The sequence below is a fragment of the Battus philenor genome, unplaced genomic scaffold (genome assembly GCF_028537555.1).
Source record: "Battus philenor isolate CCGP_79_NKW_IND1 unplaced genomic scaffold, ilBatPhil1.0.hap1 SCAF_24, whole genome shotgun sequence".
NCBI classification, from domain to species: Eukaryota; Metazoa; Arthropoda; class Insecta; order Lepidoptera; family Papilionidae; genus Battus; species Battus philenor.
Genome location: NW_027181687.1, coordinates 7,216,061 through 7,337,956, shown reverse-complemented (window position 1 = coordinate 7,337,956; position 121,896 = coordinate 7,216,061). Strand labels below are relative to the sequence as shown.

General features: G+C 32.7%; 5 protein-coding genes, 1 long non-coding RNA gene and 7 other non-coding genes across 13 annotated transcripts; 7 read left to right on the top strand and 6 right to left on the bottom strand.

The window, feature by feature from the left end:
* Window positions 1-5,099: 5,099 nt before the first annotated feature.
* Window positions 5,100-16,883, top strand: Gint3 (GDI interacting protein 3). Its single transcript, XM_068768107.1, has 9 exons — window positions 5,100-5,189; window positions 5,443-5,795; window positions 8,981-9,117; window positions 10,190-10,331; window positions 11,415-11,509; window positions 12,842-12,995; window positions 13,977-14,134; window positions 15,087-15,216; window positions 16,347-16,883. The coding sequence occupies exons 2-9, from the start codon at window positions 5,544-5,546 to the stop codon at window positions 16,620-16,622; spliced, it is 1,344 nt and encodes a 447-aa protein (XP_068624208.1). The 5' UTR covers window positions 5,100-5,189; window positions 5,443-5,543; the 3' UTR covers window positions 16,623-16,883.
* Window positions 16,884-17,824: 941 nt separating this feature from the next.
* glu (structural maintenance of chromosomes 4-like protein gluon) lies at window positions 17,825-54,237 on the bottom strand. Its single transcript, XM_068768105.1, has 24 exons — window positions 53,839-54,237; window positions 53,366-53,557; window positions 39,203-39,379; window positions 38,295-38,399; window positions 37,901-38,088; window positions 36,835-36,975; window positions 35,653-35,821; window positions 35,169-35,281; window positions 34,371-34,583; window positions 32,857-32,979; window positions 31,510-31,627; window positions 29,950-30,152; window positions 29,435-29,619; window positions 28,302-28,431; window positions 27,571-27,712; window positions 26,253-26,381; window positions 25,167-25,324; window positions 23,884-24,022; window positions 23,348-23,527; window positions 22,357-22,539; window positions 21,126-21,255; window positions 19,519-19,636; window positions 18,399-18,582; window positions 17,825-18,052 (listed from the first exon to the last, which is right to left on the bottom strand). The coding sequence occupies exons 1-24, from the start codon at window positions 54,130-54,132 to the stop codon at window positions 17,894-17,896; spliced, it is 3,873 nt and encodes a 1,290-aa protein (XP_068624206.1). The 5' UTR covers window positions 54,133-54,237; the 3' UTR covers window positions 17,825-17,893.
* LOC137924687 (uncharacterized) lies at window positions 45,410-47,282 on the top strand. Its single transcript, XR_011107598.1, has 2 exons — window positions 45,410-45,622; window positions 47,068-47,282. It is a non-coding gene; the product is annotated as an uncharacterized lncRNA (long non-coding RNA).
* A 503-nt stretch (window positions 54,238-54,740) lies between the features above and the next one.
* Window positions 54,741-57,214, top strand: Prp38 (pre-mRNA processing factor 38). Its single transcript, XM_068768052.1, has 2 exons — window positions 54,741-55,456; window positions 56,790-57,214. The coding sequence occupies exons 1-2, from the start codon at window positions 54,795-54,797 to the stop codon at window positions 57,052-57,054; spliced, it is 927 nt and encodes a 308-aa protein (XP_068624153.1). The 5' UTR covers window positions 54,741-54,794; the 3' UTR covers window positions 57,055-57,214.
* A 3,743-nt stretch (window positions 57,215-60,957) lies between these two features.
* Window positions 60,958-66,710, bottom strand: Mon1 (vacuolar fusion protein MON1 homolog). Its single transcript, XM_068767979.1, has 6 exons — window positions 66,370-66,710; window positions 65,893-66,050; window positions 64,298-64,498; window positions 63,411-63,830; window positions 62,267-62,741; window positions 60,958-61,385 (listed from the first exon to the last, which is right to left on the bottom strand). Exons 1-6 carry the CDS (start codon window positions 66,640-66,642, stop codon window positions 61,245-61,247), a joined length of 1,668 nt encoding a protein of 555 aa, XP_068624080.1. The 5' UTR covers window positions 66,643-66,710; the 3' UTR covers window positions 60,958-61,244.
* Window positions 66,711-68,004: 1,294 nt separating this feature from the next.
* Window positions 68,005-68,077, bottom strand: TRNAR-CCU (transfer RNA arginine (anticodon CCU)). The gene has a single exon. It is a non-coding gene; the product is annotated as a tRNA-Arg (tRNA).
* A 7,568-nt stretch (window positions 68,078-75,645) lies between these two features.
* TRNAR-CCU (transfer RNA arginine (anticodon CCU)) lies at window positions 75,646-75,718 on the bottom strand. Its single transcript has one exon. It is a non-coding gene; the product is annotated as a tRNA-Arg (tRNA).
* Window positions 75,719-78,318: 2,600 nt separating this feature from the next.
* Window positions 78,319-78,391, top strand: TRNAR-CCU (transfer RNA arginine (anticodon CCU)). Its single transcript has one exon. It is a non-coding gene; the product is annotated as a tRNA-Arg (tRNA).
* A 2,528-nt stretch (window positions 78,392-80,919) lies between these two features.
* On the top strand, window positions 80,920-81,001 carry TRNAS-GCU (transfer RNA serine (anticodon GCU)). The gene has a single exon. It is a non-coding gene; the product is annotated as a tRNA-Ser (tRNA).
* Window positions 81,002-81,569: 568 nt separating this feature from the next.
* On the top strand, window positions 81,570-81,642 carry TRNAR-CCU (transfer RNA arginine (anticodon CCU)). Its single transcript has one exon. It is a non-coding gene; the product is annotated as a tRNA-Arg (tRNA).
* A 1,699-nt stretch (window positions 81,643-83,341) lies between these two features.
* TRNAS-GCU (transfer RNA serine (anticodon GCU)) lies at window positions 83,342-83,423 on the bottom strand. Its single transcript has one exon. It is a non-coding gene; the product is annotated as a tRNA-Ser (tRNA).
* Window positions 83,424-93,511: 10,088 nt separating this feature from the next.
* Window positions 93,512-94,359, bottom strand: LOC137924520 (uncharacterized). Its single transcript, XM_068767908.1, has 2 exons — window positions 94,326-94,359; window positions 93,512-93,849 (listed from the first exon to the last, which is right to left on the bottom strand). Exons 1-2 carry the CDS (start codon window positions 94,357-94,359, stop codon window positions 93,512-93,514), a joined length of 372 nt encoding a protein of 123 aa, XP_068624009.1.
* A 3,298-nt stretch (window positions 94,360-97,657) lies between these two features.
* Window positions 97,658-97,739, top strand: TRNAS-GCU (transfer RNA serine (anticodon GCU)). Its single transcript has one exon. It is a non-coding gene; the product is annotated as a tRNA-Ser (tRNA).
* The last annotated feature ends 24,157 nt before the right edge of the window (window positions 97,740-121,896 follow it).

The window sequence follows — 121,896 nt, the reverse complement described above, 5'->3', positions numbered from 1 at the left end:
GTTAAGCATTGTGATGACGTAAATTCAAAAGAGCTCTCAATATTTTTTTAAGATCCTTATATATGTAACCACGACAAGCGCAGCGAAGCTCGCCCACCAACAGATGACCTTGTTAAGGTCGTTATAAAACGTTTGATGCCGATCCTACCGGTCTTATTAAAATTTATAGGAGAAGCCCATGTACAGCAGTCGATGTCAACGTCAAACATTTGTTTGTTGCGGAAATACCAACGTAAACCGGAAATCAATGAAGAATTTATGATTTTATTAGAACTCTAAATGTAACGTTAATTTTTAAATTAAAATTAAACATCCTTATTTTACACTCTGCCGGTTTATTTCAAAATTTAAGTATGCTCGACTCCTCTTTAATTATTTCGGGTATATTCGCAAAAGAAACAATTAGTATAGGAAAGGCGGTCCCGGCTAAATGAAAAAACGTAAAAAACACGGCTTTTCCTTTTACGTATTAAACAAGCAAAAGAACTGCTTGCTTTGCTTATTACGTATTTAATTCAAAAGAGAATAATATACGCATAACAAAAGTGTGCTTTGAAAGCGAATTCCCGGGTTTTCTTTCAGTAATATCCCTTGTTATTGGATGAAATATTTCACGACGTATTAAAATACGTGGTAATTCGAATTTTGAAAATCAATTTAACTAATTATTATTTTATATCTTTCCTTACAGACTTTTTATCTCCAAAAGTTATGGGCCTATCGCATTCTAATAAAAAATAATAATTAATGTATTACATTTAAGAGAGATCACATTATACAGGTTGATTAGAAACTTTTTTGGTCATGGACACCGTTTTAAAGCTTTTGTACCTATAACCAATCATCTATATTTAAAATTCGGAAAAATTATATCTGAATATATTTTCACTATTAATTTAACAAATCTAGTGATCGATTAAAATACTCATAACAAGTAAAATGTTTCTTATTTTTGTTTTTTTCATTGACTTAAAATAATGGTTGTGTTATTCTAACCATTATTTATACTTCTGCATTAATTTTCTTCTTTATTGCATAAATGTATCTAAATTATTTTAATTTATTTTGAAAAGGTAAATTTATTTAGTTTAGCAGCCATTCCAAACCAACCGGAGTAAATGGCGGGAGCGGGCTCCCAAATCACATAGGACGTATTAAATAGATATCATATTAAAAAAAGATGCTAGAGTTTCTTCTGTCTCTTCTTCTTCTGTTTCTGGAGTCGTGATGTTATCCAAGCAACAACGTCCGACTAAGCTGTAATTCGGCCCTGTCGGGCTTCTTGGAGCCAGAAAACTAAACGAGTATTGAATGACAAGTCACTCCATGGAGGTTCCAACAGAGCAACTTAGAGCTTGGCGACTACCTAATACGGTAATATAGTAGAATGTAACCGCATGCTCTCGTTTCTCAAAACCGTACAAATTGCAAATGCCCTTTGGGTAGCAATAATAATCCGGTAACAAAAAATTCTTAGAGTTTATTAGCTACACACAGGATGTCAATCCTAGATCATATTGGTTGAAAGCGTTGCTGAAGTTTCTTAACCAGTTTTTCTCCCAGTGGTATCGCTGTCGGAAGCGGAAGTAATGTTAACCAGGTAGTCGCACCCTACAAAGTTCATGTTTCACTTTTTTAGGCGCCCTTTAGTCAGAATGGTAAACAAGTGGCAGCCTAAGGCAAGTAGACCTCCAGTGCCTTTCCCCTCAATCGCTTCATGAAGCATTCGCCAAAATGACCCAAGCTGGCGGCCTCTCAATCCTACGAAATAAATATGTAAACGGCTCACATTTTTAATCTTTGTAATTTAATAAGTGTATTACCTATCAAAATAACATTGTGAATTCTTAATTATTCACTGTTCAATTAAAATAAACATTTCACATTACCGCCAAATATAAACATCAAAAACTTAGGTAAATGTTTTCCTTAATTTCTTTTGAGAATTTATTCTCAATGTAGGCAAGTAAATTTAGAGATCACGATAATCTTCAACGGCGCCATTTTTTCCCAACATTTTCCCAAAAGGAGCGGATATCTCTCTCCAATATTTATTACCGTAGACCCTCTTTCTACAGGTTGATTTAAATCTCTTAAGGATATTATCTTAATTGCATTTAGGTTGGTATATATAGGTTCTACCCAAGACAGGTGATTAACACATCTTTATGTAAATAAACGAATATAATGATTTTCATAGCATTGTCGATTTATTGAAAATAACGAAAAAAGTCTATCAGATTTTGCAATTGTAGGCAAAAAATACAAACGTGATTCATATCAAATTGGTATTGAATCTGTATGATAAGTCGTGGTCAATATGTGGTTTTTCTAATGAATTTTGTCATATTTACTAATGGGTTTTAGGCCTTGACGGTTTTTTTTTTCGATTATGGAAACAGTCATTAACCTATATGTCACGGTAGTGACCTTTTGGCAGTCGCCTAGATGTTCGTGCTTCAAATATGTTTTAGCCGGCGCCAATATTATCCGTATTAATTACAATTTTAATTCCTTAATAAGACTTAATTCTGTGTCAAAAGTCTGATAAGATTTTATCTACACGAATGAAACTTCTGATGGTTAATTTCATCGTAAATCGATAAAATTTTATTGGAATAATATAAAAAAGTCAAATAACGTGACATTTTTAATTGGCATTGCGGTTAAATCAGGAATTACTCCACTTGATACATAAAAAACTGCGCAAAAAGTTCTATAAAGTAACCGGCGGGAAATTGCAAGTTCGCGTGCCGGTGTTCATTAAAAGATTACGCTAAGCCGCGCATTTCAATAAAATATAATAATTTTTAAACACAGGTTTGTAGATTTAAGTATCTCAAACTATCATGTTAATACTTACTAATTGATGTAATATAGATACGTTCTGTACCAAGGTCATATTAATGATACTTAGTATTGTCATTGTAAGATATTATTGTCCGTTTCCCGCGCACCTTATTGTACTTATTAATAAAGTATCTGTTTTTTTTAGATTTTTTATTCTGTTTTAAATATTGAAATCAATATTTGAATCTCTTCAAATTACAATCAGATATATAGCACTGCCGGATAAAACTAACCTAAAGTTTTTTTGATGTAGATGCCTTATTAACACCTATTTAACACAAAAATTTTCAGCAGTCACACTTGATGTTACACACAGTTGTCCAAGTGTTAACTAGCGTGTCTCGCCCGACTTTACATTTTAAGAGAAGAGAGAATAATCATCTTGACTATAGGCGACGACTTCGAGTTACGACTAAAGTTCAACAACGACTTTTCAAAAGTCGCCACGACCCATTCGTACGTTTATATATATATATATTCCCGCATGTAAAGCTATATATAATAGCAATCCAATTTTGCCAATACACGAAATCTGTAACAACATTTCATATGGAAAAGCCATGCGATCTAATTCTCACAACAATGTTTCATTTGTATTGAATAGGGAACTTTTCTTCCTCTAAAATTTCATTACAGAATTTTCAATTACAAAGTACCTCTACTATTGTGACTGTATGTAGAGTAATTCGTTTTTAAAATTAAGAAGCACAGAGTATGGGACAAGAACTGTGAATGTATGAATTATTCGGGCCTTATTTAGTATTATTTTCAGTTTTTAAGGTTAAATTTTTAGAATTTTTCCCTATAGAATGAATATGGGCCGCAACTCTCTAAGATTGTGTTTAGCCTATAAAATCGCATATTATTCCAATAATGCTTTCGATATAATTAATACACAAAAAAAACACAAACAGCGTTTTCATGGGTCTTCAGCTCTACAACAGTTACACATAATTACGTTTACAGTGTCTAACGACAACTACATGTGGAAAAACATATTTTTCTTTTGTCAAATTGTTAACTGATCTTCAGGAATGCCAATGAAAGTATTCGTACACATCAACGCTTTTTAAATCAGCGGGTACTTAAAGCTTGACAAGTTGAATTCAATTAAAATAAAGAACATCAGTATTTAAGTTCAAAAGATAATAATTGCACTGTCATTATAGACCTTTATTATTACTTACGGTGGTTTTAGATCTGATGATATTATACACAACGGCCGAAATCTGAAAGCTATTAGAACCTCAGCGTTCTCAGCCAACATTCTTCAAGAAAGTTGGAGGCTACTAGCATATTCTGCGTTTACAAGTTCTTTACGAACTTTGAACCCCGATAAAATCATGAAAATTCTATCAAAGGACGATCCTAACGCAAATATACCTATCTAGCTGTAAGGAAACTCAGTTCAAGAAGAAAAGTAAAAATCGTCATGTAACACAAATACAGTAAGTAGGAGAAGTCTTCTAATACCTATCTAATGTTTTATTTTGTAAACATTGTTTTAAATTTTATTGGTGAGACAGGTAATATGTGTCTCATGCTAAATTCTTTTTTAAGAATTTTTATACCAGCAATAATTTCATTGCATAATAAACATTAAATAAACGCCTAACAATTTTCACATTCTTTTTGTAAATTATATATACTAAAACTTAATAATTAAGGTGTTTTAAAATTGTGTAGCCCGATGTTTGATTGTAAATTTTAAAATAACCACTGAATCCCCTTATTGTACAAAAAGCTAGAAAAATGGTAATTAACAATTATATTAACTTTTTACTTTTTCAAAATAGATAAAATAGTGTATAATAAAAATTCACAAAATGATAAGTATCACGAAATTATTTGGTATAATATTTTGTTTTGCGTATTCATAATGCACGTTTGTTTGTAATAAATATAATGGCAATGTGGTGAAGTGTCAAAATGACATGTCTCATGTAATGATTCGTGACTAAGTATGAACATTTTATTTTTCGTGTAAAATTTCCTTTCATTAATTTAATTCATACGTGTAATGTCTTTGTTTGAAACAGCTGTTTTTAATTCATCTCTTTATGAGGCTTTGTATCTTCAGATAGAAGATACTTTGACCTTCGCAAAAGACTTTTTCGGGTCGTGTGTATCTTCGTTGCCGGTAGAAAATTTACCAAAAACCCTTGTTAATTTGAGCGAATTATCTTTTTATGAAGATATTGCTGAAGTTTTTTATTTTAACGAGTTCCAATTCCTTTTACTCAAAACGTTTTCTTTGATTCTATTATTTACTTTGTTATTGATTTTTATTTCCTGGCGTGTTTACGGAAAACGTATTTCAGAACGTTTTATGAAACCTGGTAAGTTTCAATTTAATCGTACAGGTAAATAAATAAATAGTTATTAGATTGCATTTTTTTTATTTATTTACAATTACACGAGTAAATATTAGAGACTTAAAATTTTCATTTTCTTACTTATTATTTTGTTATGAAATCTAAAACATTAAACATATTTTTAAAAGAAATTACAAATAAATACACTAACCTAATATACTTTACAATTTTTTTCTTAGTAATGTTTTTAACTCTGCTTATGTCACATGCAATACAGATAACAATCCTTATCTACAGCAACATCAGCTACTATAGAACAACTTAAAGAAAGTGTATCTAAACTTAAATTGCCTAAAGAACACACCCCAAGGATATAAAATGGCTGATAAAATTAAGAAATTCTTTCAAAAAAAGAAAGCAGATGCTAAATTTAAACTAGCTGGGCCTGGTCATAAGCTCACAGAATCTACAATAAGTAGTCAAAGTTCTGACTCTTCAAGAAAGGAGGTTCAAGTTGTGAAAAGATCAGGGTTGTCTGCGGAGAGTAAAGTTGCTGCTGAAGCTGCTTTGGCCCGGTTGCAACAGAAACGAGAAAATCCTAACTTTAACACATCACTTGCTGCTATAAAGGTAATAAATCACCATTAACTAATTTCCTAAAATTAGTTAAATCTTGGATTTTTTCTTTTTACTACTAAGAGAGCTATGCTCAGAGTTTTGCTGCAATATCAGATCTGCAAAAGAAACAAGATCACTGATTTAGCTTGAAAAATTGCTTGTCTTAAAAGGCTATGGGCATGATACTTCATTTATAGAACCAATGGCCAAAGGGTATTTTAGTAACGCTCAAAGGTAGACACTAGTAGCTCACTGTGGACTTGGTAACAATACTTCCGCACTAAGTGTATTAACAAAATAGTCTTGTTGGGTGAAGTTGCTGGATGTGGGCAATACAATATCAATCATGGCAATCTTTGGGGTAGATCAATGGCTTACTGTGGGCGGCTATTGCCTGACATGGTGATAAGGTCACACTACAGTAAGTTGTGTGTAACAACTATTTTAGTCAATTAAATAACAGAAATAGATATTAGATCTAGGTTCAGAAACAAACCGGCTTTGATTTTGCTATAGCATTTTTGCTTTTACCTTGCCAGTTTGATCTGTATGCAAAGTGATTGGATATAGGTCTAAAATATTTAAAGGAGTAAACACAAAGCTTACTTGATGTCAATTAATGAATGATACACTCTAAAACAAAATAAATACTGTCAAATGTTGTAAATAATTTACGAGGGTGAATCAAAAAGTTCTTAGAAGTGCATATATATGAAACCTTTTTGGATCAAGTTCGATATTCAAATTAAAGAGTGCCTATCCCACTATATTTATGCAGACTGTCACTTGTTTTTGTCAGTTCGTTCGCATGTAATAAATTTTTTTGTGCAACGAGTTGCTAAAAAGTTAAAATTATGGATAAAAGTGAGTTACGTGCGGTGCTAAAATATCTCAGTTTGAAAAAAATGTCTACAAAGGAAATTTTTTTGGACATTCAGCAGACATAGGGGGGATGCTGTACCCTATTCTACGGTTGCGTACTGGGTGGCTGAATTTAAAAGAGGTAGATCAAGCTGTAAAGATGACCCGCGTTCTGGGCGGCCTTCAACCTCCGTTACAGAAGAAAATGTCAAAAAGGTTGAGAATCTGGTTTTGGAAGACAGAAGAATGACTATAAAACATATAGCTGAGATCCTAAAGATATCTTTTGGTAGCGTTCAATCCATTTTAATTGATTCACTGGGGTTCAAAAAAGTGTTTGCAAAATGGGTGCCACAAATGTTAACCGACGAAAACAAAAAGTGACGTTTGGAAATTTCCAAGCGTAATCTCGAAATGTTCCAGCGTGATTCGGATAATTTGTGCCGTCGTCTTGTCACCATGGATGAAACGTGGGTCCACCATTTTGATCCTGAAACTAAAAGACAAAGCATGTCTTGGAAACGACCATCCTCTCCATCCATTAAGAAATTTCGTGTTGCTCCTACCGCTGGCAAAGTTATGGCCTCTGTGTTCTGGGATAGTGAAGGAATCCTTTTTATTGATTACATGCCAAAAGGCCAGACGATTACTGGACCCTATTATGCAAATTTAATCCCGAAAGTGCGTGAAGCGATTAAAGAAAAACGTCGTGGAAAACTGTCGTTGGGCTTGTTGTTCCTTCAAGATAACGCTCCTGCTCATCGATCGGAAGTTGCGCTCAACGCAATCCGCTGTGCGGGCTTCAATCTCCTTGACCACCCACCATATTCTCCGGACTTAGCCCCAAGTGATTTTCACTTATTTCCAAAATTAAAAGAGGAAATTCGTGAAACAAAATTTCACGATAATGACGCGGTTATAGCTGCCGTAGAGGACTTTTTCGAAAGTCAAAAAAATAATTTTTTTTCACAAGGAATAAGGAAGTTAGAAACGCGTTATTCTAAATGCATTGCATTGGAGGGAGATTATGTAGAAAAATAAAATATTATAATTTAAATCTTTGCATTTTTTAATATTGATTCCAAGAATTTTTTGATTCACCCTCGTAATGTTAATATAATAAGTAAGACCATCTTTAAAATTAGCATAAAACACATATTAATATTTGTTTAGTATCTGTTTCTGCAAACTTTTTACTTACAGAAGTTATTGGACTTTCACATTCTAATTAAAAAAATATTAATGTAACATTTTCGAATAATTACTTTATTCAGGGTCACATAATTAAAGTTTTTACTATTTACTTCCAGTAACCTAACATAGAGTCGCTAACACTTATTGTGTTTATGAAAAAATATATCGAATCTGTTAAATAAAATGTTGGGTATTGTATTTTGTTCTAAAATCTGTGATGAATGAAGGACACCAGAGTGCCAATTATTTATGACATAAAATGTCATCTCAGAATGAAAGCTTTTGTCTCAATGGTGGAGATTATACAAGACAAAGAAGAGGGAATCTTCTTGAGATTGCCAATTTCATCAAGGGTCTGCTGGGTTTCTTAAAGAGTTATGCCCGCTAGATTAAAGCTAACTCTTATGCAAAGTGAGCATATATATATATATATATATATATATATATATATATATATATATATATATATATATATATATATATATATATATATATGCTACAGAAATTAGACCCATTACATCAATGGTACATGACTAAAAAGGCAATGTTTTGATGCCATAGCATATCTACAATAAGATGCAAGATCTTGCTTTTTTGTGGTTAGGTTATCATTTATTTAGTTGTTTAATAGATTGTCCCATCTTCAGAGGTTGGTTATCTGGATCTACCTTAAGTAAAGTGTTTTTACAAGGCTAGCATTTTGTAGAAAAAGATACCTGGGTTTTGGAATCAATAAATTTTCAGTGACTCCAAAAATAAAAATTTCCCTTATACCCACTTGCGAAAGTCAGATAACAACTACTTACATGCAGTTAGAGACTCCTTCTGTTATCAGACAAGCAATTCTTCGAGCTATGTTGGCAACATTGGGTCTTCTGTCAATCTTCTCCTTTTTGATTTGACTGATGTTACAAAGCAGCTCCATGCATAACCATCCCCATTTATTTCTGGATGTGTTTATTTATCTATTAGTAACTTAACAAAATCACTGCCATAATTTTTAAAATTTTCCTCTACTATTACTTCAGCAAATATGCATAGGAATATTGTTTCTAGGCTCATTACTTGTTTTTCCCTACATAGGTATGACATTGGCACTTTTTGATATATATTGTAACTTATAATACTTTAATTATTTATAGGCGCAAGTTAGAAAAGAGTTAGAAAATGAGAAAGCAGGTGAAAATGAAAATATACCTTCAATATCAGAAAGAAAAAAGTCAGTGGATCTTGATGTTGACATCCCTAAGAACTTTGCTGCATCTGGAGTATTTTTCAAGTATGTAATTTTTGAATATTATTGTTTTTATAAATATATCATATTCTTTTTCGACAGATGAACATTGTTGCCAATTGTTATTTACTGATTCCGAGTGCTAAAGAAAGGCAAAGCAAAAAACTCACATAGGCATGGCTTGATGAATTCCTCATGAGTCTTAGCATCAACTATTACATATTCCTTACATTACCGGATGGAGAAGCCACCAAGATTTTGTTTGCTTGGACGGATGCAGAACAGTGGTCTTGGCAAAATGGGATCTATGTTAGGGTTGTTATTGAGCACACATTTAGTATTCCGACTGAATGCTGCCTAAGAGATAAACATTGACTCTTAGGCAGCATTCAGTCAGAATACTTCTTAGTTAATGTAACTACCACATAGAAAGGTGTTAGCACTGAGATGTGGTGGAAGAAACTCCAGAAACACTTCTATCTATATTAATTGGGGATTTTGGACCGCTGAAGTCTTGCTTTAGTACATAGTTAGTCATGCTTGGTTTGTTTTGGCCGGCAGCAAATTGTTTATGTATAGTTTATCCCATGGTAAACTCGTTGTCCTGAAAGTCAGCAACATGCCTCAGTCTAGAGATGGTGCGACTTTTACAGGTCCCTGAAGAGACTGGCAGAAGATTGAAAACATTTTTAAACATGAAAATTTAAGTGCTACAATTTACACTGTTATAGATTTAAATCACTAAAATCTTCTGTCTCCATATTTTGTTGTATGCAAAAAATTGCCTCGTGTGATGAGACTACCCATAGTACTTATTTCTTTACTATTATGCAACTATGTATTTATTTTCTTTGTAACAATAACACCCATATTAGCTAGCTAACTAAATCAAGACAATTAACTCCAATCTAAATTTTTATATTACTTGTGTTATAAAGAGAGATCTAATATTTACATCTATTGTTTCATTATGAAATTGTCGAGACAACTTCAATCATTTACTAATATATAACTTAATATTAACCCAACACTTCAACTTAGTATCGATAAATATGAATTTAAGTATCCAATTTTATATACAACTTTGTTTGAATGAATTTCCTATAATATATTTCAGGTGTCCACTTATAAGCAATGACATTCTACCCCGGGATGAATGGAAGAAAAATATAAAAACATTTCTGTATGAGCAGCTAGAAGAAGAAAGAGGCTTAACTGCCTGCCTCATTATACAATCTTGCAACAACAACAGGGAAAAGGTAATTGATTAATATTTTTTTTTTTGGGATGTGTTCAAAATTATTATACAGGTGTAAAAGCCTTAAAGCAGTTTGTTGTTTCCTCATCGTTATATCAATCAATAGACGCCCACGGCAAGGCGTAGACCTGCCCCAAAGATATCTATTAAAGGTTATACCATAATTGCCACGTTTAGTAGGCGAGCTGGCCATTGTAATGCAGTATGCCGGTATACAAAAGATGATGCTGCCCATCTTCTTGAAAATTGTTTGTAATGCTATATATATAATGCACAAAGCGTGAATTATATTAAATTGTACCCCAGAAAATCCCGCAACCTAAGGCCGTAAATATCAGACCTTATCGCTCGACTACCAATTTGTAATGTACATCTCATTTACTGTAAATTAATGTATCGTTTCAAAAGTAATAAATAACTAATGATAATACAGTAAGAAAGTGTTTTCAAAAAGATTACTACATATTAAAATTAATTATTGTTTACTATCTATCTTTGTACTGCCAGAAATTATTGGTCTGTCACATTCCACTTGAATAAAATAAATATATCAGAAATAACACTTTATACAGGGCGATTCGAAATTGGTGTAAAAGAGAAAAGATAAAAGAGCTATACATTCATCTATATAGAGCTTAATCAATCACTATACACTTAAGTTCCCCATTTCATCACTTTTGAGACATATGGTGAAAATATAAATAAAAATAAACCTGAAAATGTATGTTCAATAAGACCCAATATATTTAGCAATAGACCATCTCTACTTTTTACAAATTACTTAAAATAATTCCGATAAATATAACAGTCTTTAAAAAAAATATTTTCATCAATTTATTTTTCGTTTACTGATCTCATGTAATGGTCTGAGATAAGTTTCTGGAAAGAGACTTTGGATTAAGTTACATAAACCAAGTGTAGGCTAAGCGCCTTTCACGCTTTGTCACCTCATACACGCGGAATAAGTCAAAAAAAATACAGACGTCTTTATAATAGAGAAATTTACTTTATATTTCTAATTTATTTGAGTATTGAGTACATGTTAAATTCTTCAATGTCATATGTGCACCACATGCAATTTCAGATAGATGCCTGTGTCGAGACTCTTTGCAAATACTTAGAAAATATTGTAACTTATCCAGAGGAAGAGAAATATCGGAAAATCAGAATGTCTAACAGGTAGGTAAGGTTTTATTTATCATAACAGTAAATTTTTTATCGAAAGATGTAGATGATGAAGTATCAACAAGCTAAGATAAATTCTCACAATATTAAGAGTTCTTGTATAAAATAATATGTTTATCTATTTATTCATTTTATTATTCACTACAACGAGGAGTACAGAGTCGAGTAAAACCGAGGTCACCTGCGTACGACGAAGAATTACTTACAACTGGGCAATACTTTTGCAACCATGGGACATTGGTTATGTAAAATTCTGGAGTGGTGACAACTAGCCCGTAGATGCGGTATGAGTATGTCCCCCACTAAGTGGACTGACGACACAGGTCATTAGAAGCCTATGCCTGACAGTAGGCGTCTGTCTGCTGTCATGATGATAATGATGAAGAATATTTACTTAATATAATTCTCAGTGATGACTTGCATATGTCATAAACAATGATAAAAATTTGATAAAAATAATACTTTTATTCTCGGTTGAAATTAATGCTGTTACTCTGGGGACTTTTACAGTTCATCGGAGTCGAGTTCTCAGAGCGTAAGGGTCCGTTAACTTAAAAATAAACAAAGCTGGATTGGCGCGCTCCAGTTGCACGAAGTCATAAGAGTCAATTTGGCTTCTCTTAATGACATTCTTCAAGAGTTAAAAAGAGCTAACAATAAACTAAGACTGACTTTGTTATGTGATCCTTTTTACAAATGTGTATACTATAGTTATGATGTTTCAATTATAACCATGCAATACTAAATTTTTGTGTTAAAAATTCATACATAACAATTAATAAAACCAAAACTTGTTATGAATACATCTTCAATTTACACATTTATATGCAATTACTTGTCTCATTACCCTAATAAATTCCTGTCCTTATACTATAAAAATACATCATTGCACAGAAGCATTCATTTTCCGCTATACCATTTTAATGATTTCACTTCATTTCATTATCAATAACTCGTTATCGATTTCGAATCGAACTTATACTAAATTACTAACTACGTCGACAGTTTCTTTAAATAATAGCATCATAATACGATAATATATATAAATCAATATTTGTGACTTTGACACTCTTGAATTAGAGCGCTAAACTCCTGTAGTGAGAATCTTAGTCAACATCTCAAAAGCTATTACGCCCAGTAACTTCAAGAAGCCCCAATAAAATGAAGTAAATAACATTCCATGCTTGACCTTGAGCTTAGTTACTTTGAACAAGTCTAGCTCTGGGCTATTCTCACTAATATTACTATTTTCTACAGACATAAATGATATGAATAATAATAATATAATAGACAATTTATTTAACATCAAAATAACTTAATTTGCAGAGTTTTTTCTGATCGAGTACAGCCGATAGAAGGATCAATGGAATTACTTTTAGCGGCCGGTTTTATGCAACAAACTCTTCCTAATCCAGACGGTGTCAACGAAGACTATTTAGTCTTTCATGAGGAAAATGTAACTTCCATTGAAAGTCTTACGGTAAGCAGCCTACTTAAAAATCAGTTATTATATATTGTTATATCTGTTACATAAGTGGTATCCCTTATAATAATATTAAAAAAAGGATTTTAATTCCATGATTCAAAGATCTCTTTCAGTGACTTCAATTGTTCCTAATCTATAGCCACTATAAGCAAAAGGTAATTTTAGTTCTTCTTCCAATCTTCTCTCTTTACAGCCCCGACTCGTAAGAACATCCCTATGATACGACATTGTCTATCTTGCTCCATTTTATTCCTTCGTCATTTCAGCCCATAGACGCCCGCAGCAAGGCATCCGCCAAAGATAATTAAGGGGGGTTATATGATAATCACCATGCTTGGCAGACGGGGTAGTATTATAGTTCGCAGAGGATACTACTATCCATCCTCTGGAAACTTCTTTGTGAGCAGTGGCAATCCTATATAATTAATAGAAAAAGTTTAAATTATATATAAGACTCGCGGGAATCGATCCCGCGATAATTTAGCTATTATGCCATCGGTGCAACATGGTCAATAACTGTTTTTTAACTTTATAATTGTTTAGAAATAAATTTTGTTTAAGTTGTTAATTTATATAACAGCTGCGCTTGCTTTGCGCTTTAGAACCTTAAAGCCCGAGTAGCCGTTGCATGCTATGTGGCCTGCTCACCATTAATTCAACTTGCCAATCTGTTGGGCTATTGATTTTTTGCTCGTATACAAATCTCGTCATTGCTGATTAATTGGAGTAGGAATCGAGAAAGGACCCAACCACATAGAATTCGAAAGTGAAACTCCTGGTCGTAAAAGAGTCATTGGAATCTTTGAACGAATAGCCATCCTTAATATTAAAATTCTTTGATGGCTTAAACAGTTCAGTAATATATGGCTTACCAGTGAGCCGGGTGGCCTATATATATTCGATTTTTCATTTAGCGTTTAAGGATTAAACATTGGGTGTACCTGATATTTTATTACCTGTTACGTTTTATTTTAGACTTTAATCGATGCACTACGCACGGCGGAGCCTATACAATTGGAACTGGACAGAAATCTGCAAGTACTTCTGCCGTCCCAGGCGGCCAATAAAATGGCTTTGCCGCCTTCATTTTACGCGCTATCGTCGGAGGAGTTGAAACGAGAACAACAGCTTCGGTAATTTTTTTTTACTTAAGTTTAACTGGCAAGATATTTAAAAGATTAAAATCAGACTTGTCGCAGTCTTTCGGTTCAGTACTGTTTGAGGTTAAGATGATGCTTTAAAGAAAGATGTTATTTATCAGAGAATCTAATATTTTCATTGGCAGCCAGCTTAACAGGGATGATGTACCTTGAGACAAGTATAGAAATTTAAAAACTCTGTTCTAAAACTTAGGGGTCCTGTACCAAATTTTGTATTTAAAAATTCCTAAATATTTATTCATAACCTTTATTCATAAACCACTCGAGATCGGATATATATGATAGATATTTGAATTGTATAAATCAAATTAAACAAAAAATTTAAAATTCGTTTTAAAGGGCAACTGTCGTTTCTGGCAGGCTTTTCAGATCGGCATTCCGAATCGGTGCTAACTTACTGGTTAAAATTATAGACTATTTAAAAGCACATATAAATGCGCAGCACGTAGAACAGATGGCTGCAGGAAGGTTCTGGAGTAGATATCACGGACTAGCAAACGCCGAGTAGGAAAGCTAACCACAAGGTAGATAGACAACCTTTCTTAAGGTGGTCTGAAAGCACTAGATGCAGGCTTCTGCAATTAATGAAATGCAATGGAAATCCCTGGGGAAAACCTTTATCGTACAGCTAATATGATGAAAATTATGAAGAGGGCAAATATAACTTGGGCTTATTCTAGTATAGCAATGAGTAAACATTTTGTTTTAAATTTTTAGTATTATATACTATGAACCAAATTAATTAGCAGTTCCTGGTATTTATAAGGCAGCGAAACATTGCTGAATGCGAGCAGCGCAAGACCGGTCAACGTGGCGATTTTTGGAGGTGTACACCGTGCAGAAGGCGTCCATTGAAAAGAGGAAGAAGAATTAATAAAATCCAGTTCTGCAACTACAGTAATAATAATAATTAATATATTTTCAGCACTGAAGCCATAGAGAAGAGCCAAATGCTACGCACTAAAGCCATGCGAGAGAAGGACGAGTTGCGGGAAATGCGGAAATATAAATTTGCTATCATCAGGATACGTTTCCCCGATGGTATTCTTCTGCAGGTGATGCCCTATTTAATAGCAAATTATAAACTAGTAACTTTATTACTTACCATGCTGGACAACATGTGTCAAGATAATCTTACTTTAATTAATACTATATAATTAAAAATTAATGCAGGACGTCCATAGTGTATTTACAAGGCACCATGAAAAACTGGCTGTACCAAAATTTCGAAACTATATAAACAGATCCAAATTTTTTAATACAATTTTGCAAAACATTATAGGACTACTATTTATAAAATTATAAAACGCATTTTAAAAGTTAATTCATCGAAAGTAAAAGACCTATTTTTCAAAAAACGTATATTTAAATGACAAGAATCCTTGGCAAAGTGTGGTTTAATTATTTTGTATTCAATCAGGCTATATCTGGCAAATAGTATGTGCATAAAATGGTATTGTTTAAATTTTGATTAAAAGATGTTTTCATGGGGTTTCTTTCTGCTTCTCCTCTACAACTATACACTTGGCAAAACAGAGTAAAATCAAACAGTTGAAAATAATTTCTTCAATAAAAGTCCTGTTAAGTTGCAATGTTGAATAAATTAATTTTGGATTTATCTTTAAGATATAGCCATTATAATATAGACGTACTACATTTTTTCTAATTTAATTATAATTGTAATAAAATTTGAAAATATGTATACATATTTTTAAATTTTATTACAATTATTCCCTTAGTTATCTACTATCACTTTTCACGTACTCGCATTTCGTATAGTTATATAAATGTAGTGTGCTATATTTGTTTTTATTGTTCACGTTAAAATTGTGATCGTGTAATTGGTCAGTCGTATATTTACGTTTATTGTCTACCGAGATTAATTTATTGGGCTATACCATAGAATTTACAAATAATGAATACTTGGTCCATCGCATCAATGACATCACTTGTTAGTTGTGTTCAAACTGTCCCGATAGATGGGGCTGGTAGTAGATTGCCGCGCTCTTTTGTTTGACACGGGTAATCGCATGGCACCGCTCGGTTGTTGCTTTTACAGTATATTTACAAGATTTTTATTGTTTCTTTATGAATTAAAATTAATATTATTACATTTTATAATATTTACTAATTTCATGAAACCTAACAATACAATTATTGCAATGTTTATTTTTAATATTTACAGGGAACTTTTTCAGTTTACGAACGCTATAATGAAATCCATGAGTTCGTCCAAGACAATTTGGAACACAGCGGCTTACCTTTCATACTTAACACTCCAACTGGACATAAGCTAATATTGGAGGAAGATGGGAATAAAACCCTTATCGACTTACGATTAGTGCCAGCTACGGTACTCACTTTCGCTTGGCATCCTTCAGTTGCCGAAGAAATATTTCAGAGCCCTAATAAAGATGTTTATTTGAAACCAGAAGTCATGGTCCTAGTGCAAGAGATTTAAATTGGATATTTCCAACAAAATATAAATCAAATTAAACACACAAATGAACGTGTGATTACTAATTTCATTTTACGTTCTAATTTAAAGCTTTCCATGTTGAATATTAAAAAGAAAGAATAACATCACTTTTTATATTTCTCCTCATTGTTGTATTTTAAAAATGCATTTATTATGGTCTGTTTCTATAATAGGTTTGAATGTATACTCTTGTCTAAACATGACGAAGGGCTTCAATTATATACTTATAAATAATGACTATATGAGCATTCTTGAGCAGCTTTCAATGTATACACCTATCGAAAAAAATCTTAATCCTAATATATGTAACGTCAGAACATCCAACATTAATTTTCAATATAAAAAAATCTACTTAACTAACATTATGTTGCAGGCATTACCAAAAGTATGACCTAAAAACATGAATTAATTTCCGTATCAAGTTTTCACTAAATAAAAGGCATATTACTATAGTTTATATACGTGATATATAAAATATATGTATGTATATATACATATATATATGTATATAAATATATATATTGTTTAAATCAATTAGTGTGTAACAAGTGACAACGGAGAGTAAATTCTATCTGCTGTCTCGGTCTTTTTCTCCGAATTTTTTTACACATCATTGCTTTCTTTAATTGGCCAACACTTAATAAATGTATGTCCAAGTATTTGATCTCTGGGTTATGTCCAAAATAGTCATTAAAAAAACAATATATGAACAAGATATTTCAATACAAAGTTTTCCGTTTTAAATAAATGCATATTATTGATATAGATCTTAAGTTATATGCATAGATGCGATATTCGAATGAATTCATGGTATTTGGTTCGTCGGAAATATCTTTTAGACAAACTGAACATGACTAAAATGTGTTTATAAAATATCAATATTTCTGACCGACCAAATCAAATGCCTGGTATTATATGGAATCGATTTCTAATACAAATTATGGGAAAGAACTATTCAGAGTGTACCTGCTTTATCAAATTCGCGCTATCGCATCCTGATATTTTTTCAACAAAATTGCTATCCATAATTAGCAAACACTTGGATGTGTATCCAAATATCAATCTATGGTTATTTTTCTAAACGTAAACATGTACTACGCGACGTCGAGCTAATTTATTTGTTTATTAAAATATATTTTGTATATTGTGCTGTTCCATTAATTTAAAATAAACTTTAATACAATGTTATATAATTGTTTTTATTTGTATAAATTTATTACAATCAATGACAATAACAATCAAAAATTGTGTCATTATATATCACACGGGGCTTGTTGCTCGGGAACTTTGTTTTCAATGGTAACCGACTTTGTACAGTCCTCAGTTTTGTAAATGCCCACCAAACGATTGGACACTTCAAACATGTTGTATCTCAGAGATATTATAATGAATTGAGCATTTTTTGTCCTTTCCTGAAATGCAGAGACTGGTTGTCAATGAATGTATAAACATAGTAGATAAACATTTATTTCTCATCTAATATCACTTATCTAGTTTCTTCTAATTAATTTTCATCCTTTCTTACTCAATCACTCCCACAAAAAGTATCAAGTAACAGATAGGAAAGGTGTTACACATAAAAATCACTTAAAGCATTAAAGGGCTCTTAATGAATCAGTAGTTATTGATGTCTTTTTTTCATCCATTATTTTCAGAAGAGAGGTCTAGCTTTTGAAATGATATATTTGTGTGTTTAGGAAAATGGAATTTCAAATGTCAGGTAAATACTTGCTATTATCACAATATAAAGAGTCTCACCTTAATATAATTGGCAACAATGGATACATTCTTAAAATCCAACGCAGCATCTATTTCGTCCATGACGTAGAGCGGCGTGGGTTTGTAGTAATGCAGAGCGAATACTAGAGCCAACGACGACAGCGTCTTCTCACCGCCGGATAGGTTTGATATGTTCTTCCACGATTTGTTCGGCGGACGGACACTGATAAGTTAGTACAACGACATTAGTATGCTTTTTATTAAATATTCAATCTCAATACAATTAGACATTGTTGCTACGACAAGAAATAATTAGTCATGAAGACTATGTTATATCTACAAATAAACTTTTTTTTAATATCAAATTACTGTTAATCTGGAAAATAATAATAGAAGAATAAAAAAACCTTTATTTTTCGACTACAAAGGTAGACCACATGTTGTATACGCAACTTGCAACTAGATAGACTAATAAGAAAAGATTGTACCAATATAATCTTCCTTTTTAATTACATGGTCTATAAATAACGATATTTCCTGCATTTAAATAAACATAGTTATTACTTAATTTTAATTTTTGACTTTACAAGATACTGGCTGTTTTACTTATGATGTATTACAGAGATATAACTTTCAATATTCCATAAATTCACCGTGCGACTCAGTGCCTTGGGAGGTAGACTGACCGGGCAGTGGTAGTAGCTCTACCGCTGTAGAGTTGAGACATGCGAGAGAAGGCCGCGGGTTCGATTCCCGGGATACAATCTAATTTAATTCATACTTTGTGCATTAATTATATAGGATGCCCACTTCTCACAAAAATAGTTTTCAGAATATGGGCAGCAGCGTCCTCTGAGCCTGCCCACGGCGACGAGACAGGCCAGGTACGGTGTTAGGGTCTGACGACATGCGCAGTAGATTTAAGGAGATCTTCTAGCAATGCAATTGGCATTCATCTTCACAGACCAGATTACTCATCCTATCTAATCTAATTTTAAATAATTCTGCAAATGCTATAAGAAGTTCCAGTAATAAACAAATGTTTGATTTTGACAGGACTAAATCCTATATATATAATGTAAAATACACTGTAGATTTTCATTTATATAATATGTATATATGCTGTTAATATATAAGTCGTAAATGTAGGTTCTTTTACCTAAATATAATTCCTTCAGTGAACGGATCCAAAGAATCGACCAGTTCCAATTCCGCATCGCCACCCAATGTGATCATTTGATACATCTCCTTCAATTTCGTTGTTATTGTGTTAAAACCTGAAATTAATATAATTTTCTTTATATCCAGGCTATAAACATTCAAATAAAAATTATATATCCAATGTTGGAACTTTTACAGAAGAGGACTTTTTTGATCGTGAACTTTTTTCATAACCTATTTTATTTGTACTCTACACTCTCTTTCGTAAGGTGTTATAGTCGTGTAGAAGAAGCAAGAACAAACTCCACAAAAACACATCTTTTAGAAAAAGTTTAACAATACCGATTTATATACATCCACTTATACAGCTATAGCCTGAATGATAACAAAATAATCAAGCAATATCATTGCCAAGGATTCTTATGATATAAATATTTGTTTATTGAATAACATGACTTTTCCGTCAATTTACTTTTAATGAAAATTTGCGTTTTTAATTTCATAAATGGTACTGCAACAATGTTTTGCAGAATTTTATCAAAAATCTGATTTTGCTTAATACAAACGAATTAAAGAGAGCTGTCAATAATTTTTAATTGCCAGTCATAGTCATAGTGCCTAGTAAATACACTTACTATGGACACCTCTATTTAATGAATTTAATGTAATTATTGCAAGCATACAAAATATTACAATAAATTAGTTTTATCTATGAAACTACATTGAAAAGAAATGATACACATCAGTGATAAATTTCATTTAATAAGAGCAATTGACTTTCTTTACGCCTGTTTTCAGCTGATCATAATTCCGAGCCAGTAATCTCTTACTGCTTGTGCAATGTTAAAAATAAATATGTGTCTGTCTGTAGATTCAAAAATAAACATACAAACGCCGTCAAAATTTGAGTAAGTTATTAGGTAATCCCCCAGGAAAGAAATCAAGTTTTTTTATCAATTTATGTTTGAGGTATAAAAACTATCTTTATTTCAGATTTTTAATTAGAAGCATAACACATATCACATAATATATAATTTCACATAACACATAATATCTTAAAAGAATTATATAGCATAACATAGTTAAAAATATATTAATACTCCTTACTATATACTATATTATAGTAGACAAAACATTAAGTTTAGTTCGTTTAGTATATAGACAGTAGGAGATAAATAACATATATGGGTGTCCCATCACACAATGTCAAGCAGAAAGGAATTGATGGGACCGGTAGGGGCTAACAGAATATTAATCAAAAACATTTATGTGACATTGTTAAAATTATTGCATTCAAAAAAGTGTTTAAACATTATTTCCCCGATTACTGTCACAACAAACCTGTTTTATATTTTTTCTCATTCATATAACAGTAACACTGGCACAGTAAATGAGTGACAAATATTCATAACACACAGTAGCCGGATTATGTAAGAAAAAAAAACAATATTTGTTAAACCAAATTATACGTCACTTCGTCCATTTTTAACAGACTAAAAATATGTGGAGTAAATTTTTAGTTTGGCAGAGGCCTCTGTCCAGTTTTGTACCAATAGAACCTGAAGCACTTGTGTAGACAGTAAATTTTTAATTTAAATATCATACCACATAAGAAGTCCGTAGTACGTTTCTTTCTCAACTGATCATACAGCGCTCGCATCTCGTTTCTCCTGTTTGTTATTTCGTCCAATTCGGCGGCTCTTCTTAAATACAACTCCTCTTTTGTTCGGTAGTCCTGGAGCATAAAGAGCGTTACACAACATTGTATCATTATTTCATGGTTTTTTACAAATATACAATTACATTTTTAAATTTTCACATCTTTTCGTCCAAAATACCGCAATGCCTGGAGAAGGTGTTTGACCTGTGTGTTGCCGCCGATGAGTTACAGAATCGAGACGTGATCACTTACGATGTGTCTTTTAAGAAAGCTTAAGGTAACCGAGAGAGTCGGAAATGAGAACCATAGGAGAACCGAAATCCCCTATGTAGTTTAAAGAGTTGTTCTTCTGTAGTGGCAGTGGGCGAGGAACATTGTTCATGCAACAGATGGCCATTGGAGCCGGAAAGTGGGGAATATATGAGACGGTAGCCCAGGAGCCTGGAGCCTCTCTAAGCCGACCGACGACATAGTTAAGATCGTGCGAAGTGATCGGATGCTTGCAGCACAAGATCGATCTTCGTGTTGACCTTTTGGGGAGGCCTATATGCCTTACAATGGGCGTCTATCAGCTAAAAAGAAGATACAAAATAAATACTTTTTACATACATAGACAATGTCGTATTTAACCGGTTACCCTGTATCATAAATTTTAAAAGTTTGAGTGTATTGTTGTGGTCGATTTGCTGCTTGTCTCAGCTAAATTTTTCGAGTGGCGAAGAGAAAGCAAATGGAAGCAACGCTTCTTTTTGTCAACTTCCCGTGAATTGACAAAAAAAGAAAAAAATAGATTTCTATTTACCTGAGATGTCATGTGCCAAAATTGTCATGTTTCTACTACTTGCTAGAGTACAACCTAATTAACGTAATAACCACACCATTGTATCGCGCGTTAGGTATACAAGCTTTCCTAACGTGCGGTACACCGGTTCCAATCGGACTATTGAAATAAATTCACAGTAATTTTGTTTGAGGTAGAGGTAGGAGTTTGAGGAATAGCAGCGAAATCTCTTTATAATTTGCTGAAGGCGTTAGGCCTGTCAAGAGAGAACATCGACAACATATTTCTTTTTACTTCCACGCTGCATTAGTAGGATAATTTTAAGGCCACATTATACCACCTACGTAAGTCGTCAGTGATGTCTACTCATTGACTAATTTTAAATTATCACCAACCTGTATCGCTTGTACGTTAGGTTTCGCATCGCCAAGTTTTGCTTTCTGAGCAGTCAGCCTATTTCTCAACTCCTCGACTGAACACTCCTCCAACTGTTCCGCCGTGTGACGATCTAGTGGAGCAGGTCTTTCAATACCCGGAACGCCGTCCAATCCAGGATCTTCTAATTTTAGTGTCGATAACTGAAACCATATGATATTGTGACGTTAGTTAAAATCATTCATGATCTAATAAAAATTGCCTTCTAAGGTTTTTTGGAACCCATATAACATGTTAATAAATATTATCATATTTCATCTTTTAATAACACTAATAATTTTACTTTTAAAATAAGCCCAATATATGTTGGCAATATATAAGGTCGTGTTTCAAACCCACGTAGCTTTAAGTTGGAAGGTGACAATATAAGAAGCTCGATTTGATTCTGGTTTTAATCAAATTGGACACTCCTGTTAAGCATACAAGGCCATACGCCAAGCTGAGGAAGGTTGGAAACAAGTAGTATAAATTTTAAAGGAGTGGATGTTGAGTTCATTTGTCTTCAATAAATGCATGTTACACCATTGTGAAAATAACACAATATAAATAGATTAATACATTATAGTTCATTTAAAAAAAAAGCCATTAAATAGAGAAAAAAATACAAAATATTTACTTTTTTAGTTTAATCGTCTTTGTATTATTCAAAAATATCAATAGCTTATTTAAAACCACTTAAAAGTAAAGAAACTGAGATTACTTGGTTTTAATGGCACAGAATAACAAAAGAAGGGTTTTATTCAATTGTTTAGCATTACTTGGTTTAAAAAGCATGTTATGTATTGAAATTGTTTATATCTTTGATTTCTTTGACACTATTGATTTTCGGATAAGGTGTACCATATAATAAATGACAGCAAATGAGCATTCACTCCTTTAAAGTTTTTATTAGTTATTTTCAATCAACCTGTATAATAATATTTTAGTCGGATATATCATATCTATATTAACCTCTTTCTCCCACATAGGAGTTTTACTTGTACAATCTTGAATTGACTTCTCCATATTGGCAACAACATTGCTTGCTTCCAAGCGTTCACTCTTCACTTTATTCTCTTTAGTCTGCAGTCTTGCTATCTCTTGTTTAAGCCCATCGTATTCTCCTGAACCCTCGTTAATTTGTTCTTCCATCTAAATAAAATACATGTATTTTTATAATAACACATTATGCAAGGATAAATAAGTTATCTAAGTTCACATAGAAATAACTGATCATGTTTTAATATAACCCACCCAATGACGGCCCAAAAATTCTCGAGGAGCGGCCACGAGCCGGGAGATGACATAAGTCACGGTCCACATAGTGGGTATGCCCTCCACTAGATGGACCGTGACTTATGTCAAGATCATGTGAAGACTTGGAATCGTATAATATAAAATACGATGTATAAATAGCGCCTTATAAGGGGGCATTATACACTCATTTTAACTTTATATCTTTCAAAGCAAGACTTTATTCTATCATAATAGAGATGTTTCTACCTTACCTCGTTAAAATCTTTCTGTAATTGTATATTTTCCAAAGCCAATTCTTTCTTGACATTGTTAAAGTTCTCCAAGTTCTTATTTGTATCTATTAGTTCTGCATCCATTTGCTTAATTTTGTCTGTAGATTTCTTAGCATTCCTGTTACAAAAACAAATATATATTTATTTATTGTAGTCTCTCACTGTTGAATTGAAAAACAAAACACTAGGACGATAACATAAAGTAATTGTTTATATTCGGTTGTTTTACAAATAAACTATACTGTGGTTACATGTAATAACTGTCTGTCCTCTGTACAGTAGAAAAATAAATTATTTAGTAACAGTATGTGTAATAACAGTGACTACCTACATCAGGGGAGCAAGTATATAAAAAAATCTATACTGTGATGTGTTGCAACTTGAAGCTGTACCTTATTGAAGTATGCTTTGTTTGGGATTACCACGTTTATGTTTCCCTCATAGGTTCCAATCCAAAGTTTGCATATATAAGATATTGTGTGAAAATATAAGTAGTGTGATGTATGTATAATGTGACTATTGTAGGCGCAACATATTACAACACCTGATTGTATGGAAAGTAATGTAATAAGTATACATATATGACACAAAGAATAGCACTGGTAGCAAAGAAAAAATTTCACAAATCAAAATATACTAAAAAGAGTTCATCAAATTAGTATACACTGCCTAAGTGCAGTGCATATACTGAATTAATATTTTAATCCCTCATTTCTTCACCTAGGTGTATTATAACAAATTTAAGTCTGCTGAAGACGAACATAATGTAAAGGGGTATTTTAAACTGATAGTTGAGATTAATCGGTTTTTCATTCGGATTCTTTTAATTGAGACTTCATCGTGACATTTATGACCAATTTAATCAATGGCAGCAATGGAATACTATTTGATAGAATGCCGCAAAATAAACCAAGGATATTTGATATAGAGAATAAAATTTATTCAATAATCATATATATATATATATATAAATATATGTACAGGACCAAAACCTAAGGGTCGCGGATTCGATTTCCAGGAAACGATCCAATATAATTTCAACTTTGTCCATTAATAACATAGGATTGCCACTGCTCACAAACAAATTTTTAGAGGATGGACAGCAACATCCTTTGCATACACACTGCCATCGCCAACCCGCTGCCAAACGTGGCTATTGTAGTATATCCCCCCATAGATGTTTTGAGGCCTAGGCCGTCGCCGTAGGTGTCTATAGGCTGAAACGACGATAAATATTTAAATATTATAATGGAGTCTCTTACCTTACGCTTGTGCTAATAGCGACATTCAGTTTAGTTATCTCTCCTGAGATTTTATTTATTTTATTTGTTAAGTCATCCACTATAATCTGTAAGTCTTTCACTTTTCCACCCGCCACCGACGATATCTGCGCATCTACACCGTGTACTTCTTTTTCCACCTGAAAACCAAATAAATTAAAAAATAATAATTTCTGTCCTTACGCTGTTTCTCTTTTTGAGTTTACAACTTTGTATGAATAGATCTCAAATCGCCTAAATTACTAATGCAAAAATTACACTAAATTGACAACAGCACTTATATTGCCTTTTTTAAGTGTTTGTCTACACTATTGCTTAATTGGCATTTACAAATTAAGGGAGGCAAGGGCTTAAGGCGCAGTAAGTGCGGTAAGCGCCTAGCCTAAACTTCGTTTACGTGCCATATTTTTTATTATTTAAAAATAGGAGATGTCCATAGTGTATGTACAATGCACCGTAAAAACATATCTATGCCAAAATTTCAGTTCTTCAATCAATCAGATAATAGAATTCCGCAAAACGTTATTAGACTACCATTTATAAAATCAAAACGCGTAATAAAAACAAATTGAGAATGATGTCACTTGTATATTTTGTCTGAATGAAATCAGGCTATATCTGACAAAGTACGTGTATAAATCGATATTATTAATCTTTATTAAAAGATGTATTATTGCGAAGTTTCTTTCCTGCTTCTTCTCACAGCTATAACACTACGTGATGCAGAGTAGAGTCAAAAATAAAATAGATAAACAGTAAAAAATAGAAAAAACTTCCAAATATGAATAATAAATTTTATCTTTTTCTGTGTCTTGAGCTCAGAAGGGCAAGAAGTTAGAATATCTCTAGAGAAAATTTTTTGTTAATGCCGGCAACTATAATTAATGAATGTCGATAGTATTTATATAATTTCATAAAACCAACAGAATCAAGTGCAGGTTTCACTTAAATATGTCATAAATAAATTCTAGTGGAAGCTTGAAATAAAATCTATACAGTATATAACGGCTCACATTTGTTCAGCAAGATGGCAATCTACGAATTATTATTTAAAAAACTATATCTCACTTCTCCAGCATCAAATTTTGCTTTTTCCATTTTTTCCTCTGCAACCGCCAAAGCTGCTTCAAGTCTTTGCTTCTGTTCAGGGTTTACTTTACTAGCTGCTGCAATTCTCTCTTGCTCTTTAATTTGATTCTGTAAGACATAATTACATTATTGCAATATTTTTCTTCTAGTTATTACAAAGATATAAAAATGGAAGCGAGTAATGCTAATCTATCTATCGTCTCATTTATTTCCTGTTCTGCTTCTCCTCATCAACCAATAAACGCCGACTGCAAAACACAGGCCTCGCCCAAAAATCGCTACAATGACTGAATTTCCTCACTTAATTCAAATTAATAAATGAAATATTAAGTAAATAAAAATAATATTTCATAGTTTTGATGTGTACATTATAATATCAACCAAGTAAATGAACCAACAAACTAAACTACTACTACTTCGATCTACTAAAAACCTCTTGAATGCATGCTATATATAATAAGAATTATTTATTAATATACTTTTAATTTTAAAATTAAAACTTAAAATTTAAGATATCTTGTGAAATTTTATTATATATGCATACATTCAGACCCACGAAGGACTTATCTTTTTGTAATAGACATTAAAATAACGCGTAACGCCTAATGAGTTTATTTCAATTTCTTATATTTATGTGTCTGTCACTATTTTTATATACGATGTTAAATTATAGCGCATAAATAATGTTATTAAAAATTTATTGCGAATTATCAACAAGAACACCAAATTCTCTTAAAAAAATCTCTCAGGGAATCTCAAACAACAAAACAAAATTATTAGTTATAAATACCGTAAAAGAGAACACTATAAATATGACTAATATAATTTTATAGTGCAATAAAGGATCGATTTGGTTTTTTTTTCTATTTTTGGTTTATTCGATTAGGTTCCGGAATAGAGTAGACAGTAGTAGTAGAGTAGATGGTACGTCGTACAACATCGGCTCACAAGATGACAAGAAGGCCTTATTGATGTTGCAAGATACTTGATGCAGGCCACTTCGTAAATTAATAGTGGAGGTCTGTCTAGCAGTGGATGACTTATGGTTGAAAAAATTACTTTTGCATTTGCATAGTTAGATCTATAGTAATTAAAAAGCATCGCGAGTCCTTCATTAATGGTTTTTAAATATATAAAAATAATGATACTCCATTTAATTTATATTTTGAAAACTACCCGTGCACAAGGTTTATTTTGCCGTAAAGCAACGCATCTAACTTTATTTATTCGCTTCCAAATATTTTCGATTCTAAAGTGCTTTCCTTAACAAAGCAACCCTTCAACTTTAAGTACCTACTTTTAATATAGACACTTGATCCTTTAAACTGTTTATTTCACGTTTAACTTGATTTAGCATAGTTTTATCCTCCCTCGTACACCTTTGTAGTGATTCAAGCGTGTCTTCTAGATTCACTTCTTCGTTACGGATTTCTGACAATCTGTGGACAGAAAAGGAGAGTTTTTTTCATTTTCCTTTCAGTAGCACTATATCATCGCTGCACCAAGGTTAAGTATAACATTAAATATTTTAAATTAAAAATTAAAAAAAAACCGTGAAAAAAGAGGAATAGGTACAGTTTACCACAAAATAATTTAAATAAACTAAACTTTTGTTTAGTTATTAAAATATTAATGCACTCGTTTTTTGACATAATTAAATATAAAAGGAGCGACGCATTTAGCAATAATATACTCTCATACACTGTGAACAGTGTATGTATTTCGAAAGCCTATATATCACCCCATTGTCACACATTTACATAGAAATTAGAAAGGGCATTCACATAGAAAGTCCAATAGGTCTTGTAACGATAAAAAATATATTCACCATGGTCACATGAAAGGGTAACCAAGGGTTTAAACTGGAGCGGTACTGCCCCCATTTTAAGAGAGGAGATCAGCTTAAGAGATTTTCATGGTGGCAGCAGGTTTAAAAGTAAATGAGAGCGTTAAAAAATATTCTATTTTCATGAAAAAAAATTGTTATTTGTACTTTGTGGTCGTTGACAATAAAAAAAAACTGTTTACCTGGCTTCTAATGACGCGAGTTGATTTTCATTCTCTTGTATAGCTCTAGGGTCCTGTTCGCTTGTGTCCTGCTGAACAGAGCTCATCATACGCCCTCGCATCATCGTTTTACCGCCGCCGGACATTGTGCCTGAAATAATAGTTTTAATTATTGTTTTTTTTTTGCAAAGTATTTATAATTGAATATGCCTTGTATGAAAACGTTCTTAAGATTAAAGGTATTATTTAATGTTTCCATACTATGGTTGTTTGGAAGAAATTACCTCATATGATATACACACTATATATATATATATATATATATATATACATACATATATATATATATAGTGTATTTTATTTATTTATGTGTATGTATATATATATATATACATGTGTGTGTGTACTACTAACGAACTATAGCGGGTAAAGAAGGCAACAAAGCTCTTAGACTTAGGCTTTGACACGGTGCTAAATATTGGGTTGTCTCCCGACACGCGTTTAGTATTCCAGATCGTAAAAGCCTTTGAAGACGAACATCGATTTATTTGTTATTATCTAAGTATACTATCAAAATTACTTTATCACTAAATAATTCACATTATAATGCTACCGAATCTGCCGTACTGCGCCTTAAGTATAAGCGCGGCAAGAAGAGGGAGCCGTGGATGAGAGAAGAGTATTAGCCGCTCTATTTCTTTAGACCGCTGTCAACCACAACGGCAATGCTCAAAGTCTTATTTCCTTGATCCCACCTTTTCCTAAGGCGCAGTACAGGTTTCGGTAGCATTATAGTGAGGCGTAAAAGGCAGTTGCATATTTTTTAAAAAATCAACTTTAGGCAAATATGTTTACGATTATTGGCTATCTAGTAATGATGTAATAAATTGTAACAAAAAAATGTTTTTTTTTTATTGTTTGAATAAACTATCTATAATAAATATTTGTTTGGTAACAAAATTGAAAAACAGGTCTATCTTTCATAAAAAATTTAGATTGAAAAATAGCATTAACATTTTTTAAATATATACTACAAATAGTACAAATCATTTAAATTTTCATTTATAGGCTAGCTGTTTACTGGCCTGTTACATGTCATTCAATTTCTCATATACTTTATTCATAGCAGCGTTATAATGAAGAAAAAAACTTACCGGCTATTTCGATGACGTCGCCTTTCAGTGTCACCACCCGGTATCTTATGTGGCCGTACGCTATACGCGAGGCCTGCACCAGGTCGTTCGCGACCAGCGTATCGCGGAGTGCAAAGTAAAACGCTGGCAACACTCTCTCGTCCTTAACCTCTATCAAGTCAAACAAGCGAGGCGCATTTTCAGGACTGGAAATATAAAAATAAATTATTTCACATTGTAGTTTTAATATTAATAAATATTGTAGAATGTTTGAAATCTTCCACACTCATCTTTTTAACATTATGATAACCTGGTAATATTCCCACTGTTGGAGCACAGTACATTTTACAAAGTATGCAAAAGGTAAATATGATTATATTTATGCAGTTTTTTTATGGAATACCTGTGGTCTTGCCTTATACTTAAGATACATATTGTACTGTACTATATTTTCAATGATACTCGTAATAATTTCTGGTGTAATTTTTTAGTGCAAAACCCAAAAATTAAATAAGTAAAATAATTAAATTCCTTACTACGTAATCTTTCTCTGGTACTGCGAAATGAGATTCTGTTGTTTGTCTAACGCTATGAACGTAGCTCGTCCCACGTCGTTTCTCTTCAGATATTCAACACAGCTTTGGCCCGTCTCCACTGTGACCACTACTATGTTGTCCAACGCGCCACAACACGTCGATATGGCCACGTCGTATTTCATATCTATACCTCCCAAATCTCCCTGCGAATTATAACAATTATCATATAAAACGTAAAATGATATTTTTTAAATATAATCGATGTTAGAATAACGTTTGCTTCGGACGCTGCAGAAGTCAATACACATGATAAATCCAAAAAATAAAAATTAAGTCGTAATGATGACATTGTTAAGTTCGCGGGAAGGCGCTGGAAGCGAAGGCTGTGCTTTGCCTAACAGTAGGCGTCTACACGCTAAAAAGAAAAAGAATTAGAATTGTAAAAACGCTTTTTCTTACATTATCATTACATTATTTATTATTTCTAATAACGTTAATTTTTGACAATATATACCAACCCTTATACAGCGAATGAGCTATGTACCTCTGCACATTTAAAGCTTTTATCCCGATATGCCCATTTCACAACCAATCACCGTGTTTTCTTATAACGATAAAAGAACTTGTTTACCAAATTTTTTCTTTAAAATTTGTTTGTTGTTAGAATTCATATATTATTAAAAAAAAACTATGCAGTTGATTTCTATAATTAAAAGTATTACTTAATATGACTGCTTCCCTTCCCCAGAGAGCCATTTTGTTACCTTACACCCTAAATTCTTTTCTTATAGGTTTGTGGTACCTGTCAATTGAAGTTTTGTTATACAGTATAGTTAAATATAATATTCATTTACTTCATATAGGCACGCCAATAGCAAAACATAATAACTTAGATTCGCAGCTGGAAACTATGCAATGTACTATATAGGAGTAAAGAGGCTTTGAGAATGCTTATACAGTTTATTTACTTTTTACAGATATTATTAGAATTCCTCCTACTTATCGATAGTTAAACCTCGCCTCCAAAATGTTCTCTTCTTAACGCTTTGTATCGATCTTGAAATACATTTGACAGTCAAACGCTTTTGTATTGAACAAATTAAATTCCAGAAAGTTTGTTTGCTTTTATGAATTGACCAATCAGCAAATGGCATACATCAAAACTTCTCAAAAGTTTTTACTGGATGCCTAAGAGTCTTACATAAAGTCAAACTTAGTTTGCCATGTTTAATACTAGTATATGTGAACCTATTCACACAAAGTAGTCAATGAGAAGTTTCAAGATGCCATCACTGTTCGTAACAATAATGTAAATTTAGATATTGTTAATTTTACAAAGTAGAAAATTAAATAATATCTGTTGTGGGCGGAGCCCTGGCCATAATTACTAGCTTATATATAAATACCTGAAAAAAATCATAACAAAAGACACAAATAATTTTTGTTTGATACAATAATTAAAGCTATTGGTTATGGTTTTATTATAGGTAAAATAAAGAGTTACTTAATGATTTACGAAATGTATGTCGTTCGGACGACGTCTGTATGTGTAACACTTACAAGTCTGCCGAATATTCCGGGCAATCTACCGCTGTTCTTCTCCCTCATTAAGGAATCGAGAACTCTGCCGCGAGATCGGTTCGCATTCATCGCTTGCCTTGACTCCACCAATTGTGCCCTGAAATCGATCATTATCTTATTAGAGTTAAGCAAAACAATGAGTAATTTAACTTAATTATAGACAATCACACTAGACATACATTAAGTCTTCCCTATATTATTTTTCAGTCTGCACACTCCTTATTTCAAATCTAGTGCTAGCAACTGAGCCACAATGAAGTTCCTCCTCCATTCACAATAGTGAATGATACTTATTATAATAATATATAATATGCTACATATTTATTATAATATATTTTTTTATTTATTTATTTATTTATTCATTTCAACGACCATCGAACTCGTGTATTTTTATTTATTTATTATAATATATAACATACATATGATAATTTATGTCTAATTAATCAAGGTAATTATTATCATAATTATATTATTTTAATTACTCATTCACATAACTTCGTCACAATTTTTTTTTAGTAATAACTTTATAAAGAGTAATAATTTTTAAACATGGTAATTAAAATAAAATTGTTGCTGTATTATTTTTATATATCTCATATCTTTGATGTATTAGCATTTAGCAAAATTATCAAAAGTTTATAAATGATGTTTTGGCTCTTCTATGTGTGAACTCCGAATTGGGTACATAAACTACAATAAGCGAAAAATATGCTTGAAAATAGAGTATATTCAATAATAAAAAACCTTTACAATTGTGCGCCAACATCCGGACCTTTCACATACATTCCTTTTATTGTTATGCCTTAATGTTTGTATAATTTAGATTTAGAACTGAAAAAACAGCATCTTTTTCAATGCAAAGGTAAATAGGCAGATAGTAATTTACGGTGAGCATCAACAGAAGTTAGGTTAGTCAAGTTTTACTATTCAGGCTTCTTTTTTAAAAAAATTATGACTATTAACACTTTACGATATATTTATTAAGAGTTCATTTTGGGACTCATTTTCTAATGGAGAGTGATCCCCTTAAGTCTAACTTAGAACTCTGGTTAGAACCCATACCCTCGGACCCTAATTTAAAACTAAATCTACCATCAACCGATGTCCCTCGAGTTGTTATTTTCCGACAAGGCATCGAAATTTTACACATTCTTCCATCTTATTTGCTAAAGTCCAAGAAATACAGGTTATCTTTTGCTAAACTTTAACATTAATCTTCAGTAAGCCCTCTGCTGTGTTGGTAACTAGGTTAGGTTTTAAGATTTCTAAACAAAATAATTTAAATTTACAAAAAATTATTAATATTCATAGTAACATCTTTCTTACCGTAATGATCTCACTTGGTTTGCTATAGTGGCTTCTTCCCTCTTTAGTGCCTGTACTTTAGCTTGTAATTCATTGATCTTCGTCTCGCTCATTGGTACAGACTTGGATAAATTGTTGAAAATTCTGAAATATAACAAACATTTTGTTATATAACAAAATGTTTGTTATATTTTACGCGATCGCATATAATAAATGATCGCATATGCGATCATTTATTATATGCGATCGCGTTAACCTTATAACCACCACCAAGGAATATAAAATTGTTATAAAATTTTTGAGATTTTGTTGTCGTCAATACTGACATGGAATTAGTTCCCAAAGTCAATTAGATGTCCCTTGGCGTTCACGGGGCACTCGATTGAAGTCTGAGGTGGAATTAAGGAGTATATGAAAATTTATTGTATATTCATATTTCATATTCAATAAATGTGTTGAGATACGTTCCACAACGCTTGTTTAGCTGTGCAGAGGACGAAATACGATTTATGTTTGCATTTTTTTTCGCTACCTGTAATTGAATGCTACAAATTGGCAGAGACTTTTATATTGGTTTCATTTATTACATATTCTTATTTTGTTCGTTGTCTATATAACCAATACCAAATTATTAATTCCTTATTTATTTTAAATTTGTTATCACATTTAAACCTATTTTTGAGACTTTTTATACTAAAATGCCGTTTACATTCACTTTTACTTTTTCACACATATTTCAAGTTTTTTTATCATCTAATGCAATCACTGATTTGACTAATAACAGAATTAGTAATAAATGTTTTGTTTTTAAAGCTGTTTCATTAGATGAAACTGTAAAAACATTTACAACATTAACACTGAAAAAAATCGGTGATCTTTAGAATCGGTCAATTTAATTAATTAAATATTTTCCTAGATTGCTTATTGTGTGCTTATGTGGTAAGAGGATGGTAAGTAAAGCAATTTTCTATAGTAAGACCATCTTCAATTTTTTTGTTAAGGTGCAGGAATGTGGCAGATATATGGCTGCAGAAGTTCAACCATGATCCCAAAAGTCTGGGAACCTTTTTGACAACAACACTACAAAAATATTGTGAATTGATTAAGAACAATGTGATACCATTTTCTTATCGTAAATAAACTATAGTTTGTTGTTGATTAAACTATTATTATCATTAAGTTCATGTTAACATTTATTTCTGATTCTCGCAGTGAACATAGCCCTGTCTAATGCTCTCTGGGTGACCTTGCGCCTCCTGAGGCATAGCATAAACGACCACACTTCAGACGCTGGTCAAAGACGTTCTTATTCAGATACTGTAGCATTTTGATTGAGTTTTCCGATCGGTTTTTATCCGAGTTTGATTCAGTGAATGAACTCTTTACGAAAATTTTAATTTTGAACAATTTCGAGCGTAGCACATTCGATAACTAATCGAGGAAAATCTGAATCGCCTTGCGCTGGACTTCATTCAGCTGACATGATGATAATAATAAAAATATTATTATGAATTATTTTTACAGTGAAAACTTACTCTTTTTTCTCGTGTAAATCTTGAAGAGCTTTTTCATAAGTCTCCTTCATCTTTTGCAATTTTTCATTTTCTTTTGTTTCGGTGCTCAGGTATACCTTCAACTCAGTTAAAGCCAGCTTGTGATTCTGTGTTTTCTCCTCCACGATACTCTTGAGCTTGAAGAGCTTAGCCTGCAGTTTGTCTTTCGTTTCTTGAAGACCCTGTGTTTGCGTCCTGTATAAAAAAATTATATTTAGCAAAAAATTACAACAGTACCGGTTGTAAGCGGCTTGCATCCAGCGCCTTCAGACAACTTAAAAAAAGTTGTCTACCTTGTGTTGGACGTCTACTAGAGGCAACTGCGCTTGGCGATACGCGGTCACCACTTCAGAACTTTAAGGCCCCAGCGGCTATCAGTTCTGCCTATCTACTGGGCTGTCTCGGTTACTTTTGGTATTATTTACTAATGACTTGTTTTCCGGATTTCGATATCATATAAATTTAATATATTCTCTTTCGGAACTTTACTGTAAAGATTTAAAATGAACTATGAGTATTTTTTTAATATTTTCTTTATTCTTTATAACCAAAACATGACCTTTTTTTCGCCTGATCTTAAGCAATAACAAGGTCTAAAATGGTACATGCTTCCCCAGAAATTTTATTTTACTGTATGTTGTGGTTATATCCATGTTTAGACATGTCAGCCCCATTGTGATCATCACAAATGTTTACTATTACAACATTTAAAAACTATTATGGATTCAAGACATCGAATATAATTGTTGATGTGTTTCATGTTCACATTCTAATACACACCTCACTCCAGCCATTATGGTCTCCAATTCTTCTTTAGCCAGTTTCTTATTTTCTTCATGTTTGACAAGTAGATTTTCACAATCTTTAATTTCTCTGTTATTTTTTTCTGGAATCTAAATTAGTAAATTTTGTTTATTGTATAAGTTCTGTTGTGTTTAGTTTATTTTATTGGTATATAGATACTTCGGGAAAATATATAGTATTATAACATTTTGGAAATTCATCACGATCGTAATTTATTTAAGGTAGAGCTAGTAGGAGATTGCTCTTTTAACGCGCTTCAGAGAATGTCGTAACGATAACATTTGTGACCAGGGTTAAGACGTTAAAGCTGGGAGAGACGAAGTAGCGAAATAAATTAGCTTCTAGTTATTATATATATTTTATATATTATTATAATTTTTTAAAATGAGATAGTGTTACTATCCAATAAGAAATATATAAAATCGAATTTAATTATAATAAATGAAGAAAATATTCTTACCGCTTCATATTCAATAAGTTTTCCTTTTTCCGTTTCAAGCAACTGTTCTAGATTCTTCTTTTTCTTCGTAGCTTGAGTGATGTTTGCTTGGACAGTCACAACTTTCTTTTTACACGCTTGCAATTTATCTTTGATTTCGTCTCTTTTTTTTCTCTTTTCGGCAAATTGTCTGTAAATTATTTATTATTTCCTCTTTATGCAACAAAACACTTAATATTTAATAACAACATTAAAATAACACTTAATTGTAGTAAAAATGTTATCTTTAAACGTCTCTCCGAGAGGATAATTATATACCAGCTATGTCCAAGATTTTTGCGACTCTGTGAGCCATTTTGGGAATTTGAAATTTTTTTGCGAGCCGCAATTGAATACGCATTAAAAACAAGCAAAAGAATGTTTTTATTTCACAAAAATAATTTTTATTGAAATCACTAAACAAAGGTACAAAATACGTGTATTGAATTTAGATATAATGGCACACGTATATGAAAGCACTCCTTATATTACTTAAGACGCCGGTTAATTAATTATGATAGATATTTAAATTTTGCTAATTTTATGGTGGAATAATAATAATAATTATTCACACCAGTAATTTGTTTCGATTTCCCAGGAGCTGACGTAGGTAATATAAATTTAAATAGTTAAATAATTCGACAATCAATAGGAGCCAAAAATAATAGATCAAAGAGACCCATGTTTCAAACAATTGATAACAATTTTCCATGACATTTCAAGGTAACTAAGAAATAACTCCACTTCGATTTCTTATGATTTTTTAACAGAAATGTTTTGTATTAGCCTATTCTACGAGCTACGTCGGTGACCTTGGTTTTTTTTTTTTGCGGGTCTTTTCATTTCTGATTCGATCTCGCTTCAAACTTCGAGCGTTTCCTGTATATATGTATGTAAATATATAGGGTATAACTGGGTTCAAACATGGTCCAGTAGTTGGGGATTGTACCATGGGGAGGTTGTACCGTGTATCCGCAGTCAATATTAGACGTAGCAATATTACAATATTAAAATAAAGAATTGGGTAAACGAGCAGTAAAATTTAAGAAATTTAACTAACCTAAGTGCTTACTTCGAGTGATTACCTCGTCTAATTATCTGATTATTGTCCTAAGTAAATAATAGTAGTCTTGGTACATATATACAATAAAAAATTATACTTACTGCATTCCTTCTGAGAGTACATTATTTTTCTCTTGCAATTCTGTTTGCAGCTCCTCCAGCTTTGTATCAATTGCTGCCAAGTTTGCTTTAAGCTCTTCCATCTCTTTATTTTTCGTTTCGATTATTTTATTCGTTTCGTGTCTGAAATCAAAATTAATTTAATAGCCAAAAGTAGTGTAAACAATTTAGTTTCAAAATATTATTTATTTTTAGTACACATTCAGTATTTAACTTATATACAGAACTAAAAAAAATCTGTAGTAACGACACATTCATAAAAACATTTTTTAATTGTTCTGAACGGAATGGTATACGTGTATTTGAATGTATAAGTTGTGTGTGTGTATGCGTGTTACGTTATGTTTTGTCTATGTGTGCAACGAACCTATTTAGCATGCGGACGAGCCGCGGCGCGCAGGTCTTCTATAGTCCAGTGAAGTTTATTGCCACTGAGAGCTATTTGAGAGTCATCAGAGAAATTTAAGGCTTAGTGCCGCGGATCTCCGAGAAAACAGTTTAATGAAATCGATATTCTTACTGTAGCTTCACTATATATTTATGATAATATTTTGAATATTCACAGCAATTACGACAAATTAAAAACAAAATAAAGGACAGTTGATTACATTATTCTAAAATGTGTTACGTTATTCTTTTTACTACTGGGATGTGTCAGGCCAATCACTACTTGCAATACAGTTTGCAGTGTCAGATAGTAAACAATAATTAATAGTGTTATATTTCAATTCGAATTTTGAAAACATTTTTTTCATATTATAATTTCATTAAGTTATTTGTTATTTCTGAAACCAATGACTTTTGAATGGCGTGTTCTATATATTAATCTAATATAATATAATTAAAGTTTGATAGTAAATGATATATAACATACATTTGCCCTTTTAGAGCTTTGACACCTATAACCAATCAACCTTTATGTAAAGAGATTTGTTTAGCTTTTCTATTGAATTGCGACAGGCCAATATCTTGTGGCTGTCCTAAAGAATGTGTATTTTAGATTCACTGATTTCCTTACGCCTGGTTTGAGGTTAACATATACACTTACATATATTTCTGCAATAACATATTCCTAGTGCGTAGTGCTATATTAGTTAGATTCATTTGCTCCACCGCTTCCCTCATTGGCTGCTCCAGTTTCAATTTTTCCTGTTCCACCAAACGCACTCTGTTCAGTTTCTCTTTACGCATCTCGCTGTATTCTTCCACTTTTATTGAAAGCTTTTCTATTGGTTCCTAAAATTTTTCGGAAAGAAAATTAACTATATAATGATCTATTCTTTTAGAAAAGCGCATTCATTAAAATCGTAATTAAACATTATTACAATCATATCCACAATATAATTTACAATGTCTTAGTTGCTAATATGCTAACCGCCTACTGAGAATCATTCATGAAGTTTAACTTTTAAAACGGCTTTGTTATTATTATTACAACTTACCTTATATCTGGACGTGCCAATGATGTCTTCCAAATACTCCAGCATACCGGACTCGTGTTCCGTCTGGCCTTTGGGTTTCATCATGGCTATCTGTTCCACTTCACCCTGTAAGATTTGTATGTTAGTGATAAATGAATGTAGCCATTCAAATTCAAAAGCTGTTTAATCAAAATACGATGGTAACCTATCTCTTACAGACTTCCATGAGTCTTGAAGTCAGTAAGAGTATTGTTGTCATCATTTGAAATACCACCGATTGGACCAGTGCCCAACGTCTTTTGACGATCTAACAGGATTGTTTGTCCTTTTATTGGATGGACTACGCTGCGCATCCTGGTTCGAGAAACTCCAGAACTTCATGGCCCCATCGACCATATTTTCATCGCCAGCCCAGTGTCACTTGAACTTGCTAATACGCTGAACTATGACGGTTACTTCTCTTTATCTACTATTCCGTTAATTTGTTAATTTATTTTTAAAAAAGAGCCAGGACTATCTTACTATCTTAGTCGTATGTCGTCGTTCGCGACACGACCGTTCTAAAAGCCGCAAGTTCTTTTTTCGATTGATTCCATGAATACTTATACTTGATTCGTCTATTCTAAATTATTCGTCCTTTGGAAATAGAGCCATTCATTCTACCGCAGATAAAAAGCCCTTATAGATATACTGTAAATAAATTCTCTATTGCATCGATATGTGCTGTAGTGCTATTGAAATCATTGTCTGGTGCCTTAGACAGGCAAAACGAGTCTGCTCCGTTCCATCAGTCTTATGTCGATGGTCGCGGCTCTTATGCCTTTTTCTCTTTGAGCCCCACCTCGACGCTTTCGTAAAGCACGGTACAACGGCTTTGGTAGCATAAAGCGAAAACTTCATAGAATAAGCAGTTGTTTCATAGAGCTTACCTGTAATATGAGAAATCGATTATGATCCAAATCGATGCCGTGCGACCTTAACATTTTTGCGACTTCTTTGAACTGAACTTTCCGACCGTTCAAGTTGTAATACGAAGAGTTGTCCTTGAACGCCGTTCTCGATACCACTATTTCACTGTTCGGTACTACTGTAAAATCTTCACCTTCCTGTAACATAAAAAAACATAGTAATATTAAAACTATAATAATCCCATTATAGCAATTGATTGAAATCGACATGCTAAACGTGTATAGCGGAAATAAAAGCCAGGCCTCTCTAAGAAACTCTTGGGTTCTGACACTCGATCGTAATTATTGTAGAGATATTTGCTCTGCTCCTGCAACGCTACGCCAACGCATATTTAGTGAAGTCGTCAAACGCTATATTTTATTTATTTAACACTATTTTACATGTCAGATCAATGACAACCTAGCGGACCGAAACTTGTGATCGTAAGTCGTGGGTTCGAATTCTGGGTTACAATGTTATATAATTCACACTGCGTGCATTAATAATATAGGAACGCCACTGCTCACAAACAAGTTTCCAGAGGATGGACAGCAGCGACCCTCGCATACCATAATACCACATACCACACTGTGATCACCAATCCGCCTACCAAACGTGACGATTATGGTATATCCCCTCTATATGTTTGGGGGGAGCGTCTAAGGGCCGAGGACGACTGTACACGTCATATTAAAAAGAAAGATGGAATTATATAACAAAAATTCTTTTAGATAATTATTGACAAACAGACAGGCTAATTAGTTATAGGTGTGAAAGGCAGATAACTATTAAAAAATGAATAATCGTTCTCTACGAGTCACTGAAAACTGTACTGAAATAATTACTGTCTGTCGCGTTCCAATGGAATAAACAAAATTGAAACTTATTTAAGAATGAGCACTTATACAGTCTGATTAAAAACTAATGTAAAATCTTTCTGCTAACAAATGAGCTACATTTTCAACCCTTTAAGGCTTTACACCTATAATCAATGATCCTATTACAGACAAAAACATACATATATGCACATGTGTACCATACGTTTATTTTTATGTACTAATTAAAATACATAATTGTAAACATAACAATAATAAAAAAGAAACATTAAATAATCTTCGATAAAGTTTGCGCTTGCCTGAGAGAAAATAAAGTGACAATAAACATTGTTGTATGAACATCTCTATACGTCGAAATTAATTCATTACTATTTTAATCAATAAAATCAAAAAAAATTTCAAAGAAAATTAAAAACTATACATGCATAGTACATGTATAGTTTTATACAAAAAAAAAATTCTAACAATTTGATAATAGAACACAGTAACATAAACCGATTTATTAATATGCTGTAAGCTGCATAGCGGATAATGAACTCGATACAAAGTATATTATTGTTGTAATATGCACGGTAATAAAGTGATTCAAAAGTATAAGACTCTCGACTGCTGGCGATAGGTCGGCATAGTTTATTGCCTTAAGATGAAGCCACTTTTATTACTTTGTAAGTAGAATTTACTTTGGTTGTATATTTAGAACTCGGGGAGTTACGCTTAGAATATTCCGAACTAGCGTAAAAACAGTGTTCTTTTGTTGTTCTCTACCACTACCCCTGCTCTTTTGGGCTCTCATTGCTGTGTTCCCTGTGATCAGCGAACGTGAAACTCTGGAAATTTAGCTGGAAAGGCCAAACGCTCTGAAGGAACTCCTAACATATACCGAAGCAAGACCTACACTGGAGTCCAAAAGAAAGCGAAAATGTGATCGTCCTAAGCAGTCTTGGGGTCGTAAGATAATTACAGAGGCGGAGCAAATAGTGAAGAGGAGATCCGGGTGTAAACGCGAGGCTCAAGACCGACTCTTTGTAAACGCCCGGGGTAAAGTTTTATCTAGTCTTATATAGTAGACTAAGTCCAGGCCGATGACTTATTTATATATCTGCGTTCATCGTTAACAGCGACGATTTACGTTAGGCGCATATATATGCCCAAAAGTTTTATGTATTGTAAATAATTAAATATGTAATTATTTTTTTATTAATTTCCAGTAAATCTTATCGCGCTGATTGTAGCAGATAAACTAGATTTCGACTGAAATCTGTTTCTCTGTCGCTGTGAACCTACCGCTCCGGTGTGTGCCAACAATTGGATCACTTACGACGGCGAATGTGGCATGCGCTGTCATCAACACCAGTTCGAACGGAAACTATACGTCATATCCAACGGAAGATGCGAAGATATTTTAAGGGGCACACCTAGTGTGACAGCCAGAAAAAAAGGCGATTTTTGGGAATTAATAAAAAAAAAACTAGTGGATCAATCGTTTTAAAATTTTGAGGGTATATTTATACATGTTTTGAGAATACACAGTATAATTTTTGGAATAATATATTAAATATTTTTGAAATAACACGCGATCTCCGGCGGCGTCAAAATAAAAAGGTCCTCCACTGCTGGAGTGATTGCAGCCTTCTCCGTTGATAAAACCTAAAAAAAAAAATTCTCGTTAAACAAAAACATATTGTCTGTACGATGACCCTCGGACGAATCAAAAAATCAAAAATTGACAAAATGGCGGCATGTTGAAAAAAAAAGTTAAATTTTACCCAAAATTTTGGTAGTTTTTGGCCTACCAAAATCCGATTTTTGATCAGATCAAAAAACTGGAGGGTCATCGTATGGAGAACTATATAGAGAAGATGTGAAAAAAATTTGATAGCGATCGGATCATTTGTCTCCGAGTAATCACTCCAGCAAATTCGAAAAATGCTGTTTCGAGAAAAACGCGTTTTAAGATAAAATGATCGTTTTCACTGTTATAAATGGATTAAAGTCATACTTACAGCTAATCTGCTATTTCAGTCCCATATGTTTCACCTTCCTCTTCCTCAAAAAGGGCTTGTTGAGCTGAAGAAGCTGTCCACAAATTTTTAAAACATCCATCAAAAGTTTGATGGTAAAATTTGCTTGCCATTAGTCCGCAAAAAAGTTTGATCCCATTTATTCTGACGTCCAAAAGACGCATCACAGCAACAAGACGTCTTCATTTCAAATGCATTATCGACCTTTGGTCCAGAATTAATGTACGAATTACCACATTCACAAATGATAGCTATTTTAAACCCCAGGCCTCTTGGACTTGCTTAATTAAAAGTAATTTCCTTGTGACAAGTTTTGCACATCACTAAATTGCTGATACCTGGAGGCTCACAATAGAAACCTGAATCCTATTTGCAAAGGTTGGAAAAGACGGTAAACTCCGAACAGTAGCTCAGGTATGTCCCGTAGCCAATGCAACTACCTAACTGCCGAGCGGCTACTCTTTTAAATGGCTGTAACTCAAAAACTATTTAAGATATCGATTCAAAATTTTAGTATGTTATTTTCAAAGGTATAACCTATCGAAATATGAAAATAAAAAAAAAATCAATTTTTTGAAAATTTCACACTAGGTGTGCCCCTTAAAGAATGCAGTAGATGTGCCTAAATAACAATAAATTTCAATTAATATTTATTTTAGTTGTTTTCTTATTGATAATACTACTATAAACATCCGTACAGTCGTGTCTGTAACAGCAAAACATTAAATCACTAAGGGGCCGAACATATTTAGGTTTAAATTTTCCTATATACAGAATTCTTCATTTACCTAACTCAATTGGTAAAGATGTTGATTTTTTTTTTCATAGTTCTGTAACCTCAATTCTGTAACGGCAAACCTCGAAAAACATTTCAGTTAAATGAAGATTTTTCTAGTCTCACGGTCGAATTAACAAGAACTCGTTGCTAAATGTCAAATGCCTAAGGGGTACTACACAGGATTGTATGACATAAGACTATTAGACAGATAATCCTAATAGTGCGTCCATCGTTCGATCATTCGACCATCCAAATACTGATTTATAAACTTTTTGGTTACTTTGCTAAATGGAAACAAAAATCAATCGATCTAAACATAGTTGGATGACGAACTGAGACAATTTTCTCGATACAGTGTCACCAAGAATTTTAAAACAAAATCTCCAAGATTTGTACTCGTCTACTTGAGACATAAAAGAAATAACTAATTTCACGAGCTTAAAAACACTGAATAATACACCATAAAGACCATCACTCACAAGGTTAAAGGTAAAGACAAAATAATTTTATTGTATAATATCATTACAATCTACGAGTATACCAATCAACTTAAAATAAAGTTTAAATTAATTCGTACTTTATTATATTTAAATAAATTAAAGAAATGCTTAATAATAATACTGCAATAATAAAATTTTAAATAACCAACTCTAAATATTAATTTTACTATTTATAAAGTTATAACTAAATAATATTGTGAAAGGTAATAAATGAGTAATTAAAATAATAATATTGTGTTGATTAATAAATAGCTTCATTACATAGACTTATATAAATCGATATTGTGAATGACGAGCCCGACTGCAAACAACTTATTGTAAAGGCCCGAACCGAGACTATGAAAGCTCTAGCTTGATAATTGGGATTTAGGCTAAGTCCCCAGTGCTTGAGGCACCTGTGACTGAATGCGAACGTTAAGTACTCGCATTTAAACACAAACATTTATATTCTCTGTTATTCTTTCCACTAACAGAACAAAAGGTTATTTACCCACACTATAACACCCATTCTTGGGGGCGGCCGCCCGCTCCCTAACCGCGAAAAGCGTGGACGAACCCAGGTTCGAACCGGATCCTTCCTTGAATTGCCTGTAGTTCACGCTGTTCACGTGTAAGTGCTGCCGTCCCAAGGCGTACTTGGGACGGCAGCACATACACATTGTCAACACTACACAGCTCTACTCGCGAAGAGCGCTCTCCTACGCGCGAACGACATCGTGCAACTGGAATGCAAATTCACGGACCCTTCCGCTCCGTGAACTCAGTTCCGAAGAAGTTGTAAAAGCCCCCGGGCCTACATCATCAACTTCAACCGAAACCAACACATTCTTTCCCAATGCTCGAAGAATTTTGTTGTAAAAATTTAAATCAACTCAAAATCGGAATCACCTCTGTGAAATGCATTGAAAAACCTCAGAACATAAACAAGAATCTGGTGTTCCACAATTTTAAGTAAAGAAACTGAACGTACATTTCCTTAACTCATTTTTTCATATTATTTTTCACTTAGGATTGATATAACCAATTCCCCTAAGGACCAATGTGCACATATTGAGGAGAATGCTAGAAGATATCGATTTGATAGAAACTACAATCAAATTCAGCTACTTTATAATGACATCCTTCAAATGCTACGTGGATTCTGAACGCGCTCTGATCTACGAAGAACTTTATATATAGACGGAAATATTTAGGATCGTGTTACAATCTTTCCATGTCTTCAAATTATAATAAAAATTGTCTATTAAACCGTAGTCCATAAGTAGTAGAAACAGAATTACTCACTGCAACGTATTCATCACTATTTCAGACATAGGCTGTCCAATGCTGGCATCACCAAGTCAAAATCAGGCAGTGGACACTCACTGGTGGACAAACCGCTTTTTGATTTCATTTAGGCTATATCTGGTAAAGTGTATATGTATAAATCTGTGTTAAACTATTAAAAGATGTGTTGTTATGGAGTTTGTTCCCGCCCCTTCTCCACAACTATAACACCAAGCGTAGCGTAGAAGAGTCAAAAATAAAAAAGTTAAAAAAAATATATAATACGTTAACAATCACTGATAGTACTTTTAAATGTTCGTATGTCGATTAAACGTATTTTATCTTTACTTTGACCCATATATTCCGAATTAACATATCCTTCATCGTTCTGGGTGACAAGATATCTCAAACTTTCCTTTTTTAGTTTTCGATCTAACATTGAAACTAGTATTTGATTGATCGAAACGTTTAGATCTTGGTTTGTTGTCTCATTAAAAGAGCAACTGTTGAGTTTCTGGCCGGTTTCTTCTCAATAAGTCAGCGTCCCAAGCCTCTGGTAGCGTATTACTTATAATTTTCCAAAAATTGGCGATTCAAAAGCACACGTAAATCCTTACTTGAATAATGATATAACGAATTTAGAATTATTTACGGGTTGGAAGAACCTGCATACAAGATGTGTAATACGCCTCTAAGGAACGACTGTGGAAATGAAAAATGAAAAGCGGCAAGCCAGCAATCTTCCGCTTGATTTAGTTCATTACATTCTACGCTGTGACTTATTACTTATCACCATTTAAAATATGCTAATGATGTATTAAGAGCATGGTTTTGACCATCTAATTTAACGCTACTCGTCACAGGTAATCGAACGAATAATATGGGCTATAAAAATTAGTTTCGGAATTATAAAAAGGCAATACTTCGAGTTATTTCATACTGAATCTCTAACAGCTCTCAAGTTCAATAGATCTCAAGATGAAACTGGTTTTTATATTACGTAAGTAAAATTTTACACTCTTATATTTCGGTACTTGAGTTATGTTTTTTCTTAAATTATAGAAAATACTTCAGTGAGTTACTAATACTGAGCTCAAACAGATTTATAGTGCTACCGAAGCCACTGTACCGCGCCATAGGCATGAGTGCGATGGGAAGGGGTGACACCAGCCGCTCCGTTCCGTCAGTCCGCCGTCCCAACCTAAGACGCGGTTCTGCAATTTCAGCATCGCTATAGTCATGTGTCTCACTCGTTTATTTGCATCCCCAGTTTTTTTATTTATTTATTTTTAATGCTAAAGTGTTTATCTTTCATAGTAAGCCAACACTTCTACAATAGGTTGCACGTGTCTGAATATTAATATCAATAAATTTGTATTTCTTCGCGACGGCTTTCAATTTAGCCAATAATATTCAAAAATTCAACATTTTGAGTTAAGATTTTAAAGACTTTTCATCTCATGTTGGTCCGCGGCGTTATTTGTGCATATGTGTTTCTAATTTGCTTATTAATGTTTTAATAATACAACGGCTGTAATGAGTAAATTGCGCATTCATTTATTTTGTATTGCAATTGGAATCGGCGAGCTTGTAAATACGCTGGATACTGCCCGCTTCCAACAGGTGCTGTTAGAAATCTGAGGAAAGGCTTGTGCCCATCATTAGATGGTTACGACCGAAATGATGATGATGAATATGTATGGCCAAAATTTAGTATCATGACCTAAATAGTATATATTCAAAATTTCTTATACCCTCATTCCTTTATAGTTTTTGAAATTTCTAGAAAATACACGAAAGTTAAACTATCACATGTATTATATCGGTTACACAATATTTAATGAAATAAATAATAAAAACAATAAGGAAAAAACATTAATCGATATAAATATCCGTCGATGACGGGCTGAGAAGGCTTGCTCGATACGATGTCACTAATAGTTATAAAACAGAAACTCCTGTTTGTACTAGTCTACCTGAGGTATAAGAAAAATGACTAATAATGCCACCAGCATTGCGAAGTGCTCTAATTAATCACCACTACTGTATCCATAGACCGCCTGAAACTGGCATAAACATTTCAAGAGACTAAAAATCCCACCTAGGAATACGAAAGAGAAAATAAGGAACTCAGGCAGACCAGATCAGGACGCAGAATAAAATCACAAATTATTATCGCCCATAAAACGGTCTTCTGTTAAGGACGTCAAAATACGATAAATGCTGGTCATATCCAACCGGTCTTACTACTACTTATAAAATTTGACGTACTGCGGCCGAAACGATGACGATGAAGAAAGTGTAATAATTAAAATTAGGAAATAAATCAGAGAAGTAAAAAGTATATCATATTGTCTGCTGCTAAATGGTAGATTTCAAGTGTTAAAAGAGATAAAAAAAGAATCTCTTTGCAAAATTCTCATAATTAACCTATTTCATTTCCAGTGTCATTAGTGTCTCTCGTTTTCGCACGACCGTGGTCAACATCATCACCGTTTGTATGCATGTGCCCACCAGAGCCGCCCATCTGCGCAAACAACCTCCATACTTACTACGGCGCTTGCAACATGCGCTGCGCCAACCCCAACCTCTACGTACTACATGAGGGACCATGTAGGAATCCGCAGTAACATTCTAATAAATAAATCTATGACGTGAAACTGTTCTGTTTTACTTTAATTTTTTATTGTAATGTTTATCATTAAGGTATGGCTCGCGAAAAAAAAATTATATTGGTTCGTTTATTAATAAGTTTGCTCACCTCTGGGTCAGTGTAATGGCTCGAGCTCTTTACTCAATTTTTTAACTTAATGTAGAGATCTAGATTAAACATCATCTAGATCTAGATTTAACTCTCAGATACCTCAAATCCAATAAAGCTGTGAATGCCAACGGAGAAACAAAATAGGAGGTATTGAAAGAGTAATAGTAAAGAGATATGCAAATAACAATCCATGGCACTAGGAGAGTGATTTATTTGGTAATATTTGTATGTGCAAACAGTTAAGAGATTCTATTTGCGTGACGTTTTTCAAATAATGTATATAAATTTTAATGCAAAATAAAAACAAAAAACTATTTTATATGACGTTTGGAAGTGTTTTCTCGATACAAACAGATAAATATCAGTCGAAATCGATGAAGAAGCAGTATATAGTTTTCTAATCGGAGACCACCGTCTAAATCGGTGGTCATTTTTGATTAATTGTTTCGGTTTAGTATGTTTCATCTTTTTTATAATTAATTTTATAACAATACATTGATGATAAAAACTATAAAATGAATTCAACTTTAAAAATGATTGTCTGTTCACATAATCATGTAACTGAAATATAGATTTAATATAATATAAACTTTAAAAGGTACATGGCTCTAAATTATCGAAATTTAAAATTATTCGATTTAATAAACAATACTGAAATATTATATTTCAGCATTATTTGTAAGTAATTTGGTGCAATACAGTAATATTCAAAATGTGGGAAGCATATTCCTCACATTTGCTTTTAAGATACTTATAAAATATTTTATTAATAAAGCGAAACAACAAAACATCATTTCATCCAAAAAATGTAACAGGTTACATTCGTTCGTCTATGGATCTTCGTATTAATTAGGCCTTCGCCCACGGCGACTTTTTAAGCGTTCAAAAAACGCGCTACAGCATCGTATTTGCAACGCGCTACTGCATCATGACGGGGACAGAAAGGTGGCGCGTGAATGGAGAATCGAGCGTCGTTGCAAGTATTTTAGTATTTTAACACATTCCATGCCGTGTGGGGTATCACCCTTGCGCTCCGTGAACTCAATACCGATGAAGCTGTAAAAACCTTAAGGCTAACAGCATTAACATCTTCAGAAACAATAGAATACAATGTGGGGTGTATACGACCCCCGCCGCACTTTCATTCAGGCCCTTTGCAGTTCACATTCGAAAACAAAGGAATCTTAAACAAATGAATTGTTGAATCGAATATAGACAACTTCAAATCACGTATGCGCATACGTAATGCATATTAAGATTTATAACTTTTTCCCGCTAATTATAGTTTTGCAGTATTGAAAGTGTAAAGCATACGTCTCCAACGACTTTTTCACTTTTTACAGTGTAGGTTACATACGCTCCACGCGGCCTGAATGGAAAATCATCAAAAGTTGCCGTGGCACGGAACGTGTTACACGTTGTTACTCAATGTCCACAATCTTTCATTATTAAATGGTTGCATCCAATATTGACGCCGCTTCCTTTGCTCAAGTAAAAGCAGCACCAAAGAAAACGTAACAAATAATCATTTCTCATCGGATTCCATCTAGTATTTGTAGCGATTGCAGGTTTTTTGACGTTAGTGTATCACTATAAAAATTCACTGAGGGCTAGGGGCCTCAGATATCGTAGCGAAATGCCGAGCATAGGCCTCTCCGTGGCTTGTAGAGCGAATGTCAGCATGCCAGGCTCTAAGTGAAAGACCAATTTAACTGTCGTAAGTCATTGCCTCGCAGGTGGAAGTTCTATGCGATAAAGGAACGACAACATATTGCAATTTTAAAATTAAATATATAATGCGGTCAACCAACACTCTTTCGCTATATTTCCAACATTACATATTTTACTATGGCTTATAATTTATCACCGTTTAAAACATATTATTAATGTAATTAGCGCACGGTTTCGCCCCTAATGTAGTTTAACGCTATTCGCTATAAGTAATCAATCGAATAATATGGGCTATAAAAATACTTTACAGAGTTATAAAAATGCAACAGTGATTACACACTGAATACGTAATAGCTCTCAAGTCGAATAGATCTCAGATGAAAGTGGCTTGCTTTTATATTATTTTAGTAAATCTTTTTTACACATAACTCGATACTATGATAAACAGATTACGCATACCCATATTCGAACGTATTATAATATAAAAAACTGGGTAATAGTGCTACCAAAATCGCTGTGCCGCGCTTAAGGTATGCGCGCGTGGAGTGGAGGGGCGGGCGGTCGAGGAATATCAGCCGCTGCGTTTCGACAGTCCACCGTCAACTCTCATGGTATTTGTTTCTACTCCCCCCATCTAGACGTTTTTACTTAAGGTGGGGTACAGCGGTTTCGGTAGCATTATCTAGATATCTGTCTCACATTTGTATACTAGAAATTTTTATACAAAAATGCTTTCTAAAATTAGAATCTCTATAGCAAAAATGTATACTTCTTCTTGATGGTTAATATCGTTCATTTTCTTGCTATTAACTGTATTTTACAATCATTTTCATCACTATTGTCATTTCAACCATAACACAAAAATTCAACGAACCATTTTTTACAGAGGGAATTACGCCGCTCTTACAAACGGTCTTATGGGAAATGTATGTACTATGCTCATATATAGAATTGAACATCCTGTGGCTTAAATTATGATACTGACTTAGATAAACTACTGACTTAATAAGTTAGAAATCTACAGAAGTTAAATAAAGGATATATAGTCTGCCGCTAAATAGCAGAACATTTCACGAGAGAGGAAGAAAAAACTCTTTGAAAACTTCACATAACTAATGGCTTTATTTACAGGGTAATTTGTGTATCTCTTGTTTGCACTACCGTAGTCGACATCATCACTGAATATGTGCATGGGTTTGTGCCCTTCAGAGCGTCGCGTCTGCGCAAGCAACGGCCAAACTTATACGTATTGTCAAATGCGCTGCACCAAACCAAACCTCTACGTACTTCACGAGGGAGCATGTAAACTGATACGCAATACTTCAACGAACCTATGATATTGTGGTAAAGTTTTGTTTTAATTATATTTTTTACTGCCATGTACAATTTCGTTTGTTGACTCATTTCACGGTCGATATTATAATTTACCTACAAATCGAACATTGTTAAACTTCATTTAAAAAGAGCAAATGTTAAGTTTCTGGTCGGCTCTTCACAACAGATCAGTATTTTAAGCTAGTGGTACAGTGCGAGTAAATGCTTATTTCGATCCGAATATTTTAAATTTTGAATTTGAATGTTGTTTCTCCCGGCATTTACAAGTGTGAGTTTAATGTGCTTACCAAAGACATCTACAGTCACTAACTCATATAACTTACTGAAGAAACTCGACTCGAGAGTACACATTGTTTTGCGCAATGGATAATATACTAAAAACTATGTTCATCATTATTCCAAACGTAAGCCATCCACTGCTGATACTGCTGGATATATGCCTGTCTCAGATTTCCAACAAGCCAGGTTGAATAGGGGTCTGCGTCCAGTGCCTTCTAAAGACCTCAACAAGGCCGTCCATTCACCTTATGTGTGAACGTCCAACGCTGCGCTTAACAATCTATGGTCTCTACTCCAAAACCATCAGGGCCCAACGGCCATCCTTTCTGCGTTCTACATTTACAATATTACAACGTTTTGGCAAGAAAGTTTTAAAGCTGCAATAAATTCGATTTGATTTAAACGACCAAATAAACTAGACATGTTATGATATCATAGAAAGAAATGAAGAAAGAAAATAAAGTTTATTGTTGGCTTACAGTTATTATAAGTAAATTATTCATCACTTCACCAAAATTTCTTAATTATAACAAGCAGAATATTATAAAAAAAAGTAGAAATACCAACAATGAGAAGCCAAACTCAGCTACATACTGCAATCTAGCTTAGGCCGACCTCAGCACTGACTTTCAGCAAGGAAACCAGTTATTTGATTGCTTAATTTTTTATATTCAGTGGTTACTGCTCGAAATATCAATTAAAGGGTTTTGAGGAGAGAATAAAAATGTAAAAAAGATTATGAAAATAAAATATTGAATTTTCAGCATTGGATGGTAAATTCAAATTAACAATATGAATATTATGGTTTTTGAAGTAGCTATAAATTTAGTTTACAACAGCATTCAAAGCTCAGTTTAGGTTGATAGCGGCGGTTGAGTTATACTTTCGACTTAGACTGTAGTTTACTTCTTGAATATTCTATTTTATAGGCAAAGCTTTGCACTAGAATTCGTTCGGCTAACATTATATAAACAATAAACGCATTATAAAGCAATAAACACTGCAGTTATAATGTTATTAAAGTCTTGTTTTTACTCGAACCGTAAAACCATTTACCTGTATTAATACTGTAAAGTTGGAATAATTTTTGCATGTACTATTCAACTTTATATATATCCTACAGGAATTTACACATAAATATATCATGACCTTTTTGTTTATTTTTTATAAAAATCTTGAGATTGATGAGATCTTAACACATACAAGTAAACTTCTACAAAAGTAACCGATCAATAACTCGCACAAATATTAAGTTGAATTTTTTTTCTTAAATTGAACATGTAAGCTTATAATAGAATCTCTTTGGCTGTGCTACTTTTTAAGTCTGTTTTTGATGTCACTAATAAAGTTATATTTACATGTATAAAATCTAGTTACTAAAATTTTAGATTGTTTTAATTTGCTTTTATTTTCATCAGAATTAATGAATCTAATGAAAAAAAAAATAACACATTTTATAATTTTTCACACAACAGAAAATGTACATGCTCATACAGGATTGCAATGAAAATGTATTCCTGTTAATACAAAAGTCTTGCCAATAATATAAATTCTAAAATACTTGTACCTAAGTTCTATAACACAAAACAAGCACCAAAAATACCTATGCATAACAAAAAAAAAAGATTTTCAGTAAATATTGTTATCAATATAGCTAAAATAATATTAATAATGCATTAAATATGCCAAAATATGAAATCAATTTGTTACAGATTTTTACTAATAAAGCATTGTTTTACCATAATCACAATGCTATAACATATAAAAGTCATGGTCAATACAATACAAAGAATCAAGATATCAGATTTAGTACACAGTAAAACATTATATTAAGCTTAATGGAGATCAATGTGCAAGCTAAGCAAGAAATAACCTGTTTTTCTTATACATTGGTTTAGCAAATAAGCTGGCTGGAAGATTGTGTAAACATCTGATGTCCTATCCAAGAACAACAAATAAAGAACTCAAAGGACATTGGATAATGTAAGCTTTAATTTTCACTTTTGATCCAGGATAATCAATCCTCAACAAGGTTCTAGCCTAGACTCAAGGAAAATCCCTCTCCATTATAAATAGAGTCCCAAAATCAGCTCTTAAAAACTTTAACACATATATTATGTTTTTTTTTTTTTTTTAAATAAGTTTAATAATAAAATTTGACTAACTTACTTCTAAACTTTAAAGTAAATAGTTTTGAAATGCTATGAAATTCTTCACATTAGAGAATTAACTTTTTAGTAAACATACTATTTTGAATTTGTTAACAAATATCTTTATAAAAATGATAGGCATACTGATGCACCGCAAAGGCCATCCCCAACAAGCAAAAGGTTAAGATCAGGCTCTTCAAATTATGCTACCAACAAATGCTAAGTTATTTTGGTCACATTGCTATTGGGTATAAGTAGACAGCAAAAAAAAAATATGGTGATCACCTACTTGCTGCTCTAACCAAATCAAATAACTAAAAGGATTTTCCATTATTCCCTGGAGGAAAACAGAAAATAGAATATTACAGAGAAAGCTTGTCATTGATTCCGTCAAGGTGTTTCAAAGACACAGGTTTCAGAAATGAATTTTAAGTATGAGATTATAAGGTAACTGTTTAAGACTAAAGAAAAAAAATGTTTAACCTTGATATATGCTCCATACTTGATAAAAATAAAAAAAAAAAACAATGAAGAGATCACTTACCCCATCTATAATCTGACTAAAGTGTACAGCAACACTGGCACTGGTAATATTTGGAAACTTGCTGGATGAGTGTATCAAAACTGAAATCTTTTTTGACCGGATTTTTGTAGCCCGATATCCAAACACAAAAAGCATTGAATCTATCACATTGCTTTTACCACTTCCATTAGGTCCAATGATTGCCGAAAAACTCTGTGAAACATAAACATAAATAATTTAATACTCAAACTAATACAAATTGTAAGTGACAAACAGCATACACCAGTCATTAAATAAGACTTATTTGTTAAAAGTATTCATAACACAAGTATTAAATTCAATAGTACCTTGTCCAGTAAGGTCAGTAAACCAATTCTATTTCAGATAATAAGAGACATCACTTCATAATTTTCAAACTTGGAATATGAATTTGATATTCAGAAAACATAAAATAGAGGTAAGAAAATATAATGTAAAAAAAGTTAATGGTTAACCTTATGAAAAGGGCCCAATGTTTGTACTCCAGCATAACTTTTAAAATTATTGTTTACAATATGGGTAATAATTAATCTTGGACCATTAGCATCGAAAGTAAGAGCTGGCTTAGGCGCTGGTGGTATGTAAATATCTCCTACTCGAACACCACCTTCTTCATCGTCAGATATGTGATCAATTTCATCATTCATTGGCTCGCTGTTACTACTTGGTTCTCCATTCCGAGTTTCAGAAGAATTTTCATCTACTTCCATTGGTTCATCTTCACCTCCTTTTTTCTTTGTTTTCTGCATAATTTATTGTGTACTGGATGTAATATTAACTAGTTATCATACTATTTAACGCTACGGTTCGTAAATATTTTGAACAGTGACCGTTCGACTTTATGACAGTTACAAATAAATAGGTAAAAAAGGCGGCAAGGAAAGTATGCAACATTATTAGATGTCATATAAGAAGTTTTAACAAGCACTTTTTTAAATCACTGTGAACAATAAATTTAATAAAATTATTTTTTTATCGTTTTTATAGCATAATATTGAATAAGGCGTGAGGTAAATGATTCTGATTGTACTGAGATTATTTAATTATCATAGTCGGTATTCTCCTGGTATTTATGTTTACTTATTGTTATTTCATTTCCCTAAATTTTAATTAAATGTTGCTCTAATTTTTACGATAGTGATAATAGCATATGAAAGCATGCTTCTGGCATATTTAATAAAGATGCCATTTTATGAGGCTATTTATTTTTGATTTATTTTATACAACTATGCTTGTAAAAAAAGGAGTATTTTAAAGTAGAAAAAAAGAATAATTAATTTAGTTAACTTTTATCACTTAAAAAGAGAAAAAATCTTTTAATATGGTATGTTTTATTATTTAAGTTGTTAATTATACGATATGTCAAAGTCAAATGATTTGTCAAACATAGGCCACTGTGGTCGCCTGAAAAATGGCGAACCGAACGGTTAAAGACGCTAAGTCTATTCGCGGCACAAATCCCCAATACCTAGTAGAAAAGATCATCAGATCGCGTATATACGACTCAAAGTATTGGAAGGAAGAATGTTTCGCTCTAACGGCAGAATTACTTGTCGACAAAGCTATGGCATTACGTTATGTAGGAGGAGTGCATGGCGGTTTCATCTATCCCACTCCGTTTTTATGTTTAGTTTTGAAAATGCTACAGATACAACCTGAAAAAGACATTGTAGTAGAGTTTATTAAAAATGAAGAATTTAAATACGTTCGTGCGTTAGGTGCGTTCTACATGAGACTTACAGGAACCTCTGTTGATTGCTACAAGTATTTGGAGCCTCTGTACAACGATAATAGAAAACTAAGAAGACAAAATCGCGAAGGGCAATTTGAAATAGTGCACATGGATGAGTTTATTGATGAATTACTCAGAGAAGAGCGGCTGTGTGACGTTATCTTGCCGAGAATACAAAAAAGACATATTTTAGAAGAAAATAATGAATTGGATCCTAAAATATCAGCCTTAGATGATGATCTAGACGAAGACATGCCATCCGAAGAAGAGAACGTAGACACCGAAGCCAAAGAAAATAGAAGAGAGAAAGACAGACGGGACAGAGATAGGAGAAGAGATAGGTATGAATTTTGTTCTAAACAAATTAATAAAAGTAGGCTACTAATCAAGAAACTCTCGGGAACAGTGGAAAAACTATGTTTTCATAATTTAAATTTATAAAAATGCTGTACCATATTTGCCAGGAGACCAATCTGTCGTTTGTAAGGTGCAGATATGCACTATTTCTCTTCTCAATCTTATAGCTTCCAATATTGATTTTTCATTTCTTTGTTTATGATTTAATGTCTGACTTATGCCTTATAGGCACTCTCTACCAAACTAGTGCAGCGAGTAACTACACAGATGGATAAATTTATTACTAAAATAATGCTAAATGTAATAAAAACTGTATACAAAATATTCATAGTAAAAACATATTACCTAATTAATAATAAACATTTACTGAAATAAGAGTATATAATATACACAGAAATTATACATGCATGTACTATATGATTTGAAATTGGAGAAGGGTTATGTCAATTCTTCCAACAATAAGTCTTAAAACTTTTATTTAATGGTTTGCTTACTTCTTACTTATTCCTAGGGAATAAGATTTTATGTCATATCTATTATAAAGCATGTCTTTGCGTTGATTCTTATTCAATTTCATTATTTCTAAATCAAACATTTGTTATTCCATTGATAAACAAACTGGAACCGCATTTTTTGTCAAGCAAGTTGCTACCCAACTCATCATCTGTCTGTTACAACTGCTTGCAAAACAGTGGTTAATCACTATATTAACTCTTTAGCCTAATATAGTATAGAAATATTACAAGATAAAAGCCAGTATACAAAATAGAAAAAGTTATTAATGACAAAACCTTAGATATCACAAATCCTGTGCTAATATGAAACAATAAGAATGTTATTTTCATTTTATCATTTTAAAAGAGTATGCTGAATTTAAATTGGCTTCAAAGGGTGCTTTTGTTTAGGCTACCAAATATAAAATAATTTAGCAATTGTTTTTGGAAAATATGTTAGCTGTTTAAAGGTCCTTAAAAAGGGCAGCCCTGTACCTGGCTGCATTCAATTGCTAGTCCGACTTAACCCTACACACAGTGAAGATTTTGTCAAACTGACCCACATCAGATTATAGTCTGTTTTATTTGTACAAATTTTAGTCTATTGCATATTTATCTATGACATATCTATCGTCCTGATGCTTTTTTGTTAAATTCATAGCAGTTGGCCTACAGCATGCTTTTCTTAGATGGTTTTACTAATTTATTATTATTTTTTATATTTGTTTTGAAACAATCATTTATTAATTTTATATTGGTAACAAAGTTAGTTTTAAACCCATTCATTGACTGAAAACTAATTTATTATTTGCTGCATTTACAGATCACGCGATCGAGAACGACGGGACAAAGATCGTAAACGTGAACGTTCCAGAAGTAGAGAACGCGATCGTAGGCGAGAAAGAGAAAAAGAACGTGACAGAGAACGAGAGAAAGAAAGAGAAAGGGAAAAGGAGAAGGAGAGAGAGAAGGAACGTGAAAGGGAGAAGGAGAGGGAAAGAGATCGTTTACGAGAAAGGGAAAAAGATAGAAGAGATAGGGATAGACATGAAACTGACAGAAGACGAGATAGGGGTGGTAGATATTAGTGTTAAGTTTATTTTAATAAATGATTTACAACAATTTATATAGTATTTTAAATATCTCTCTGGTCTCACTTTATGCAAAACATCAGGACATTTTTTTTAAATGTGAGGAATAGAAACTACCGCCGTCACTTTTACTCTAGGCCTGTGATTAACAACTTTGACCTATGATACTTTAATTTTCTTTACGGAATATTGTTGATAAAATTTAACTTTTGGACTCTAGGAGTGAAAGAAATGCACAAGTGGATAAAAGTGCATACATTACTTTCACTCATATGATTATTGGTCTGTGAATCCAAAATTGTAATATCTTTTACATTGTGTTAGATAATTTCCATAGAATCTTTGATGGTCATACCTGCTAGAATGGCATTTATCTTTACAATTCTTTGGGTGAATTGAAAAGCGCATTTTATGCATAGTTTTTTCTGTTACAATTGAATTTGTATCAATCAATGTGTCTCAAAATCCATAAGTAAACAACATATCTATACAAGAATTTTATGATTTTTTTATCAGGTATAAATTATAGCAGTTATTGGTATCATATCGTCTTATTATTTCATTTATTTATTTAAAAAATACACACCAGAAACAGATACATTAAAGTAATACAATTCTGTATAATAACAATTAAAAATTTTAATTAATGCACATGTTTATTTAAATATGGACATAATTCTCAGTATTTATTATATACAACAGGAACTATATAATCAGGTTAAGATTCAATAAATACATATAATATAATAACAAACAATCATGATTCATCTTTATCTAGCAAATGTGGCAAAACTTATTTGGAACTTGCATAGCAATGTACCAAAAATGTTTAGACTAAGCAACTTAGCATTGAAATCATTGTACACTCTAACAATGGGCCTTTAGACCGTTATTTGATATGAAAGGCTTTTTGAATAGAATATCTAAGCAATCTGCATGGAACTGAGAAGTTGATCAGATTAAGAATATCGCTGTATTTAATAATGCCATTTAGTAATTTATACAAAAAAATCTGTTATTTTTAGTTTATCAGTTATTCTCGCTGAGAAAATTCAATGCACTGCTAGACCTTTTATGTCAATTATCTAGAATCTACTAACTCTTAGACTCGTTTGCTAATTCTAAATTCTGAAGATTCTAATCCTGAAATTCTTCAGTGTGGAGATTCTTTCATTTCATCATCATTGGTAAATGCTATTCCTGAATAAAAAAATTGTGAACTACATATAGTTATTATTTCTTAGAAAAGTGTTAGCACTGGAGGCTGGTAGAAGAAACTACATCGTTTTTATCATTAGAAGAGAAAAACTCTTAATGTGTGACAGAACTGTATGTTGTAGATCAGTACATTATGCTTGTGGAGTAAAGGAGGTGCATTAACTGACTGCAAAGCCATTTGATTTTCCTTTGTAACTGGTTCTCGCTGACCTCAAGCAGGAAATGGGGGCAGATTTACACCTTGATTAATATCAAAGAGGTCAAGAAGTAAGTCCTGCTGCAAGAGAATACCCCTCACAAAACTATGTAAAGAGAGATGCTTGCTTAAAATAGATTCAGGTATGGTTACACCACAATTAAAACAACAAGAAGTAATCAGTTATTTTTGTTAAACAAAATAATTATTTACAACATCGTTTTTAATTTCATATATACCTCATACATTACATTAATAATGACGCTAAAAAAATATTGGGGCTATAGTTACAAAAAACAATAAAATAGTTATATATTTTTTTACATAATCTACTAACTATTGAATACATATGCATCATTATTAGAATATTTTTAAGTTTAAAAACATAAATAATATATTAATAATAAATACTATAATGTTACATGGAATATGTACATGATTTTCGTGATATTAGGGATAAAAATGATGAAAAATTCATTAAAATTATATAAGTGCAGCCAATGGTCATTGGGGCCGTAAGATTCTTCACTAGGACATAATCAAAGTGAATGAATGGACAATGAATGAGTGAAGAAATATGAGTACTTATAAAATGAATCGATAACATAATATTTAAAAGTGAAATTTGTATTATAAATACATTGGGAAGGAATGTTATCCATATCAGCTACATATTTTGTCCTGAAAACAAAAACATTAAGGCATATCATCTAAATGTAAGTACACTGCTTGCATAATATATGAGTATTGGCAAAACCCTATCATACTCGAAACTAGCAATATTGATTGAAAACAAAACCGCTTTGTAATACATCAGACAGAGATAAGCTTCATTCACTGTAATTAGTAAACAGTCCATACTGTAATTATTTCAGTCTTAAGTCCAGGTCTTAGTAAAAAAAATATAGTTTTGACTCTGACTAATAATAGAAAATAAAGCGACAATAAAATTTTACAAATATATTAAATCCAATATGGTAATATTTTCAGTGACGCAATGTTAAAATTATTACAGATACCACATTATAGGTTAAGCATAAGTAATTTATTTAATAAGACAAGCAATATTGAAGATACAGAACAAAATATGATATTTATACTAAGTCTGCGTTGATTCTTCTTACTTAATGTCGTAACAACCGATCTGTCCCGTTTGAGGCTACCCCGCTACCATCAAGCGGCAGCGTGATGCTATTTACTACCAGCGCCATCTATCGTCGCGTTCTGATATATATGTGTGTGTGTGTGTGTGTGTATTTTAGTATACATACCTTATTTAATGAGATTGATGAACAAAAAATTAACATACATATCAGGCCAAAAATTCAAAATAAATTTAATATTATAAATAACCACTTTCGTAGCCTTTTTTATAATATTTTCTATAGCGATGTATATTCATCTAAAGTGGAAGGGTTGGATAAATGAACTTTTGTATAAAAATCAAATCCGGCATGCGAATCGGAGGAATGGTCTACCTACAAACTACAAAAGGAGTAACAAATTATCCATAATTTATTACCTGGTTATATTCCAGATTACATTACAATATTGTCTTCTTTGAGCAACAATGAGATATATCTTCACTTTTTTTTTGCTCGTAAATATAATACTTAATATATTAAATTTTTGTGTCGATATTAAGCCTCTTATTTTGCAACGAACTAATATGACGGATTTTTAATTTCACACATAAATTTTACAAAAATATTACTTCATGGGTCTAAAAAGTGCATTATTTAATGAAAAATAGGAGCGTGACATGGAGACGTTAGCGACAACGCCGGATTGACTGAACGGAGCAGCCAATGCTACCTCAGTCTTGCCGTCCAAAAATCTATGCTGCGGTACAACGGCTCAAGTAACACTATAAACCTGCTTGTACTGCTCCATACATACTGTGACATATACAAATATACATATACAAGTACAGTAATGTACATATACAAGCATCTTTTGTTTATAGAGTTAATAACGCATTAAACTAAAAATAATTGAAACCTATGCAACAATCAAATTTGATCTATTTTATCTTAACTATCTTATTAATCCAGAGATCAAATATTAGGGTACATATTTACCTATAGTTTGAGTGTTGGTTTAGTAAAATAGGCACATTTTAAACAAGGATATTCTGAAATATAAATAAGCGAGAGAGATGGATACTTTACCTGCTTGTGAGAGTAAGACATCTTATTACTCTACCTTGTTCGCAGGTAGAGACTTATAAAACAGGTCTTTTTAATAGAAACCACCATCATATATCATGACAGGTTTGCTTTTTGCTAATATGTATCCAATTATCTAATCTCTGTATTTTTAAATTTATTTACAATAATCAATATTATGGTCCAGTAACTAAAAACTTCTATTTTCATTTATTAACTGCAATAATTACAAAACATATACTTTGTATTTTTTTTATTTCAGATATCATATCACAGTTTATCTGACGCAAATCAAACTAAAATTCTGTTATTTGTGAATTTAGACTTTGAGCACTGTAATATATAGAACGACTTAGGTTGCCTGTTGATAAATTAGTTTGCATGATGTTTTCAAAAATTTCATTTAGCATGCCATATGTCACAGATAAATAATGCTTTGAAATATATTTCTACATGATTTCATATATAACCTTTTCAAATGATTTTCTGTAAATAATTCACTTTTATCACTGCTTAGTGTTAATATCACTTTAATTCTCCTCGGCACTAGAGTTCCGAGTTATAGAGTTCTTTATTATGCCACTTAATGTAGTGCTAAACTTTTGCTAGAAAGTTGGTGCATTCATTATGAATATTCGATTCTCTTCACGCTTGATCCACTGAAGTAAGTGATCCACTGCCCTTTTAGTCTGTTCCTTTTCAACTAATGAATCAAATGTTACATAGAGTTCAAAACCATTTGTGATCTGTAAAGTGCAAATTATTATAAAGAACATATCTACATGTAACAAATGTTTTTAAAATTAAGTATATTATTTTGAATGTTGATTCATCATATATAGATGAATATCATATGTATAACAGGAAAAAATTGTAAAATTGGCTTTCAAAGAAAGACTATTGTGGTTTTCAAATGAATCAACATTCTGAACCTGGCTGCAGTATTTACAGAAAAATATTATGTATTAATACATATTTAAATGTAATTTATATCAATGTCTTGGCTTGAATAAACATCTGTTTCATTGTTTCATGCCATAATCGCTACGCTTCACAGGCTGGTTGGCAATGACAGTGGGGTGTTATGGTATGCATATGACTGGAGGAAATAGGGTGAATTAATTCTACATCGTACCCAGACGGCTATAGCTGTGGGAAGTCGTATACGAGAAACGCAAGACAGGTCATAATGTCGATCTTTGGTATAGAAGCATACACTTTACTGTGATCGACTATGGACCAAAATAATGATGCATTTTTAAATGTCTATGTTGGTGGCAATTATTTTTTAAAGTAAATTGGAGGACAAAACAATATTTTTTTTTAATTGAAACTTAGATATATACAATTCCAATAGAAAGGTTTTAGGGGTGATACCATGAGTCTCATTGTAAAATCGTCATCATCATCTCGGCGGTAGGATATGGACAGTTGGACATAAGCCTGCCCCATAAATGTTCAATAAGATTGGTTGTAAGCAACTTACATTCAACATGTTTCAACAACCTTGTTTACATTGAACAATCAAATTCAACAAATTAATAATTATTGGAATTAAGTGTCATTAAAATTAGATGCCCACAGCATGCAAAGATTTTTCATCTTTAAGTATATAATAAAAACTTACCCAAGCTAAAATAGTATCTTCAGAGTTAGACCTAAAAATAAACTTTGCAGGGACGGTTAAGCAATGAATTTGATTACAGAACTTTCTGTAGTTTTTCACATAATCAATATCAGATAGTTTCTCAATCTTTTTCACGCTGATATCACCACCTTCTCTGTGCATAATTCTGTAGTCTTGTAATCTGTCTAAACTGATTGGATCGGATGTAAAAAGCTGTGCTGTTGATTTACATTTGTACATAAAATGCCTAATGATTGGTATTCCTATATGCTTCAATGGATTTGTAGTAGGCAAATCTTTATTACGGTTGAGTGCATCATTTATTGCCCCAATACATTTAAGTTTCTCTAACTTTTCTGCTATTGTGTGTTTAGCCTGTGACAATGGGTAAAAGGCATCTCTTTGAACTGTCAGTAGCAGTAAACAGGCTTGGCAGTCTTCAGAAATGTATGACACGTGACCATGAAGGAAACCTCTAAAAATCATAAATAGTCTGTTAACATCAGTAAGTAAAATATTGCATCATTCATTATAGATGTGAAATGAGTGAATGTAAATCCTTTTTGTCAGCAAAAGTTTCTAAATCTTTTACACCTTTTTCCAATCACACTGTATAAAATTATTATTTTGGATTTTTCTATTGGAATGCGACAGACCAATAACTTATAGCAGTGCAATCTGCAGTGATAGCTAATTAACTATAATTATTTTTAATATGTAGTAATACAAATTTAATGCATTGTGTTACAGTATTATAAGTATGTTATTTATTATTTCTGAAAACAGTGGTTTTTGATATGGTCTACCATAAATTAATACAGTAAATGAGCTATACATTCACCTCTTTAAAGCTTTTACGCCTATAATAGAAAAAGATATGTCAAATAAATATCCAAATGTCGGGGTAAATAGGTTTTCTTGTGGCGGTAGACGCGGGGTAGTACTTCAGTGGGTAATTGGACCAACGACATAATCAAGGTGGCAGGTCGCTGATTGCGGGGACCGCAAGGCCAGTCATTACGGCGGTCTTTGGAAGAGACCAATGCTTTTACTGACATGATGATGATTGGAATGCATCAGAAGAATTATTTCCGGCAATACAAAGCAGTTGGATAGCTAGTAACTTTATATAAAAAAAACTCACGTAGCATCAAATTTGGGCAAACATATAGGTGTCCAACTTTCTGCAGTCTTAAAAGATTCCGAACTCCGTACCAAATTAAATAACAAATGTATATCAGACGGATGCAATGTATATTTCTTCATTCTAACCAAAGTGATTAACTGATTGCCGGCTATGAGTATTGCAAACACTAAATCTCTAATTTTGTTGCAAGTCGATATTATAGCACTTGTTATATTTTCCCGCGCTTTCTCTGGCAATGGCAAACACCTTACAGCTCCTAATAAAAATGCTGGGTCCTTTTCCATGAATATTAGTAAATTATCTATTAATCTCTCTGCGCCTGCTAGAAGTCTTCTCAAGTCGTAATTACGTCGCTGTTCGAAAATTCTGTTCAGTTGGGTAAGTGTGAGGACTGACACAATTTGATTAAAAGCATATCTGGAAAAAAATGTGCTTGTTAATCAATACAGATAGTTAATATAATAACAGACTTTATTTGAAATTTATTTCACAAACAGACATACATATGATGGTGTACTATGGTTTTTAGTTGAACAACATAAACAAATTAGTCTGCAGCATACAGGCAAATTGACAAGACTAATGGTGTATGTACATACAACAATATATATTACGCACAATGTATACATATCTTATAGAGATTTCCAATTTCAAACCAAACCAATGTCAGTAACTGTCTAACCGCTTGTTGAATTATCCGCAGAAATGATTTAACACAATACAATATTGTGGCTGTAGTAGCTAACAATACAGAACATTCTCACCTAAAAGCTTAACATCAAGCTTAGTTACAAGAAACAAGTTTAAGCTGAGTGCCCTTAACACTGCCACTTTACATCTAGTGTAACTATTAATACAAAACAGAATAGAATATAATTACTTACGTCAATTGCATTACTAACTGAGTTTCACTCTCATTTGATTTAGACACAGCTACCAGTATAAGTGGACCCTTCACTAAGAAGACTGCTTTACAATCTTTTGTGTTTATATACCTCAAGATATCCTGGTTTTGATCCTCAACTACACTAACAAGAGCTTGTATTACACCGCACAATCCAGCTAACTTATCTTCATTGCCATACCTGAAATTAAAATGTTGTAAACATTATAATTAATAAATAATAAAAAATATTGTTCTAAATTTACAATTTCTATATACTTTTGGATATTGGAATGTATTGGCCTTTTCTTATTTAGGTTCTCAATCTAGTAGCAGTATTAAACAATACGTAATATTGACCTGTTTGATATGAAAACAACTCTAAGTTATAAATATGTAGATTTTTCATTCTCTTAAGAGAAAAAGATTTTAGAATATATGTACACAATAGCAATAATAAATTTTACAATAGTTAAGGTTTCATAAAAAAAATATTTAGTATATATTAGCAAACTATTTTGAACGTTGGTAAGGAAACAATGAAGATACAGTTTTGGCTTGCAATGTTATAATATTAACAGGATATACTACAGACGTGCAAATGTTGTTATGAGTGATAAAACAGTAGGTAAACTTCTTTATAAATAATCACCTGATTGTAATCTACAATATACCTCTGAACTATTGAAAAAATAACAGGTGAACATTGTTGTTCAATACTTCTATTATTTTTTTTGCTCATTTATTTGAGAATGGAAATGAACTATGTCAAAATGTTTGTGCCTGGTTATTTTTTTAAACTACTTTAATAAAAAAATACCTCAGACCCCCAGAGTTAAATTTTAAATTTGTTTTCGTATATACAAACACGGTACTGTTTTAATACTATTGATATCAAGTTTTATGTGGGAGTCACATAGCTTATAGGATAAAAAGTATTAAAGAGGCAAATGTACATATCATTTTCTATTAGTTATTGTATGGTACACTCTATCTAAAAATTAATGGTTCCAGAAATAATAAATAACTTATTGAGTATTTAATGAAAAAGCTTTTTTCAAAATTTGAAATTAAATGTCTAACTGTATTTGCAGACAATGCCAAAAGTCATTGGCTTATTGCATTCCAACATAAAAAGCAAAATAATGTACCATATTTCATCATGATCATTTTATACATTTTGATTGTAAATCGGTATTAATGTTTTAAATTTTAATGCTGAAAAATGAGCTTTACATTCAAATCTTCCAGACAATAATTTTTTATATGCAATACTATTCAACAGCCTAGGCTAGTAAAAATAAGTGAGCAATAAAAATTTAGTAAGCAAACTGCTGTGAGTAGAGGTTGCACAGTGGTAGAGGATTAAGACTTGTGATCATAGGTTGCGGGTTCCATTCCTGAGATACAATCTTATATACTTCACCCTTTGTACATTAATAATATAGGATTGCCACTGCTCACAAACAAGTTTCAAGAGATTGAGCAGGAACATCCTCTGAGTACCATAATAGCACAGTGAATTTGCCAACCCGCCTGCCATGTGTAGCAATTATATCACATATGCACTATGGACTAAAATAAAGCAACTCACACCTTGAGTATATTGGTTTTCCCGCAGAACTCAATATAAATACATGCTTCTCCTTATTCACTAATTCAGGTGATTGTAGATATTCATCTTTATCAGTGCCCACATCTTCCCCATTCTGTTCTGTTATGTTTGAACTACTTGCTGATGATGACATGCCTTCCTGAAATGAGACAATTTTTCACAATTGTACTACAAAATACTAATACACAAAAATTGTTAAAAAATTGATGAAATCATACATACATAAATAATAATCATGAAGACGTACGATAAATAAAAATTGTTATTATGTAAATTGTAAATCCATTTGCAAGTTATTTATTTTCCATACAACTTTATACTAAACTATGACAAATCTGGTTATGTAAATTTAACAATTTATTAAAGTCACTGTTAAATAATTCATACTTATGTGTAAAATATATTTTTTTGTATATATTGTAAATTAACGTCATTAACAAATTGTAGTCACTACTTACATCTTTACTTTTCAAATCGTCGGAGGATTTGACCGTTTTGATATCCTTTGATGATTCTCCGATTTCGCTCTGTATTTCGCTAATGGTACTGCTTTTAGTAGTAAGGTTTGAATGCCTTTCTTCAGGATCTGCGTTAATTTCTGATTCGAACTCTTCAAAAGAATCTGTTGGATTGAGAATGCTCTCGGGGCAAGTACCTGGACCCATGTCATCATCGATAGCTTCCTGATTAATAGGATTGCTTGAAACAGAATCTTTGGAAGTAGAAGCCATTGTGAAATGTTTAGCGTATTTATTTACAAGGAACTCAAGTGGATATTTCAATACACCTCTGCATTAGAAACGCCACAAATGTCAATATGACATTAATAAAGATGACAGCAAGTCTTTGACATCGATAGTAATTTGATGTAAAATATAAAATATAAGAAAATAAATGAATAACCAGTAGCTTACATAACACTTACTATGAAATCATGGAATCTTAAAAATTAATGTAATATGTTTGCGGCTAATATCCAAATAATCCCATTATTATCTCTGGATATACGCCCAAAAAATGAAAATATTATCTAATAAAGGTACAAAAACACATAAATATTAAGCAGTAAAAGTTCACCGGATAGTTTTTAAGTACGTTATTATTGATGCAACAGCATTAACAAGTGATAATAAAACTTTATTATAAAATAAAGTTTTATTATCATACATAGACATTTTATATCAATTGTTTTAATAATATTTTAATGTTTATGAAGGTTATTTGAGAATAATTAAAAAAATTCTACCGTTTTCTAAACAGTTGCGTCAATAATAGTGCGTCATGCTTTAGCTACTTTTAAATAAAAGTTATGAAAAAGTGAAGGAAACGTAAGAATTTTTTTTACTGACAATTTTTCTATAGGTCTTTTTCATGAATTGTAATCTATTTGATATTTGATTTTGGAATGTGGATTTATGGATAGAAAATGTTATTTTTTGACCGTCATAATTAATTGATGCTACATAATAAATAAAAATTGTAGATGTTTAAGTAAAAAGAAATAAATAATCTGAAATTGGGCCTTTAACTAGCTTAAACACAATTAAATACAAAAAATAATCGATGCAAGATATAAATTTTTGTGCTGATTTGTGTGGAAGTAACATTTTGATGTGACATTAGCGATTTAAGAAAAATGTTGTAATAAAGTATATATATGTCAGTGACCCAACTGACTTTGTTATGTTTGTCTCGGTTATGAATAATCGTAAATTCGAGCCATGTAATAAAAAAAGTTATTAAAAAACGGAGCGTTTATTATAATGCTTTTTTATACAACATTGTTAGTTCTATATTGTGGAGACACGCAAATAAATAAAAATTATGCCTTTGAATAGGCGATATGCAATTGGCCACGGTAAAAACATTAATTTTTAAAATTAATGTTACATGCGCCTTTATTCAACGAAAACTCTTGCGATTTATTTATTGGCATTGCAATTGCATGCTGCACTAACACTACAAGCTTTTGGAAACAAAAGATTTAAATCCATTAAGTTACTATGTTACGGCATGACAAAGGGAATAAGGAATTTACATCAAAATAATAAGTTTTTTTTTATTTAGTTGACATTATATCAGCTTAAATATTTTACCCCTGGTGGGACTCGAACCCACAATCCCCGGCTTAGGAGGCCGATGCCTTATCCATTAGGCCACAGGGGCATATGTGAGGATAGAATAGGTTTAGTTTCTTAAAATCTTTACATGTCTAATTTTTTACCTGATAGATTTCAGGATACCCTTAATTTGCTATAGTTTTGTTATTCATTGCCTACATTTGCCTACTTATGTTCGGAATTTTGCGCTGATAAAATGTGTGTATAGCGCATAAATATAGGGATTTTCCTTTCACCTTAACATTATTCGGAGGATGCGAAATGGTATCCCAAGAATCGTTTTACATGTGCCTATGTTTCTTACCAACAGAGATCACAAAGTACTGAACATAAGAACTGTTAAGGAGGGAAAAAAATATATTAAGCGACTTGAAAATCACCCAAACGACTTACCTATCGCTTAAGTAACTTTTAGCTACATCAAACAACTGAAAGGCCATGATATACAAAAGATGTTGACAGATGATGAAGGATGAGGTATCTCCTTTCGAGGAGCGCCTTAAACGTGATGAAGGACAAGGAAAAAATCATCATCATCAAATCTGCTCATAGTCTGAGAGTGATTGCACATAAGCACATGATAAAAAAACACAGGATGTCCTCTGGGAATTTTATGAAGTTGATTCCTTGCTTTGTACGGGTTTGGAATATTTAGGTACTTTAAATTTTTCACCATATTGTAATAAAATTTAGATATTAATGAAATTCTTCTACTTTGCTCTTGTTGGGAGGAATTTTAACTACAGCATATTTTAATTTAAAATATTTAGAAGTCTTTAAGGAATTCGCTTTGACTTAATTTTAGTTTTTAAACTATATTATTATTATAATGTGCCGGAGAAAAAGTATTTTCGCAAATAATATGCAGAAATTTGTAATAAAAAATATTTGGTTGTACTGTTTACATCTGTCTGGTTTTCATGACATTAAAAACTTAACATTTAAAAAAAGAAATTCATTAGTAAAATTTTGTTTTGAGCTTTATTCATCTGTTTTTTATTTCTGTTAAAATGAGTGAATCTAATGTAGAAGGTGGATAGTTTTTAAAATTTTATTTTAAATAAGTTAAAAAAATGCAACAATATCCAGAAAAAAAAACTGTGACGGACCTAATGCAGTGTTAGATGAGTTCAAAGTTTTCAATCCGATTTTTTTTTAAATCAAAATTATTTACTCTAGTCGCTCAGTGACGGACAAAATGGACGCCAATATTGAAAAAGTGGATTAAGATCACTATATCATTAATTACTATGTTACCGAAGACTTGAAAATTGACAACAAAACCTATAAATGGATTGTTCGATGACATCTGTATCGTATGTTGTTTCATTTTTAAACTTGGAAGTAGGTATAATTAATTCATGTCATATTCAAATATTTTGTGTAAAAAAATTAATTACTTCAGGAAAATTATTATATGTATATATTTTTTTAATTATGAACATTATGAATAAGTATCGAATAGAAATTAGCATTAGATTGCCACTAGGCAGCCATTTTGTCTGGTTTTCAATTACAGTTAGACAAAAACAATTATGTATATAATGTTCATAAAATAGTGTTCAGAATGTTGTGACTTTTTGAACAATATATATAAATACGTTTATTAATCGTAGTAGTTGCTTTCCTCTTTCATTTCCGCTATATAAATGTGTTATACTTGTATTGCCTAAAAGCAGCCATTTTGATTAATTGGAAAATTTATAATCAAATGACTATTAAATAAATGTTAATTAAATAAAGAAAGGTAATTTGTTACCAAAAATAACGTTAATTATCTATGGTACCTACCATGTAATGAAGAATAGTTTATACATTTATTTATTAATTTAAGGATTCTCAATTAGTGATACACAAAATACAATAAGTACAATTTTGATATTTTTACTATTCCCATTGTCATGTTTTCATAAAAAATCGACATAAAAATAAAAAAAACATTTGCAGTTGTTTCAATTAATGTTATGAAAAACAGTAACTTGCAGTAGTTGTTCTCTGTATTTAGAAATGTCCGTGATATCAGGTTGCGTTTTTCGAAAAGGCTGGATGCAGGCTGCTTCATACCGGAAATCGTGAAACTATAGGGGAGGCTTAAGTCCAATGATGGATGTCTAACGGCTGAAATGATGATGACGATGAAGTTGATCTCTATTAGAGAGTTGACGTCCATTTTAAACTAATTTATCGTCTCTCTTTTCGATATTGTTACAAATGGTATTCAATATCGTTAAGTGGACAATAGTGAAGAAAACCGTAACATCGCTGCAAATTCCGGCACAAACAGCGAAATCTTGCAAATGTCGATTTTTTTAGACCATTCGTTTTACACAGTATCCCCGTAAATAGACGATGAGAGACAAATCTGCGTACGTGATGCTTTTACGTTATTGAGGAAAGGGAAAACGAAGGATTGTATGTTTAACGTATTCCATCAGTTTCCAAGAGTAATGCTGGCCATATCAAGAGAAAAATAAACGTAAACGACAGTCAATGACGATTCTTACAAATGGAGTAAAATCATAATTTAAAACGTGGGGTAAGTTAGACCCCTGCGAATACATTCTTGAATCACGTAAGTAATGTATATTAAAAAATTAATATGTAAAAATTAAATTTATTTATATATAACATAAAGAGACGTTGGTCCATAAGAAATGATTACGCGAATCAAAACAAGTGTGGCGCGTAGACTTGTACTACGTGAAGATGGGAAATTTAACAACTTAAAATAGTAAAGATTCGCGTCAAACTGATCAGTCGCTGGAATACAATCGAAAGCAACGGCTCATTAGGAACAATTTGGTTTCGAAGCACGGCTAGTCCGGACATTCAGTTTTAATGCGACCGCGCTGTAGAGGATCGACTCTTTTTGGGTCTTTGCTTCTTTTACAAAAACTCATAAAGACTTTTTGAACTAACGGAAGAAGATAGAACAAGTAGATAGAAAAAAATATGGTAGGATGTTGATATTTTTTCTGACAATCTTTAAAAGAAATAGGCTACTAATAAAATGTAAAAATTTATAACTTATAAAAAAAGAAAAAAAAACACAACATTGCAGAAAGACATGTCGTTTCCGAGAGAGATAAAATAAATCCATTCGTTTTTATATTTCCAAAGTAAGAAGTTAATACTATTGCGCAGCTCTAAAAAAGTTAAACAGTTTTTTTGTTATTCTTGCCGAGGACTGAATTTAAGTATATTGCTCCTTTTACCTTTTTCTTCACTCAGCATTAGTGAGTTCGCTTCGTTATTTTACTTACGTGGGTTATTTTTTATATATTGAGTTTGTGGAAACGACCGTGCGGTTTAAAGGTCGGAATAATTAATCGGGTTAAAAAAACCGAGGCTCGACTACATTACGTTGCTGTATCTTTCAAATTTAAAATGTGTGCGTGGAGGTTTTATACATTTTAACTTTTTTTAGGAAACTTAACATTTAACATTAGTTAATAAATAACGTGTAAGGTAAATGTATACAAAGTTTCAAGACGTGTAGCAATGTTTGTCAAAAATAATTTTCTGTTCTTTCATCATTTTCATTCAAGACCAAAATCTTTTTTCGAAAGGTTATTTAACAATTTTAAATTTTTAATATTTTTATACTTTAATATTTCATATTTTGTGGTATATTAGTTGACTATCTACTTTTTTACGTTATGCGTACCGTGTCTCCTCAGACTACTCAACTGAAACTGTTAGACTAGTAGCAATCTTAGGGGTCCGGTGTTGCTTGTGTTTAAGGCTCTTTTAAACTAACTTATTTAAACTGAACCAACTTATTTAATTGACTCATAGCTTCAATTAATGATGCGTTAATTAATGAGCATGTAACCAATACTTACATTCTTTCATTATTGTCACCGGTCGCCGACTTTGATCAGCTTGGCTCGACTGACTTGCCATGAGACACCAGAACCCCTAGAAATGTATTATTTATTTTGGAAAACTGAAAAATTCGAAAGAAAATAAAATAAATATGTATTAATGCCTTCAGGCAATAGCAACCGCCCAAAATCGTGGTTCGGTATTCCCAGGTGCCCTGAGCCGAAATGTTATTGACCTTGGGCCAGGTCAAACCATGGATTTCCCCAAGCGAGCTAAGCCGGCCCTCGGCCTTCCACTACAGTAATTAAAGTAATGCAAGAGCCTGAGACGAAGGTTCTGAGAGATATCTCCGGGTTTTACTACTAAAACGAGGTTTAGACAGGCACCATCTGCGCCCTGTCCCCTCACACTCGAGGAATGCGTATACGCCCAAAATAACTACCCGGTCACCAAACAATCAGTTTTCTTTGACAAAACTATAATACTGTTATCTAAAAAGTTGATACGGCTTTTCGGTTATATAGGTTAGTCGTTGGATCAATCTCAATGAATTACACTTTTTTAAAAATATGTTTCACAGTTGCTTGGTTCTAGTGGGCAGGCCGCCCCCACTATTTGAACCGACGACATGGTTGCGGAAAGTCGCTGAGGGAAAGTCTTGATGCAGGCAGCGTAAGACTGGTCATCGTGGCGATCTTGGAGCGAGGGCACTACTGGTTTGATGATATGGTCTTTGTGTCTTTAGAGGTTAAGTGGGGAAGTGGTTTTCGTAAATAAAGCACACTATAGTGCTTTGCCACTTATCATATATGATAATCTAGTCACTCTCCTCTTGGACATACCGGGTCATACGTTGAAATAAAAAAGTAGAGTTTGTTTACCGTCGGAAAGAAGCTGTAAAGAAATTATCATGAATTTATTCAATGCAAACTTGAACCGATATTTATTTAAATTCGCGCTCCATAAAAATATTTATGCGAATTTAAATTCATTTATTCAAATAAAGCGATTGGTGCTAGATATTTTATTTATAAAAATAGTTTTGTGGAGGATACTATTGAAGGAATTTGGTTCTTATTGCAAAAATGATGTAGTTGGTAGTTTGAGAGATTGTAGTTGTTGCTCAAAGCATCAGACCATACAAATTCTGTAATTTTAAAGAAGTATCCGTAAAAATTAATTTAATTTTTAAATGAAATATACAAGCATGTACTAACTATCGCAATGTAAAACAGTTAATCATCATGCCAGGTGATAGACGCCCTCTGCCAAGCAAAGATCTTTCCCAAAGATCGCCTCGACCACCGGTTTTGCGCTGCTCGCAACCAGCGATTTTCCGCGATCCTAACTACGTAGTGTCACTTAGTGGACAGATCCTACCCACGTCGCGTCTACCGGCTTGTGGTAGCCATTCAAGAAGCTACGCCGGTTGGTACAAGAACAATGAATAAGTTTTCTCAAATAAAAATATCTTAATTAACTAAAAATCACAGCCATAGAAATAAATACACATAAATTAAACAATTGAAAATTACACAGCCGGAATTTTTTTTTGGAATAAAATAGTTATTCTATTTTAAAAGCGTTTTAATTACATAAACCATTTTTAAAATTAAAAGTTTGTTAGCTACATACTAATAAATAGGCTTATGTAGATACATAAGCCTATTTATTAGTATGTAGCTATTAGTAATTATTTTGGATTCAAACTCCTCTGGAGATCTTCCGTGTCTCTCTGTCTTTGCATTTGGCAAGCCGGCCTTCTTTTGCTATGTCGGTTATGATATCAATCTACCCTCATTTAGGTTACCCTACCTTTCTCTTTCCTAGTGGTCCCATTCATTTTATTGATCTTTAGTCCACCGGTTGTCTTCATAACGTGACTTGTTTCCAACCATCCAAATAAAAAACACCAATTTTTAACTAATATTAGGAAGTATAGTCTCGTAGCCAGTAAACTATGTCTCTTGTTCGTTTTGTTTCATTAATTAATCATGATCATTTCAGTTGATAGACATCCATTACAAGGCATAAGCCTCCACCAAATAAAATATACGAATATATAAAATGAAAATTGGAAACTATAATTAAAAATGAAAATAATTCACAAGACTAACAATTGAAGTGTACGTTAAACACTGTATATTTTCTAGCAGTTTGCATATTAAAGCAACGGTTTTCTTAGCTGGTTATTTTATAAAATGAAAATCAATTCCTTCGGTTTAGTTTCTAAACAATTCGAAAGCAGACTTCTGGCGTGTTTTAAGACGGAAGCTAAGTTTTTCATACTGCTTTTTTTAATAATAATCTAGCATTATTTGCATATATTTTCCGAAAAGCATCAGTGAATACGTTATTCTAGTAAAATTTTTTCCACACCACTCTAAATAAATTTAATTTATATACATAGATTGATTTGATGTCATTAAAAAATTACATTTAAAAAAAAAGTTGATAAAAATTTACTTGGAGCAATTTTTTATTTGTTTTGGTAACAGAGTTTGAATGAAATTTTGTCATTTCATTTAAAATGCAAAAGAACTTTTCCTTTTGATCTAGTATATACATACATATATATTGTCGCATATTCTCGACAATAGTATTCCTTTTGCAACATTTTGTTCATACGATGATATTGTTACGCTTTCACTCAGGTTACACATGGGTCAAAATTAAATTGGAAAGCCTGTGCTTTGCTAGCTTGCAACCGCTTGTCGGATTATATTCCAATAAGCTCAATCGGACGAGTACGTCCGATGTCGTGTAGTGCCAAGATCCTAATGGTCATTCGACTATTGTCGGACCGGCCCTGTTGTACAGGATTAAACTTGGCTGGAATGCCGAACATCAGTTTAAATAGTACGACAAAAATTTTTTAGTCTTCAATATTAATCATTGCTACCCATGTCAAGTAAATAACTACGCAATGAGCTCTGAAATATGACCTAAGGGACCTACTCTGTAATAATTTAAAATGTAATTAGGTAAAACCTTCATCAATCAAAATAATTATAATTTATTATGAAGCACGGTACACGATGATTTATAAAGCACCTATCGGTCAACCACCATTACGTAACGGTATGTTAGTAAAGCTATGGAGGGGGGGGGAGGGACAATGTCCAGCAGTAGACTTTCTACGATTGAAATGGTGATGATGATATATAAATTTAGGCATAGAACACAGGGTTGAAAGGAACTTTTCCAATTATTGTGGATAGGATCTATAGCTGAATACAATATTTTATTTTAAAAAACGAGTAACATTGCGTTCAAAGGGGTTCATAAAAACTCCCTTGCCTCACAATTGAACAAGTCCAAAATATAAAAAAAAAACCGTAATTTTAAGTCTTAAATTCGGTTCGTCCTCGTAAATCGTTAATAGATGGGAACAGAGTATAATGTTTCATTTAAAGAAAATTATTTCCTTACAACTCTGCCGTGTTGTATATTTTTCATTGAAAGTTTAGTAATAAGTTTTTTAAATTCAATTTTCCAGAAGATCGGAATTCAGCAGAGTTTGTGAATATTCGTTTTTATACTTCGATTGGTAAAAGAACTAATTAGATTGACTGAAAAGACTATTCGAGACTTATTCGAGATTACTTTTTATGACGAAAGGGTATTTTTGTGGCTTACACGAATGTTCGAGAGTGAGTGATCCTCAAAAATCTTACTAGGATGTTGATCAGTAAAAAAATATTTTATTGATTATTTTGCTAATAAATAATATTTGTTTGGTCTTAAAGATAATCAATCGCGTAGGAAATTGACAAAACATATCTTTACCCCTGGTGGGACTCGAACCCACAGTCCCCGGCTTAGGAGGCCGATGCCTTATCCATTAGGCCACAGGGGCAGACATGCGAAGATTAAAATTTTATTGTTTGTTACATAATGCAATTTCGAAGTCGTGAAACCAAAAGTTTATATTATAACATCACCAAACTTAAGTGTAAAATGGCTAATGTTACATTCATATTACTGGCATTAAATATTTAGTGAAACGTTTCGCGATTAATATCTTTTGGTATTTAAAATATTTCATAAATTACAATAGATACTCTTAATAGTAAAACATATTCCGCATTTCATCATTTACTAGACACAAAACCATATTTTCAAGTCGACATAGCTACAGCGCTGCCTCATAATCTATGAAAACTTGTATAATGGCGAACAATTTGTTTCTAAACAAAAAATATTTTACTATTATCTTCGTATCAATAGTATGATTATCATGCATCATAATTGTTTATTTGTGTATTGTTATATATGTAAAATGTGACGGGTTCTGCGTTCAAAGCGATAATATTTACAATTTTCAAATAAATTTTTATTTACTTACAGCACTAAGTTCCCTTTAAGTTCTAATACTTTTTTTAGAACTTCAAGGCTAGAGATTCACTGAGGAATGTTTTTAAATCAATTGCTATTCTGACGGCTGCATACATGTTTATATAAACATTATTTATACGAGAAAAATTAAATACTAATTGTATAAATAGAGACAGATGCAGGCTTTTTTTAGCTGCTTTAAGTTAAAGCTTTCATAAACAATAATTACTTTTGCATGCGTTATTTAGTAAATAATTAAGTAAAGTTTAAAAAAAATATTTATTTTAAGATTATAATATAGAGACTAACTTATCACTTCTATCTCAGTTTTTTAAATACTACGACGTAGCTCGAAGAATTGTTCGTCTGAAATGGCAGAAGGGGCACTTCGGTCGTGCAAGCGATGGCCGTTGGGGCCGAAAGTTTTTTTTAATGGCGACCATGAGCCTGTGGACGCGGCGTGGGTTAGCCCCCACTAGGTGGACCGACGACACTGTTAAGGTTGCGAAATGTCACTGGATGGATCGTATTACAATAACAAACTATTTGACGTTTGAATACACAACTTTAAGATAATTGACTATGTAATAATTGCTAGAAATATGTTATATGGCTAAATCTTTTTTCTATGCTTTATAACATATGCAACAATTTGCGTGATTTCGTGGTCAATTGAAGTCACTTTTTTCATATTCAAGAATTAAAAATATTATCTGATGTGAAGAGATGGGTAGCTTTCAAAAAAATAAAATATACTTTCACGATTCCATTAATAGTCAATTTTATAACCACTGGTTATATATTGTACAGAAATTCTTTAAGGCTGTAAGGAACTTCCATAACCAATTTACGCAGGTATGTTTACCAAAATCGGCTTAATAAAACCCTGAGTTTTGTCGCTTTATATAAACTTTTATCAAAAAACAAAATCGAGTTTTTAATTACTTCGGCGATGGAAGTTTTTCTATCTTAATACTTAATAAAAGTCGTGACACACTTTACTCTTTTGATTTTTAAAAATTAATACTGTTTATTGTAAATGTAATATCAGAGAGCACGTAATGATGCATTGTACCGTAAGAAAAAAAATATTTAAAAATGAAATGGGTGGTGGGCAGAAGGCCTGGTCTGATTTTACACCGCAGATCGGTACTAGCCTGACGGTGGTGGTAAGCAGCCGCAAGATCTTCCAGGACTGGTCAGGCGGCCGCAGGTCGAAGCAGGGAGCGCCACTAGTAGACAGGTGTGTGTTCGTGTCGGTGCAAGGTGAAGGCGACTGAAGGTTATTTTAACTATGAAAGTCGCACCTACCGCGAAATCGCGAAAACGCGCGAAACCGCGAATAATGTCAGTTATAATATACAAACATAATAAATATGTACTGCTCCGCTGACAGTAGAGCCCGAGATGGCTTGCGACGAAGGAAGGGAAAAACCGGAAGCAGTTGATGTGATGGTTTACTGTCAGAACGGAGGTAGAAAATTGTAAAACAAAAATGATAAATAATAAAGAAAATACAATAATGGACCTAAGAATACAGACAAAATGTAGAGCTATAACTTTTAGCTAAACGCTACTTAATATTAATGTTTTTATAATATTTGTTCAACACTTACCCCGTTGGGATGCAAAGCGATATAAAGATTGTGGAGTGATTTTAAACATGCTCAGAGGATGAAGTTTGAACGGAGACGAGAATTTATAACGTAAATTCGAATTAGCTCCGGTTTTAATATTAGTAAAATATTATTTGCATAGAAAGAAATAGTTCGCCTATTACACAAGTTTTCTTAGATTAAGTATCAGTAGTACAATTAGATTAAATCAGAATCAATGTAACTACGTACATTTGGAAAATTGGTTTTGTGTCCTGTAAATGATTAAATGTAGAAGGGAATTTACTGTTAAGAGTGTATCTATGGTAATTTTTTAAATAATTTTTTTAAAATAATGTCAAAAGATATTAATTTGTAAACATTTTACTAAATATTTTATTAATGCCAATAGTATAAATGTAAAATTAGCTATTTTACATACAAGTTTTATTGTTTTGACTTTCAGTTTCATGACTTTAAAATTACTATATACATCGAAGTACAAACTATAATTCATTTCGTGTCAGCCCCTGTGGCCTAATGGATAAGGCATCGGCCTCCTAAGCCGGGGACTGTGGGTTCGAGTTCCACCAGGGGTAAAGATATGTTTTGTCAATTTCCTATTCGATAATCTTAAGAACCTAAATAAATATTTTATTAGCAATAGTCAACAATTAATTTTTTCACTGATCAACAGCCTCTTATTATATTTCAGTTTGAGATTATTGAGTAACACACTCTCGAACATTCTTATAAGAAACAAATATTAATTGATCATAAAAATTAATAGGCAGTAATTAGGATCTTTCCAGCCCATCTAATTGGTCCATTTATCAAAATCAATGAGTTTTGCCTAATTCCATTATTTTACAAGCATTGCTCGTCTGAAGTGGCAGTAGACGGAGAGACATTACTCTGGCGAATGAAGGCCGTTGGAGTCGAAAGGTCTGACGACCATGATTGATAGACATAGTCAAGGTTGCGGGAAGTCGCTGTATGAGCAGTGCAAGACCGGTCATCGTAGCGGTCTTCGAGGGAGGCCTGTCTTATTTTTAATGGAATCAGGCGTTACGTTGCGGAAGTCCATCCTAAGTAAGAAAAGGACCAATATTTAGCCACTTCCGCACATGCAGTGGTAGTCGTGCAACAAAGTGCACCGTCCGCCAGCCCGCTGATAAATGCGTATGCGGCAAACAATGCGAATTACACAATTGCCACTGTTAAACCACTCAACACGTGTTTCACCCCCCACGGGGCATCTTCAGGAGTTATGTTACACCGATTAGTGCCAAACACAGTCTGTCTTATTGGCTGGGCTCGGCTAAAGTGATGACTATGATAAAGAAAATTTTGAGTGAACCACAAATTCAGATACTTAGTATAAATATCATCTTGAAGGTCATATGGACATACGGCATCCTGATTTGGGGAGTCGCCAGGAAAAACAATGTTGTGCGACCTTGTAGAGTTCAGAATAATATCATTTCGGTGTCCGATCCCAAAGTCGATTGCACGAACGATGTGTGCTAACCACTCACTTCATTATCACCAAAATTTCACTGAAATGATGAACCGTTAATTATTACGTACATACAAATATCTAGAGCGGCAGATGTAAAGAAATAATTTTCTAGAAATCAAACATTAGTCTTTTGATGATTTACGATGACGAACCCAATTGACGCCATAAAATTACAGATTTTTTTTTATAATTTTGACGGTTCAACTGGGAGGCAAAGAAATTTTTGCGAAATTCTTTTAACGCAATATTACTCAGTTGTGATAACTAAATATCGTATTCAGCTAAAGATCCTGTCCACAAATTTTGGAGAAAGTTGCTTTCAACCATTTATTATGCCTAAATATGTATATCATCATCACCATTTCAACCATAGAAAATCCACTGCTGGTCTCCTCCATAGACTTTCGATAAGCGATCAACATTTTCCGTATATTCCTAACATACCATTAAGTAATCGTGGTTGACCGATAGGCACTTCATAAATCATTGTGTACCGTGCTTCATAACAAATAATTAATAATGAATCAATTAATATAATTATATTTAATTCTAACACGAATAATATTTTATGCTTGGCGGAAGATATTTTTCGTTTCAACCCAAAGGCGTCCACGGTCAGGCATAGGCCACCTCCAGAGTATTAAATTCTCTAAATGCTCCATTTTTTTGCTTTGCAGTTCTTATTGGACCTTTAATAATTGTTAACTTATTGAAGTAGTCAGTACAAGTTGCAAAAAGAACAGACGGCATATATATATATATATATATATATATATATATATATATATATATATATATATATATATGTGTATATATATATATATATATATATATATGTATATGTGTATATATATATATATATATATATATATATATATATATATACATATATCGAATAATTGTTATTATCGAAGTATTAAGTTTTTTAGCATTTCGAATGGTCCCTCTAATCTACTAAACTAATGGTAGACACAATTCGTGTAACTGCCCAAGTGAAACAAGAAGTTTCTGGCCTTTGCGCCCACATACTCCAAGGGAACCAAAAATCTACGCAGGTTTCTAAAACGACGAAATAATTATTAACTTCATATGGAAACGTTCCTCTTCCAAACACACCTTTATCATAAAATCCTTAGAAGGTCCTCTATTGGGCACCGGCCTGCTCTCGGGGTTTCTAATAAGACCGGTTGGAAGCAGTCTTCACCTGGTATCTTTCGTCAACATTAACAAGGTCATATTGTTCAGCTAATGGCGGATGTCCGTGCATTTGCCGGTCTTCACCCAGAATGTTAATGCCCTCGCGACCATCTATTTTGCGCGATATATACCTTAACCATTTATCACTTCAACTTGCCAATCCGTTGGATTATGCTTACGGATCTACTCATTTATGATCAAGTCTCTAAAAGAAATCCCTCTCCGAGGCTCGATGAACGATTGTGAGCTGGCCAATGGGGTTAGAAATGGGACTCTCTGTGTGTTTCAATCGGCACTGACTCTTCAGAACTCACTGCTATTATTTTAATTAAAGGTTACGACATCACGTAATTTTTAAGAATACTTAATTAAATTCCACAAATAGCCATTTTTTATCTGTTACGCTGTGACGAGGTGGCCGAGAGGTTAAGGCGTTGGACTGCTAATCCAATGTGCTCTGCACGCGTGGGTTCGAATCCCATCCTCGTCGAATCAGTTTTTAACAAAAAAAGTTTTTTGGAAGAAAATAGTGAAATAAAAAATACCAGGAATTTAAGTAAACGGAAAAAATTGCTCAAGTATAACCTCCATAAGTAAGTCTTCCCTGCTTTGGGGTAGAAGTGTATAAAGACCAATAATCATAAAAATGAATAAAACTCCATTTGCCTGAGAGAGAAATGAAGGAAAAACAACTTGTTAAGTAAATTAACAATCAATAATATTAAAAAATATTTTTTTACTTGTCACAAACGTTAGCTCATATTTGATCATTGTAATGTGTGTTGTATACAAATAGACAGACTCAGGCTTAGTTGCTAAAGCTAGCTAAAGATGTTTTACTGTTAAGAGTGTATCTATTGTAATTTTTGAAATGTTTGTTTTAAATACTGTCAAAAGTTATTGATCTGTAAACATTTACCTAAATATTAAATGGCAGTTATGTAAATGTAACTTTTGCTATTTTACATAAAAGTTTTATTGAGTTATAATACAGATTTTCAATGTCTCTTTGAAATTGCATTATGTACAAACAATAATATTTTATTTTTCGCACGTCTGCCCCTGTGGCCTAATGGATAAGGCATCGGCCTCCTAAGCCGGGGACTGTGGGTTCGAGTCCCACCAGGGGTAAAGATATGTTTTGTCAATTTCCTACGCGATTAATTATCTTTAAGACCAGACAAATATTATTTATAAGCAAAATAACCAATAAAATATTTTTTCACTGATCAAAAGCCTAGTAAGATTTTTGAGGATCACTCACTCCCGAACATTCGTGTAGGCCACAAAATAATCTTTCGTGATTAAATGTAATCTCGAATAATTAGGGTCTTTCCAGTCAATCTAATTAGTTCTTTTACCAATCGAAGTATAAAAACGAATATTCACAAACTCTGCTGAATTCCGATCTCCTGGAAAATTGAATTCAAAAAACTTATTACTAAACTTTCAATGAAAAATATACAACACGGCGGAGTTGTAAGGAAATAATTTTCTTTAAATGAAACATTATACGCTGTTCCCATCTATTGACGATTTACGAAGACGAACCGAATTAAAGACATAATAGTACGGACTTTTTTATATTTTGGACTGTTCAATTGTGAGGCAAGGGAGTTTTTTGGAAACCCCTTTGAACGCAATGTAACTCGTTTTTGAAAATAAAATATTGTATTCAGCTATAGATCCTATCCACAAAAATTGGGAAAGTTCTCTTCAACCTTGTACTATGCCTAAATATATATATCATCATCACCATTTCAATCGTAGAACGCCCACTGCTGGACATTATCCCCCCCATAGCTTTACCAAAATACCGTTATGTAATCGTGGTTGACTGATAGATGCTTCATAAATCATCGTGTACCGTGCTTCATAATAAATTATAATTATTTTGATTGATGAAGGTTTTACCTAATTACATTTTAACTTACAACAGAGTACGTCCCCTAGGTCATATTTTAGAGCTCATTGCGTAGTTATTTACTTGCCATGATTAATGTTCAAGATTAAAAAAATTATGTTGCTCTCCATACACGTTTAACGAGATACTATTTTTATGCCAAAATATAAACACTTATTTCATAAATAGAGAGAAAATATCCGAAAGCGTTTCTGTAATTTTGAAAACTAGCGACAAAGAAGACTTCATAGCTGTTCACGATAACCGTTTTGCTGTCCCCACAAAAGTTGGATGTAAACATCACGTATTCTAATTATTAGACTATTAAATGGCTCGCATTAATATTTATGATAATAAAATAAAGATTCTTATTTAAAATTATGACAAAATTTAAAGTTAGGGTAATTTGATATACCACAAAATTAGGAAAAAAAAACTAAATAAATTAGTGTAAGGTCTCTGCCACTTTAAGGCGGAGGTGTGTCATCATTTATTCTTGAGTCCCCAAGATGGGGCAGAGGGCGTGCACAGTTCGTCGCCATTCCGAGCAGACTTAATCCTCGCGCTTTACTTTGCTCCACGTTTGATCGGTCCGGTTATGTACTGTTTCAGTTTCTTTAATGGTTTAGTTACGGGTAATCAAGTGATCACCGTCATTCCAAGGCGGAGGTGTGTGGTGAATAATAAATATGAAAATGTGTACCTTTAGAAAGAAAAACATAAAATTGCCATGAATAGATGTTATTTAATTTTTGAACATTCTTTATAATGCGTTTATTATATTAAGTGTAAACATATAACCTATACTAGTTAAATTAATACTGTAAAGTTATACTTAAGGAATTGTCAATGTTTTTGTAAACTTGGAATCGGTATTTTTTTCACTACTTTTTAAGAACAAAAACTAGTTGTTGTAAAAATTTATTTCGACGAGGATGGGATTCGAACCCACGCGTGCAGAGCACATTGGATTAGCAGTCCAACGCCTTAACCTCTCGGCCACCTCGTCACAGCGTAACAGATAAAAAATGGCTAATTTATGGGAGTAATATGGATAGGTATTCTTTTACTATTACATGATGTCCTTTAATTAAAATAAAAATACTTAGGAAGAGTTAGAGCCGAATAAAACGCGGACTTCTACTTTGGGCTTTAGTCGTCACCTCATCGTGCCACGGTGAAGGATTTCTCTACGAGATCGTTTCAAATATGAGGAGATCCGTAGATGAAAGAAATTATTGCATTGTTTCCGTAATTTTGGGAATAAGCGTTAAAGAATCACGAGAGGTCTTATAGTTCGAGGTAACCGTCGAGACTATTCCAAATAGTTTTTTTAATTATAAATTAGAGTTGTTGATATGACTCCTAAAATATTTGAACGAAATTAATTACCAACTTAAAACACAAGAGACGAACCCAATTACAAATAAAACAGAATGCATCGTATAGTTTAAAAGGCACATAAATACGAGAATTCGTCAAAATAGAATATCGAAAAGCCTTTTCGAATTCACAAATTGCTTTCTATTAACGTACTATACTGTATAATTGGTTTTTGAATGATCGCAGAGAAATAAATTGATACTACTTGATTGTTACAAAAAGCCTGCACCGGAAAAGCAATGTCGTTACGCAAATCCCAGAAATAAGATAATAAAAAAGATTATATCGGAATGTTCTATAGAACATTTTTGTAGGGTGTCTAGAAGCAATATATTAATGGGGTCTATATTCTTCCTAGATTTCATCATCATCATGATTACAGCAGAAGAACATACACTGCCGGATATAGGCCTTCCCATAGATTTCCAGTAAGATCTTAATAACGTCTTCGGATTCTGAATGAGTGAACGCGCTTGCTGATCTGTGGTTTCCACTCCAGAATCAAGTTGATAATGAAGAAATAAGTGATCACGTTTCTGTGACGTTCCGCTCTGGTCATAGATTCGTTTAATTAATTTCAGATTTTGGACGGAGCCGTGTTTTATATTTTACTGAATTTTTTGGTTTGGTCTCCCATAATTTAGTATATTAGCTAATTTATTATACTATCCATATAAGATAACTAATAATGACCATTTGCATCATAAATTGAAAGCTAAAAGACTCCAATTTGATAGAAATTAGAACCAGATTGAATTCCCGAGTATCATACCAACGAGTTCTAAACACGTCTTGATTTTAGAAGAGCTCACAACAAAATCCGACGTATTTATTGTGGGCTAACCTTAAAACAATAGTAAAGCAATACATTCTCAAGCTTTATTATAACTTAAACTTCACACTATAATAGTATTCTCACAATGTTTTTGAGTACTTTTTAAATTTATTACATGATAATTTAAAGACATTACATGAGAGTTTGCTTGAAATGTTTTCATAATGCTGTAGTGTATCTATGCATCTGTATAAATATCAAGCGTGGACGCTTGCAGAACAATGCAACGGATCGTCGCATCGGGCCCATTAATAATATAATAAATATTTGTCTAGCCTACAAGTGTATTGTAACACTTAAACACACAACAATTATCACTCCGTCCCCCCTCCGCTACGTGTGGTTCGTACTGCCTTTTTTGTGTGTAATTTTATAAAACTCATTCTGAGTCATTTTTAATATACCTAATAAAATATTTTGCCGAAGTTTTAAGCCTATAACATAGTTTGAAAGTAGATATATTATTGTTATAATTTATTAATATTTATTTTTCACGTTTACATAAGCATTCCTCAGTCCATTATGCGGGTAAAATTTTAATCAAACCCGTACTTAGTTAGCCTCTACATAATAAATGGAATATTTCTATCAAATAAAGCTACAAGTCCCTGAATTGTATAATTCTTAAGATATCGTAGTCGAGTAAGTATAGTGGTGGACATTTCTTATATTCGTAGATTACATTATCAAAAATATTTAAATATTCCTTTTTTTTAGGCGATTCCTCAGTCGAGTGCCGCAGCTCTCACTATCATATAACAGTATTAGTTTTCTTTACTTTTCACAGTCTTACCCTGAGGCCACAAGTGTCGTCTTTGATTTTTTAACGTGATTCATTAATTGAGATGTTATTCTCACTAAGGCTGTCGAGACTCATTTGTCGCTATTTATATGACACTGTAATCAGAGTTTGTATATTTCGATGTGAAACCTTATAATGTAAATATTTTGTCATATATGTGAAGTTATTACGGAGGTGGCTTCAATGCTAGAAAAGACAATTTTTTAGGCTTAAAATTAAATTTTTACAGTAGTTAGATTTGCTCGCTTATTCACATTCGGAGATTATTTTCAATATAAAAATCCTTTGAATACCAGGTCAATTTCATACACTTTAAGTTAATATTGTATCTAAATATCCTACTTAAGTTTATAATTAATAGTGAATATTCGATAGATTACTTAATATTTTTATCGTCATTATCATGTCAGCCGGTCATCTTGCGCTGCCCGCATGCAGCGATTTCCTGCGATCTTGACTATGTCATCGACCTACCTGGTGGGGCCCTACCTACGCCACGCCTACCGGTTCGAAGTCGCCACTCGAAAACTGTTCGCCCTAAATGGACAAATAATTTTAATACCAGTATTAAATTTTAAAATCACATTTGCCATCATTGCATTTTAGCTATCCCAGTTACGTTACAAAAACTTTTTTAATTTATGACCCGTTCCTTACCCTTTTTATTTCAGCGAACCGTTTTGTTCCAGGGTTTTATCGGGGGCTTAGCGCTATGAGTGGAGTTCCTTTTAAAATATGCAACACCCGCGGCCCTTTATGCTAAATATCTTAATCTTTAATGGCTGCTAAATATACATTAGGCAAATTAATTCCCTAACATTTTACTTTGTTTTTCATTTATTGCAATTAATAAAATACTTCATAAAAAGTTGTTTAACTGCAAAAATCTCAAATATCAAAATTTGTAAGTGGAAGGTTTTTAAAGATTAACCATATTTTTATCTTTATCTTTAATTTAAGGTTTAATCCTTGTTAGGATACGTCAACCCTTTTGTGATCATTATAAATATTTATTATTAAACCATTTAACCATCACTGCGGAGACACGAAGCCATTCTGTAAAGGAATCCAACCGCTTCTGATTTTGATTCGAATAAAATAGATTGCGCGGTATCAACACTGTACAGATCAATATAACTTTCTCTTTTTATTCTATTTTTGGCACATTTGATCATCATATGATCTATTTTCTGTTTAACACCACATAATATACAGTTAGGAGAATTTTTGATTTTTTTTCATCAATTACGTATATTTGTTTGATAATATGTATTTAGATTTCAACCACAACACTTAACTAAATGTTTACAGCTGTCCTTAAAATCGGCAAACCACAATAAACAAATGCTCTAGTTGTACCTAGTCTAGTCATAATTTCTGTTACAAAGAAAATTTTCGATTATGTCTATATTTTATTTTAAAGTTTTGTATGTGATTATGTCGAGTAAAAAATATATGTAAGCCCTTAGCTTTAACGCACGCGTTTAAACGGTCGGGTCATGCTTTGATGGATTTACGAACGGTTTCCATTGGAAACTTGATCACTGCTGCCACCAAAGATTTTTGAGTGACTCAATATTTAGGTGACGCTTAGAGTAGGCCATGTCCTTTAGCACTGAACACAATTAATATTCCAAAGGGTTAACTCCGGACTAGCCGAAGACCAATCATTGGCCTTTATGAAGTCTGCCAAATTTGGATAGTGTGCGCCTTATAACCCGGGGCTAAATCCTGTTGGAATGTCCACACTTTGTGTTATAAAGTGTTGTTAGAGGTTTAACTAACGCTTCTAATACGGTATCTTGATACACTTTGGCTAAAGTTTCCACTCCTTTTTCGCAAAAATGGAGTTTGGTAACCCCTTGGTAGGAAACACCCCACCAAACCATGACGTATGCTGAACTTTGGCTTCTACCTCGGAAGCTTCTTTAGAGCTGTGTGCATACAATCGATCATTTTGTTTGTTGTAGTGCTCCTCGGTTGTAAAGATTTTTTCATCGATAAAAATAATTTTTCTGTGTTTTTCGTCCGCGTATCGCATTAACAGCTGTTTTGATCTTGCGACTCTCTTTTGTTTTATTGCCTTATTTAAAGTACGTGCTGTGTATCTCCGGTAAACCCTAGACCTAAGTCTTGTTTGATAATCCGAGAAAGTGTCCTCGATGGGATGTCATTGCTCTGGAAAAGATTTTCTACTTTCTTATGGGATTTCGACGAATTTTGGGCTTAACTGCATTAACGGCCTGGTTTGTTCGAATAGACCGCGGTCGGCCGGATCTCTCACGGTCATCAACAGACATGGTTTCAGTGTACCCTTGGATGGTACGAAACACAAACTTTCGGCTTATCCATAGCTTCTTAAATGTATCAAAAATCTCGACTGGCTCCTTATCTACTTTGTACAGTGCAGTTACTGCAATGTTATTATTTTAAGTGCCCCACTCCATTAACAGAAAAAATTATTTCTAAACAAAAAATATACAATAACGGCGGGAAAGAAGTCAATTTTTTATCGTAGAAGTCAATGTTCGAAAACGGCCAGTAACAGAATTTATGGCTAAACTAGATAGTTACTGTTTGCGACAAATAAAGTCTTACTATTAGAATTTTTTTGCAAACATTCCTTTATTATTTAGTTGTGTTAACGTAGTGAATGGCTCTAGGAATTTTTCTGTCGCCCGTATGTGCTGTGGCGAGAAATATATGCATCCAAATAACAGGTAAAAATATATCTTTTAAGTCTTCTGATCATTGTTCTAGGAATCGTTTGTAATTAATACCAATTTAGGTGACAGACACGTGATAAATATAAGGAATAAAAATAAAGTAAATTATTAAACAGATCTTTCAAAAGTTTTTAGTTGATTGAAACGGGCGGAACTTGGTTTGTTGATTTATTTTTGCAAGTAAGATAATATGATTTTAATTTAAATCGATTTTTTTACTCACTGTGTTTGTTATAGTCATAGTTATTTATATATAAGCCGCCTTCTTATTTTACTTGTAGTACTGAAGAAAGCTCTGTTTAAACCGGCGCGGGGTAATGTTTGCATAATCGTATCGTTTGCTTTGCGGCAGAAGCAAGCATCGCGGTGGTGCCCATTGAGATGGCAAGAGCATCCAGTGAGTTAACCACATTGTGTAACTTTAAAGTTTATACTTTTAAATATACTGAACAAGTATTTATTGTGACATATGCGGTAATGTGCAAAAAACGCACGCAGCACTTTTAAACAAAGAAGAGAAAAGAAAAAAAACCTTCAAAATATTAAAAACATGAAACACTGAAATCTAAAATTTTTTTTGATTCTACAGTATTTGATTTGCAGCCAAAGGAACGAATTATTTTCTACTTTTTTCACTTGTAATATCGCGTTTGTAACAAAGTGATAGGAGCAGATGATTGTAGTTTGCGTCAATTATGGAATCAAAATATAAAAGTTTAAATTTTTTTTTTTAATAGTTAACAATTTATGTCTTTTAGTTTGAACTTTTTTTATCACCGTCTTCTTGGTTGATATAAACTGGTCTCAATTTCTTTCTTGCTGGGATATCTGGTGTACTTATCGTAGTCAGAATAACGTTTGAAGAGTGTTAGCAATAACAGTTAGTGAACGTGTCTACACCGTCCAAACAAAAGACACGTATAAACAACATATAAACGCATTTTTGGCTTAAATTGATATTAACTATGGCCGGCGAATTAAAATTCGTCTTTTAACTTTGTCTGTTGATGTATTTGTTTCTGATTAATAGCCAATTAATAAAAAATTAGACATAAATCAAATCATACAAAGTTCTGAACAAATGTATTAATATTTGTTTGTCTCAATGATAGTTGTTAGATGATGATGATATGTCACGTAAAAAAAATTGTCTCATACGAAGTAGCCTGGCGGGTTTGTGCTAAGTGACGGCCGTCAGAAAATATATATTTCTAAATGTTTGCAACTTTTAAAAGCAAAGTTTTTAACTTAATTTTTAGTTTGTTTTACAAATGTTAGATTCTTATAAAGTACGAGTTGATCAGGTCAAGTAAGTAAACATTTACCCGCAACTTCAAATATATATTTTTTTATTCTTAGTCTGTGTAATGTAAGGTAATCACGAGTAGTGATAGCCCAGCGGTAGAAAACGGTGAATTAGGATCATACGTTGTAGGTTATAATTTATAAGTTTCCACTTCCTGTAACTCGGACACTCAAATACTTCTAGAAAAGTTTAGTACAATCAATGAATACATAGTCAACATACATATTAAAACCTTGTGTTTAGCGTCTGCCAAAACCAATTATATATAAGTAATCAATAAAGTACAGAAATAGTATTAAATTTATATGGTAAAGATTTTAAAATCGGAAGCAATCTTCCATTCAATCCATTATTTTTATGAAAGCCGCTTAAAAAATATCGGTTCCATTGAGTTATTGATATAATTGCATTCGTATCTGTCCCGGAAAAAATACGCGCCAATTCGTTCAAACAGAACAAGCCAATTGTACGAAAAAAATTCTATATACTATAAACAGTTACTATAAAATATCAGTAAATTATTTTTTAATTTAAGGAGACATAAGGATCGGATTTTTGACTCCTATAAACAACAATTTTCACCTGCTGCTTTACTACAGATTTAATTGATTTGTTATTGATTCTTTGTTTTTAACCTTAACTAATATATGTTCATCTTAATGTAATGACTTTTTAGTTTATTATTTGATTATTACAAAGTGCGTCAGCGGTACATCTCAAAAATTTTTATCACGAATATTTAGGTTAAAATGTACCATTATAGTGTAGTATTCTCCAGTTTCATTGTGTTGCAATGTTTTGTTTCTGTAGTGAAATTAAAAAAGAAAAAAGAAGGTTAAAACAAGAATGATTTTGCTTTTTCTCGGGGCAACGATGGAGTCATTTCAGAGTTTTCCGGTGATACATGTGTGTGTGTTAATGAAGTACCTAGAAATCCCTGTGTGTTCACTTACCTTATATATTTTTTAATCATACGATATGCCGCTTTATTCCAGATATTATCGTTCGTTATTTCTGAGTATTTACATTTCCGTATATGATCTAACAATCCTTGTAATGGGGCATGCAGCGCGTACAGTGATATTTTAGGATTATCTGCTTTAGGCTTTGTGTTTCACTTCGCTTTATGACTTGCCGATGCGTTTTACTTCTGCCAGTAAGGTGCGGCTCCAGCTTTAGTCGACAGCCCTTACATCTTTCCTTTGAATGTTTAATTTTAGTATCGTCAACTCAAAGTCACTTACACTGTTTGAACTTCGATCGTGTCTTCTTGGTACTTCATATCCAGAAGGCAATTTTTTATTATTTAGTAGAGATTTTGTTCGCCGCAAATAACTCAAGGATTTGGTGAAGCCGATAAACGAAGACTGAGAACCATCGCGTGAGTTCTTTTGTCACCTTTAACTCGCACTAGTACAGCATTACTGAATATAGATTGGAAATCTATAGTTTGAATCTTAGTCAATTTATATGACTACCTCATATGACGAAGTTGTACGAAGGTTTCTTTTTGAGTAGTAGTGATAATAAATTAGCATATAATATCATATGAGATGTTTAATAAGAAATTGGGAGATTTGCAGAAGAACTAATGTCGTTGACATAGCTCAAAGAATTGCTCCTCTGAAGTGGCAATGGGCAGGGCACAAAGCTCGTGCAAAAGACGGCCGTTGGGGCTGAAAGATTTGTGAGTGGCGATTACGAGCCAGCAGAGGCAGCGAGCAACGTGGGAAGACCATGGATGCGAGTAGCGCAACTGGTAATCGCCACGATCTTTGAGGAAGGCCTAAGCCTTACAGTGGGCATCTATCGTCTGAACTGATGATCATAATTATTAACTATCCTTGATCTACTAATTATAATTATTTATATTTAACTATTTATTATCTTATTTTCAGGTAGTCGATTTTGTATCAAGTTGATTTAATTCATACGTTTTAAACATGAAATTAATGTGCATAGTCTGCGGGCCCAGATCAGTCTATAAAATTGTCTTCTATTGGTCACTTTTGAACATCACAGCTAATTAGGAATGATTTGGTTAATTATAAACATGAATATGATGGACGACGATTATGATTTATATTGAGGCAAACGGACCGTAAGCTAGAAGCACTTATTTATGTGTATATTTTTCATGTTTAAATACTGTGTCTAGTTTCGAGCCGTCATTGTTATACCGTTGAACGTCAATTAGACAGGCTCCCGTCACAGATTTTCAATAGGACCAGTTGGAAGTGTATTGCATCCTGAATTGCATTCTGCGAGCCATCTGGAGTGCCCACTGGCACTCCAATCTGCCAATCCGCTGGGCTTTCTCGGCTACTGTTTTTGTCGTCCATTGAGTCGTAAAGTTAAAAAGAAACTGCGCTAATAGGGCATTCTGTCTTAGATTACAAGGTTTAATAATTATTCATAACGTTATGTCCATTACGACAGTTAATTAAAATATAGGTCAAATGTTGGTTTTCAATGTCAGTAATAATATATATAATGTAGTAATGACGTCTCTTTTTGTTGTTAACATATGAAATAATTGAAAATAAAAAATGTGAGCACAGATACAAAAAGCTTTTTTTTCTGTTTTGTTTCCATTTCTGTTATGAGACTGTTATCTTTTATATTGAACGAAGCTTTTGTGAAATTTGCTTTTGAAAAGCATTTTTTTTTCGCCGACTGTCAACGCTTTTAAAAAATATTCTTTTTACCGCTGAGAATGCATCTGCATTACACTTCAATCTTCAACTCTCGTTTATTGTCTGTATGAAATAAGAAGGAATGCTGTTTTAATTCTATTTATAACAAAATGTTATAAATTATTTGTTTATTAACTATTGTAAAGTTTTATCTGTGTAAATTTTATATACATTACTCATTATTATAATTCTAGTATCTACTAAGTAATCATTTCATTTCATCATTATCATCATTTCAGTCCTAAAATGTCCACTGCAGGATATACGCCAGCTGCTGGCTAATTTGTCACTTTTGTATGCAAAAGCATAATATATATTATTTTAAAAAAGAGCGCGAAATTTTGATTTTTCCGGAGCGATCAAAACGATAGAACCAGCCTTGGCTCCAGCTAATTAAATGATCGCTTACGATTTTCAAAAAGAAACTATTTTTTATCTCATGTGACATTGGGGTTCAAAATTCCTTAAGTTTTGAGTCTATTAGTCAATGCAAAGTATTAACGTGTCGGATGCGCTGTTGTTTTTAAGTTCCTGCGGCGTCCACTTATGAGGCGTTACCTTGCCAATTTGACGCAGTGGAGCAATATAGTTTTGATGCTAAAATCGAAAGCTGGTAAGTTGGCGGTAGATTAAATGCCGTCAGTCACAATCGACTTTTGTCATAGGAATTTTTTTGTTTTGATATTCATTTAAAAACTTCTTACGTAATAAATGTATAATGGCGACCTTAATGCCGAAAGTATTTTCTGCAAGTTAACCGTTTGGGTTGGGCAGAGATAAATTAATGAAGGTATTCAAAGGGGGTATTTAATGAAGATATTTAAGGTATTTAATGTATTTACAACAGGACTAAATTATAAATTTGGTGTTAAAAGAGCACTCAAATTTCTTGCCAGATTGTTCTCGATAGAATCAATAATCCGCAGACAGCAGTTTGCGTATAAATACATATTTAAATTTAAGTTTTAACAATGTCTTGACTTTTCGAAAGTACTTACCAATGCCTATTCGAAATAATATATGTTACATGTACTCGTCTCTTTTGACTTTAGTCGGCGGATTAGCTCGAGGTGCAAGTTCCAAGATTTCCATATCGGAGGAGTTGCCAATAACGTGTCGTGCGTTTGTTTGTGGTGTTCATTAGAGACCTTGTAAATATTGCGAGCCAATTGTACCATACTAGAACTGTAACTTTTGTCTTCTTCGTATTCCATAACAACCGGTTTTTTATTGTCCATACTAATGAAAAGGCAGTTAAGTGATAAAAAAAAAACAATAATTATTGGTAATGTTCAATCCTTTGCCAATGTTTGGCTGGTAGAAAAATATCAAAAAAGCTTCACTAATTTTTATTCGAAAACTGTCGTTTTTGGATTGGGTGGAAGTTGCCGTGAGGCGCCCTGCGCCATAGCATCCCTACGACCGTTTCGTAGAAAAGTGCTTATTAGGTGCTTAGGTATTGCGTGTGCATTTGCGTGTGCGTTTGCGTCTGCGTCGGTGTCTGCGTTTGCGTCTGCCTCTGCGGCTACGTCGGCCTCTGCGTCGGCCTCTGTGTCTGCATCGGCGCCAGCGTCTGCGTCGGCCTCTGCGTCTGCGTTGGCCCCTGCGTCTGCGTCGAACCCTGCGTCTGTGTCGGCCCCTGCGTCTGCGTCCGCTCCTGGTTTAGCTTCTGTGTCTGCGTCGGCGTCTGTATTAAGTACGAAACAAAAGTGTAATATCGGCCACTTACTCGTGAAGATTAGATTGTTACTAGGTAACAATTTTGCGCGCGTTGCTGTGCAGCACGCGTGCACCTACTCACCTGCCAAAAACCTACATAGCTACCAGAGTCGATTAAAACAAAGGAAAATAATCAAACGACGTACAAAATCATGCGAGAAATCTTGTATAACATTTTTTATTCAGTATTTAGTCTGTTCCGATATTTAATATACATCCGAGCCAATGAAAAAAACTATCTGAAAAAAAAACATCATTAACCTCTGCAAACCGACCCCGCAGACTGGAAAAATTGAACGATACAATAATCAAATATACACTGACATATTATCAAGTTCAATAATAAATTATATATTTTATATGGCCAATATTGTAAAACTATGAGTTTGTAGGTTTTATACAAATGTGGAGAAAAAATAAAACATACATTATGCTATTGTATACTTTTATTAAGCAAATCAATTTTCTCTAAAATCATTTTCGAGTATACCCCGATTATAAAGTGAGAATTATCGAGGAAATTATTATATTCTACAGAGTTGGAGAATAGAAACAAGATCCTAACTAAAACATCAAAATATCTTATCGGCTACATTAAATTGCTTTGTATATAATAATAGCAATTTTCAATTCATCGAACTTTTAAATTGAATAATTGAGAATTGAATTCTGTTTATGTAATCAAACTTGATTAATAGTAATACTAGAATATTAATTACTACGAATGAAAAATCTGTTCTCTAGTGAAAAGTGGTCTTATTAGTATAATAGCGGAAATTTGTGCAATAATACACAAATTTTGAATCTAATATCTAGTTTTGATGACTTATATTCACACAAACTGTGAATATAAATCATCATTAACATGTCAACCCATAGACGCCCACTGAAAGGCGTGGGCCTCCCCCAAAGATCGCCTCGGTCTTGAACTGCCCGTATTCAGCAACTCGTGGCGATGACTATGTCGTTGGGACACCTATTCATGTCGTCGGTAGCTGACGCGTGTCATTAAACACTATGTGATGATTAGTGGCGATTTTATTTAGTGAATTTTACTTGCGTTTTGGTATCTCCTCGGAGGCACGGCCGTCCTCCTCGATCAACAGTGTGGCGATCTGTCACACTTGAAATACATAATGTATCGGCTTAAGTCGTAGTAAAATTTCGAACTTAGTCATATTCCATTCACGATCCATAGATTAAATGACAGCACTTGTACATAAATTGTCAACGTCCTTTGTGGCTTTAATATTATGATAAATATTTCATACGAAAATAGTACAAAGAATTATTTTTGCATTATATAAAAAGGGTATATCGTGTAAAATTTATAATAAATATGAAAATAATTTCGTCATTCCATTTATTAAGGTAATTATAAAAATTCGTGTGTATAAAAAATCATTGAAAAGGAATTCGGAAACGGCTCTGAAGCTTCAACTGGCTAAACGTCGGGTTACAAATTATAATTGAATTATTTTTTTGCTTCATGGAATGAGTAAACCAGTGGTTTTACAAAAATACAGCAATTTAAATTAAAATTTTCATGCAAATGTAATAATTATAAGAAAAACGTTTTTATTTAACTCACTTTTTTTTTAATTTACTTACTACACTTTAATTATAATTTTAATTTGAAAATAAAAGCAGTAAATTTTGATATTTAACATTTCAGTCCTAGGACGTCCTTTCTAGACATAGGCCTCCAACGTTAATTTTTAAAGTCATATGTTTACCTTAATGGTCTAGCTCCTACGTTGCTTCAGCGAGTTCCTGGTTTCCACTCTAGAACAGTAGAGTTCCAGCGGCTCTCGGTTCTGCCTACTGTCACTCCAATTTGCCTTATATCTCTTACAGTTGTTAGATTATTTTACTATATTAATGATCTTTTTTATTTTATTATATATATATAGTAACATCAATCCCTATTTTCTAGTTTTTGTCACTCTCTTATAATTGACAGTCGTGATTCCACGCTGGTTTTTGACGGCATCTTTTCTTATTCGATTTATCTCTATGTGTCACAGTCTCGTTATATTCTGTTGAATCCACTAAAAGAAATATATGTCTAGAGTAGCAAAAAGTTAAATAAACATTAAAAACTCGATTAGTTTAACTTTAATTGTTGTTGAACTTTTGACGGATTTAATATTATTATATTGTACTACTTTGAATAAGAATTACTTTTTCTGTTCAACGCAAAATATATCTCAGTAAAAAGCAATGCATGATTTTTCGCTCGTATATTTTTTTTAATAAATAAATTCCAAATAACGGCTCACAACAATTGGCTTTTTTCAGATAAAGGAATTCGTTCGGATTTATTACTGACTAGATAAATGAATGCCAATTTTATCAATAACTCATTGGATCGGATATTTTTTTATAAGCGGTTTTTTATGAATTTACTTCTATTTGAGTATCTTTACGTTCTTTTAAGGATATTGGTACGTACGTTTTTACTCAGTTGTTTAATCAATATGGATATATTCTTAGACAATGCTAGATTTTGATGGCATTAAAATACTTATTATTATATATTTATTGTAATATACATTTAAAGATGCGACATATGTCTTTAGTGCGTGTGTGGATAATGTGTAACTTGTGTGAGTGGTCCGATATTTGAAAAGCTGCAAACGTTAGCTGCTGTTTCATTAACGTGTAATCTATACTGCGTCTGAAAGTAACCCGTAAAAGTGGGGGCCGAGGAAAAAAGGTATATATAGGAAAAAAGGTATGAAAACGTTGGAAAAGTAAACAAGCTTATGTAAGGTCATGCGCTAACATTTTGTATAAACAAAAACCTAAGCGAGCATGGCTGTTCCTGGTCCTGAAACTCTGCAGTGGACATATGTCAGTTCTGACGGACATGGCTTAAAGTTTCGTAACTAGAAATTTTGTCTTTATTTCCTTCATATAGCAAGCGAAACTGTGATATAGCACTGTTGAGAGCAAAAATCTTTAAAGCTTTTACAACAATTTCCTATAATCATCTTGTATAAAGTTTTTATTTTTCGGACATATGTTATATTAATTTAATTTTGCGATTGGAAGACGACAGACAGATGACATCTAGCTATACATAATCTGTAAAGACAGTTAATAATTAATTTTAATAGGTAGTTATTCGAATTTCAAAAACATTTTTTTTGCAACATTACGTTTTTATTTGTTATTTATGAAACCATTGATTTTTGGATAGGGTGTTAGATACATTAATTAACAGCGAATGCTATGCGAAGACTATACATTCATCTCTTTAAAAGTTCGGCCTGAATCGTTGCAATAATACTTCTTCTGTCTTTTAAAACGTAAGGTCGTCTAATGGCAATTGTGTTATGCGATGCGACACAACTTAGAAGGCTGTTCTGAATGTGCATGTGTCAATGCTGTTAAGCATTTGGCAAAACTTATTAAGCATAGAACTCTTTGCCCCTGAACCTTCGCTAGGGCCACTACATGTTTCACTAAGTTACGAGGCCGACCAGCTTTGTGGTCGCTTAAAAAAAAGGAAAATGTGTATACGGAGAAAATGAAAATTGGTGAGCGTATATTTGTACCAAACTAGGCAGTATTTTGTACCTAGACAAGTGGAAGATGACGATGCTATGGAAGGCCGAACCATAGCTCGATTGTTACTACTCTATGATTATCGGAAGTATTGATATTAACAAATTTCAATTTCTTAATTTTCTCTTCAATTAATTATGAAAATAAATTTTTGTTTTTGTTTACTATGGTGAATAACAGAAAAATTCGCAATGTTTAAGCATGACGAGGTGGCCGAGAGGTTAAGGCGTTGGACTGCTAATCCAATGTGCTCTGCACGCGTGGGTTCGAATCCCATCCTCGTCGGTAAATTTTTATATTCAATTCAAATAATTGATGTTTTTTTAAGCTTTTCGGACGTTTGTTTCATTGGTACATTGAAATTAAATGAAATATTACATTTTTCGGAATAATAATACACAAGTAATTGGATATTACACAAAATTTAAAGAGGTTAGCTTATTAAATTTGTTATTTCATATTACAGCGCAAACACATGGTACTTTTCAATCGCGGTGCAAATTTTTGTTTATTAAGTATTCAGGTAGACGACATTTCATTACAGAAGTAATTAAAAAGTCAATTGGTTTTTTCACGACTTTTTTTATATAATGGTCACACAAGAATTTTCCTAAGGCTTTTTCATTAAAGCGACTTTGGCGGACAACCCTTGCGTAAATTGGTTTTAGCGACTGAAACAACCAATTGTTTGAGTTTTTCTAAAAGGGTCTTAATATTCTAATTTCATTTGGATTTTTAGCTTTAATTTCGCTTATAGCAAAAACAGATTTTATTGTTTGACTTCAGCTATTTATTATTTCACTAGAAGTAATGTAATGGTAATTGATCTTTCGCTTGATAATAAAAGTTGTTGGTATAGTGACAATATTTTAAGCTAATATTTTTACTACCTAGTCCATATAGTTATTGGTTTCCAAAAGGATTAATTGGAAGCGGCCCGCATACATTCACAAGGTGGTTCTTGCGGACGATCGACGCTGCGCATGACGGTTCTTGGCTTAATTCCCGAATGTTATGGGCCCAGCGACAATCCGTAGTCACGAGCACGGGTAAATCGTTACGGTCTGTAAGAAAAAATCAAAAAGAATAGTCAAAGTTATTGCATTTTTAGGTTCTTCATCTTAAAAAAGCGGGAATTTACGCGTTACGTGACTGTGTGAAAAAAGCGAATTCGATGGAATGATTTTTAATTATTAAATTAACAGAAAAATTAAAAAGACAGCACGGCGGCAAAATACAAAAAGTGCTAACGTCCCTGGATTAGTCCCTGTGACCTTTAGTTTTGAAACTACTATCTTGAAGAAATTGAATAAAACATAAAAAAAATTGTAAAGTTAGTAGTCTGGCTATGAAGGCAAAGTAACCAAGGCGTCGTAAGAAAGGAAAATAATGTAAAGAAAGGAATGATAGAAATTGTGTCTTATAATACAAAGATGTATGAAACATATTGAGAAAGATAAATGATAAGGACAAATATAAAATGGTCTTTGAAAAATGAATTTAAAATATTTTCTCTGCGTACCGTACCTATGATAGGGGTTATACGAGAAGTTGACAATAGCGGGGGCCACAAAAATAAACAATAAAAAAAATACGGGCCACTCGATATGTGGTCTACCCAGTGCCACTTCAACTTGTTATTCCGCTGTGCCATGTCACTTACTTTCCGGTATATCCAATCCCGATAAATCCCCAGCATCTATTCTGGATTGGAGGTAAAGGAGGTCCTTGTTTTTTTTTTATAATATTTTTCTCGCTTTTGCTAAGCGCAGACAGTTGGGAGAGGGTTGCCACTATTTGATACGGATCTTTCTTCTTCCAGCTGCGAGGCACGACAGCGTTTTATAATTTTTACAATTTTTCTTACACAATTTTCTCTTATGGGTAAATACAGCTAAAATTTATACATATTATCAATAAAATTTGTTCGCTTTTCTTAATTATATAGGTTGGTACATTATTTTATTTCAAGTCGCTGCCCAAGCGCTACAGAATGTTAAAAATGCCTTGAGATTTAGGACAATGTGCCGGGCCAACTCATCAAAAGATTCTGCTGTAGATTTTTTCTTGAGAAGTTCTGGTATGTTGAACGGAGGTATATTAAGGTTTTCACATAAGGATTCGAATCGGGAGCACTGTCTGAGAAAGTTATGAAAAGTCTGTACTGCGGGGTCGTCACATGGGCAAGTATCATTATCGATTATTTTAAAACAGTGCAGGTACTGCTTGCAGTATCCTTGCCCGCTTAGTAGTTGTCTTGATAAGTTTTCGCAGTTTGTTTATGTTGGTGAGTTTCGAAAGGAGTCCTATGGTATGTCGACCCTGAGACGAGCTCTCTTAGCTAGCCTGCCAAATGCGGTTGTGTTCACCGCTTCACGAAACTCATTGAGAAGTAAACATAAGCCGGTGTAGAGTCATTGCGACAGCGATCTTTGCTGCCAAGTCGGCTGCCTCATTACCGACGACGTCTGTGTGGCTTTTGACCCAGGTAAAGTGTAATGTAGCTGACGCGCGTGCGTGTATCAGAGTGAATTTGTGTGACAATGGGGTGGGTGTTGCTTCTATTGTGTAGTGCGGCGAAGGCCGATTGTGAGTCCGTGTGAATAATTGTGTATGTGTTCGGGTGTGTTGAACTGGCCCACGAGCAGGCTTCTAAAATGGCAAAGAGCTTGGCTTGGAGGTCCTAGTTTAAGTGCTATTCTCGCTTGGCCTAAACCTCTTTTATAGTTCTTTTGTCGTTGTAATAATCAAGGTTTTTCTCTTTATTTATTTAAACTTTTGTACGCATTGTTCCATTTAATATAAAGAAAAAAACGACATACTTAATTATAAAACTCCCAAAAGTGTACTTTCGTCGATATATTGTACCCGTATTAATATACCACGCAGTAAATTTTGGTATGTATTTAACGTACGCACACAAATGCGTATTTAGTTGTCATCAAGTTTCAGATTGCGTAAATCCGAGCACTTTGCAGGGGACAAATTTCCACTACGTGACTCTTTTATATCAACTAACTGTAGACAAAGTGGCAACTTACATATCTCATCCCTTACCAACTCTAAGATAGAATTGGCACCTTTTCTAAATACGTAAATAGTTTAAGTTCAGGGTTTGGGAGAGAATTTTCATGCTTTTTTTGATTAAATTATCGATGTTGCTAATGTCAATTGAAAACACTTACAGTAATAAACAAAATCACAACGCTTACCGAAAAATATTGTCCATAACTTGATACTTTAATAATAGAGAACTTTATAAAAAAATACTATTATAGTTGCTAAATAAAGTATTGAAGAAAATGGTGGAATTACTTATTAAAGTCGAGATTTTTAGGAATAAGGAGAAGTTCTTTATCCTAGCTGTAGAGAAACTGTAAAGCTGTGTCAAAAGATATTAATAGTTCCCACAGTCGCGATGCTAATGAAAGGCACGCTGTGGCGACTTTTGACTGCGAGGTGTCCTGTTGCGGCGGCGTTATTAGAAGTGCGTCGTTTGTTGGAGTAGTGCTCTTAATGGCGAGTCGCATGTCAACAAGCCAGTTGTTCTCTCCTCGCTCAAAGCGTGTCGTCGGTCGGGGCTCTCAGGTTGATAATTTTGCGATTGCATGCAGCTTCTAGTATGGTACCTATAATACCAAAATAAGTTTCCAATGTATAAACAACTGTGATATATTTATTACTGTTTTATTCAGTCACGAAGATGATTCACTTGTTACTGTTTTATACATAGCAGCCTTATATTATTAAACTGAGTGTGCGATGAAGACAATGTAAATCCCAGAAGCAAAAATAAATTTTGTGTGCCTAAGACTCAGCTTCATCGAGTTAGCATATTTGTCAAAGTACTTAGTCTAGTCATAAATATTGTCATAATTAAAAATAAACAAAATATTTCTTTTTAATTTGGAATCTGTCATTTTTATACGATTGTTCATAGTGTTCTCCTATTTTCGTGCCATTATATTGTAAAATATTTTGTGATATTTAAATGGAATGCTAAGAGTTATTAAATCTGGAAATGACTTCATATAAGAACCTTGGGGATGATGGGTTCACCTCCGGCTTATTTCAATGTTTTTAAATATATAGTTGAATATTATTTAAAAGACATATATATGTATATAGTCTCGTTGTTTCTTTTGTCTGTTCTTCTGAGGTCTGACAAGAGATTCATGGTATATGGTAAAGAATTTTTGGATTTAAATTTGTTAAGTAATACATACTACCTAAATTATCAACACCTACTTAGCCACGAATCATACTTAAGTTTTGCAAAAATTAACAATAGTCCTGGCAAGATCCTTTTGTTAAAAAGTATAATTGTTTGTTTGGAAACCACTACTGTCACCGCTTGTTGGCAAAAAATGAAGTGAACAGTGAAAAGGATAAATCTAAAAATATTTACTTTAAAATTGTTATACATGGTGATTGATTGTAGGTATAAAAGCTGGCAGGAGGCAAATTGAACTCGAAATTCTGTACTGAACTGTAAATATCTGCAAGTAGCATTACAATAGAAAAAAAATTAATGCAACACATTTCAGACCAATCATTTTATACATGGTCATCGAGAATAGATTTAAGTGTTTTTTACTGTAAAATTAGCTATACACTTACCTCTTCACAGCTTTTACGTCTAAAATCATTGTCTCCTTTTGAAATTTAATAGTTAATAAACAACTTTAGGAGGTTTATAATAGATGAATACGTTAACGTGAAATTTAAAAAAAAAATTAAACATACCCTACATCAATAATACAGAATCTCTATATAAAAAAAATGTTCATCGACCAGTAGACGTGTTTTGATAAATTATAATTAATATTTTAAACCAGAGCCAGCATTAATTAGTTTGTTTCGCAGATTTTTATGAAACGGAAGTATTTATTTTGAATATTTGATATATTTCTTATTTAGCTCAGGCGAGCAAAAGTTTGGAAAAAAGCTATTCAAAATTTACGTTTATCAATGTTTATCTGACAAATTAATTTTTTATTCTGTTAGTTTAATTATATTTATTGAATAATATAATACTACTAATACTGCAATAAATTGTATTACTCGTGTAATAGTTATAGATTATTTTTATGAATAAAACCAAACAGAACTAAACTGATAACAACAATGGAATAGAGTAGAGTATACTAAAAAGGACCTGGATATAGTAGAATCATAAGTAGATAGAGCAACCTGGAGAAGGACACGGAAGGATAAGGAGTCACTTGGATATACTAGGATGAAGTAGGAAAGATTTGGATTGAGAAGAACATTGTATGATGCAGTAGGATGAAGGAAGAGACAAAGAGAGGAAGACATTGTAGAATGTAGAAGAGCAGAATATTCTGTTAGATCTCGAGATTTATATCTAAAAAAAATATTCTTGGTGCATATTATTTAATTTTATAGTTGCTATTATAGCAGTGTTTTGCATTCACTTAAAACATTATAACATGAAATGTGGTCAAAATTTGTCTTAATAACATTAAGGTTTGTGGTTTTTAATTTATATATTAACGATGTATCACATTTTATCTCTCTTACTCGAAACTTTGTGGTTGGTTCGGATATTTTGAATGTCCCGAGGGACTACTGCGCGCGTGGCAGAGGTCGAAAGAATGAGTAATGTCATGTGATTTTTTGCAAAATATTTGTAATAAATGCCGCAGACAGACGTGCTGGAATTGTTGCCCTCTCATTTAAAATATTAAAATGAATGAAATTAAACTCGGTAACAATTTTATAATAGCCGAACCTGGACGAGAAAATTGAACACTATTATTTTTAAAGTTTTTTGAGGACGTTTTAAAATTGAAGATAATAATAGAATAGTATCATTATTAAACATTGGTGAAGTTGTCGTTGACTTCAAATCCTATCATCTCTTATTCTTCTTCCCTAATGGATAGCTATACAAATTATGATAGACTATTTCAGTTCTACTTTATGACCTTGAGCTACAGTCGTTGAAGCTGCGGTAGCGTACGAAATTCCCATAGTTTTGCCAAAATAGGCTATAAGTAGGCTTTCGTATCGAGACTAAAGTAAAAAGGTAAACTTTTATTAAGTCAACGGTAAAAAGACTTGTATTTCAAATATGTCTATGTCGTGTTTCAGTACAGTAGTTTTAATTTCAAAATTCTAGATAGTTTTCCATCAGTTAAAACCTATGCTCTTATTTTTATTTGATGTGAAATTATCATTCGTAGTAATCATTTCAGACTTACTTCTGTATATAGCTCCCCCTCCCTCATAAATTTCTACTAGGGCCCGTTACAGTATCTTCCGACAACTTTAACAAAAATGACTTTGCACCTTATGAGTTTTACGCTATCGCCTGTCTATGGTCTCCATTTCGGAATGTTTATGTCTCAGCGGCAATCCGTTCTACGGCAGTGTGGTTCTTCAACTGCCATTTCAATTTTCTGCTTTCAACTGCAACATCGGCTGAGTTATGCCAGATAATTTCTTTCACCTACAAATCTCCGTATTTCAGATTTGAACTTGTAGATAAATCCCCAGCATAGTCTTCTACATGGCTCCTTGAGAGTCTGTGAGCATGAATAAGAATAGAAAGCAAGTACTAAACCGAGCTAAATTTTCACAAGTCTAGGCAAAGTTTATGCTTTTAAATCTTTTTATCGCATACACGTCGGACCAACGACGTCGGGGTAAATCTTTTTGCGGAAACTAAACACTTCATAAATTGTAAGTCAGCTTGAAAAGTGACTTGCGTGAGGTAATAGATTTACCACTATACGCTGAGTATTCTGAATTTATTTATTAAATTCACTTTCACGTAGAAGAAGCTTTCATGAATTTTGTCATGTATGTACCAAATAATGTATGACTTTACAATTTTATGCTATAACAAATATTCACTTAATTAATCTGGCGAGTGTAAACTTACTACTAAGCAAAGCTCGGCAATATGTTGTAAATATATTTTACGTCATAGATCAAAAAGCAAGTAAACAATTAATTATAGCAGTTAACGAAATTAAGTTATGGTAAAGCTGTGAGAGCTTCTGTTTGTTTCGGCGGCACTCTGTCAACAGCTGATGTTTATTAACACAAATATTAGAACATCTCCGAGACCAAGAGTACTTTGCTAATTTGAATAATAGTACAATAAGCTTATTGTGCGTGGTATCTCTTCGCATGCAGAACCAAGCCTCTCATACTAATTATACCTTGTCCATATCTCCATATTTATTTGTTTATTATGAATTAGTAGGGTGCATTAAATATTTTAATATCTACAGATCTTTGAACTAAACAAATATTATTATCTACTAAAGTAGTTTTGTTATCTTAGAGCAGAAATAGTGAAAAGTAATTAATACATTAAAAATAGTACGAAAACAGACTAAAATCTATAATAGTATTTGCCAAAGTGATTCAGCGTATTCGCGTTTGTGTAAGTATATATGTACCTATGTCAATATAATATGCCATGCGTGCAACATGTATTATATCTAAATGGTACATAAGGCTAATCTATCAACGTCGCCAATACTAAAGTTTAATAACATTCCTTTTTTAATAATTTAACTGACTTTGGCGTTAAAGTTTTAATATAACGAGATTTGGAAATGTAATCAACCTTAATATCATCAATAATGGCTTATGTAGCATGGAAAATTGTTTGTTTTTTTAAAACTATAAAAAGACGTGTTATGTTTTTTTCATGTTATAATGCCTCTTTTAAAACTGTACTTTGCAACATCATGTTGCGTTTGTATTGTAAAATATAAGATGTTTCACTTATTTATGTGAGTTAGTAGTGTTAGTTGAGACACTAGTTTAGTCCAAGTTTTACGATTAAATGGCTCTGTTGACTAAAGTTATGATGACGTTGATTGTGACATTTACTAATGACACGCATAAAGCAAACAGGTTTAATTCATAGGTAAAGTGTAGCAATTCTTTTTTATATTGGCTGAAGTGAAAAACGTAAAATTCATTTGTATAAAATTAAAAAAAATATTTTTTTTCACCGAACGTTGGAATACATGACGAGTATCCATCCCTTTGTTGTGGATATTTCACGTCAGCGAACGAAGCGGTTGGCTTCGTCGTGTTTAATGCGTATAGAGAGGATTGGAATGGTTTGCCTGGATCGGTGATTCCGTTAAAATACGACACGGTAGCCTAAAAGAGAACAGTGGATAAACTATTAGATTTTACCTCTAAGTTATATGCGTTTTGCCTTCAAAATATGCATTTCTTATTAATTTCGGATTGTCAAATTTTATTCTGTTATAAATAGAAAAATATTTAATTTTTGTTTTATGTAATCTGCTTTAAAAGCGGAAAAGTGAAACGGAGTGTAAACACAATTTAATATTCAATGCAAATCTTGATTTTAGGCAAGCCCTTGAACAGGCGGGGGACGGCTGCGCTCTAATTATTTGCTTTGACGAACAACCGAGATTGGTGTTTGCGTATTAATACTGGAATAAACATTTAATTTCTTCGCATCCCCTAATTCAATTTGGTCTATTAATTTTCTTTGTAATTCACTTTTATCGTTTAAACACAACTTAAAAATATTTTGAAAATTTATCATCTTTGTTAAATACTCGTAGTCTTACGTATTAAAAATTTTTTTGCACGACTTCAGAACATAAAAGCTTCAGCAGTCATCAGCAGGCCTGCCCATTGGCGCTTAAACTGGCCAACCCATTGGGGCCGGAACATTCTCAAGTGGCGACCTCGAGCAGGTAGATTAAGCGTAGGTAGTTCGTCCTCTAGGTAAGAGGTTGCTGGATACGGTCCGGGTTAGACCGGTTGTTGTGGCGATCTTAGCGGGAGGTTTATGCCTTGTAATGAGCGTTTATCAGCTGATGATGATGATATAATGATGACGAAGACTAACATTTTGCGGAGCGTTATTACCGTTTTAGGAGATTAAATACAGAAATATCAAAACCTGAAATAGGTCATGTTTGCTCACTGCTTATTATCACCATTTCATTCATAGGACTCCTCATAAATTTTTAAGACTGATTGAAAGCAACCTACATTCAGCGTTTTCGATGACCTTAACAAGGACGTGTTGTTCACTTTGTGGTCGAGACGTCCTACGCTGTGCTTGTCTGTGCAAGGTCTCAAATATAGAACTTCTTCTCCTACTTGCCACACAGTGGGGCTATGTTAGCTATACTTTCGTCCGTCTACGGATCTCCTCATTTATGCATATGATAGACAGAATAACGTATCGATCGATACGCAATACATACAAATGGTTAGTGATATAAAAGAATATATGTGAAAAAATAAGTAAATAAATACTTATTTTGATCGCGTACACTACCCTAAAGTGGCGTCCTGTTTGAACTTTTTTAGTCACAAGAATGTCTTTAGAGGTCTTTCTTCGGGTAAAGGCATGAATCAATCACGTGTCAACATTTTACTACCATTAACGTCTGAGTGGCGAACTTTGAAAGGAAGGAAGATTAATCATAAACCCACTAAGCTGAACCTACGTTAAAGTGGTCGTGATAAAAGAATAAAATATATTTGGGAAAAAGAAATCGATACTTTTTACTACACAGTTTTATTAGAATTTTACGGAGATACAAGTTATCGATTTTACGTAAAAATATTGCAATTTTTAATGGTACACTGTGATACGTTCATATCAATATATATATTGATCGAGCTAGAAGAATTGATATTGTGTAAATGAAGATTAAGATAAAGATAAAGATATTGTGAATTGAGATTGAATGAATTGATTATACGGCGTGCGGGCGGTGCACTTTATTGCACGACTACTGCTGCATGGCGGTAGTAGCTATATATTGGCTCTTTTTACTTAAGATGGAATTCCGCAAAATAACGCCTGAATCCATTAGATATGTTATATTGTTGGACCATTGTGCCACCTACCTGCCGAGAATCAAACTCGAGTATCAATGTTAGAGACTTTGGACAACAATTAATTTTACAAATATATAAAGTGGATTGTTATTAATATAGTAGTTAACGTTTCTAATTATGGTTCTTTTCAAAGTTAACCCGTTAAAAACTTTTAGACGAACTCTCCGTCCAAGTATAATTCTGCGTATAATAAGACACATTAACAAATCTGAAACAATAAGTTTTGTTAATTATACTGTGAAGCAACTTGTAGTAAACTGTCGGGTTTAGTTGCGCAACTTGCCGCGCCGGGGGTAACTTGGCAACCGCCACGTTTAGGATTGTACTCGGCTATGATTAATAGTGTAACATGTTTGAATATTAAGATAAGAGACTAAAGGGCCGACCTTGGATAGAGGGCCTTAAATACTCTTGCATTAGTAAAACAGAAACGACTGGGCAGTGACTCGAAATAAAATAATGTACTAACTAATATATAATTGAGTAAAACTTCCTAATTGTATTGTTAATATGTATAAATTTTAGCTGTATTTACCCATAAGAGATAATTGTGTAAGAGAAATTGTGAATAATTATAAAACGCTGTCGTGCCTCGCAGTTGGGATAAGAAAGATCCGTATCAAATAGCGGCAACCTTCTCCGAACTGTCTGCGTTTAGTAAAAGCGAAAAAACATATTGTAAAAAAACAATAGCGATATATATTAGAATAAAATAAGAAAAAAGTAAAACAGAAACAGCAGCCCTATTAGAACTTTTTCATAGGCCTATAGCCAATCTCCATCTTACGAAAGGTCAAGTTACACATTTAAATTTATGTTGTAAATATATACATACAGGCAATGGCCAAAAATTCGCCTAATTTACAGTTTTCTGTTAAAAATCGTCTATTTGTCACGTCAAAATCAGCATGGTAGTAGTCCCAAGTATGTATATCTCATAAATGATTTTTAATATAATTAAATGTTTTATTTAACAATAATACCTTATCGTACACATTTTTTCGGGGATAGATATAAAATTTGCTAACTTTAAAGTAATTTTTGTATACACTTTATATCGCTTACAAAGCCATTTATTTATATTAAGTTACTATGATTATTGTTCTCATTCATGGCCGGTTTGTTTTTAAACATATTATTTCACCGTGTTTATTTTACAAATTTCGTTTGAAATGGGGTTGATTAAACGGCTGACATTACGAATTAACGCTAATGGTGAAAATGCGATGAAATTTCGACACGTATCTTTTTAATTAATTATATTATATAAATGTTATTCTGTAATTAAAATGGTATGTAACGGTAATTTAAAGTTCTGGCGTGGATACTAGGAATCGGCAAGCGCAGCGTAGTACATCCACCTACAAGGTAAGGTAATAAAGGCAGACGATATTTTTAAGGTCGTTGGAAGACGTCGCATGCTGGCCGCTTCCAATCAGTCCTTGTGAAACTTCTTATTGATTAACTTGAATTAATTTACTAGTTTTGATTCCTGACAAAATAAAATAAAAGAAAGCTTAGTCCAAATTAAGAAAAATTAAATCTAACTCCGAATATCTCTCAGTATGTTTTAGCTAGTTCAAATTATACTGCAAAGTGTTAAATTCTGTCGTAACTATGAAACAATTAATATTGTTGAATTAAGACCACATTTACATTTGCAGTCTCAAACAGACAATTGTCACTTGTGCATGATATATGAATCGCTGAAGGCGTTTCCAAGTGTCGCACTAGTTCCACTTTGCCGTATTGCTAGGACATATAAGTTATAATTAAATCAATTGTGACGCGTATTTAATTGCTTTTAATGGATTTCGCCACATATTTTAATACAAAAACCATAGTGCTCATATTGTAACAACTTTTTATTGTTATTGTTATAAATACTTAAATTGTACTCCACAGATTAAGAATAAAAGTATTCTTTCTTTATATATTGTCTAATAAATTAATAAAAATGAGCTAAGGATGTCAGTCTATATTTTGCCTCAGTGTAAACGCATCCTAAGCTCATTATTATAGTTGTTTCCATAACCAGGTGTGGTGTAGTGCTGGTTTCTATTTAACCTTTGATTTTGTAGAAGTCGTAGGATAAAAAATGAATATCTTAGTAATAAAAACTTATTAATAAAAAATTCAAACAAAATTCCTATTTAAAAAAGGAATTAAGCGTGAGTTTCTAAATAATTGAATCATTTGAAAATGGTTACCCGCGCTATATATATCTAAAAATATTGCTACGGGCAAACATACCATTATAATACTTTAAAATTGCCTGTGATTAAATGATCCACTTCAAATAGAGTATTACGAACGTTAAGAGAAATAAAATTAATATTATGTTATCATTTTACCATCGTGTGTAATGAAAAAAAAAATCATTTTATTTTTCGGCGTAAGGTATAATGTCAACTAAATTCAAAAGCTCATGTTATTCTACGACGTATTTTGTAGCTCTTATTACGGCAACAATAAGTCTCTGGTCTTTTATTTATTTAATTTATTTTTATTTCAACATAGCTCATTGGATTGGTAATTTGAAGTGGCGGTTGGCAGGCCACAGGCGCATAGAACAGATGGCCGCATGGTTCTCATAGTACCGGAATGGAGACTACGATCAGGCAAGAATAGCGTAGCACTTCCACCTGTAATGTAGACAGATGGTCTTGTTAATATTGTTGGAAATCATTGAAGTTAGCTTCCAACGGGTCTTCTTGGAAATCTACGAAGGAGGCGTATGTCCAGCAGTAGATGATCTACAGCTGAAAAAATAATGGTGATTTTAAAACACGTTTATATAATACTAAGTACACTGAAGTTAACGCGGAAGGTATTTTGTACCAACTAACAATTATGAAAAAAGAAAAAAGTAAGTGAGATATTATTATAAAAAACCTTATGCGAATATACTCACGGTTATCGTATAAATAAACTTTAAGATGAATTTCAGTGACACGCTAAGTTGTCCAACAATGTGAGGGGACCAGAGCCTTCGTCTCGGTGAATGATAACTCAAATGTGTCGCGTACAGAAAACTCTTCTTCCGTCGAGTGGCAAAGCCATTGTACCTGACATATGCACTTTGTAATAAATTTATAAACGTTTTAATGTACGTTATTCACGCTTAGCTTTTTCATTATAATTAATATATGTACATGAGTAATTTATAAGATGTAAAAACTTTATTGGAAGATAATAATTAAAATATTTTTTGCGATAACATATTAAAATTATCTTAATTATCATTATTTCAGTCACAGAACATCTACTGCTGGATATAAGCCACCTTCATAGATTTCCAATACGACCGGTGCGAAGTGACCTTCACCCAGCGTTTTCCAACAATGTTAGCGTTAGGACTCAGAGTTTTCCAGTCGAGTTCTTCAGTCCAGAACTATACCGTGGTATTTATTTCAAATATTATCGAATCGGCAGGGCAAATTACAAAACTAACATTACTACCATTCCAGAAAGTGTTTATTTATGCTTTATTTATTTACTTTATTGGAGATAGACAGTAACAAAAGGCAGTAAGAAAGTACAAACTTAGAAGCTTAGAAATATAAAATTAGTTACAGCTGTAACCTATAACTATCTTACTGAGAACATATAATGATTTATAGTCAAACAATGAAAAAACAAATAAAAACATTACTAAACAGGGATCAAAGACTATGGTTTATATATTTAGCCCTGATAGAAGAAACTCCAGCGGTAAACAATATTTCAGAGACGTCATTTTATTAACAAACTTTACATTTGGCATTCCACAAAAAAAAAACTAAAAGGGGTTGTTACATCATCCGAAAGTTTAATTGTCCGGGAAAACTTCAGTAACACATGCCAATTGTCGTAATAGAGGGTAGTAAGGTAGTAAAATAAAATATTTATTTTAAAAACAACTTTATGAGTGAAAAATAAAATAATCATATGATTAAAATACGATATGTGTATAATTCAGATTCTAATGTTTCTATTTATCAAAACAGAAATCGCTTAAGTGTTCATTCAAAATGAAAAGATAGAAAATATGTTAGCTATCATTAATTTATAAAAAAAATTATAATTTGTGTTATTTATAATAAAACACGGAGAAAATTAATAACGGTAGCTAACATTTTTTTTGATTTTTAGGTTAATAACTAATGTAAGTAGCAAAACGGACGTACAAATAATGTATATTTTAGAATACACTATTGCGCTTAATCAGCAGACCATTAACGTATGAGACCAACCAAACAAATAAGGTGAAAAATTCTCTAAATTTTACTTGCTTCTTACGTGCTAAAATTGGTAAGTTATTACAGGAAAGTCACCGGTGATCTTTGAATTATCATGCAACGTATTTAAAAATGACGGCTGCTGGGGCCTGTGGAGTGGAGACTATGGACTGGGAAGCGCAGCGATGGACGTCCAAACACAAAGTGGACAGAAGACCTTGATAATTTCTTCTGAAGGCGAAAGCAGACAGCTTGGAGATCTATGGTGAAAGCTAATGTCCAGTGGACGTCTTACAGCTGAAATAATGACGATGAATAAAATTAAAAAGCTTATTAAATAAAAAAAGATTGTAAAAATTGCTTTTACAGTGTCAAGTAACTTTAAGCGATATTAAAACTCAGATTGAATTTCTCTATTAGATTCATCACCAAAAAAAAACAAGAGAATTTGTTGTGAGCTCATTTCAGATCTGCGCGCGGATAAATAGGTGGAGGGTAAGACGTATTTTAAATTAGAGAGAGCTATGTACTCTACTAAAGTAATAAGTATTGAAGTATTAGCTACATTTTGTATTAAATTGGAGCCATCCGACATTTTGTCGTTTCAGCCATAGACACCCACTGCAAGATATAGACCTCCCCCAAAGGTATCGATAATAATATTATATATAATATAATCGCTATAATTGGCGATTGTGGTGTGGTATTATAGTACGCAGAGGACGCTACTGCCCATACTTTGGAAACTTGCTTGTGGGCACTGGTAATCCTATATAATTTATGCAAAACGTGTAAATTATATATAAAACTGAATCCCGACAATTGAACCCGCGACTTATTATCGCATTTTTTTTATCTCTGGGCTACCACAGCTCACTACATTATGTTGTTAATATTACCATGATATTTTAATTTATTTATTAGGTATTTAAGTATAATGTTTGTTTTATTTATGTACATATTTCACGGTAGTCGAACCAGCGATCTACTATCGTAAGTCTTAATATGCTATTAATCCTCAGAGTTAATTTATCGATATTAAATGCTTCAAAATAGTAAGTAATATGATTAAATTAACATTACAGAACGACAAAGTGGTTCAAAAAGGATGTTAAAAATTATTGAAAAATATAGCCTTGTCACAAGAAAAAGATAAGGGGAACGAGAGGTCCCCAATAACGGAGACCATATATATACACACACATATATATAAGTATTAAAATAATATAACAATGCAAATAGTGAAACAAACATTGTAAGCAAAAATTAAAAAAAAAATGCTTTATGCACCTAAAACACACACAAACTAAAACACGCTAAAGTATAAATAACATATAACGCTGACGACTGTAACAGTTATTAACTAGTAAAACTGCCAACAACGTACTAGAATTAAGTATCATTTAATTTAAAATAATAAATGAATGTTATCTATTATGTTATGTATACTTTTTATGCTATTTGTTCGATTTATACTATATATTTATAATTTATGCCATGCTTTACGCTATGTTTATTAGTCACACTGTTTATGCTGTGTATTACTGGCGTGGAGATACGGAGGATCATCAACTAATTTTCGTTTAACAACGGTGACAAAAATCATCTTTTGCTTCATAAACTTTTCATTTATACTTTCATCATTTTTAATATTATGTTACTGCGGGCTGTTTTTCATTAATTTGGTTATTGTGTTTACCAACTCGTCGCAAATTGGTTTTGCGGGTGACGCGGAACAATGAATTGTTATTTGCATTTTTTAAAAGGTTCGCGGTTTTTTTTTTCAATTTATATAACCTAACAGTAGATATGTACATAGGGAAATCCATTAGTAAACATTTAAATAACTTCTCGTTATCTTATAGCAAATGTCTGAATAAATAGAATTTATTTATTTATTATTTCATGGAAAGCATAAAGATTGACATTAAGTGAAATTAAATATGGTGAGAAAATGAAGCAAGCATTTCATGATGTTAGTAGAGTTTGCTAATAACATTGCGAGGTTATGAGGGATTTTAAAAACAAATTTTAAATGCTCTTTTATCATTGTCTTGCTAACAATTAATTTAATATCGATTATTTGCAGCTAATTTCATATTTACTAAGATAACCCTTTTATTATGAACATATTTTATTAATTAATGTTTGCTAAAAGGCTAGCGACTAAGTTTAGTAAGTGGCTACATTTGGGAGAGGTCTATGCTCAGCAGTAAGCGTCTATCGGCTGATATGAGGATGAGATGACGGTGATGACGATGATGATGATGAAAAGGCCAGCATAATTTTAGCCAAAGCTGTAAAGCCATGTACTAAGGCAATTTTATTTTATACATTGTTATTTAAACGCTTACAAAAATAGTAAAAAATAGTTAAAATGATTTGCTGTTGGCGTGTCTAATTAAAGTAAATAAATAAAAAAATAAGTAAATTATGAAGGAACGTCTTGGTAACCAACTTACATTTTCACTTGATTTGAAGGACAAGGAGGCATATAAAATTCTAAACGAGAAGTTGTATAGCACTTATAATTAAACAAGTAACAAAAAAGTCTTTTTCAAAAGAGGATCTATCCGACTTTGTTCTTAATTAAAGGTCTGTGCAAATTATTGAAACGCAAAATCCTATACTATGTTTGAACATAAGATATAATGATGCATTAACGAAATGAAAAACTTTACAGCGTAATTTTACGTTATTTGCAATGTTAAAGAGTTAATCATTAATTTCGTGAATTTTATGCATACAAAAAATCGAGGGATCATCATTTCTACGTACTTCAGATGGTAATCCTCTACTTTCTGCGCATTAAAGAGTTCGTTCCGGTTCAGATAATGTAGATAAAGAAAGTACTTTAAAAATTCAGTGGTAATCCGCTCCGTAGCCCCGTAAAAGAAAGTTTTGTACTAGAACACTTTTATTTCCCGTTTTATTTCATTACTTCATTTAATATCTAAAAGCTTCATTAACCCTTACAGTCCTTTAAAAATTAGCATAAAATGTGTAACGTATTTAAATTAAAAAATAGATTTTTAAACATGACCAGTTTGTAGTTCTGTAAAGTTAAATTAATCATGTTAGTTTTCATTTTAGATAATTCATGAACGATAAATTAACTCTTAGCAGTGGTAGCTCAGCGGTAAAAGACTGAGACTTGCGATTGTCGCGAGTTCTATTTTCGGTATTCACTTTTATATATAATTTACACTTTATGCATCAAATACATAGTAATGCCACTGCCCACAATAGTTTCCAGAGGATGGGCAGCAGCGTGTTCTGCGTACCATAATACCACAATGCGACTGCTAAACGCTTGCAAAACGTGACGATTATGTATAACCTCCATACATATCTTTGGGGTATGGCCTATGCCTTTTAGTGGGCGCCTGTGGGCTGTAACGACGAAATGTCAGAAGATTCCATTATGATAGAATATGTACTTCAATACCTATTACTTTAAGAGAGGATATAGTTTTCTCTAATGTAAAATACTTCTGACCTACGTAGGTCGGTTGTAACCGCTCTGATCTGAGATGAGCTCACAACAAAATCAGTCGTGTTTTTGGTGATGAATCTAATAGTTAGAGAAATTAATTCTTGAGTTTTATTATTTCTTAAAGTTACTTTACACTGTAATGGCAATTTTCACAGTTTTTTTTTTATTTAATAATCTTTTTAAATTTCATCACTATTAACATTTTAGCTAGAAAACGTCCACTGAACATTGGCTTCCGGTATAAATCTCCAAGAGAAGCGGCCTGCTTTAGTCTTCCGACGAACTTATCAAGGTCGTCTGTCCACCTTGTGGTTGGATGTCCTTCGCTGCGTTTACCAGTCTGTAATGTCAAATCCGCAGACCTCGAACTCGCAGCAGCCGTAATTTTTAAATTTGTTTGCATCGTAATTCAATGGTCACTAGTAAGTTTCCTTTAATAACTTACCAATTTTAGCACGTAAGAAGCAAGTAAAATATCGAGTAAGAATTTTTTACCTTATTTGTATGGTTGGTTTCTTGGGGTAACGGTCTGAGTAATATTCATTATCGCTAAGTCCGTTTTGCTACTTAGATTAGTTTAGAAACTGAAAAACAGAAGAATATTAATTAAAATTATGAACTTTCTTCGTGTTTTTATAAATAGAGAAATATTTTTTTAATAAACGATAACTATCGGGTTTTCTCTCTTATTATTATAAATGAATACTAAACGGCATCAGTTTTGGTTAGTAGAAACATTTGATTTTGAATTGATATTCATATGTGTATGAATAAAAAATGTATCTATTTGTACACATCTCACGTTTCACTATTCGATAGCTTTGCGTTCAACGTAAAAACTGTTCTACTTTTACGGATAAACATCGAGTTTGACCAGAAAATGTTTTCATCTTAATGGAGTCATTGATAAAATCTGAAAAAGTCTATCTTGCAAATGTTTTGTAAGGAATTGTATGAATCTAAGTAGTTTCGCTAATGTTCATAAAAGTATAAAATTATAGCAGGTGCGCTTTGACCGGCAACACTACCGCCCTCTTTTATAAGCGGTGTCCCTTTTTCTTTTTTTCAAGAAGACCGTTCATTTCAAACAATCATATTAATAATCACATATATTAGTAAACTACGTATTTTTTAACAATTGCCGACTCTTATTATTAATGATTCTCACCGTTTAATCCTTCTATGAACTTCCACAGATATTTTAAGATTCAAATTAGCCAAATTGGTCGAGCGATCCTCGAGTTTTAACGAAAGAAAACAACCACTAATAATTTTTATACGCTTAAATGTCCCAATTGCTGTTCTTTCCAAGATAAGCTTTTATTTGTATAATTAACAATCACTTGCTAGTACCCCAGCTTAACAGCGTAGTTTTAATGATTCAGAATAGAACGATTCCAGTAAAACGCCTGCCATTTGATGTATTCCCGTTCTCTTGCGTTTAGCTTTTACGTGTAAATCTGATACAATTTCCCGATGTAACATCGCGAGGAGTGTACACTCCAAACAAAATTGAATATTCTGCACAAACACCAGCAATTTACGCAAGTTCTCGCGCAAATCGTTCCAAGCACGGCCTCTGTGTTTGTTTTGAAGATCAAATAAGACTCGTGTTGGCAATTATACTTGAGTAAATATTAACTTGTCTTGCTCCGCTAAGAGTATATCAATGTTGTTAACGTGTTTAAGTCTAAGTACTAATAAATTAATTAAGAGTACAACGTTGTGTGTAAGAAAGAAAATTGCTTCATATGGACTCAAGCTTTTAAGTATTGTTGAAAAGTAGAAATGAATAATATTAGCACTTGAATAAGCAATATCTCCATTATAAGGAGATTAAAAATTTAGCTGTCTAAAGTACACATATTTAGTTGTGCATATTTTTCATTGCCATCATCCTTTCAGCTGTAGAACATCAACTTTTTTTTAATATCTATACAAATGTTCATTGACGATTTCTTCTTACGTGACCTTCCATTTGTCTAGGGTGGGTCATTTTGATCCTATACAGAGTGATTGGTTATAGCCAACTTTTACATATATGTGTGTAAAAGATTTAAAGAGATTAATGTGTTCATTTGACGTAATTTTTTTAAAGGTTTGATACCTATTTCTAATCACTTTGTATATAGTGATCATTATGAAATATACTTTTTTTTATTATAATGGTACAAGCCAACATTTTCGGGCAGTACAAGATCTGCGGGAATAGATAGTAAACTTGAAGCACGACGAAACTTTTAGCTGAAAAGGTTTTTTTTTTAATTTTATTATCATTACGTTCGTTATTATTCGTGTAACCATTGATTGGATAGGGTACACCAAACATTAATTAATAGCAAACATAATGTAATTCTGTTCTGTGTGTAACTGCTTCTGCTGCTGCTGATGCCTGGATACGTTCGCTCTCTCTCCTTTCCACGTTTCCGCGTAATGTACTTTATAACAAAAGTAAATTTGTGATTCTGACGTGTCATTTAGAAGTGTTGGCTACACGCTACCATAACTCATTAGCGATCGTGTTGATTGATGGAGGCTTAACTAAATTTCCTTTACGTTTGTGTAATAAACCCTCTAGTAGCGCCTTGCTTGTAGGAGTGATTAATGTCCCTATTGACATCAGAAGAATCGACGGCGCGTTCATTGTTGAGTTATCCTTTTCTTTCATTAGTCGGTGATTGCTGTTTCAAAACTTGTAATGTAAACGTGATGATGGTGTAAGTATATTGTTCAGTTCTTTGAAAAAAAAAATTACTATGCCTCCTGTACTATTTTGATTATTTTAACTGATCTTTTAATACAAAGTATATATTTTTAGATTTAAGGGATGGTATATCTATGTCTTCTATTAAATTTAAAAAAAACATTACGTACAAAAGGCAGGTAAATATTTAAGCATTTAAAAATACATTTAAACACGAGAATATTTTTTTTAAGAAAACCGATAGAATGCCCATGTTTAACAATGAATGTCCTGCGACCGAAATTATAATTATATTAATAAATAAAAAATGGAACTTATTTTAGAATAAGCGATGGAGTGTTTTATTAATGAATAATTTTGTAAAAATAACATATTATTAATACTGTTTTTAAAAACCACATTCGAAATTATTGCTTGTAGCTGCTTTCCTTTTATTAAGCACCGTTAATTCGATGTTGGCTATATGAGTGTAATGTTCTGATTTTCAAATGGAGTGGACAGCTTCATGCTTTTTCATGTATAAAGAAAACAACATGCTTACAACTTTATTTTCTAATTCAAAATTCTCGATGGACAAGGCAATGACTCATGTAAAATTCGTGTAAATCTATGATGACGAAAAAAAAGTATTGCAAATTTCTAGTGTTCATAGACTACAGTAAAACTATGCTATTCACAGTCTCTCTTAAAACTATCTCCATTAAAATAATTATATAAAATCACACGGTGTTAAACATTCGTTGTACTGTTTTTTATTCGTCTGAAAAGTTTTACAGACAAAGCCAAGTTAATTACGAACTTTAAATCGTTGAACGGGTTTTCCGAGAATCAAGAATTTCAGGTGTTTCATAGTTTCTAGAGGACGAAGCTAAGTTCATTAAACATAAACATTTATTAGAGATTGATGAGGAGATAAAAAAGTAGACATTAAAACTGAAAATGTATAATAAGTAGGAGGCACATCACATTAGAACACCAATCAGTCCGAAAATTTAATAAACCGAATGTAGTTCTCCTTGGATCCCACTAAAACCGCGTCTGACGCGAACATGCACCATGCGATCCTTACCTCACAATATCAGACTTTACATTTGATATGACCACATAAGCCCGGTGTTCAAATGCTATGAATACTATACTTCAATAATTCCACATAATTTTTATTCCTAAATATTATATAAGACATAAACATGCCTCGGATTAGTGTCATACTAATTTTTATGTGACAAATAGGCGATTTATAATTTGGATTAAAAAAGTAACTACCTAGTTTCTTGTTAGGTTCTTTTCGATAGAATTCCGAACCTGAATAAATACAATATATGTTTATATGTAAACTAGCTGATCCCGCAAACGTTGTTTTGCAAAAAAAAAATTAAAGTTTTTAATTAACAAATGTAAGATAAGGGTTGATCGTAGAGGGGTGAAAATTTAGGTTTGTATGTATTTTTGTATGCTGTATCATAATAAAATAAAAACCAAAAAAATTGTCTAAAGAATTAAAAATAAAAATTAGGGGTGGACCACCTTTACCACTTAGGGGTATGGAAAATAGATAGTAGCCGATTCTCAGACTTACTGAATACGCATATAAAATTTGGTAAAAATCGGTCAAGCCGTTTCGGAGGAGTTCAAGTTCGAACACCGTGACACGAGAATTTTATATATTAGATTATATTAAAGTCTTGAATTTTTTGGGGTACTTGACAAACTAAAAGATATTTGTTTCACAGTTTGATTTATTTTTAATTTAAAGCCTCAACAATGCGTAAATGGTACCATGAAGACAATAATTATATTGCCTATGTATTTTTCTATATACATATAACACAAACATTTATTCAAACAAAAATATTCATGTAATTTTTTTAAGTAAAAATTATTGTTATTAAAAAAATCCTGGACTTTGTAAAGGCATACCATGTCGTGGTAACAAGTGACCGTATTTAGGAAACATCAAAGTGCTTTGATATTTTCACGTTAATATTTTTGAAGGTCCTATGCGGTGGTGCAGCAAAATGTTCTTACTAAATAATTCCTTTATATTTTCATGAACAATTATCTATATAACAAAGTGGAGTAAGATTTTAATGACGTAAAGGTTAGCTTTATTGTTTTTTTTTGGATGTATTTTGTTGCAAGTAATTTTTCCGTCAGGTAGTGTAAATGATAATGAAAATCACTATTTTCAGTATCAAGCAGTAGTGTGCATTAGTTTTGAAGCTTTACCTATTTATTGACATAATGCAATCATTTCGTCACTTGGTAGACTCCCACCGCAAGGCATTAGGCCTCCTCTAAAAATCGCTACAATAACCGATCGAATCCGGCAGCGCAAGGCCGTTGTCCGGATTCATGTCGGTCTACCTAATGGGGCGCCTAGCTTTGCTACGTTTACCGTTTTGAAGCAAGCTTATGATAGTGTTATTTATTACAAACTTACGTAACATAATATTATACACCAAAACCATTTATAATCAGATTTATCACAAAGGAACACTCCATAATAGCCACAGTCGAAGATAACTTATAAACATAGAGATACTTCATAAAGCTGTAATTCGACTCGTCGTTACAAACACAAGCTTACACAACTCGCACACGCCTATGGCTACGGCAGCACCATGGTTCTTACGCAGACGAGATCTTCACGTAGACTTGGATCTTTTTAAGAGCACTTCAATTCATGAAAAGGATTTAAAACTGTTTGACGCTGTTGTCAGATACACCGGACCGGAGTTTCTTCAGCCACTTTTATTACTTAGGGTAGTGGCTATTGGCGGGCCATGCATAGCTACCGACCAAGTCCAGGCTGGTTCCTCTTGAAGGCTCTTTGTTTGAAATCTAAACACATTCTGAATGGCAGTCCAAACCGTGGTTCTTGGGAGTCACGTGCCACTATCATTGCATGGAACTGCCGCTCTAGTCCTCTTCAAGCTTGGCGGCCTTTCAAACATCTAAGACACCATATGAGGTTAATAATATTTATTAATGGACGATGAAAGCTACCCTTAACATCTACCAATGTTTTGTTATGTAAAACGTTTTAAACTGCAAATATTTACTCAGTTGTATTCGTAGAGAACCCTTATTTATACAAACATTGAAACAGAGCGTAAATTTATAGAGGATTTGTAGGGGATTAGCCGGGATAGTTGAATTTATATAAAGTATTACAATTGCTTAAAGGACCGTTTACTCGCAGTTTGTGGTTTTTGTAAACCGATATTGTGTTAAGGCCTAACAGGATTATTATAGAGATGAAATTCTTCGCTGGTCAGAGGGAATCACCCTTAAATATAACTGTACAAACAACTATAGAGAAATATACAAATACGCAGAAATATACAGATACGCAGATATAAACAGAACACATAAACAGCAAGAGAACCGCCTACGATAATATAACTGAGCTATGTGGAGCGACAAGATGAACATAATATATAATCAGAGTGATGCTAGAAAGCGTTGAGACAAACAAAAGTCGGACGCGTCTGAAGACTTTAAATTTTTTATCCCGATATGCCGCAACTACGATGAGCGGGAAATACAGGACTATGACAGCCTACGCCAAGAAAAATAGGACATAGGCAAGAAGTCCACAAAAATTCGATAATAGTTTTTTTAGCTCAGGGCTCCCTCGGCTTAACCTCGGCTAGGATTGTTGCATCACATATCACCGAATGTTCACTTCGCCATTAGTAAAGTGATCTACGACAAAGATTCTATTGACGGTTCTAGTGATTGCGCTATTTTTTATAATTTGTGAAGTGACTAAGTAGGTTTATAGGGAGCCAAAATAATTGCGAGAAATATAACAAAAACCATCCTTTTTTTTTCCCATACAATCTTCTGAGTAAAAACGCATTTATTATTTTATCAAAGGCATTGAATCAAACAAATCGTATCAGGATGTACTAAACGAAAAGAAACCGTGTACCACTAAACTTTACAATGAAAAAATAAAATCATATTAGTATTGAATTTTTGCAGATGGAAAACTTTATTATATTACTGATGATCACTATGAAATGTTCTATTTATTATTTTTCTATATTGAGTTAGCCAATAACTTCTTACCTTGCGAAATGTGTTGTTACAATAATTTAGTAATAACTATCGTAAATACATGTA

What these genes read in the sequence shown, in the direction of transcription:
- Gint3 (XM_068768107.1), top strand. Translation starts at nt 5,544, where the DNA reads ATGGCTGATAAAATTAAGAAATTCTTTCAAAAAAAGAAAGCAGATGCT. An exon ending in AAAATCAGAATGTCTAACAG is followed by an intron (nt 11,510 to 12,841) that starts GTAGGTAAGGTT and finishes CTTAATTTGCAG; the next exon opens with AGTTTTTTCTGATCGAGTAC. An exon ending in AAACGAGAACAACAGCTTCG is followed by an intron (nt 14,135 to 15,086) that starts GTAATTTTTTTT and finishes ATATATTTTCAG; the next exon opens with CACTGAAGCCATAGAGAAGA.
- glu (XM_068768105.1), bottom strand. Translation starts at nt 54,132, where the DNA reads ATGCAGAAAACAAAGAAAAAAGGAGGTGAAGATGAACCAATGGAAGTA. An exon ending in CTCGCGTCATTAGAAGCCAG is followed by an intron (nt 27,713 to 28,301) that starts GTAAACAGTTTT and finishes TTCTGTCCACAG; the next exon opens with ATTGTCAGAAATCCGTAACG. An exon ending in ATCAAGTGTCTATATTAAAA is followed by an intron (nt 26,382 to 27,570) that starts GTAGGTACTTAA and finishes TATGTCTTACAG; the next exon opens with AATCAAATTAAAGAGCAAGA.
- Prp38 (XM_068768052.1), top strand. Translation starts at nt 54,795, where the DNA reads ATGGCGAACCGAACGGTTAAAGACGCTAAGTCTATTCGCGGCACAAAT. An exon ending in AGAGATAGGAGAAGAGATAG is followed by an intron (nt 55,457 to 56,789) that starts GTATGAATTTTG and finishes CTGCATTTACAG; the next exon opens with ATCACGCGATCGAGAACGAC.
- Mon1 (XM_068767979.1), bottom strand. Translation starts at nt 66,642, where the DNA reads ATGGCTTCTACTTCCAAAGATTCTGTTTCAAGCAATCCTATTAATCAG. An exon ending in GGAAAACCAATATACTCAAG is followed by an intron (nt 64,499 to 65,892) that starts GTGTGAGTTGCT and finishes TTTTAATTTCAG; the next exon opens with GTATGGCAATGAAGATAAGT. An exon ending in TTGCCCAAATTTGATGCTAC is followed by an intron (nt 62,742 to 63,410) that starts GTGAGTTTTTTT and finishes TATGATTTTTAG; the next exon opens with AGGTTTCCTTCATGGTCACG.
- LOC137924520 (XM_068767908.1), bottom strand. Translation starts at nt 94,359, where the DNA reads ATGATTTTAGAGAAAATTGATTTGCTTAATAAAA. An exon ending in AATTGATTTGCTTAATAAAA is followed by an intron (nt 93,850 to 94,325) that starts GTATACAATAGC and finishes TACTTAATACAG; the next exon opens with ACGCCGACGCAGACACAGAA.